Source organism: Polypterus senegalus, chromosome 16, assembly GCF_016835505.1.
Source record: "Polypterus senegalus isolate Bchr_013 chromosome 16, ASM1683550v1, whole genome shotgun sequence".
NCBI classification, from domain to species: Eukaryota; Metazoa; Chordata; class Cladistia; order Polypteriformes; family Polypteridae; genus Polypterus; species Polypterus senegalus.
Genome location: NC_053169.1, coordinates 100,133,741 through 100,253,805, shown reverse-complemented (window position 1 = coordinate 100,253,805; position 120,065 = coordinate 100,133,741). Strand labels below are relative to the sequence as shown.

Genomic DNA, 120,065 nt, shown 5'->3' with positions numbered 1-120,065 from the left:
TCCCTTCTCCCGGACGGTGTCGCATTTACCAAAACTCGACAAAGAGGGACAGACATTGGGCTTTTTTTCGTGCACACTTTGGTTCAATAACGGGTGTTGGCGCAGAATTTTGGAGAATGTGCGAGGGCATCCCATCTGCTAACGGCTTTTTACCTCGGCGTACACACATCCCTGCCAGTTTGGCCCATTTTCATTGCCGTGTGCCCGAGCGCTGGTCCTCGCTGGGTATGAATCGATAGCCCAGGTGCATTAATGGTTTAGGCCCACCTTAAACATTTGAATATGTAACGATCTTTGCGCTTAGGGGTCTCACTGTGACGCAGAATCAAGATAAAGCGGAGCTGCCCACGCCTTTTCTGCCAAGGCGCGATTCCTGCGCCTGCCGCTGCTGTTGCTGCTTTATATCGCGCGGCGGCCAGCCGGAGGAGAGACGCGCCTTCACGACTGCTTGAGACTCTGCGATTCTTCTCTTTCTCGCACGAGGAGCTGGCATCGCCATGAAGCTTCTTCCCTATCTTCTTGCTGTAAGCTGCACCCTGGGAGGTAGGCGCGATCGGCTTGGCATCTCCACTGAGTCGCGGGGAGCTCCCGACGTTCAGCACCTCGGATGGCGGACAGCGACATTCTTACGGGGCATCAAGTAGCCCAGCTCTGGCAACATTTTTTCGTCTTTTGATTTTTCTTTACTTCACTGTTGCGCCTACCGTTCCATGCTATATTTGTTAACATCTTTCTTTTTTTTCCCCCGTTTAGATGATTGCTAATTATTTTTTTCAGGATTTAACCCATCGAATTTTTCGCACCGCATCCTACGAGTTGTGCCGCACTGTGCGCTGATTCGGAGCGCCTTAATATTTAAACTACAAGCGCTTTTTTAGTTAATTATCACACGGCTGGACTTTGGTTTCAAATAAACACACAGGCGACTTTATTTTGGACGGCATTTAAGCACGTTAATCGAATCGAATTGTCATTAAAACCCGCATAAGAGAAATCGGTTTCTGGAGCGAAATGATTTAGTAACCTTTGTTGCGGTTTAGAAAATCCTATTAAAACACTGAAGTTATCATTAGGGGCACCGTAGGGATTTTAATTCGATTGCCAACCCGGAGATGCGATTCTTCTGCAAAATGCCGAAGACATTGGTCTTAAGTTTAAAGGGACTCATTGTAACGGAATGTCAGTGTGGACCTCAAAACCCGGCACTTGTCTTGCGCTTCGTGCTTCGGGGATTTCCATTTCCCCTCAATATATCAAAATAATAAAACCAACGACAATAAAAAACGACATTTCTTATGTGTGCAAAAAACCGCCGATGCCACCCGTGTGCCATCATCTGAGAAAACCTCCTGCCTGGCTAGAAAGGAAGACGTTTACAAATCCGTAGACTGCGAACTATATCACAAAACGATTTTAAAGAATACGTTTTATACCGATGATTACCAATGTTTGTATAATGTTATATAATATTTCTTAAGCGTGTCGTCCGTCTACGCAGTCCACTTGTGTTTCTCCGGACACGTACGCGCGCACAACTAAAATACAGTAAATGAGAATTCACAGACCTAAAATACATCTCGTCATTGCCTTTCCTTTTCAAAATTGTTTCAAGACTTTGTTTTTTACCTTGAATGCGTAGAATACACGAGTTTGTGTGTCCGAGTGGTGCCCCTTGGAGGGGGAAAAAAACCGAAAAAATAAAAAGCGCCCTGCTGTTAAAGAGTTCAGATTTGTTTAATCGCACACTTCTAGCAGGCCAACTCGTCGTCGTTTTTAGGGCACTGCAAGTTGGCTCAGTGGTTAGCGCGACCGCCTCGCAGCTTTAGAATGTGGTGCGGTTATTGACTACGCCGAGAACTCACGGGATGGCGGTCGGTGCCCCGATGTGCGAATCCGGACTGGCGCCGTCAATAGTGAGCCACTCGAGAGCCTGGCACTGCGCCCCCGGAGAGTTTGGCATGGGCTCGAGATTAGGGCCACTCCATGAAGCTTTCTGAACTCAAATCCTGAGGTCTGCGTGGGACCCCACATAAGGTGCGTGTTTGCGAGCGTGTGGATATGGACGTATTTCTGACATTTGTAGGGAATTAATATATTAAAAAAAAAAAAAAACCTAAGTAAATAAGCAATCCGTCGTACTGATATGGAGAAACTCGAACCAACTAATAAATGTGAGCGGGCGTGTGGATGAAGTCCGGCACTGTCGGTAACTTAATTACTTCTAGATCTATTCTTTATATATAGCACCTCTCATATCAATCACTCGATGTATTCTTCATGCAGTATAGAGCCTTTCCGCATCTGTTTATTCTTTATGCAGTACCGTTCACATTTATCTCAATCTTAAAACGGTGCCTGTTACATCTGTCTGTCTATCTATTCTTTGCATAGTCCCTTTCACATCCATTTATCTGTTTTTGTATATTGCCTTCCACATCTATTCTTAATTTAGCGTCTTTCACCTTTACAAAGCTATTCTTTGTATAGTGAATTTCACATATGCTTCTTTCTAAATTGCAATCTATTCTTTATGCTGTGCCCTTCACATCTAGCATCTTAATAAATTATGAAAGGCAGTGTATCTATCCTTTGGACACTGACCCATCTATATCTAACTATCTAATCCTGCCTGTCTATTATATAGTGCCTTACATATCTGTCTATCCATTTGTCTATTCTTTAGCGTGCCCTTCACATCCTTCTGTTCTTTACACAGTGCCTTTCACGCCCATTTACCTATTCTTTATCCCTCTCTTCTTAATACAGTGCCTTTCGTATTTATGTATTTAGTTTTTGTGTAGTGCTTTGAACATTCATTTATCTAGTCTTTGTACAGTGCCTTTTATATCTATCAATGCATCTATTTATACAGTGCCTTTCACATTAGTCTAATCTTTCTATTGTGTTTTGCATGTCTGTCTATTCTTTTTATAGTGCCTTTCACATCTCTCTCTCTATACATTTATGTACGGTTGATATCACAGCGTTCAGTGAATTTCTTATTTGGAGACTTTGGACCTGTGTTTTTTATATCCATACCTTTCTCCCGGATATAAAATGCACACACAGAACGTTACAAGCCCCGTCCATCCAGCTGAGAGCCGCAGCCAATTTAAGGGTCCGCCGGAGAGCTCACGGACTCTCGCCAATCGCGCGCGTCTTGGGAGATGCGACAAGAAAGAAACGATGAATTAACTGCCGGTGGGGCGAGCTTACCAACTCCACTCGATGTATGACGAAAGGGCCGTCGCGGCACCTGAACCGACGACTCCACAGCACGTACCTCTGCGCCACCGTAAGCTTAAACTGCAGCGAGCGAGACGGGCAGATGCACGCGCACGTATACGCGTCTGTACCTGCCGTGTACCCCCACCGTACGCACACCAAGGCCTAAACACACAACCACTGCTACAAATCTGACAAGAATGCATTTATTGTAATCCTTGACTTCTTGTTTTTAAAATCTGATATTACTTTTTATTTCGTGTTGGGCGCAGTCTCTCATCTCAACACGTTTTCTGTTTTCTTGGCAGTTATCTCGGCGTTGCCCATTTCAAAAGAAGAAAGGGAGCAGAATGCGGTGAGTTTGGGTTTCTTTTTGATTAAATGTTACTCGACTTTGTATTTGGCCTTTTTTTAAAAAAACAGATTATCCAAAACGGCGTATTTTATTTATTTTTTGTTTTATTTTCTCAAATTAAAAAGGTGAAGGAGTGTATCGTCGAAGTCCTCTCTAACGCACTCGGCAAAGCCAACGCACCCCCCGTCGATCCCTCCTGCAAAGACATCCTACAGAAAAGTAAGTGATGCCGTTTCTGTTACATTAAAGTGCAGGATGCTTTTCAAGAAGCAATAAAACTTTGTTATGCATGTGTTTATATTATTTTTTAAAAATGTATTAATATATCTTTTCACGATCTTTGCGCGTTAGCACCAATTACTACAAGTTATCGACATATTTTACATTGCAATGTACGAGCACTCCGTGAAGAGCGCTACACAACGAAGCTTATTTGGTCTTCCAAGGTGTAGTACATTAATTGTTGGGTGGCATAAACTGGAATCTTTCAATTGGCATTAGTGCAGGAGTGGGCACCGTTCCAGGGTTCAAATTCCAGGCCCAGTTGTTATCTACGTTGACTTTGCGTGTTCACCATCGGTTTTTATTTTTTTTACCAGATAGGTGCGTTGGCGATTCTAAATTGTCCTTAGTGTGTGCCCTGCGGTGGCCTTGCGCCCTGCCCGGGGTTGGTTTCCTGCCTTGCGCCCTGTGTTGGCTGGGATTGGCTCCAGCAGACCCCCGTGACCCTGTAGTTAGGATATAGCGGGTTGGATAATGGATGGATGGATCCCAAAGATTTCAAGATCAAAGCAAACTTTACTGTCATCTCAACCACATACAAGTATACAGATATGGAAATTGCGAAGCTCAGGGTTCACAATGTAACAACATGAAGCGCGAATAAAAAATTAAAATTAAAACACAAACAAGACAAGGCAAAGAAGCAGCAGCACTATGACGTGTAGTAAGCAATATGAACATCGATGCAATGAATGGTATTGTGCAGTCTAGATTTGTAGGTTAGCTTAGTTAGTTGGCAAGTTTAAAATTGTTGCGGTGTGCCATGCCATGGACTGGCACACTGTCCAAGGCTGGCTCTTGCCTTGCTTCTAGTGAACCTGAACTGGAATAATGGTGATTGATAATAGACGGTTGAAGGACAGTAAATCAGATACTGTATTAAATTTGACAGTAATTTAATGGTTAGATGACCCGATAGTTGAGCTGCCTATCATTTAGAACCAACAAAAATGTGGTGAGAAACAAAGACTGAACTACAAAAAATTTTGTTCATATTACATAGAATTGTGATGGACTGGCATTCATTCCCAAAGCACCCAAGTCCTAAAAGCATTTCTAATAATGACCACTAGAGGGAGACATCATCATCATCATCAAATCCCAGCACTAAATCTCTCTTTAATAAAAAGAAAATCTCGAGAGGAGACGAGACTATCGCCAGGAGATTTTTTCAAGTCCTGCCCTCCTCTCCACCATTTCTGGTTAATGCCCCACACTCGCGGTCCTCTCACCTCTCATTCACAGTTCCCGATCTCTCAGCTCTTATAAATTAATGTTTTTCTCACTTTTAGTTCCCAATAAAAGAAGACGTATTCTGTCCAAATCTTATTGAAGAATTTCATCTCGAAGGGTTATCAACAGAAGAAATGAGTACACGGGCAATCTTAGCGGCTAGAAACGATGACGTTAAATGAATTAACACGAAAATTGTCGATTGGTTACACGGCAAATTGGTTAAATGCGTATCAATAGACTCTGCTGAAACAGTTGGTGGTGATGGTGCGGAAGAAGAAAACATCAACTTACAATATCCTGAAGAATATCTACAAGCGTTAACACCATCTGGTCTTCCATCGGCCGAGGAGGACGTATCGTAATGTAATTGCGTAATTTATGTCCGAGTGATGAGCTATGCCATGGGAGAAGATTAGTTGTACTGAACATCGGTTGAACAATTCTGACATGTAAAATTTTAACAGGCAACAAAAAAGATAATGTAGTACATCTAACATGAGACACCACAGGAGATCCCGATATGCCATTCGTATTAAAACATTTACAGTTTCCCTTTAGAATAGCTTTGGCAAAGACAATTAACAAATCACAGGGACAAACATTTGAAAAGTCGGTTTATTTATTAGAGAGTAAGAAATGAAATTCACTCACAAGCAGTTATATGTTGAGTTGTCACGATGTAACTACAAACACAGAATCAAAATTAAATGTGAAATTGGCAAAAAGTGGGCAGCATGGTGGCACAGTGGGTAGCGCTGCTGCCTCGCAGTTAGGAGACCCGTCTGGGTTCGCTTCCCGGGTCCTCCTTCCATGGCGTTTGCATGTTCTCCCTGTGACTGCGTGGATTTCCTCCCACAGTCCAAAGACATGCAGGTTAGGTGGATTGACGATCCGAAAAACAATATTTGGAAATTAACTTTTTGTTGATCCATCCATCCATTGTCCAACCCGCTCTATCATAACTACAGGGTCACGGGGGTCTGCTGGAGCCAATCCCAGCCAACACAGGGCGCAGGGCAGGAAACAAACCCCGGGCAGGGTGCCAGCCCACCGCAGCGAGACAAAAAAAAAAAATATCAAAAGCAAAAACTGGAGAATTAAAAAAAGTTTTTAAGCAAAAAAAAAAAAAAAACCAGGAGGGTTTGCCAATCCGCATACTCACATCTGGAAACAGCTTTGAGCGCATTCATTATTTATTTTTAAACCTACACGAAGAATTTAGATTTTCCCGTTTAAAGGACCTTCTCCTGCACTTCACAGAATATCCATCAGCACCACCTTTGCAGTTTAGGGCCACGTTAAACAAAATAAAGTTCTCTGTATGTTGATTTCACGTTTAAGTGTGACTGATGTTGAGAGGGAGGGCGGCTGGTGGCTGCTGACAGCGGAATCATTCATTCATGCCAGATGTAGTTCAACAACCTTTCAGCCGGGCAGGTGGTTTTATTAATTTTTAATGTTTGGATTTTTATTTTTTTTAAATACTTTCAAATCATGGGTAACTGAAACCGTGGCTGGAAAATCCATAGCTGATTATTGTACATAATAATTAAGTTAAAAACTCCACATAAAGGGGACAGTGCACATAACTAAACACATCAACACACAAATAAATCAAATGCATATACGAGGGGGACCCAAAAATAACCGGAGATATTTTTAAAACGTGTTTAATTTAATTTTCTGTACAAACTACAATTAGTCTCCTTCAAAGTACTCTCCATTGGCTAAATACACTTATCTAACCCATTGTTCGAAACATTTTTGAAATTCGTCTGAAGTAATGCCCATTAATGCTCTGGTCGTTTCTTGTTTTACCTCTTCGACGTCAGCAAATCGCCTTTCTTTCAAGTCTTTTTTCATCCGAAGGAACAGAAAGAAATCCCACGGAGCTAAATCCGGTGAGTAGGGTGGGTGGTTCAGGGTTGTCATACCGTTTCAATAACAATAGTTTCTGCAACACTTTTTTCAAGAAGAAAACAAAATTTCACTGCCGCGCGTTGCTCACGATAATCGGCCATCGTAAAAAAAAATGACGCTTGCACAAAACTACTTTTACAAAATTCACTGAACACAAGAACAACCTTCCAGACCGATGGCACTTGGCAGACTGACTTGTGAGGAGTGTAACTACATCGCCCTAGTGGCCCAACCACGTACTACAAGTACCAACCTAACAACAACAAAATTCCGGTTATTTTTGGGTCCCCCCTCGTATAGTTAAAAAAAAAAAAATCTATTGCTCAAATAATATTTAAAACATAACAGAAAATATATATATATAAAAAAACATTTAGAGATTAAAAAAAGAACACAATACTTAACACTACAGTTAAACCAGGGTTGAGATTCTGCCTAAAACACAACCTAAACTCCGAATTCCCGTTCGTTTCACTCTGTCCGTCTATTGTCTGAAACTAAACCGACGTAACGGGTCACAGGAGGCGTCGTGGGTCCCATGATTAGCGTGAGAAATTAAAACGATGAGCAGGAGACGTAGCCACGCAAGGCCGAGGTCAAAGCTGAGAAACCAAAAACAGAACTGATTAACCGGGACGAAAAGCACGAGGGGGCACTCAGTAGTCGAGAGCGAAACGAAGTTGAGAACTGAACTTCAAACTGTGCACGAGGGCCTGCTAACAAGAGAAGACGAGAACTTTCAGTATGGCGCGTGTATCGAGTGAGGGGTACAGCGCACGTTGTGATTGTCGCGACTTTACTGCGTCGTCCTTGTGACGTCACTGGTGTGAAGAACGTGGGCACGTTACGCTTCTACCGTCAATGAAGAAAAACAAGATGTGAATGAAAATGAACTCTGCAACAAATAAATCACAATGAAAAATAAACACCGGAAATGTAATCCTCAAAAAAACACGACTAATAAAAATCTTTGTTTATAATACGCTACCGTATCTGTCAGTTTGTCTGTCCAGGATTTTAAATCACCTGTCGCTTGCAAACCATTTGACCTGAAATTTGGTACACGTATACTACGTGGCCTCTACTGTCCGCTTTCGAGGTGATGATTGACCTCCAAGGTTATTCCCCTTTTTATTTTATAGTAGACTCAACTCTCGGCAGCGGGCAGCCATATGATGCATACGTACGGGTGCCATACTCATCCCTACCACCTTTACCGTTCTCATCCATACCTCTTCATATCTTAAATCATTCTTGAGGCAGATCGAAGACTTAAGTGACAGCTTAAGTGAAAAATTAAAGAAAACGTTGTAAGTAACTGCAACACAAACACCGACTTAATCAGTTTTAACGTGAAAAGATGCCGACGAAAGAAGAGAAGAAGCGGGCCGCTAAGGTGGAGAAAAGCAGAGTGGCTCAGATAGCAGCAAGCGCACCAACCTCTGAGCAAACGAATGATCAACGTACTGAGAAAGAAAGAGTCTGAGGACTAAAAGTCAAGTGGATTCCCTGCAGGTTTTCATTATAGCCGTGCGCCGTTACTGGGGTGTAAATATCACAACAGACACGCGAGGGTTTATGTGGCCGAGACACCGGGAGTATTCTGGCCTATCTGACCTTCTCTTTTGCTGCTTTTCCAGTGCCCAGCGCGGGGATATCACACCAGAACAATGCCAGTGTTTGGGGACATAAATACTGGCTGGTTAAGCAGCTGAGGCGACGTTACGTTACGTGCGTTATTCCTCAGCCTGTTTGGAGGTGTGTGTGTGTGTGTTTGTTAGTTGATTGAGGTCTCTCAATCAGTTCTTATGTTCGTATGCCCATCTCATGAGCTGGCATTACAATCCACGCCGTCAGAGTAGGCACAGAAAACAGAAGGGCTGCTATTTGGATATAAACAAAGCCTGCACATTTTAGACGCATCTCTTTTCTAGTCTGCCGGCGTCTGAAATGCAGTTATTCTCGAGATCGCGTGATACCGTGAATGGCTCAGACTGCAGCGTTCACAACACCGTCCTGCTGCTCATATTTTAGTTTGTTTTAATTTAATCCCCTAACGTGATTATGTCCCCCTCGCCCTAATTCTCTACTTGATATCCGACTGATGATAAACGACAGACACTACACGCCAGTCAGAACAATTTACAGTTTCAGCTTTTGATCGGTGGAGTAAGTGTGACATTCAGACCATTTTAGTATTTGCAGCTCTTGCCGCAGAGATCAGGCAGAATCCGCTAATCCGTTCCCCTTCACTCCTGTCACTGCCATTTGGTTTCTTTCTGCCGCTTTAGGCTTTGCTTTACGACTGACCGAGTATTTGGGGCGCAGGAGTGGACTGGCGCTCATGTGCTGCACCTTCTCGAAGTTTTGTGCTCATCCTTGAAGGCTTTAATGTTATGTTACGTTATGATTGGTGTGTTTTAACATTTTTTAATGCCACTTACAGAATTTTGTTTTTGGACTTCTACGCAGCTAATTTGGAATTTTGTCCTTAAGGAATTAGTTTTTTTTATTTCTTGCTATCTTGCTTCCTGAAAGGCTTGTACAATTTTTTTTTTAATCATCTTTAAAAAAACCTCACACTGGTTCCATTCCATCTGAACTGGTGTGGTGCGGAGGTATCACCCGTCACATGGCTGCACTCGGGTCCGAATCTGGATCCCGAGTTGGTTTGTCGTGTGGTGGGTGCGGCGATGCGCTGTATCAGCATGTGCTCCTAACCTCTTCCTCATCTTTCCGTGATGCCATGTTGTATTCTTGCAGGCACCAGCATTTTGTGAGTTTCGCATTAGCCATTGTCTAGGTGATTTCCCAGGATTCCCTTGGACTACGATTCATGATGTCGTCGAGTTCAAAGGTCACCAGGCCAGCATTTCCTCCTCATTTAAGTTTGAGTCGAATTAACGCTTTGAGCGCAAACTTGAAGAAGTGCCCCTGAAAGTCATTTTTTGACTCCTCTACTGCCTGACGACGTTTGATTTTTGTGTCAGACGTTCTAATTCACGTCAAAGATGGTTTGTTTTTCTCATCCATGTTCTTTGACCTTACTTCATCTCCTGACTGCTTTACGTGAAAGTCTTCTCTTGAGTTAGAAAGAAGTTGAACGTTAAAAACGAGAGACCGAGACAGAGAGGTGCGCTAGCTGTTAGGAGTAAACCCACCGTATCAGAGAGGACTGTCAGTGTTGAGATATAGGATCAATGGCAGCACTGCATGAGCCCACGTCTGGAATCAACCGGCCAACACCAAACCGGACATTCGCCGGAGCTCGTAGGACCGAAATATCACTTGGAATTTTGGAAAGCTGATTCTCGGTGCCACATTTGGATGAAACTTCGTAAATGTTAACGTGACACTCGAGATATGTATCCTGTGTCCGCGTTTTTACAACTTCTATATCTACACTGAAAAAAAATAAATGTAAAATTTACGGTAAAAAACTGGCAGCTGGGGTCGCCAGGATTTTACCGTAAAAAAGAAGGTAACAATGTTTTTTGGTCTACGGTACACTTTAAAAAATAATGTTAAATTTACGGTAAAATACTGGCAGCTGGGTTGCCAAAATTTTGCTGTAATACATAAGGTGACAATATTTTTAGGTTTACAGTATAATTTTGTAGTAAAAGCTATTTGGTCTTTGCAACAAACTCCAACAGAAGGGAATGTTTAACCATAACTAAGATTTCATGTTGTGTAAAAAATATGAGAATCAATAAACAATACGTACTGACAGGGTCAAACCCCAGTAGATAGTTTGCATCAGTTAGTTAACAACAACCAATAGCAAGCATGTGCCATTTAATTATATACAATGAAAACAATTCAATGTCTAAGGAAGTTACGCCACTTGCCTGGTAGGGAAGTAAAGTTTTCTCTTTTGTGGTGTATGGTGTCCTACTTATCAAATACAACCCACCATAAATCAGCTTCCATAACCTCAAAAAACCTTCAGCACGTGGGAAAAATAAGTCTGCTAACTTAGGTGAAGTTTTTTTCCTACCATTCAAAGGTATGCGGATCACCAGGAACAATTTTGAAAAAAGGGGCGTGTCCTTATGCAAATATCGTAGCCGGTTTTACTTTAACAGTGATTTACCGTTTTACGGTTGTTTACCTTCGTTATTTAACGGTTTTACACTGTAAAGTTAACAGATTTTTTTCAGTATAACTGTAATGCATCAATAAACGGTATTTAGCATATTTTGAAGGTAGAAAAATATTGATTTTACAGAACTTGGCTGTAAAAAAAAAAATGAAATGTATTGTTTAAGATATAAAGGTAATTTTCAGTAGAACATAAGGTAACTTTCCTTTTTTTCAGAAAAGGTCTTTTACCTTCACCATTTGCAGTATTTGTACCGTTAAATTTACTGACATTTGTTACAGTGTAGGGTGCTGCCACAGGGGTTATCTGTTGGCATGAAATACAGCAGGCAAGAAGAAGGGATGTCGTCCAAAGCAAAGTTTGGGTTATAACCAGAAATTCTTAACCAAAGAATGAAACGGAAAGACAATTAAAAAAGTTCTTCCCATGTGCTTTGTACTTTCTGTTTATGATATTTTCCGATTTTTCCAGAAAGTACGTATTTAACAAAATATTAGCAAAAAAAGCACGTGTTCCTAAGCATACGACTGGATAACTGACATGTGGATTATATGGCACGCGAGATTTCATTTTCTATTTACAATGGATGTTGTTTCCGCATTGTTTGCCGTTGTACACCATTAGCTTGTATTAGATCATTAAAAAAAAAAAAAAGGTTCTAACTCTCTGATCTGCATAAAAAAAATAAATGCAAATTTTTCTCGCCCATAAAGTACATGGAGTAAGCAACGTGAGTGAAGAAGTATGAGAGGTTAAGAAAGAGAATAGCTGTAACGCTAACAATGTTAGTCAGAGAGCTCCGCGTGAACAAATGAGAAACCAGAGGCAAAAAACGCACCCAAAAAATTGCTAACGTTAAATTCTTCTTGGAAACGCGTTTTAGCTTCCTCTGTCACTAAATAGAACACAATAAGAGAAAACAAACTATACAAAGGACCCCCAAATGTTTATTGCTACAGTAAATTCTCTCTACCGGGTCACTTAGTCATCTGCTTTTATAAAAATTATAATCCATTTCATAACAACCGCCATCTACTTACACATCTTCACAGTACAGAAAAAAAATTCTGAGAGGCGTATCACGCGACAGTCACACAAACTCCACCAATGGAAGCTGCACTCTTGTTTTCATGGCTTCTGATGGTGTTAACAAGTCCCTACATTCCAATAATATTCCACGTGTTCTCTGCATTTTCTTCCGTTTTCAGTTAAATTCATTACATTTCAAGAATGGCAGCAAAACTTGGCGTTAGTAAAAGCGTTTTTCCCCACGTACTCTTAAGCGTAAACGTGTTAGGATGAGTTTAGCCGATCTGTGTTACATAAAATTGTGTCCTTGGTAATGGGTAGAAAAAGTGCAGTGAATAGGGTCTGGCGAAACCTAACCCCGGCTTTTCCCTTTCTAGCAATAATTCAGGATCCATGTTTTTTGTTTCTGTGGGTTTTTTTCTGGCATGTAACTCCTATGGATGATGAGAACTCCCAGTTCACTTTCAAGTTGGATGTGTGATGTGCAAACTAGCTAACTGAAGATTGAATCAAAGTAACTAATTATTTCCTGACTCCGAGCAAAGCAAATGGACTAAGTACGTGGAAACGTTTTTAGAATTCACTTTCTTTTGATTTTTTTTTTTTTGTTGTGACACCTGAAGATAACGAAAGACTTAATGAAAAGTCAAAGCTTAGGAGAGGACAGTCAAAAAGTCTGGCCAATTTAGGTAACCTGTTTTTTAAATTATCTATAATACCAGTAATGGCGCTCTGTACGATAACGTGCAGTGAACACCCTTGACTTGAGCGTTCCTAGTTTTCAGACTCTTTCTTTCTCAGTACGTTTTTCATTCGTTTGCTCAGAGGTTGATGCGCTTGCTGCTTCCTGAGCAGCTCTTCTCTTCTCCACCCTATCAACCCGCTGCTTCTCTTCTTCCTTCAGCATATTTTTGCGTTAAAACTGATGAAGTCAGTGTTTGTGTTGCAATTACTTAGTACGTTTTCTTTAATTTTTCACTTATGCTGGCACTTGAGACTTCAATCTGCCTCAAGAGTGACTTAAGATACGAAGCGGTAGGGGAAGTGATGGCGAAGGTGGTAGGGGTGAGAACGGCACCTGTACGCATGCGCCGCACCGACGCCCTGCTGGCCACTGCCGAGAGTTGATTCTACAATAACTTAAAGTAAAAAGAGTATACAAATAATCACCCAGAAACCGGACAGTAGACGTCACGTAGTATAGGTGTACGAAATTTCAGGTCAGTTGGTCAAACAGTTTGCGAGCGACAGGTGATTTAAAATCCTGGACAGACAAATGGACAGCCACGGTAGCGTATTATATAAGAAGATAATATATACATAGTATAGTATTATATATAACTAGCCAATCCATGGCGTACCATACGCCACATAATCAGGCCGGTTTTTTAATGATTTTTAAGCACAGGGAGAAAATTAACACTTAACAAAAAATCAGTAATGTAATGAATCAGTGAGAAAAGGAACATTGCAACAACACATGGAACGAACCAACGCACAATCGTCCGTGACTGAAAACTGGCGGACCGCCATCGCTCATGTGCCCAACTCCAACTCGTCACTTGAGTCGTTGTCGTCTTGCAAATTGCTGTATGTAGCGTGTAAAACAGTTTGCTATGGTGCACGCGGTCGTGCGTCGTAACCGAAAACTCGGTTTTTAAAGACTGCTTACTTCATTGTGTTTTAACCTCAGTTGTAAAGGATTGTTATAAGGATCCCATGGGATACCCCTCGCAAACCGTTTTACACGCTGCACATGGCGACTCACCTCCGCGAGAAACACGCCTCTATGAACAGTCAACGTAGCTCGGAGGTGCCAGGAGTTGGTGGGCGTGGCTCCTTCCTGCGTGCGCCATAGGCGTCTTACTTATCGGCGGCTTAGTGAATCCACGCCCCTTCCGGCGTGCTTTCCATGGTTGTCTTGCCTTAGTGAATTATATATATATATATATAAAATGTTATACTACATTATATAATATGTTATACTATACATGTCAGAATTATTTGACCAATTTTCAATACAACTAATCTTGTCCTACTGCATAGCCCATCGTTCTTTCAGCAGTACTTTGGCCAGTGGAAGACCGGACGGTGTTAATGGTTGTAGATATTCTTCATGATATTGTAAGTTGATGTTTTCAACTTCTGCACCGTTACCACCAACTATTTCAGAAGTGTCTATTGATACGCATTTAAACAATTTGCCATGTAACCAATCGACAATTTTCACGTTAATTCGTTTGACTTCATCGTTTCTCGGTGCTAGGATTGCCCGTGTTCTCGTTTCTTCTGTTGATAACCCTTCGGGATGAAATTCTTCAACAAGAATTGGATATAATACGTTTTCCTTAATTGGCAACTTAAAGTGAGGAAAAAGTTAAAATGTATGAGAGCTGAGAGCACAGGAACGGAGTCTGTCAAAAGCATTCACATGAATGAGGGGTGAGAGGACTGCGGGCGTGTTTGAATACGGTTAAGAGGAGGGCGGGACTTGAAAAACATCTCTTGGCAATAGTCTTGTCTCATCTAAGGATTTTCTTTTATAATAGAGAGATAATATACTATATAATATATATATATATATATATATATATATATTTATTATCTCTCTCACGAGCAGTTATACGTTGCGTTGTCATGATGAAAGTCCAAACACTGATTCAAAATTCAATGCAATATTGACAAAAAGTTAATTCCAAATATTGTTTTTACTCAAGTTTTACAGTAAAAGTTTAAAAAGTATTTGCATGTTAATTTCAAAGCCAAATAGAATGAAAACGTCTTTTCAAATCTCAGATAACCAGGAAGTTGTCATAGTAACAGTCAATAAAAATTCCATACGGGAGAACAGCCTGGCACTATGGGGGGGTTGGGAAATGAAGAGTGTGAAAACTAACCTAAAGCAAATGTCAGAAATCGATTTCTTTATGTTCAAAACCTGTAAAACTTTTGTTAAAAGCCCAAAGAAAACTCTGAAAGACTTAAAGCAGCTGAGGTGACAATTGTGGAATGTTCTTGATTACCTTAAAGGAGACATAAAGCGTTAAAAGCATCTAATGCCTCCACAATAGCACATGGGAAAGAATGTTCTTTTCTTTCCATTTTTATATATTTCTTTATCTCTTTTAGTTCTTTCCTCACTTATTGTGATTTAACATTTTTCTGTTGACGCCTTGTGTCTAAATGCCAGTGCTTGCACTTCATTATTTGTCTTTGCTTGTAGCCCTGAGCTGCCTATTCAACTGACGTTCTTTCATTTTCATTAGACGGCCTTGAGCTCCACTAGCTCGTATTTTATTTTGGCAGAAGAGACGCTTATGTAAGAACGGATGACTAGTTCACCAAGCCGTTAAATGCTGCATGTGTTATATTAATTTGTCTATAAGTTGCAGAAGTCTAAAAAGAAAAGTTGCGAGGAACTTTCAATGACTAAAATGGCTAAACGTTTAGATGTGCAGGTTAGCGACTAAACCGAGTCTGGCCTGTGGCGGAATGAAGTGGCCTTTCGGTGCACAAAACAACAGGGGCCTGTGTAGAAACACGATTCTGATCTGTCTTCATCTTATTATAGAGCAGTACTTAAGGAGGTACTGGGATTGGGAGTTGGGTTGGCAGAATGGGCCAAGCCTCCTGTGCCGCTGCTGCCAGCCAACAACAAACACTTACCCTTCACAGGCTAAATAGGAAATACGCAAAACTGAAGAGAAATAAGATGGATGTTTAAATAAATATGCTGTATTTTATATTCCGTGACAAGACCATGACGGTTGCTGAGGGCTGTATTGGTGTCACCGGTGTTCCCAGGAGGAGGTGTTTCATCTCGCAGTGCACCCTAGATATCATCGAGAGGAGTCGCAGCGCACGGCTCAGTGGCAACTCTGGTCTGTGCCTGGAACTGAGAAGGGACGGCTGCGAGGGCTCTGAGGGCAGATAAAGAGACGTTTGTTAGAGGAATCTGTGAGCAGGTGACACACCATCTGTGGTCTAGCGACCCACATCCTGCTTACAGAGGAGTTGAAGCATTAAGCACATCTGAATCTGTTCAACGGAGAGTCACAGTCAGGGCGGCTGATGGAATGGTCCTTACAGATGGCACTGCAGTTGTGACCCGCTGGGCTGGCTACTCTGAGCAGTTGTTCAAAGCTGATCCTCCGGCTGGGACGTTGGATATCTCGGGGTCCACAGTTCTTGAGGCTGATCCTCCAATTAGCTGTGAACCTCCAATCTCACTGAGATGGCGCAGGTGGTGAACCAGCTCATGGACTGCAGGGATCTGGGGTGAACTTCTCCAGGCTGGTGGCAAGGCTGTCCTGCTGGCATTGCAAGCAATCTTTGCTTCCATTTGGGAGACTGGCATCATCCCAACTGACTGGAAAACAGGACTTGTCGTCCATATCTGGAAAGGGAAGGGTGATCGCCTGGATTGCAGCAACTACAGGGGGATAACACTGCTCATGGTGCCAGGTAAGGTCCTCGCTAGGGTCATCCTCAATAGGATCCATGATCACTTGCTCACCTACCAGCAACCGGAACAGTCTGGTTTTACGGCCAAGAAGTCTACCATCGACCGCTTCCTGGCACGGAGGGTTCTCATGGAGTGCAAACGCAAATATCAACAGAGTTTCTTTACAGCCTTTGTTCGTGTTCGACCCAGTTGATTGAGCTGCCCTGTGGGACATCCTGAGGGTTTGTGGGATCCCCTCGAGGTTGCTGGATATCATGGCCAGCCTGTACACTGGTACTGTGAGTGTTGTGCAGAGTGGAGGCAGGACCTCTGCGTTTCTCCCAGTTGATTCTGAGGTTCGTCAGTGGTGTGTTCTGGTCCTACTCTGTTCAGTGCTTGTATAGACTGGGTGGTGGGCAGAGTTGTGGGGTCCAGCAGCTGTGGGGCATCTGTTGGTGAAGAAAGATTCACGGATCTTGACTTTGCTGACAATGCGGTGATCTTCATGGAGTCAATGGAGGCTCTGATTGGGGAACTCAGTGACATTCAGGTCTGTGATGATTCTTCCTATGAAGTCAGTATACGAATTGGGATAGCATGAGGGGGTCATGAGGTCAAAAAGGGGTGTGTGGTGCTCCTGTTATCTGCAAAAGGACGAAGGTCCAAGTCTTTAGAGTCCCGGTGCTTCCTATCTTGCTATATGGTTGTGAGATATGGACGCAATCCAGTGACCTGAGATGGAGACTGGACTCCTTCATGTGTGTCTCTCCAGAAAATCCTTGGGTACTGTTGGTTTGGCTTTCTGTTGCTCATGGAGTCCCGAATGAGGCACATGACCTGCATTGTGAGGGAGCATCAGTTACGGCACTACGGCCATGTGGCATATTTCCTCAAGGGTGATCAGCTCGTAAGATCCTCGTTGGTGGGACCCGAGTGGCTGGGCCAGGCCAAGGGACTTCCCACGTAACACCTGGCTGTGGTAGATAGAGGGTCATTTCCAAAGGGTGGGACTCGACCGCGTGTCTGCCTGGGGGGTTGCCAACCAGGATTCCGAGTTGTTTCGTCATGTGGTGGGTGTGGCAACGCATTGTACCAGTGCAGGCTCCCCGACTTGACTTGCTGTATTAGTAGTAATATAAAATAGTTTCTTTCTTCCCACATGTTAAAGTGGTGCCTCACAGATCTAGCCCTCTGGGTTTGAATGTCACACCTATTCGCCAATTCTCACTGGAACATAAGGGTAACTTTCAAGTCTCAGCCTCCACCTCCCCAGAGGGCAATAATTTCTGATATTCTTAAACTCTTCCCCATCTATGAGAGAATGGGCAGCAATGGTGACCAGTGCAGGATAACAGCAAGTAATATCAAAAATATCCATGAAAACAGATAATCTCACTTTACTCGTCATCCATCGTATGATCACAATGTCCCAAATGCCCGTCATCTGTACTAAAACATCCAGTTTAACCTTTCACCAAGTGTCTGTATGTCTGTCATTCCAACTGATGGTGCATCACAAACATTTACACTACTTATAAGAATTCCTTACCGAATGGCACTGGAACAATGGTTTCAACAAAAATTAATTGTTATTGTTGGATACGCACAATTCTGAGGCAGATTATTTTCCCAGTTTATTTCCCACTTGCTTTTCCTTAATTTTAAAATCTTTAGTTGTATTCATCACTTACTGCCTTTGCAATGCAATGCAACCTCTTAAACACGTTACATTTATCGGTGTTTCCGGCAGACTTAAAATTTAGCGGTGAACGAACTCTGCACAATTTTATAAATAATGAAAATCCATAACCATTTCCTTTATCGCTCTTAACACATTTTGAGATTCAAGCTTTAAAAAACTATGCATGGAGAAGGCTATTTTTTATTTAATTTATTTGTTAGTTATTGTTGTACTTACGCCACAATCAGTAACACACTGAAAACTCTCAACATTCAGACCTCGGATACATAAGTGATGTACGTATCAGACTTTAAATGGTCACTCTGGTGACATCACACGCAGCGTATCAGCAAGTGCCTTCTGGGTAAAAACCCCTTTGAAACTACAATGCTGAGTAACAGAAGTTGGCAGTGCCCAATAGAACAGCATGGAAACGAATTAAAGCCTCCTAAGGCAAACTGTAAACACAAAGACAAGACTTGAAGCCCTGGCTGAATAAACAGAGGTCGATAATGAAGAACACAAAACAAGCAGCTTGTGTCAAAGCAACTTAAAACTTGCCAGCGATAATCGATTTAATCAATGGAAAGCAGAAAAACCATAAAAATAAATGGAGTCTGATGCAAAAGCCAGCGAGAACTATGGAATGACCATCAGCAAAGAGAACAGTGAGACCATGATGCTTTGCAAAATATAAAGGGATAATAGGCACGAGATAACCTTGAATGGAAATCAACAGAGTTAAGTTGACAGTTTTAAATATCTTGGGATATAAATTTAGTCAGTCAGTCTCTATATCCTAACACAGGGTCACGGGGGTCTGCTGGAGCCAATCCCAGGCAGAACAGGGCAGAAGGCAGGAACAAATCCCCGGGCAGGGCGCCAGCCCACCACTGGGCACAGACACCCACACTAGGGGCAATTTAGAATCGCCAATGCACCTAACCTGCATTTCTTCGGACTGTGGGAGGAAACCCACGCAGACACGGGGAGGAGGACCCGGGAAGCGAACTCGGGTCTCCTTACTGCGAGGCAGCAGCGCTACCCACTGCGCTGCCCGGATATAAATTTACTTTTGATAAAAATTGCTCGATAGAATAAACTACGATAGCTCTGGCTACAGTTGCCTATTCAATGCTGGAAACAATGTGGGGAAAAAAATCATAACAGCAATATTAAAACAAAAAGACAATTTTACAAGCATGCATATATTCAGTCTTGTTTTTTGGCTCAGAGCGAAGGACACTGAAGGTATATTTTAAAAATGTCAGTAAATTTAACTATAAAAATACTGTGAATGGTGAAAGTACAATACATTTTCTGAAGAGAAAAAAAAAGGAAAGTAACCTTATAAACCATCCATTATCCAACCTGCTATATCCTAACACAGGGTCACAGGGGTCTGCTGGAGCCAATCCCAGCAAACACAGGGCGCAAAGCAGGGTGCCAACCCACCGCAGGGCACACACACCCATACATACTAGGGACAATTTAGGATCGCCAATGCAACTAACCTACAGGTTACCTTATATTCTACTACAAATTACCTGTATATCTCAAACAATACATTTCATTCTTTTTTACAGCTAAGTTCTGTAAAATCGATATTTTTCTACCTTCAAAATATGCAACATACCGTTTACTATACATTACAGTTACATTGAAGAAAAAAAAAAATCGCTTTAATTTTATAGAGAAAAACTCTTAGATAGCGAAGGTAAACACCGAATACCGAAGTTCCGATATTTGCATAAAGACACACCCCCTTTCCCCATATTGTTCCTGGTGGACCGCATACCTTTGCACTGTAAGGAAAATAAACTTCAAGTTAGCAGACCTCTTTGTTCCCTGCATGCTGAAGGTTCTTTGAGGTTATGGAAGCTGATTTACGGTGGGTTGTATTCAATAAGCTGGCATGGGTACGGCGACCTTGCTTTCAGTAGGTGTTTGCTACACTGGCTATGGCTGAAGATGTCGCTCCAACCTCTTTCATATGCAGGATATCTGGGTGCTGCAAAGAACATGTCTGACATTTTATTCCCTCTTTACAATTCTTACCCTGTTTGACACAACGAAAGCAAAAACCTTTACATTTTCAAAAGTCAGTTCACTTTCTTTATGTGGCAGTTCTTTGATTTTACTACATTCAGTGTGCTGGTCATTACACAAAGCTTTTTAAATACATGTAGGACAACAAACACCAAAAAAGCAAACTTTACATCTCCACCAGACAATGAGCCATAACTTCCTTAAACTTATATAATTAAATAATACAACACGTTTGCGATTGGTGGTTGTTACTTTACTGATGCAGACTGTGTACTGGTATTTGACCCCAACAACATTTTTCTAATGGTTTAATGATTGGCATGTTTATTACAGTGCTTGGATTTCAGGTTATCATTAAACGTTCACTTCCGTTGTAATCTATACATCTCTCTACTATAAAAAAAAAATCTTGGTGGAAGGGAGACGAGATGTGATCTTCTCGGAAGACACTTAAAAGACCCGCGAGATGAAAGAGATTGGCCACGGAGCATCTCGCGGGGGACCTTAAACATGAGACTTGACGCCCCGTGAGAGCCAATTTAACGTCGCAGTGAGACATTTTGAACAAGTTCATTGACATCTAAGCTAGCAGTTGTTGGAATGCTTTTGGCAGGCAGACATCATGTGCTCTCAGCTTTTAAAACAACGACAAGCAGAATACGCCAGCAGTGGCAGGAAACCAGCCGATGATCCAACCGCTTCTCCTTAGCGTGCGTTCAGCCGAACTCCCCTGCCGCAATGTGAGTGGTAGAGACACAAAGTGGCAAAAGGACAGCTGCTGTACAGGCTTTTAAATGAACGACGCACAGCACGACTAGCAAACAACCCAATGGCATCTACTTAGCGTGCGTCCAGCCATCCACCCTTGACAACGTGAGCAGCGTCATACGTCCTGCGAAAAAGACATTAACCACGTACCCGGGGCCGGCAATGAAGGACAAGTATTGTTTTTACAAAAGTTTTAAAGTAAAAGTGAAAATAATGCAAATGTATGTAACAATTCCCATGAAAATCTATTTTAAATTGTATATCTGCTAAACCAAACCCGGGGGCAAGCGAAGCCGGAGCCCCCTAGTATGTGTATGTGTATATATATATATATATATATATATATATATATATATAAATAAAAAGTCAATGTATGTATGTTCCAGCATCACGTCCGAATGGCTGGAGTGATTTTCATGAAATTTGGTACACATTTCTCATTGGTCGACTAAAAATACTGTAGGGTGAAAACAGCCCTAACGCACCCCCTTCTGGGTTTTGGGTAGTATCTTACGGTCTTGTATGCATGTTATCATTCAACTGATACTCGAAACCACCACCAGAGGGCGAACTGGAGGTGACTGCCAGCATTCTTTATGTTTGAGCACCGCAAAGCGCCTGTTGCTTTTGAAATTGAATAGAGTTGGCCGGTTCTAAGTGTCAGCTGGATGATAACATACATACAAGACCGCAAGACAAGCACATTAGTGAGTCTTCATTTTTTGTTAATTTATTTTTAAAGTTGTTTTTTAGTTATATTTTTCTCAAACAATTAAAAATAACAAAACCTTAAAAAAAAAAAAACTATGTTCTTCCCGGTGTGGCAGGCGGCTGGCGTCCATGCCCAGCCGGGAAGCCCCTGGACAGTGCAATACCTCCCCTGGACACGGTGCCTCGGTTTCCCACAGGGCTCCCTGGGAATTGGGTGCAGCCCTGTTGGGTCCCGCCAGAGGGTGCGGAGTTTGGGACTCCTGAGCCCATGGGGGCAGCATATTCTTCACACTCGGAACTCGGTGATCAAGCACCAGGAGCACTTCCGGGTGACCTATAATAGGAACCAGTGACCACAAATCAGGGGCCAGAGTCGGGTGGAGGACAAGGTGTCAAGGAGAAGAAGAGTGCTTTGTTCCTTGTGTGCTTGGGACTGTGTATTGCCTGTGGGGTTCACGGGGAAGACGTGCCCCACAGGTGACGAAAAATAAATAGTTTTATTTGGTTTACATGTGCCTCCCGTGTCCAGTCTGTGTCGGGTCGGGCACTATACAGCGTCCATCTTACGCCGGGCAACACCGGGTATTTCAGCTAGTGTGTTAAAAACAGTTACTTACTAAAAAGATATACCATAGACCTTAAAGTATTCTCACCTTATTTTTTACGGTACAATTCTGCAACCACAGCTTCCAGTTTACCGTAAAAAATCATTATTATTATTTATTTATTTTTTTTACAACGTACAAGATCACGGTATCTGAGATGAAATGTTACAGATGGTTGCTTGAAATCAGATGATGATGACGATGATATGCTTTATTATTATTTCCTGAGTGCAGATGGTCTTTTCGCATGGCTTTGGGTGGTGGAATGGAACGTTGGGAGATTTTTTTATGGTGGTTGGAATGCCAATTTTGCCACCAGCCCCCAGGTTTCTCCCTGCAGGTTGGCGGGCCCAGTGTTCCATTCCATCTGAACTGGTGTGGTGCTGAGGTGTCACCTGCCACATGGCTGTACTCGGGTCCTAATCTGGGTTCCTGAGTTGGTTGGTCATGTGGTGGGTGTAGCAATGCGCTGTATCAGTGCGGGCTCCTAAACCACCACAACCGCATATATGCCCCTAGCATGCATATGACTAACGTGACGAACAAAGGATCGTATTAAGAGACATTAATAAAATGCACAGGGAGGCCAGCTGCAGGTCTACAGTGAGGTGGCAATGGGAGAGGACGTCAAAGACCGAGAAGCATCATGTATTTGGCTTTCTTCACGTTAGCCTGATTGTTTACCTTTCTCATAATACGGTAATAGGGTCTGATGTGACCCTTTACAGTAAATAAGAAGTGTCACGGCTGTTGGGGTTCATTAATGGCAATTATACGTTTGACAGTGAGCACTCTTAAGTGTTTTAAAAAGAATACACAATGTGCTGAAATACATCCGGTGGAGCAGGCAGATGCGGTGGACTGAAGTCAACAAGACTAATTCATCAATTGGGAAAGAGGCAGTTTCAGGTGACAGGCCTACAAAATTAAAAGTCGAATCTGCTTTCAACGGAGTGGCATTTCTGGGCTTCAGAGGCATGGAATTTACCCTTAATGGGAGTATAAAAGCTATACATTGAAATACTTTCAGAAGTGAGCCCAAGGTGCAAGCACTACAAAAGCTGTAGAGTTTATGTGATTGTTAAATAAATAACTTTCTCGCGCTCACTTAGGCCAAGTCCCGGTCACAGAGCCTACCTTAGTGGCAGCAGCAGGCTCACATCAGGAGCCACCATGGGATGAAGTGGCCGTCGTTATGCATACCAAATATAATGGAGGAACAGGAAGGGACCGGAACTGCATATAAAATGAAATAGTGCAGCACCGACAGTCGGGCTGTAAAATGCCAGACTACATTAGACCTCCACAAAAGGTGGGACCTACCCCCTCCATGTTATACTAATGGAGCAGCAACAAAGTTATGAAAAGGACCAGGAGACAGCATTATGATCCAAAACAGGCTGTGTTGAAAACCCCAAAAAAAAGCACAGCCAAGTCAAAATGCCAAAGCCCAAAACGGTAATCAAAACTTCAACTCAAAAACCTTGCTGGGATCTGAAACTTTTTACACACACAAACAAAAAAAAAACAAAACTTACAAAAGCAACATGAACTTTGTGCGATTTACTCAGAGATTTGAACAAAGCAGACCGTGCACCACCATTGTAAACACAGTAGTGTCCAGTTGACTATAACTTCGATCAGAAACGTTAACGGCGAGTGTCAGAGGGACTGAAATACCTCCACAAACACATGTATCTGGGCTCCGACTGACGCTTACAAACGCTCTCGGCTGTTTGTTTACAATCGCACAAGCGGATACACGTGACCGCATTTGGGTCGTAACGCAAGATGTTGGTCGTAAATCAAGTTGTTTGTATGTCAGGCTGATTGTATGTCAAGGGTCGACTATATTATATATATATATATGTACATTTGTAATTTGTTTTACAAGTATCTTAGTTACATTACTCATTACTTTATAATAAAATTAAAAAAAATAAATACAATGTGTCATATAGATACTTATTATAAAATGTAATACGTTACAAACAGTGCGTTACTTTTCTTCTTTCAATACAGTTGACTGGACAGCATTTGCTATTAAATCCTAAATGCCTACATGAACCTCCATGAAACTGACTAGAGAAACAATAAAAGATGATTTTTTTTGTATTTTATAATTATGTTCAAGTTCTTTGTGTGCTTGGAAGTAAACAACATTCACCTCCTCTACATATTCTCGACCTGAGCCACCGATGTCGACCGGTATGAACACTGGCTGCTGCGTCACCTGATCATGCCGTTTCAATGTATCTATAGCAAACAGCTTGATAACATTAAACAGACGCTATATTAAGAGGTTTCCGACACCAAATTGCATGCGGCACACCATGTTCTGCTTGGCTATGTGACTGAGCACTGCAAAGGAGCGGCTTACCGGTATGTTGGCTTCTTGCCTTATACTTTTTGCTAGGATGATTGTGACAGATTAGTTCAACCAGGAAAAGAAATAACTCAGTAGGCTGACTATTTGCCTCAGGGAATTTATTTTTTGTGGGTGCTGCTTGTGTGTGTAAAGCTAACACATGCGCAGACAATGAAATCCTTAGCTGTAACCTGTTGAAGGATTTACATGGCCAAATAACCAGGCCATCTGCAAAGCAACCTACACATGTTAACGCAGTTTCTCAGAGACCAATACCCTGGTTTCTGTACCAAGGTATAACATGCATTTTTGAAAAAAAAAGTTTCTGTGAATGATTGAGTTGTTAAAGCGCCTGTGGAATGTAAATAAGCACAAAATGGCACCACTCATGAACGGCCTATAAATTTAAAAACAAAATGGAAGCAGAATTCCAAAGTTACAAATGGACTTCTGTGGTAGAAGTTCTAGACTTTAGTTTTTATTTGTGATTATTATTTACTTAGACCCCTAAAATATGTATTTCATGGTTGTGGATTTGCTATATGTGAAAAGAAGCAGAGCCTACATGGCTTCTGGTGGGAGAAAACCTGATTGTTTAATATTTTCTTAATTTATCTTTCCTTAAGACAGAAAAGAGTGGCAAAAACAACAAAAAATAATAAGATAAGGACCAGGATGTAAAACTTAGTAGACAGGCAAGCAAGGGTTGTAAACCAGGAGAGTATAACAAGCAGCATCAGAACACTGAAATGAGAACCAGAAATCAAAATTTGAAAAATGTAGCAAAATGTTTTAACAAGACGACCAAGAAAATAAAATAAAGTACAGCTATTATTGTCCATCCATCCATTATCCAACCCGCTATATCCTAACTACATGGTCACGGGGGGTCTGCTGGAGCCAATTCCAGCCAACACAAGGCGCAAGGCAGGAAACAAACCCGGGTGGGGCGCCAGCCCACCGCAGGGCACACACACACACACACACGGGACAATTTAGAATCGCCAATGCACCTAACCTGCATGTCTTTGGACTGTGGGAGGACACCCGGAGGAAACCAAGAACATGCAAACTCCACGCAGGGTGGACCAGCTATTATAGTGTTATTCACAATTTCTGATAAAAATGAGACCCAAGTGACAACCTATCATTCGTCACTCTGAAGACTTCACACACCATGCTTACTGAGGAAACGTAAAAAATGGCTGCCACCCTGCAACCAAAAGTGGCAAAAGTGGTAAAAGACAAATAAATAAAAAATGCCAAATGGTAAGTGTAACTGACCAACCACAGTAATAATCACAATCCTAATATTCAAAAACCCTAAAAGGTTGAGAAACAGCTTTCTTAGTATAAATATCTTGAATGCCGTCATAAAAATAGTCTTTTCACATTGTAATAATGTTGGCACAAAAGGTTTACACACTGCTAAAAAATGGTAGTATTGTGGAATGTGTGTTGGGTGCTATCAGGTTATTGGAATATGGTGGCCTCAAAAAATGGAAAAATGGTTAGATAAATAAAAATCATCACAAAGTTCTCAATAACAGACAACACATCACTTCTCTTTATATTTAGGTCCAAAACATGAAACCACCGAAAAGATCGATGAAGAGCCATTAAAATCAGACGAAGGCAACAAGGAAGAGCAAGTAGAGGACATAAAAAGACACCAGGAAGAAGTTAACAACAACGAATCTGAAGAGGCTAGAAGACAACAGAAAGAATATGACAAAAGACATTACAAAGAGAAAGATGAGAGAAACCACAAAGAAGAAACGGGTGAAGAAAGCAGCAGTGCAGAAGAAAGAAGACACTATGAGAAAGAAACTAAAAGAAATCCTCCGAGCAGGGAAGATGATCTGAAACAGGATCAGCCTGAAGAAAAGAGAGACGAAAGCTATGAGAATTCACAGGATGTGACCGATGGTATTTATGCAGGTCACTACAAGAGATCTGAGAGCTACGACAATTCGCAGGATGTAACGGACGGTATTTATGCAAGTCACAACAAGAGAGGTGAAAGCTATGACAATTCACAAGATGTGACCGATGGCATTTATACAAATCACTACAAGAGAGGTGAAGAGGACTCTGGTGAGGAACAAGGCCTTGAAACCCAGCAGCATCCTAGGAGCTCAAACGAGCCAGCAGAAAGTGAAGACCGAGAAAAGCGGCGTTACCGGGTTCGTAAGATCTATTACAGGAAACATAAAAGGAATCATTCCTCTGAAGAACATGTCGGGGAAAAGTCTAATGAGTCAATGTCAGAAGAAAAAAGGAACCTACAGCAAGGGGAAGAGGAGGATCATTGGGAAGGAAAAAAATATCCATCTGAGCAAATTACCAAGCCAGACACAGAGAAAAGACATTATGATGAAAAGAGACACCACTCAGAAGAAAGTGAAGAGGAAAGACATAGTGAGAAAAAAAGATCCCATTTTGAAGATGGTGAAGAAGGAAACGAGGAACACTCTGATGAGAAGAGACAAGAAGAAAGTGCAAAACACCATAGTGAAGAAGAAAGAAGCCGTGACCATGAACATGACAAGTTGGGTCATTACACTGGAGGGGAAGAAAACGAGGAAGAACAAGATCAGCACCACGAACAGAAAAGGCATGAAGCTGATGTTGGTGATGAGCAGGAAGAACAACATAATCACGATGAAAAAATGAGACAGCATTCTGAAGAAAGTGAGGCAGAGGAAGAAAGGCATCCTCATCAAGATAACTTAAAGAAAAGCGAGGACATAGCAGGAGATAAGCAACATTCCAAGGAAAAACGGGATGACTCAAAAGAAAGTGAAGAGGAGATCAAAAAAAGGCATCATCTTAGTGATGAAGACAAAGTAGGAGAAGAGGAAAAACAACGTAAAAAACGCAGCAGTTTAGAAGATCACGAAGAAGACAGAACACAACAGCATTACTCTAAAAAGAAAAGCCATCCTTTAGAAGACAAGGAAGAAGAGACAAAGAGGCAACACTATGAAGTCAAACGCCACCACTCAGAAGAGAGTGATGAAGAGGAACAAAGACATCATAGTGATGTAAAACGACACCACTCTGAGGAAAGACAGGAGGAGGAAGAAGAAGAAAGTGAAGAAAAACAGCAATATGAGAAAGAAAAGCATTACCATTCTGAGGAAAGTCAGGAAGAGGAGGCGGCCAAGGAAAAGAAACACCATGAAGCCAAGCGCCATCACTCAGAAGAAAGTGAGGAAGAGGAACAAAAGAGACCTCACCAAGAAGCTAAGCGCCACCACTTAGAAGAAAGTGATGAAGACAATGAAAAGGAACATCATAGCAAAGCTAAGCATCACCACTCACAAGAAAGTGAAGAACAGGCAAAAGTTAAGCGACATCGCCCAGAAGAAAGTGAGGAAGAGGAGGAAGAGAGACCTCATCACGAATCCAAGCGCCACCACCCAGAAGAAAGCGAGGAAGAGAGACCTCATCATGAATTCAAGCGCCACCACCTAGAAGAAAGCGAGGAAGAGGAGGAAGAGAGACATCACCTTGAAGCCAAACGCCATCATTCAGGAGAAAGTGAGGAGGTGGAAAAGAGACATCACCATGAAGCCAAGCGCCACCACTCAGAAGAAAGTGAGGAAGAGGAGGAAGAGAGACATCACCTTGAAGCCAAACGCCATCATTCAGGAGAAAGTGAGGAAGAGTTGGAAAAGACACATCACCATGAAGCCACACGGCATCACTCAGGAGAAAGTGAGGAAAAAAGACATCACAATGAAGCAAAGCGCCATAACTCAGAGGAAAATGTTGAGCCAAACAGAGAGGAGAAAGAGGACAAGAGACATCATAATGAGGCAAAGCGCCACCACTCAGAAGAAAGTGAGGAAGAGGAAAGACACTTCTCTGTTGAAGAGAAGCACCATCACTCAGAAGAAAGTGAAGAAGAACCAGAAAAAAGGCATCTGACAGAAGATAAAAGGCACATTTCAATGGATGACAGCAATGAGGATTTTAGGAAGAGGCATCTTCCTTGGAAAAAAGTACAGTACAGTGAGGAGGAAGCAAACAATTACCAGAGTGAAGATGAACAAGACAGGGAAGATGATGAAAATGCCTTCCATGATGTAGAAATCTCAAATCCCAATCAATGGACCTATAAGGAGAAATCTACCAATAGGCAACATCCATATTTGAGACAGCTATGGTGGCCTAAAAGTTACAATGTTCAAAATAACCTGAGAGCAAGTAACCTTGGACACGAAGAAAAGAGTCGACTAGATGCCAAGCGCCAGTATGGAGACCTTGAAGAAGAAGACTGGTGGGACAAGAGGCATGACAGTATGCCATACTGGGAACAGGAGGAGAAAAGGAATTACCTCTCTGCGCATAGTTTCCCAGAGAAGAGGCAATATGGCAGTAACAGGATGGATGAACTTGCAAAGCTGTTAAATTATAAAAAGTCTGTTCCATTCCCAGAGACCGAGTCAGAAGAGCAAAGTCACCATGAGTTAAGAGGGGAATTGAAGAGTCTCCATCAGAAACCTTTAACACAAGAAGAGGTGAGATGGTTTTGTTTTAAACTTTATACATTTAAAACTGAGATTTGAGAGAGTCCACTCAACAGTTTACTAGAAGTCAAGAGAATGAAGGAGAAAAGGGAGAAGGCCGATTACTCCTCGTGGGAGTAGCAGGCATTGCATTTAACACACCTCTTGGACTAGTGAGTGTGAAGTTCTCCAATGACTATGTTCAGGCAGCACTGGCCAATCAACAGTCAGTTCCATCTTGTTCTGGGAAGCATTTCCTGAGAGACTTTTAAAATACTCCATAATCAATAATTAACAGAGAAATACTGGCTGCCTAGGGGTGAAATAATAGCCCTTCTTGGTCTGGTGCAAGAAGAACTGGAAACAACAAACTGGAATTTTGCCCCAGTGTGCATCTTATGACACCTCTCTGTTTCTGTGCCATCAGTGGATTTTTTCAGACTGCCAGAGCACTTTCAGTAAATTATGGATACCTCTGGTATAGACTTCTCTTATTAGTCATTCACAAAGATTAATGATTTTCAGTGAATGTACCCCTGACTTTCGGCTAGATGCTAAACACCTGCATGCAAAAGTCTTCTTGATCTAATCAGTCATAAATGTCCCCGAGCAAGGTCATGCTAGTTACTGCTTCCCTGCACTTTAAAATGACTTATTATCAGACATTAAAGAATACTACACCCAGAAAATTATATACATTTTTAAATGTTACTTACCTCATGTAGTTTGTAGCTGCAGCCGAAAAAAAAATTTTATATTATGCTTTCTTGGAGAAATTACATATTGAATACTCCAACACAATGTTGCATGAGATGACCAATTCTGGACAACCATAAAACAATGTGAAAAATGAAAAAAGTTACATAACTTAGTCAAACTGTGCAAATTCTGTGCACCGTTTACTAAAATATCTTCAGTTACTTCTGGAAAACTATGCAGTGAATGTCTCATTTGAATGAAAAGATTGGCCTTTCTGCCTCATCCATTGGTCATGAATCCTGCCTTTAATTAAAACGCACAGAACTGTGGGAATGACATTCGATGCAAAGATTTCAGGAAGTAACTGTTAAAAATATTTTAGCAAAAAATGCACGCATTTTGCACAGATTTGCCATATGAATGAATATCAGTTATGTGAGAATTAATTTTTTTCACTCATGGGCATTTCTCACATCGTCTACCATTTTCCAGAATTGGATACTGCAGGGCGCTGTGGAGTACGACTGATAAATTTTCTCGACCACCGCTACAAACTACAAGGGTAAATCAAAAAAGTAAATGCAAATCAAAAATGACGATATAACTGTAACTTATAGAAGCTGATGCAATGCAACACATTCACAATGACTTATGGGTAATTTGAACATGCACAGTACAGCGCTCTGCTGTTAGTGAAGGTCAAATGAACATGGATGCTTCACTGTAGGATTGCAATATTGTTGAACAACATGCCTTAGTGAAATTTCTTTGGATAGGGAGAGTGAAACAATGGTGTACTCCCACAGCAGAGCATCCATGTTCATTTGACCTTGGCTTCAAGTAGACTAAGGGCACAGCACTACACGTGTTTGAACTACCCATAAGCCATTGCAAATGGGTTGTAGTGTGTCAGCTTCTGTTTATTGTAGTTACTGTGTAATTTTCCAAATAGCATTTTTGATTTACCCTTGCACATGGGATATGCAAGATAAAAAAAATAATCATTTTTGGGTTTAGCACTTCTTTAACTTCCCTATTAGGTTAATTTTTAAGATGTTTAGATTTACTGTTAGACATTTATAATAATAATTAAAAAAAGGACACATCAACTTATATGCTATACATTCCATGCCTTTACTTCCTGGAATTTTGTGTTTTGCACCCTGTCCCTGTTTTTGGTAGAATGTTCCATTTCAGTTTTATTCATGGTAATTTAATTACTCTTTACTGTCTTATTTTAGTTTATTCCGTTACTAGCTGACACCCGCCATAGCATAAATAGGAACAGAAAACTGTGAGAAAGGAATTCAGATATGAAGAAGAAAGAAATACTTCTTCAAAGACGCAGGTGTGAATTGGTGTTTTGCTGGAGTCGACAGATAATGAGTCGAAAGATCTAACCCTAGAAAAAGCCATGTACAACTGACCGTGGATTTATATATATATATATAAATAAAAGAGATCTCAGGCTGTAAAAACAGTGCTAAAAGTGTTGGTCCCGAGCGTCACACAGGGAAACTGTATAGATGTTTTTCGCATAAGCGTTACACCCAAGGATTATTTGGGCTATACAAGTGCCAACACCGTCAGTGCTGACTGTTGCTTGGGAAACTATACAGGCGACAGGCCCGAGGGTTAACCGGGCAACGGTGCAGACATGTTTTTGACCTAGCATCATAACGGCATCTTGTTAAAAATGTTTTTCAGCAAATCATGCGTTGCGCGCTCTTGACAGTGATACGAGCAGGGATGGCCAAGTGAATCTGTCTTTAGGCGGTAAAATTGAAACGGACCATGAAATCAAAAGTGATTCTGTTGAATATGAAGGGGACACTTGTGTCAATTGCACATGTGCAGTATGCTGTTCAAAAGCTGATCAGTCTGGAAAGAAAATTTGCAAGAATCATGCTACTGTTGTCCCAAGTGTGACGATGGATTGTGCATTTCACATTGTGCTTCAAGATATACCAAACGACACATTTTGATGGTATTAGCAATATGTTTTTTCATTATTATTTTAACATAATTATACTTTCATTTCTACACTTCTGACTTTGTACTTAGTGTTTTACATGTTTTACAGTAGAAAGATGAGATTTTTATAAATATGTAATTTTTCAAGCCAAAAAATGCAACACTTTTTACATTTTTTTGAGAAAAAAAATGTAATGCTAAGAAAGCTACAGCATGTCATTTCTGATTCTTGTTAATTGTTTCACTGTATTGGCAAGTTTAGCGAGAACCCCAGTTAGGGTTAAAGGCACCTGGGTGTTCAGACTTATACTCAAAGCAAGATGGACAGACTGTGAGCGTTAATAAACTAAATATATAGTTTATTGTGTAAACCAATCACTACAATATCTAAACAAGACACCACACTACTCGCCCCCAAAAGAAATCTGAATAAACTTGTTCAAACTCTGACAAAACAAACTAGATAAATCACCACTGTTTTCACTACTTGGGAAAAAGAATTACTAACAGAATTAAATTTTAAGTTTATAGGGTTATTACTGTTACATATACAGAAAACAGTGAAATTCTTACTTACATGTATGCTAATCAACATGCTACAAATAATTATGATTAGTGAACAGGACCACCTTACCTGAAAACTGTTTTTCTGACACAGAAGATCCTGGAAAAGTCAACACTGTTAGGACAATAATTAATGCACATATGAAACTGGGAAAAGACACAAATATTTTTTTTTTCCCCCCACAAAATCTTCAGACCCCTTCTCTGACATTTTGCTTTGATGCAACTGTGTGCCAAAATCATTTAACCCCCCCCCCAATTCCCAATAATGTCAAAGTAAAAACAAGAATTTAGGAATTTTTGCAATTTACAATAAAAAACCTGAAATAACCCTCAAGTATTCAGATACTTTGCTATGACACTTGAAAATGGGCTCAGATGCCTTCCATTCTATTGATCACTACTGAGATGTTTGGAGTCCACCTGTGGTCAAGATACACAGACACACACACACGCACACACACACACACACATATATAGAATGTCCCACATGTGAGCAAAGGCCAAGCAATGAGGCTGAAGGAATTGTCTGCAGAGTTTACAAGCAGGATTGTTTCGATGCGCAGATTAGCTGGGGGAGGCTATAAAAAAAATCCTGCAGTATTGAATGTTCCCAAGAGCACAACTGCCTTTATAATTCTTAGATTTAAGAAGATGGGAACTAGCTGGCCACCAATCTAAACTGAGCAATCATGGGAGAAAGACGATGGTAAGAGAGATGACCAAGAACCTGATGATTACTCTGGCTGGGCTCTGGAGAATCTGCGTGCTGATGAGAGAAACTTCCAGAAAGACAACCACCACTGCAACCATCCAATAATACAGGCTTTATGGCAGATATGCCAGGTGAAACTCGAAAACCCACTTGGAGTTTGCAAAAAGGCACCTAGAGGACTCCCAAACTGTGACAAACAAGATTCTGTGGTCTGATGAAACCGAGACTGAACCCTTTGGCCTCAGTACTATGCATCACATCCGGAATAAAACCAGACACCACTCATCACCTGTGTAATACAACTCTTACCAGTAAAGCATGCTCGTGACTACATTGTGCTATGGGTTTGTTCTTCAGTGGTGTGAACTGGGACACTAGTCAGGGTTGAAATTGGAATGGAATAAAGTACAAAAATATCTTTAATGGAAACCTGATCAGAGGGCTCTGGACCAAAGACTACGCTAAAAGGTTCTCCTTTTAACAGTACAAGGACTCGAAGCACAAAGCCAAGACAATACAAGAGTAGCTTAGGGACAACTTTGAATCACCCTGTGTGGTATACAAACATTGGTTAGATAGTACAACATTTTGGGGGTCCTTGTCTTAAAAGTTTGGGAATCCCTATTCTAAAACTATTCCATTATTGGTGACCAAGAAGGTTGAAATTTATGATAGCTACTTTTGAATTAAAACTCTTTTAGACAGTCCAAAAAGGGCAAAACCATCAATACTTGCAAACGTTGTACAGGCAAATTTAAATATCATTAAAGTCCTTGGGTTTTATCACTTAAGCATGCATGCAGGTCACTGTTATAAACTATAACACTGGGCTGCAAAATCTGTGGGAGACTAGAATCCATGAATGTACAACTCAGATTGTGTCTATGAATAAAACCAAAATCTAAAAAGCATTAACTAGTGCTATTTATTGCCTAAAAGGATCACGTCAGAATGCAGTGCTCCAAGAATAATTGAGAATACAGGGATGTGAGATGTCATTCATTGAGGTCTGACAGGTCGAACAAATTAGCTTCACATGGGACAGCTGTGTCCATATCCAGTATTTATATGAAAGGCACAAGTCTTCACGTTTGCACAGCAGGGGACTACTGAACACTGCTGTACTAGTTTGGTTAAACTATCGATTAATCACGTGACATTTTGTGATCGATCATGATCAAAAATTTGAATCATTTAACCGCCCTAATATCTGTATCTGGACATATTTACTTTGGCACGGACTTCTTTGTGCCCTTTGACAGGATTAATATGCAAGGATGGGTATATTTATAATTCTTGTAACCAACAAAAATGTTACAAAGACAGCACTGCCATTATGTATTTGAGATTAATGCACAATGTCACAACAAGCTACTGCCTATCTTTCTTTCAGTTAAACTATGAACAAAATAAATTACTCAAGGACGTATACCAATGCAATGTTGAAAGAACAATTTAATAAAATTTGGAAGTTGTAAATACAGTGTGTGTATATATTATTTATATATATATATATATATATATATATATATATATATATATATATATATATATATATATATATATATATATATATATATATATATATATATATATATATATATATATATATAGGATGTTGTAATGGTTTATTCTCAGGACCATTTTGTGAGGTTACAGAAATGCCCAAAAAAAGCACCAGAAAGCAGACTTTTTAAGTTTTTAATCTAAATGTTTTATGGCTAAAAGTACTTGTTATTCTGTTTACAGGAGAACGAACTTGACAACCTGTCTGCTATGGACTTAGAACTGCAGAAAATAGCAGAGAAGCTTCATGGAAACCACAGAGGATAAACACGAGAGACTATGGGATGCAAAGAGTTTTCTTAAGATCTAAAGATAAATTTGTTATTAAAGTATCAAAAATACAAGTACTATTCAGCAACGGTGTTATTTATATAACAAATTAAAAAAAAAAACAAAAAGCATTATTGTCCACTTCTATTTGAGACACTGGTGGAGATCTTTGTATTGTGCATTTTCAATGTTATTCAACGCTACATGGCATGAAAATTACTTAGAGACATATTTATTCTGAAATGGTTGTTTCTGTTTTGAGAGATAATCTATGTTTTTGAGTTTGCAAATAATAAAATCCAACACTCTGGGACCAAACCACACTGCTTGTCTGATCAATGTGTACAATGTGTTCTTAGAAAAACAACTCGCCTCCACTGTGCTCACATGAGAATAACTGTCATTATAAAACACTCCAAGGTTTGACGAAAAGTGAAAACCTCACACAAAAAAAGTTAAAGTATCATTAGGGGAGCTTAATTCCAGGGAGTGGAGGGGAATTAGAGCAATGAAACAAGTAACATTTTTAGGCTAATAGAATAGCAATAGCAAGAAATGACAGAATTTTTAGACACTGCAAGACACACTCGCACATTTGCTTGGGAAAATACTTAAAAATTTGGTCATTAAAAAAGCAGTTATGATGTGTCCAGCTTTCCAAAAAAAAAAAAAAAAGGGACACAGTTCTTTACAAGGCACTCACACTCCTGTATGCAGAACAAACAGAAGATTTAAAAGTATATATATTTTAAGTATAACCTATACATTTTATTGTTTAAATTTTTATGACTGTAATGCTTGCATAAGTTAAGGAGAAATTAACCAGTGTTAATGGTCATAACTATGATAAATTTGCTAATTAAAATGTTTAGGACTGGAAGATTTTCATTTAATAACCCCTATTTTCAGCATGGGCGAGTTAATCAAGGCATAATTAAAATACAGAGACATGTTTACCTGCCGTACATGCAGAGTTGGTGCAAGTCATCACTAAAAAGGATCAGTACAGACCGAGGCACTAACTGTAGTACTTAAAGGTGCATGCATTCTGTCACTTAGTGGTTGCTAGGATATCAATTGCTGTATTATGTAAAATATAAAGGAAAAAAAATAACCAGTTCATGTAAAACTACACAATAACAGACAAGTACATAAAAAACAAAACACTTCACATTTTTGGTAAACAAGGGTTTCTGAATGTGTGTGACAAACTGACAATAACCTATAAAAATAAAATTACCAGCACATTTTCTAAAGCATAGAAGACCACACACACCTCTTTCTGATCTACTGTTACTTTGCAGCTTGAGTAAAAATGGTTCAAACTGCTTAATTTTACTCTTTTTTCAAATGTACTGTCAAACAATAAAATAAAAGGTAGAAATATGAAGGAGTGTTCTTTGTTAATTACACCATTTTGACAGATATGTGAATGTAATATTCTACATTTATTTTAAAAATCATAATTTACATCTGCTACTACAGGAAACATGCCTGCCACGGTATCCACAATAAAAGAATACAGTACTTAGAAATTAGAGGTCCCCGCTCACAAACAGTCTCATCATACAGGAGAGTCTGGGGGCTTAACAAGCATTGCTCCGTCTTCACAGTCTTCAGAAGAATTGATGCAGTATCAGTCTTGGGCATGTTGAATTTTCAGTCTCTTGCAAGCTGGTTCTCCACTTTTTTCAGTTTCTGAAGGTTTTTCTACATCCATTTCTACTGTTATTCCTGACAAAATATATCCTCCTCCTCCACTCATAAGCAATTTAGGATGAGTCCTATTAGGCAAAACCTACAGGATTTCACAAAGAAGTAAAAATGTTAAGTGCCACTTAAAAACTTTTTACTTTTAGCCAGGCTAAAAAAAATTCTACCATGGCAATGAGGAATATTATAGGTTTAGTTTTCATAATATACTTTGTCATATAATTATTTAAAAGAAAATGCAAGTAACTTGAAGTATTTAAAAGTTAAATACCAGTATGATTTATAAAACAAACATTTTATAAAAACAGGTTTTCAAAAGACGCATGCTTTTGTTTTGGTACCATTTAATTAACACTGAGATTGAGCGACACATCGCTAACACTTTATTTGCCCCAATGGGAAAATGAAAGGAAAAAAAAAAACCTTTATAGAAGCTCAAGAAAATTATTTACATAATATAACAAACCACAACTCCCCAAACCACACCCAACCTTGGATTATAAGAGAGAGTGCTGCTGTTAATCACAGGCTTGTAGGTGCGTAGCAAGATGTGGTCAGACCCACCCAGTTGTACCCTAGGTTTACATTTAAAGACCTTGACATTTCAATAGAGCAGGTCCAGCTTTTTGTTTCCACAAATGGAATGTGCAGATAGATAGATGTCCCGTTCAAAGTTCCCCGATTGAAGTCAGCAGCATTTTAGGGTCAGAATAATTTATCAATAGAGTGTTGGTGAATCATTTCTGTTAATCACAATGATGTAGCTTATTCAGTCAGCATTTCAATGTCTGAATTAAACCTTTTAGGTTTTAAAAATAATGTGCTTGCTTTTTACCATTGCTAATTCACTTACAAATCTCCAATCTTCCTCTTGCCTCTTCCCTCTCATCTGATCATATCAGATGGAACACATCCAGCATTAAAACAGCTTAAACAAAGACATTTAATGAAATTGTGGTGGTGTGGAAGATGGACTATTTCTTAGTATAATAACTTTAAATGTATTACTTATTCTCCAACATCAAGCCCACTTTCTGCATAATATTGACTTAGAATTTAGAAAAATACCTGATATTGTCTTAACCAGGTTTCAATCAATCGCAGGCTGATCACTCCTCCTCTTTCTCGAAGTTTAGTATAACATTCTATTAAAGGCTTAGAAAAGTAAACAAAGAAAGAAATTAAAAATTGGAGTTCTTAGTGACTTATAGGAAAAAAAAACAAACAAAAAAAAACAACAATACCTCTTTATGCTGAGAATAAATTACAAAAGGTCTTGACGGGGCTACAAATTTCAATAAAGAAAGCACAACCGGACTTGGCTGGAATCTGCTGGCAATGACTAACCTAGAAAACAAAAATAGTATCATTTAAAAAAAAAAAAAAAAAAACAACCCTCATAAATTTACCATTAGACCCCAGTAATTTTGTATTTTAAAAATGTAACATTGTAGGTATTGAATTTCAAAAAACATCCATTATATCTGAGTTCTCTTTGATTTCTGAATGCAGGAGCAGGACTTTAAAATGAAGATTTGTGATCTATTTTTGAAGTGCAACTCCGGGTTCTCGACTTTTCATGCTGTACATTAATTGTCCTTAAAAAGCATACATTTTCTAATGGTGGGTGGTAATAAAAATTGCCTTACCTTGTCAATTCATACTAATCATAACAATATTAAACTGATTGAAGTACATGCTTAATATTCAAGGAAATGTTGGACATTCTAGGGTAATCATTTTACAAACAACAGTTCTCCAAGTCAACAAAGTTGATCCTCAAAATGTGCAAAGGAATGAAGATAAATGAATGGACTTCCCTGAATCTGAGTAAAGAACTTTGTAATAATAGGACGTTTTCCAAACTATCCCATTAACACTAGAATCCCTGAAGCCTGCAAAAATATTTGCAATGCCGGGCTACCTTAGTTTTACTCGTACCTCCTCATCACTGCGTTAATTGCGCACAGACAGCGCCTGTTTAGCAAATGTGTCTATCAACCGCAGGCAGCCCTGCTATCCCATCCCCTATCGAGGCAGCTGAACTCCGTTTATCTAGGAGCGAGGTGTCTGGAATTGTATACAAAAATAATAAATCGTTATTTGAAATCCATACATTTCATGTGTTTTCCATGTCTACAACGATCTGTGTAAATGTAGGATGACATTTCTTGTGAGGCAAGATACGTTGAACCCATAACTAAAACAGATTTATTTTTCATGTTATAGTAATAATGACAAAATGTTGACGTGAAGTGTATAATGTGTGAAGGCTTAAGTCCAAATATCAAACCAACACTTTTACAAAATGTATAACTAAACAAGTGAGCTTTTACTCAAGATTAAAACCAAAGAAAAAGAAATTATTCAATTTACATGTTGCTGTCAATGTGTGAAAACTGAAACCTAAATATCAATTGATACGAAGTAAAGACGTTTACATGCATGTGTGCGTTTCACAGTGGAAACGCGGCTGGTGCACAGATGTCAGCTTTGTTGGTGCAGGGGTAAGAACTGCTGCTTCAAAATCGAGACGTTGGTTTATTGCGGTGCTTCTGCATACTGTACTTAAAAGCACGTATTGATTTTTGGATTGTTTGCTTTTCTTAGCGAGCGCTCTTTTTGACATTCTCTGCTCCTGAAGGCGCTCCTTTGAAGAGAAGATATGTTTGCATTCTTTTAACTGTGAGAAAGAACTGCCATCTCAGTCTTGTCATGGAGCACAGTTTAAACTTTTGACTAAAGGGCGTTATTTCATGTCTAGAGGGCTCTAATAATGTTAACAGTGTAGGAGAGTTTATAAGGGCTTAAAATATATAAAAATAACCATACAAACATATGGTTTCTACTTCGCGGATTTTTCACCTATCGCGGGGGGGGTCTGGAATGCAACCCCCGCGATCGAGGAGGGATTACTGTATAACAAATTGCAAGATAAAAAGAATTCATCCTTGTCTAAAAACTAATTTTTGTTTCATGCAGAATTGATTTAACTTAACCATTTCAAACTTTCCAGATTAACAAATTTGTACATAACGGCTTGCCTAATTAATGGAGGATCCCAATTAAAAGAAGGAATTGATCATTTTAAAAACACCATGTCATATAAATAAGCTATTACAACTTTCTTGATGTGGACTTTATAAACATATCAAGCGATTTACCCATCAGCATTCTTTTCTCTCAACAAGGCTGCCGCAATCTTCTCTTTTCTTTGCTTTTCTTCCTGTTTCACTCGTTTATCTTGGACCTTTAGAATAGAAAAAACACACACCAGCATCCTTATTAAATGAAAAGGGCCAATTTAAATTTAAAGCACTTTATACTGAAGTTAAAATAAAAATCCCAAAACTACGACTACGCAACTGCAATGTATTATGAACGAGAGATCCAACCACAAATATCTACGCCTCAAAGTGATGAAATGAATGAAATTGTCAAAAAAATATTATACTTTATACCCAGGTGGGAAATGCGTTTGCAACAGGAAGGTACAAAACATAAGGTATTGTTACAAAGTTACAAGAAAACAAGCAAAGACAATTGATAACTTTTACTGTCATAAGTTTACACACTCCAGATTAGTACAAAGAAGAATAATAACCTTAGAAAGCAAACAAAATAATTCAGAATTTAGCAGTATCTTTACAAGTAACAGAATTCATAATGCTTATAGCTCTAGAAATAAAACAGTTTTTATATCCATTACTCTTTGCCCTCAGGAATCAAAATCTGCAGCTTGATAGCAACAACTGAAATTTAGAAAGATGACGGTGGCTACTGTCTGACAGAATAGAGGTGCCTTTCTGTTTAATACAGCTCAGTGACAGATGTCTGCTGCAAACCAATAATTTTACAGCAATTTTCTACAATGTTGTTAAAATGGTTTATATTTCTAATGATGAGGTTACTAACCCTAATATACAAGGGCAAATGTAACAAAAGACTCAATAAAGGACTTATTTTAATAAGCGTCATTATGTTTTTTTCCCTCCACGAGTTTAAGAAAGGAAAGCCATGTCTGCCCCTTCTTACAAATTTGCCTGGTGTTAAGGTCAAAGTTTAACCTGGTAGACTAATGACGGACATATAAATTGAAACAAAATGACATGGTTTTTCTATTCAAGCCTCAAATGATCCAAAATTCTCTTAAATAGAGACAACATACTGTTCACAGCATGTTACTGCTGCTAGTTGATAAAGAGTGAAAGCAATTTCAGTATTGTGCTTTAAGTCTTACAACTCTTTTGAGACGAAATCAAGAGATGATTACTACATTGCTGAAAAATGCCATCACTGCATGTTCCATTAAAGTGCATGCTTTTAGAGAATAAATAAACCTTATTTACTGCTGCCAACCACTTTTGTGGCTAATGTGAGTCTTTATAGAAGAGTAGCTGTAACAGCACGTCCTGCCATTCGTGCAAATAAGGCTGTAATACTGGACAGGTGCACGGCACTTAAGGCCATAAGCACAAAATGAGGATGAGAAAATGGATGAACGACGTGTACACTGATGTGCTTCTAAGTATACAGTAACTTGGATGCTTAAATGCTTGTTGTGTAATATATCTATACTAATAAAAGGCAAAGCCCTCAACTGACTGACTCATCACTAATTCTCCAACTTCCCGTGTAGGTAGAAGACTGAAATTTGGCAGGCTCATTCCTTACAGCTTACTTACAAAAGTTAGGCAGGTTTCATTTCAAATTCTACGCTAACGGACATAACTGAATCCTACTTACGTACATATATACGGCCATAGCCTGCAGTTCGGTCGTCGTGTGAGGCGGAGTTGCGTCCCCCATCACCATGCCTCCCACGTAATTGAGTGCCTGTCCATATAAGGCCGTCCGTCAGCAGCAATCCAATAGACGCGCTGCCGGGAGTTAAATTTGCTGGTGAAGGACTGTGCTTATGCAAATGAAGTTGAGATGGTCAGGGATAAAATAGTGTTTGGCACAAACTCAGCAAAAGTGCGAGAGAAACATTTAAGTGTCGGGTTTGAGCTAACATTAAATAAAGCCATGGACATTGCAAGATCGCACAAGACAGCACAAGCACAGATGAGAACCTTCGATGCATGTACTCCGAGCGGCTCACATGAACGGACTGTGAATGCAATACGCAGACAACAAGCAAGAGCTCCAAAGAGTGCTGAACAAAAAACGCATTACACAATTGAGACGGCAGCAAAAGAGTATGAAGCGAGTGACGCATACATGCATATTCAGAAGTGCAGCTACTGCGGAAACAAAGCACACGGTGGAAAAAGTCAATGTCCAGCTAAAGGAAGACCGTGTAAAAAATGTGGTAAATTGAACCACTTCGCTATAAAGTTTGCAGGACTGGGAAAGGCAAACCCGTGCATGCAGTGTGCGATGTCTCAGATAAAGAGGAAGACGGGCTGTTTATTGATGCAGTAACAGAGGAACAACTCTATGAATCTGAACAAGCCTTTGTAGACATATCAGTAGGAAAGCAAGGTGTAAAGCTTAAGTTTAAATTACGTTCATCGACACGCTGCCGCTAAATATTCGAAGGCAAATCCACTACTTAATACTGGGAATGCCTGTTAAACATCTTGGATTCATGAGTACCGATTTGGGTAGTGAACACTTCGATGAATGAAACCTGTTATCTTTACAACGGTTGACAACGAAGATGAGATGGTCAGGAATAGACTAGACAAACAAAGAATGTAATTTGAACACAACACATCCTCCAAATATGAACCTGATTGAAAGAAATAATGATAATCAAATCCTTGATGACAGCAACACTCACAACAGTCACAAAACAATTACATTGACAATCATGTTACGTTATTTTTAAAATGTTTCATTTTCCTTTTCATAACTTCTTTAACACACTACTTCGCTGCGAAGCGTGGGTATTTTGCTAGTAAATATATATACTACACAACATATATTATATATATGTGTATGTGTGTATGCTTTCGTAACTCCTTATTGATTTAAATAACATTTATGCAGAAAATAGTTCCTTGTATAAAATATTCTGAGTAAAACACTGTCTAAATTGGGAATAAGCTTTTCTTGCTTTTTTGTATCAAGAACTTTAACTTTTACTCTGAAAGTTGCTCTACACCAAATAACACCTGCTTGGCCACCTTTTTAAAAAAACAGCAACGATAAATACGGTACAGAAAATACAAAGAGTATGTTGAGCGATGGACATGGAGGAAATAGCACACATGGCTGAACACTGCAATGTAGCATAAAATAAATGCAGTAGTACTATTATAAACACACCCATCTGCATTAGCCCCAAAATCTGTATTCTGTACGTGGCTTGTCCAAACTGAAGTCTCTGGGGTGTGTGTGTGTGTATATTATAATATATATATATATATATATATATATATATATATATATATATATATATATATATATATATATATATATATATATAATATATGAACAAAATCACTGCATTTTAATGCTGTATGATGTATACTACATACATTTCTGGATACTGCGTAACTTTATTCCCAAGCAGTGTATAGCATAAACACTAAATTCAAATTTGTGAAATCTAAAAAGTGTCACCGGTTAGCGTGCAAAGATATCAAGATGCTAGCTTGGCTAGTCCTTTTAAAACCATTAACAAAAAGATCAAGTGTTAGCTTAGACAAGAATGTTTCAAGGAGGAATATTTTTTTCCTATAGTAGGTCACTTAAAGAAAAATCAGAAAATCAAGCTGGAGAACAACATTCAAAAAGGCATGAACATCAGTTTACCTCTAGTATGCTAGGGGAGCACACAGGTTCTGTTGAGATGTTAGTGATTTACGTTTTTACAGCTAACAACCTTTTTATACTAAAATTTTTTTAAGCATTTTGTTTGGTAGGTTAGACCTTATCTGCAGTACTATTACTTAGTTGAACAAATATAATGGATGAGCCAGTACATAAAATGCATGTGCGCGCGCACACACACACACACATCATTATTAAAACACACGCTAATTGGTAATAGACAAGGATGCCCCGTCACCACTGATTTTTGCAATTGCCACTGAACCACTAGCAGTTCATTTTCAAAATGCTATGAAATACCGAGAATTATCTCAGAAGGACCTGAACAGAGAATATCACCATATGCAGATGACATTGTACTGTATATATGAGATCCAAAAAATACTGCAGTGCCTGCAGTCCTAACAGCACTAGCAGAATTTCACAAGATTTCTCGACTCAATTAATTTGAATTAAAGTGTGCTCTTTCCAGTGAACTCTATAGCATACAGTATATTAGATTGGACACCTTCCCTTTTATCATCGCAGACCAGTTTAAATACCAAGGGGTAAACATCACAAGTAAACATAAAGCTCTTAATCAACAAAATTTTGCTGTCTGCATGGAAAAACGTAAGCAAGACTTGCATAGTTGTTCTACCCTCCATCTCACTTTAGCTGGAAGAATTAATGCCGTTAAGATGAATATCCTTTCTACACACACACAAACACACACACACACACACATATAGGGTGGCTCAGATCTAATTATGCAATTTTCATTACGCTATAACTTATTAAGTTTATTACATAGAAAACCATCTGAAAAATCCCTGACCATCGAGAAGTGTGCGAACTGACGACACGAGGAATTGTCTTCGCGCCTAACTGGAAATGTCCCTGCATAAAGCAAAGTCATCCAGACGATCAGGATCTGCATAATTAGATCTGTACCACACTGTATTTAAAACACACCTATACATTAATATTGGATCTGTCTTTCTGTCACACAATTACCTGCAAACTACAGGAAGTAGAACACTGGTCTTTGTCTTAATCAAAAGCTTATGATGTTATCTGCTCTGGAAATTCAAAGCAAATTTTAGGTAGAGACAACCTCAGCAAAGTGACCTTATTACAGTAAAGTCACAAAGAAAGTGACATGGCTGAAAGAAAAAGAGCGACGACATCTGTGTCAAGCACATCAAAGGCGGCGATTAAGTGACTACAACCAGATGCTGAAGCACAGAAAAACAAGAATTTATACAAAATATAGCCTATGTTTAGGAAATTCAAAAAACCTTATGTTGTGGAAAACTGGTGGCTACTTAATTGAGGGCAAAACAAAAGTTTACTGTAATAAAAGCATGGTCTCTGCAAGTCTATTGATAATACCCCAGGGTGCAAAATTTGTTCAGAATTCATAAAAATATTCAACTGATCAATCATTTAACATGACAAAGAATATCGTAACAGGAAGAAAGAAGAGGAGCAGCAACATTGCCGAGTGTCAAACACATCACAGAAAGAGATTAAGAGATGAAAACTAAGAAATAATAAGCAGATAAGATGCTCAAGCTCATAGTCAAGCAAGAAGTAATGCCGATTACTGCCTGATATTTTGTGGAAATCAATTTACAAAATACTAAGGCAACCTGGTGGCCATTCTACTGGTAAAGAAAAACATTTTGTTGTAATAAAATCATGGTCTCCACAAGCCCAACTATTGATAATCATCCAATACACAAGTGTTCAAAATTCATGATCAAGTCTACCCTATTATGTTTACTGCTCATTAGATAATGAGCTTTACTGAACGTCAATAAGGCATGGCCAAGATAACCATTAGCCATGTGTTTACGGCAAAGTGATTGTAAAACCAAGTGATAAAAGCCCCTTCTCTTTCACTTGGACTTATGTTTCTAAAATAAAAACTGTGTTTCACAGATGTATTATATGGGCTCCAGACAGGCTGAAATGTACCGCATTTTTCTAATTGTAAGCCAATTAAAAGACATTCCTTAGAGCATTCTTACTTTACTATCTTGGGTGTTAGAGCTTCCTTTGTCCTGCTTTCCTTGTTCTTCCCTGGAGGAGGTCTCCATGAGCTCCTCATCCTGATCATTCCTTTCATTGACCAGGTCACACTGATCTGGAATTTCCTCCTTTGTCTGCATGCAGTCATCCAAAGTATTAGTTTGTTCTGCTTCACTCTTCTCTTCCACACTATACACAAGGCTGCCATCTAGGAGGCCATTTACTTTGCTAAGAGGAAATTCGTGAAGCATTTCATAAAAGTCCTCTGGAAATCCAAAACTATCAGTTGCGGCTCTAACTGGTCCCCCTCCAGGACACATTTGTATTACTGATCCATAACCTGGGGGAAAAAAAAAATTGGACATATCCATTAATTTAGTCTTCCTTCTCACATTAAAAAAAAGATTCCTAAATTTTGTAAACATTCACCTATTTTTGTGTAGAATAAACCATAACTACACAGACTTATCTTTGTGTATTTTGCCTTGTAAATCTGTACAACAAGGTGGAGATATATGACCAACAATCATGTCAATATGAACAAAAACATTTTGTAAATAAACATCACATATGCTGAAAATAAACAATCAAATCCCATAAAAAAGTTTTAGCTTATTTTCTATTCTCATCGCTGGACAAAATAGTTTTCTTGTGAAATCTCTTTGTTCTTCAATTATTAAACCTTCAAGTCGAGAATTTTTGCATTTGTGTTTGAATATATAAAAGATCAAGTTACTGAAGACCCTGTGGAAATGACAACTGTATATAAAATAGTCACACAAAGATGTAGCAGAAAAGCAGCTGAAGTTTTTGGACAGCATGCACCAACTAAAAGATGTAAACGACCATAACCTGGCAAATCTGTCTTTGCACCAATTAAAAGCACTTTCTTTCAAGACTTGAATAACTTTACCTTAAACACAATTTGCTTTACTACTGCTTAGTACATATGCAAGTTTCACATCATTTGCTGAATAGTTTTGGAATGAGTACCGTATATACTCGCGTTTAAGTTCTCCCGCGGATAAGTCGGGGCTTGACTTGACCGTATAATTTCCGGTATTTTATAATGGTGGTCGTACAAGTTGAACGCGGAAAAATCACGCTATTGGTCCAATAGATTATGATATGCCAACGCCCACCTAAGAGAGTAACCACGGAGCACATGGCCTTTTGTTTCTATGTATTGTGCCTACGTAATACCCAAACAATTCCAAAGCGATGTTTGCACCGTTTTATGTTTTTTGTATCTCATACACTTTTATCGTAACAGCCTCCCTTATCTACGATGGAGTGTTCGATCAGAAGAAAATATGAAGCTAGTTTTAAATTAAAAGTCATTGAAGTGGCATAAGAAATTGCCAATTGTGCTGCTGCAACAAAATTCGATGCGTCTGAGAAACTGGTGGGAGGTTGGGGTCTGATTTTATGATTGATTTTTTGGGTTTCAAGACCTAACTTATACGTGAGTATATATGTTAGGTGTAGAAATCAAATCATACCTTTTATAAAACCAGCTAAATACAATTATTGTATTAACAACTCAACGTAGTAACTTCAAAAAAAACAAACTCAATCTAAACTAACTTTGTGAGAGTGTAGGTGTGGATTTGTGCATTAGTGGATAAGGTGATGTACAGGCACCATGTCCTGGATTGTCTCCCAGTTTGTTTTGCCCTTGATAATAGGTTTCCATCCCTAACAAGGCCCTGATTTGGATTAAGGGAGTTGGAGAACATTAATGGTATGCTCAATGATAAACTCAACATTAACCTGGAGTGCAAGACAGACTGTAACCCTGAATAGGCCAAACTCACAGAAAGACACTAATGCATCAAATTCCAAGTTAAGAGTTTCCAATAAACATGAACATTTTTGGAATGTGAAAAAAGTCATGTTTTAATAAGGATGTTCATGAATGGGAGAGCTACACTCAAGAAACCAACAATAGAAAGGAGAATTTATATTTGATTTTTAAATTTGTTGGGGTGTTTGTCAAGGAGTTGATAAATAAACCAAAATATTATACATACATGAAAATATTGCTGCATTGTTAAAAAAAAAAAATTAAAAAATCAAATGGATTGTAAATTTAATGTACTTGATCGCACGGGGACTTCATGCATCCAGTGTCTTTGCTTTAAACCTCATCTCCAGTCATTGTTTGTAAGGAGTCTGTAAATTGTCCTTACAGGGGCTTTCTGCAGGTGTTTCAGTTTTCCTTCTATATACCCAAAGATGTGCTTGTTAATCTAACTGACAACTGATGCCTGTGGTATATCAATTAGTGCTTTTACAGTGCATCAAGAAAGTATTCACAGCGCATCACTTTTTCCACATTTTGTTATGTTACAGCCTTATTCCAAAATGGATTACATTCATTTTTTTCCTCAGAATTCTACACACAACACACCATAATGCCAACATGAAAAGTTTGAGGTTTTTGCAAATTTATTAAAAATAGAAAAACTGAGAAATCACATGTACATAAGTATTCACAGCCTTTGCCATGAAGCTCAAAATTGAGCTCAGGTGCATCCTGTTTCCCCTGATCATCCTTGAGATGTTTCTGCAGCTTACTTGGGGTCTACCTGTGGTAAATTCAGTTGACTGGACATGATTTAGAAAGGCACACACCTGTCTATATAAGGTCCCACAGTCGACAGTTCATGTCAGAGCACAAACCAAGCATGAAGTCAAAGGAATTGTCTGTAGACCTCCGAGACAGGATTGTCTCAAGGCACAAATCTGGGGAAGGTTACAGAAAACTTTCTGCTGCTTTGAAGGTCCTAATGAGCACAGTGGCCTCCATCATTTGTAAGTGGAAGAAGTTCGAAACCACCAGGACTCTTCCTAGAGCTGGCCGGTCATCTAAACTGAGCAATCGGGGGAGAAGGGCCTTAGTCAGGGAGGTGACCAAGAACCCGATGGTCACTCTGTCAGAGCTCCAGAGGTCCTCTGTGGAGAGAGGAGAACCTTCCAGAAGGACAACCATCTCTGCAGCAATCCACCAATCAGGCCTGTATGGTAGAGTGCCCAGACAGAAGCCACTCCTTAGTAAAAGGCACATGGCAGCCCGCCTGGAGTTTGTCAAAAGGCACCTGAAGGACTCTCAGACCATGAGAAACAAAATTCTCTGGTCTGATGAGACAAAGATTGAACTCTTTGGTGTGAATGCCAGGCGTCATGTTTGGAGGAAACCAGGCACCGCTCATCACCAGGCCAATACCATCTCTACAATGAAGCATGGTGGTGGCAGCATCATGCTGTGGGATGTTTTTCAGTGGCAGGAACTGGGAGACTAGTCAGGATAAAGGGAAAGATGACTGCAGCAATGTACAGAGACATCCTGGATGAAAACCTGCTCCAGAGCGCTCTTGACCTCAGACTGGGGCGACGGTTCATCTTTCAGCAGGACAACGACCCTAAGCACACAGCCAAGATATCAAAGGAGTGGCTTTAGGACAACTCTGTGAATGTCCTTGAGTGTCCCAGCCAGAGCCCAGACTTGAACCCAATTGAACATCTCTGGAGAGATCTTAAAATGGCTGTGCACCGACGCTTCCCATCCAACCTGATGGAGCTTGAGAGGTGCTGCAAAGAGGAATGGGCGAAACTGGCCAAAGATAGGTGTGCCAAGCTTGTGGCATCATATTCAAAAAGACTTGAGGCTGGAATTGCTGCCAAAGGTGGATCGACAAAGTACTGAGCAAAGGCTGTGAATACTTATGTACATGGGATTTCTCAGTTTTTTTATTTGTAATAAATTTGCAAAAACCTCAAGTAAACTTTTTTCACGTTGTCATTATGGTGTGTTGTGTGTAGAATTCTGAGGAAAAAATGAATTTAATCCATTTTGGAATAAGGCTGTAACATAACAAAATGTGGAAAAAGTGATGCGCTGCGAATACTTTCCGGATGCACTGTACATGCACATGCTTAAATTGGGTTAGCGTCAATAACCCGGGAGGGCAAAAACCTACTAATCCGCACTTACATGTTCAAGTAATCTTCTGGAGTTCTCATTTGGCAAAACAATCCACCATTATTAAACTACACAAAAAAAAAAAAAAAAAAAAACTTAACTTCAATAAGATATGCAATCAGCAACTCGCCCTTTTAAAAAGAAATCAGACTACTTAACACACATTACTTTTAACATGTTACCCTACTAGTGCTCAAGAACATTTTACTAAGCTTAGCTGTGAATGCTCAGCTCATCAACATAAATGTAGCGATTTCTGAAACACCGAGACAGACTACTTCAGACAGGAGAAAGAATAATACATTTCCAGTGGCAAACGTTCGGATCACATTTTGTGGATGCTTCTACTTGTGGCTGCTGAAGTGTGCGCAAAGCGAATATAAGCACCAACTACAAAATCCTTAACAGTAATCCAGTGAAGGGTTTAACATGGCCACATAATCAGATAACTTGAGAAGAAATCTATCACTAGTAATCAGGCTTCTCAAAGGTGAATAACCCGATTTCTCTTATTGGAATAAGGGTTTACATGGCAATTAATAATCGGGTTATTGAAGTGCATGTAAACAGGCCAAGTGTCAATGTAAGTGAGTGTGGGCCATGATGGACCTGGCCAAGAGTCATTCTTTTATTGTGGTTATTCCTTCCAGGATAGCCACAGGAAACCTCTCAGAATTAGATTAACTGAATTTAATAATAATATGTTATGATAGTGGAACTTCTGGTTCAATGGTTTAACAATTTTTATGGCAGCAGACTACTAGATCTTCATTGAAAGCAAATAACAAGGAATTGCAACTGGCCTTTTAATGACCAGTTGATCACTATACCTCCTAATCTCTCCATGACGGCACCAAGCACCAGCCCAGCACAAGTTTCAAACACAATTACTTTATTGCCAGCATGAATGTTCCCAAGAGTGAGCATCTGTCCAAGAGTATCATAACGTAGGTGACTGCAAAAAAAAAAAAAAAAAACACAAGAAGTGAAGAAGATACTTTCCATAGGGTGTGTCAATATCAACATACAGTTCTAGAATACATTTTTACTTTATGTTACTTAAATTAACAATTATCATATACATAAATGCAGGAAGGTGTAAGGGGTTGAAGCTAATAAAAAACACTACTAATCATTTTAAAAAAAAACAGAGCAAAAATTTCAGTGTCAAAAAGCCAAATTAAATCCACTATGATTCAATGTTGTGTAACAGTAAAATGTGGAAACTTCCAAGGGTGTGATAACTGTTCCTAGGCATGAAAACTCTCTCTCTCTCAGTCCTCTGCAGACCATCCATGGGAAATCCCATATGGTTCCGGCAACCCACGGATGACATCACTTCCTTTCTTTGCCCTTAAAGCCACCATATTTCTCAACTTGAGTCAATTCTGTTTTGGATTTAAACCCGTTAAGAACTCCATACTAATTACCCATTTGCAGGGCATAGTATATGGGTGGCTGTCCCAAACCTTTTTGATGCCTTTCGGATGCTTTTGTGACACATTATAGGCTTGGCAGATTTACGCTCACCTGAACAGGAGTTGACCACTTTTGGAATAGTTACTACATTTTAAGATGCAAGCCTGCAGTAAAAACTAATTAATTCAATATATCAGAGTAAAACTTGGCACAGTTACTAAACTGAAAAAATGTTACAAGGACTATTGATTTTTAGAAAAAATGGCTCCTGCAGGTTTTGCCCAACATAGATAATCACATAGGTATCTAGAAAGAAAGTAGCAACTGCTTCTTCCATTTCTTTCCATGTAATGAAACATAAGCTTGAAATATTTTAATGATGAAAATCACAGCTTTTTTGTAGGAAACTGCATATGCAGAATGTCTCCAATTTTTCTGTCTCATTATAAATGGCAGCCTCATTAAATCCTGGTATACTAGTATGAGTGCAGGATAAGAACGGGGCATGGGTGGGGATCAAGCTCTCATCCTATGCTTCAGTAAAGATTTCTTTCATAAGCAAGACTCAAAAACATAGAATATGCTCACATTATTTACATTGGGTATTGAACTTAAAGTATACAAGTCACTGATTTAAGAATTTAATGTTAAGAGTTCCAGATCTGAATCAAGATACATAAGCTGTTGGCAAAGAGGTAATAAAAAATTCAGTTATTTTTTTAAGTATTAATTTATTCACCATTAGTTTTGAATTATGTGCTTAACCTAATTAGCGTCATATCTGATACAGAACTTTTTTTTAGACAGACATACTATTTTCCCCAAAGCAAAACAATTAGATATTACCCAAAGATAAGTTGAAATTCACTCTTCATGTTTGCACCTTACCAGATTTTTCCAGGCTCTCTTCCATGATACATCTGAGCCAGGACCCGTGCTGAAGGCTTCACGATAGTTACAATATTTTCATATCTGCAAAAATGTTGTTCACATGGTTACATTATTTAAATGGCTAAATAAGCAATTATCCTGTAGTTTCTTTTTTTTTTAAATAAACTCAATATATTAGGTGTTTAGCACTGTTCCCTTACAAATCCAGGAGGCTGTGTGGAAATCTTGGCCCACTGTAGTTTACCTGAATAATCCAGCTTTCTTCCCACATCCAAAAAACTGAACACTAGTTTCAGGAGTGGCCTTAAATTTTAAGTGTGTGTGTTTTATAAGACTGATTTCTACCTCAAAAGGGTACAGCTCTGTAAGTTAACCAAGTGGATTCAGACAATTAAGAAAATTAATAAATATCAAGACAAGTTTTATGTGTATTTAGACTCATGGGATTGATTTTTTAAATTGAATGCCTCTCCCCTTATTCATTAGTCAAGAGTCTGGTCTTCAATTCAATAATCAGGAGTGGTCTATGTACATTAAAGAACCAACAACAACAAATCAAATTAATAATGACATATTATTATAAAAGTAAAGTTTAATAAATCGAATATTGCAGCTGCATAAATAAAAGATAAAATACCACTTCCAGTTAGTGGAAATAGCTCAAAAGTTCACAGAAATCTATATTTTGTACCTAATACTTGTATGCAAAACTTACGTGAAAGTGTACTCAAAATTATCGTATTTACATACACACAGACAGAATTACAAAAATGGTATTTTCGGGCTCAGGGAGGTCTAAAACATTGAGATTCATCAAATTCTCGAAATCAGTTTTTTGGCCGATTCCAATACTTTCCCTATACTTTGTATGTGAGAAAATAAAAAGTCAATTCAACAAGGCTTTAGTTTTGTGTTTATGATATGCACCAGTTATTCTAGAAATGTTTAACATTTTTTTTTTGGTTAAAATAAACTTTTTTTGCATTTTATGGATAGCTACTATTAGGATTAGGCAACAAAAACAAGATGGAGATTCCAAAGGGATGTTTTTCACATCGTATGCTGTTGGCTTGTATGATATAAAGTTTTTTCTCTCAATTCTTCTTGAAACTGTGATTATTTTTTTTTCTTGGCTGTCAAGTAACATATAAAAAACATTTTTAGGTGGAGTATCCTTCAATTAGCAGCTTATTATAGTCATAGGTTTATTGCTGGAACTCAATCACAGCTTACTTTTTTTTTTTCTTTTTAATATATTTCTCTTGTGCAAACTCTGTTTTGTCCCTAAATGTTGTACTGTTGTCAATTAGCTGCTGCACAATCTCCTACAAGACAAAAAAAAAGAAAAGAAATAAAATTAGTTTTGGCACCATTACAATTTAACACCATTCTTAATTGGAAAGAAAGAACTTTTTTTCACCTGCCCCTTTAAGCCTTGCTCTTTTAATGTTTCAATATCGTCTCTTGTCAATTTCTGAGATCTACCATCATCCACAATGTTCCTATTATCTACACCCGCCTCTTTGGATTCTGAAAACATTAAGACAAATTATATTGGTATGTTATTTTTATCAAATACATATTAAATCAGAAAAAAATACTCCAGAATTTAGTTTGTAATTTAAGGTGTTCTTTTTGACAACTGTCATATTTCAAAAGGAAAAAGAAACAAAAGCTAAGTGTTATTCTAGCATCTTACATTATTTGCATTTTGTTTTGCTTGTGCATGAACGTTTAGCAATCTATTGAGAAAACAGCAGGTAAATGGTCTACATACCCTTTATGTCAAAATATATGTACTACATTAGCTCCCAGGATTTTAAAACACATTTATATAATATTTTTATTTATAATAAGACTTTTAGCAGACAGTAACAATAGAAACAGAAGGGTTAATCTTGAAATCGTTAACCAGTGCAAAGGTCTGATTATGATGTACCAATGTGTGTGTTATGTATGAGCAATAAATATTCCCAGTCTTACTGTAAAATAAGCTGAAACACTTGATATCCATTTCCACAATAAATAAAAAATAAAGTAAGGCGCACTAAGTCAAGGGATTTTCTGATTATATGCATCAGATTAACATTTAAAAATATCAAGACAGGATTTCAACTTGAACTTCAGCAAATAAAATTCAATATATCTTAAAATTATATTGCATTACTTCCTTTTCGCCTAAACATAAAAGATTGAAAATATCAAGCTGTGGCTCAAGTATCGGGGGGAAATGTGTGGAGGTCCCCAGCAATTTCTTCAGTGCCTACAGGCAGATTTTTTCCCACCTTTGATAGGGACATTGTCACAGGACGAGAAAAAAAATTCAACTTTACTTTATTGTCATTTTAGATTTTTTTTTTTTTGTTAAAATGGCAAGTTTTCTGTGTGCTACACAAAATGGATGATGACTTTGGAGTGCAAGTTTTAAGTATATACAGTACTTTTGGATGGCATAGTACCGTTGAGGTGATCGAGAAAGAAGATCTAAATATGATTATTAACTTAAGACTTACAGTATTTGCAAACTCAAATATACTTAACTTGTGACCGTCACCATACTCAATCTACCTTATCTTTTTCTCAAGTATGTGAAAATGTACTCCAAGAAGACGCTAAATTTATGATATTGTCAGAATTAAGAGTAGGTGCCAACACCACAATCCATTCTTTTCTATTTTATAATCTTAAAAATTACATAAAGACAAGTGATTCACATCTCTTTCTAAGCAGCCCTAGAAAATGTTTGATTTATGGTCACGCCCTCTGCAAACTTAATATCACATTTGAAGATGAGAAGATCAGAATTTTAAATTTTTGAACCACATACAGTGCAGCAGATGAACAAATAGAACTGGAAATAAATAAATAAAATAAGAAAAAACTTTTAACTCAGTGCATGAATAAAAATGTTGAATATGCCTCCAAAAATAGACTTTCCTTCAGTGTGTCACTTCATCCCCCTTACCTTGTACGCTGCCTGCAGGCCGGGGCTTCTGTGCTTGAAGGACTCCTCCTGCAATCACGTCAAACGTGGTGCCATAGGGCTGTCCAACAGCGTTATCAAGGAACAGCCACTGCTTCTCAAAGATGATTTTCCTGTAAAATTGACATCCTTTTTTAATTGGATTTTTAGACTTTGGAAGAGTGTTTTTTGGGGCATGGTAGAACATTTCCTTAACCCAATTTTCCCCCATTGCTGGCCCATAAGAAAAGCAGTCTCTACCCCAGGATGTTCACACACACACACACAGGGTGGTCCAGATCTAATTATGCAGATCCAGATCGTCTGGATGACTTTGATTTATGCGGGGACGTTTCCAGTTAGGAGCGACGACGATTCTTCATGTCGTCAGTTCGCACACTTCTCTATTGTCCTGGATGATTTTCTATGTAATAAACTTAATAAGTTACAGCGTAATGAAAATAGCATAATTAGATCTGGAAAACTCTCTCTCTCTCTCTCTCTCTCTATAGATATAGATATATAGATAGATATATATAGATATCCCACGTTTATTCCCTGCAAGTTGAAGGACATAAATGCGAGGATGGATGCAGATTAATATCATACCCAGGATGGAGCAATTGCAGGTTAAGGGCCTTGCTCAAGGGTCCAACAAAGTGCAGTTACTTTTGGCGTTTACAAGATTTGAACCGGCAACCTTCCGACTGCCAGTGAAAATATTATACACATACATACACATTATATTTACACGATGTATATACACATACATATATTTATACACATTGACTTGTATTATATACATGCACATATACTTACACTTGCATGCACATATACATGTATACTTATATAAAAATAAATATACACAAACTTTTACACACAAGGTTTTTAAATAATGTATCACATTGATGATGCAAAACCAAGAGCTTACTAAAGGGCCTTTACTGTACGTTCATTCACTATTCAGATGGCGGATGCATAAGTGATAAATTACTACATGGGGATCTCAAGTGCACCCAGAAAGTCTTCACAGCGCATCACTTTATCCACATTTTCTTATGTTACAGCCTTATTCCAAAATGGATTACATTCATTTTTTCACTCAGAATTCTACACAAAAAACCCCATAATGACAAGGTGAAAAAAGTTTACTTGAGGTTTTTGCAAATTTATTAAAAACAAACACACACACGTAAATGAAGTTAAATTGCATGTTATGATCATGTTAACTTCAAAGAAACTGCAACGCTTTAAAAGCTATTAACATTTGTAAAGTTTTTGAATGTTTTGCTGTGATATCCCTTGCTGTACCCCAGCAATGTTTCTATTTCTTGTTCTTGGTTACTGTAATTGTAATTTCCATACCAAAATAAAGATTAATAAAAACTACAGGACTGCAGGCATACGATTGTAAACACGTGTTATGCTTATTGCCGTAACTAAAAGTTGCGCAGTAAAACTAAAAAAAAACCAAAAAAAAAACTTTAGCGAGCTCGTAAATACAAGTAAACTAATAAGAATAAACCGTGCAAGAACTGATTAACAGATGCAACTTCATAAATCCTAGAACTGATAATTGATTTAACTTGACAAATCTTAAAATATGAAACCGTTCACAGTAAAAGACTACCCATTAAAGTAAATAGCATAGTTCATTAAACACTAAAGGACAAAACCGCTATCCTTGTATATAAGGATGTAATCGTTACTTTTGCATAAAAATACAATTGTCAGACAGCCGTTCGGCAAACACGAACAGATTCGCTCGCAGCCCTACCTCTTTGGTTGTATTTGCACTGCTTTATAAATATCTTCTCGCTTTAACACCACATAGTCCAGCTCTTTAATAACGGGCTGGGAGTTGTTCAAGACTTCGTTCTGTTCCATTCTTTTTTTTTTTCTTTCGCTCTGTAGTAATCGATTTTTTTTTTGAAGCTCTGCTGCTGCACCGGGTCCTCCACGTGTTACTCAACTTCCTGTTTCCGAAGCGACAACTAGAAAGGTTAATCGAGCACTGATTACAGGATGCATGCCAGGATTATTTATTATCCGTTGCACCCGTCAATCCATTTTCAGGACCTGCTTTCATCCAAACGAGAGATGTGGCGACAATCCTGTAATGTTGTAAAATATCAGACATTCACAGTTCAGATCAGACAGCGTCGTAAAATGTAATGTAGCATACGCCTGCGTGAAAACAGTGCGCATGTGTGCTTAACATCAATAAAGTCTAATGGACTCCAAATGCTGACGTCCGCAGCTCCGCTCCGCGGTAGAGGGGGCTCATGTCGGGTACTGACGAGGAGTCGTTATCTTCAGGAACCAATCCTTAAAGGTCTCACCAGTCATGAATCTAATAAAAATGTATCAGAGTCTACATCAAAAATGCAATCAATAAACCCACTAAACGGCAGGCTTAAATCCTGTCAAGAGAAGTACGAACATTCGTGGACAAGAACATTCGTCAAGGGAAACAAATACTCAAACACACAGAATTTTCATTACAGTTTTAAAGAAAATAATACTTTTATCAATAAGCATACTTAAGGAAAAAATGCTCAGAATTATCAGCAGCTTTAAACGATCGATATCTTTGCGATGCTGAATGAGGCGCGTATCGGTAATCTGCAACAAGGTCTGGAAAAGCGCGCGTGCGTTTGTGTTGATGAGCGTCACCGAGATAGTGACGTCACCTAGACGACACCAGCAGCGCGCCAAACGCAAATAAGCTGAGGAGGAAGTCGCCGCTGAGCAAAGCAAAGCAAAGCAAGGTAAGATGAAAAGGCTGTGCGATTCCGAGCAACTTCTTTTAGTACTTTATAACCATTTGAAAGTAACGCTTACTGTCTTTTTGAGATTTTAATCCTACATCCGATAACACCATGAATCGGATTTGGGCTGAAGTTAGCTTCTTATTCGCTTGCAGAGAGCCACTCCTTCACACAACCCATACAAACCACATACCTTAACAAGATAAAATGTTTGTGGAGTATATATTAATTCGCATAATCAAAATTGATAAATTATTTAAAAAAGAAGTGTAGAGAATTTTATTTCTCCGCGGGGGAGTTTTGGCCTTTTACCGAAGCGCATTCAGTATACGCCAGCATGACTTAAAAGAAAGAAAACCTAAGGCTTGGTAGTTACAGTCGCAGTAACGCAATATACAGGTGTATTATCGTTGGTATAAAGGAACCCTGGTCGCGTTTCATACTTCAGCTCAATAATTTGGTGGGTGAAAGTCCGTAATGCCAGTATGTGAGAGAGTATGTGTGGAGTTGTTCATAATGGCACTCAGTTTTGTCTTCATTCACTCCTTCGCTTCCAGGGAGTCCTCATAACTGTGTCTGCCCTTTAATCAGCATGTTGATTCGGCGATGTAAGCAGCCAGCACACCATAGAAATTCACAATGGCCATCACAGAGTTGTAGAGCATGTGAAGGAGGTTGCTTCTAACATTAAAAGAACATACACTCCCCTAAAAAACCACTCCACACTGCCCTTTATTACATAGTTCTTCAGTATTACTAAACCAGTTCAGCCTTTCACTGATGTACTGTAGATCCCCATGTAGTAATTCATCACTTATACATCCTCTTCCTTAATAGTGAATGAACATAAAGGCCCTTTAGTAAGTTCTTGGTTTTGCATCATCAATGTGATACATTATTTAAAAATCTTGTGTATAAAAGTTTGTGTATATATTTTTATATAAGTATATGTGCATGTATATAATGCAAGTCTATGTGTATAAATTATATGTATGTGTATATATGTATAATATATATGTGTGTGTGTATATAATATTTTCACTGGCAGTTGGAAGGTTGCCAGTTCGAATCTTGTAAACGCCAAAAGTAACTGCACTTTGTTGGACCCTTGAGCAAGGCCCTTAACCTGCAATTGCTCCATCCTGGGTATGATGTTAATCAGCACCCATCCCCGCATTTATGTCCTCCAACTTGCAGGGAATAAACGTGGGGGTTGGTGGCAGAATTGGCACTCCACCCATCATAAAAAAAACCTCACACTGGTTGCATTCCATCTGAACTGGTGTGGTGCCGAGGTGTCACCCATCACATGGCTGCACTTGGGTCCTAATCTGGGGTCCTGAGTTGGTTTGTCATGTGGTGGGTGCGGCAATGTGCTCTATCAACGCATACTCCTAATTTCTCTCTCATTTATATATATATATATATATATATATATATATATAAAATATAGTGTCACATACAGTTATCTGTTGTTATTCGCAGGGATTAGGGGGCACAGGACCCCACCCAACATACGTTATGGTCCTATAGCTATGGTATATTCTAAGATTATTACACTAAATAAGATGCAAAACATTGCGAGAAACATAAGACAGAATTATCATTGTGCCAGCAAATCACATATGTGAGGCTGGCTGCCAAGAGAAAGATGTGTGGACTTCTCTGAGATGAAGTGTGTAGTTCACCTGTTCTTTAGTGAACTGAAACTTTTTATAAAATTATACTTATTATAATAACTATGTATGTATTTTATAGTAATAAACAAAAAATGATTAATATTAAAGATATAATGGATGGATATAAAATAGATCTAAAAAGACTAAGCACAAAACAATAAATACGACACAATCCAGTATGCAGATGGGTTACGAAATGAAATCTGCTATGAGCAGCTTCCTGAAAGATGTGTAAAGTTTTGTCCTACCGTGATGCTGATCTATGTGAAGATTTGTACTAGAAGGTGGGAGCACAAGCGGGAATAAAAAGAACATAAATCCAGAGAAAACTGTAATCTGTTGAGTGTAAATGTATCAATATGATGTAACATTTCCTTTCTGTTCAGTATTTACTTTGTGGATTGCTTACTTCATTGCTAACAGTGCACTTCTTGTCGTGCTTTACGTTCTAAGGCATTTCTACAGTTTGATTAAAAATTACAAATAAAAGTATATTATTGGTATTAACCACTTTTCAACAAGATTTATATCTAAGAAAAATGTACTTAAACTACAGTATATACATTTTTTTTCTTTCTTTTTTTTTTATGAAAGCCTTGCAAGCAAAGCCCCATGGCATGAGTGTAGACGGGCAAGAAAAGGGATTGTGGAGAGGTGGGGGAGGCAGAGCTAGAGTTTGGAGAGGATGGAGCACGAGAGGAGGCCATACTGTGGAATACAGGAATGGCGCCGGAGGAAAACACTCAGGAGGTTATCATGGCTGGAGGGGTAGCAGAGGACGAGGAGCATTGAGTAGGGGCAGATCTGCTCATGGAGTTGAATATGAACAAAAAGGAAACGAGGGAGGAACAGGTTAGTTAACATGAGCTCATTTTCTGTTAGTTAAAAAAAAATGTAATTGGCTGAACATTTAGTTGTTTGTTTATAGCATATGTTGAGAACTTTTCAGAAATGACCAAGATGCCTTTACTATACAATACACTTTCTAAATTGTTTTAAATGTTTACATAGCCTGCAATTTCCATTGACCAACCTGTTTTCCATATTCATTTATTTATTTATTTTTCAAGTAAAGGACATTACATAATATGGTATAACATAATGTTTGGAAGCCTCCTTAATCCAGATTTAGGTCACTAAGAGCCAGAACCATTGGATGCATCGCAAAAATCAATATTACAATTTAAAGTAAAAGCAAGTATTGGACTGGCACTCCATAATGTATGTACAGTGGAATGCCATAGGTAAAAATGATGGAAGCATGAATTTTTGTTTAATTATTAATTTTCATTTTTCTTTGAATTTCCATCACATTCTTTTAGGTGGTAAGCATAACATTTTCTTTATATAAGAAAAATACAGTTCACCCTCAGTTTCATATCAAAGCGGATCATTTATTGAAATGTCAGTGGACACTTTCCATTTGGATTAAATAAGCTTCTACATGGGGGTGTCTTTTCTAATGGAAGGGCACTCCATTGTTTTATCTATGGGGTATATTTTTTCCATCAGGAATATGTGTTTGTTTCTGCTTCTATAATTGAAAGACAAGCTGTATTTAGAAAATGGCATGATATCTGAATGAAGTTTTTGAATTGAGATCTCTATCCTTTTTTAAAACAACTGGATTTTACATTTTCCAGGCTGATGCAGTGCTGAACTGATGGACCTTTGCCTGCATATTTCAGTAAATATTTATTTAAACGCTATGCTTTGCATTATTTAAGCATTCATTATTTGATTTTGTAGCTCAGTCTGCCCACCAAATGTTTCCAGTGTGAGGTTTTAGCCATTTTCAGAACCTTTTTGTCTTCTGTGATCACTTGGTTATAGACTTAAAGCTCTTTTATTTTTAGAAGCATTACATTGGTACAGTGGTAAAAAATAAAATAAGGCTCATACTTAGAACTGCCAGAGGATTTTTGTCTTTATAATTAATAATTTTAAGAAATTACCTGGACCAGAACTTGATCTTCCTTTATTGATGATGTAGGCTATGTAATGGAGTATGTGGTTGTGAAAAATGTATCATTATAGGCTGCAAAAATCTTCTGTTTATTTTACATTTTAATGGCCTCACACAATAGGGCTATGTTAAAAAGAACAGACAGAATTTCTTTTTTAAAATTTTATAACATTTTAATATGAAATTTTACATTACCAAATAGGGCGGCACAGTGGTGCAGTGGGTAGCGCTGCTGCCTCGCAGTTAGGAGACCCAGATTCGCTTCTCCGGGTCCACCCTGCATGGAGTTTGCATGTTCTCCCCGTGTCTGCGTGGGTTTCTTCCCACAGTACAAAGACATGCAGGTTAGGTGGATTGACGATTCGAAATTGTCCCTAGTGTGTGCTTGGTGTGTGGGTGTCCTGCGGTGGGTTGGCGCCCTGCCCAGGATTGGTTCCTGCCTTGCGCCCTGTGTTGGCTGGGATTGGCTCCAGCAGACCCCTGTGTTCGGATTCAGCGGGTTGGAAACGGAAGGATGGACATTACCAAATAGTGTTTTTGTAAATGTGGTATCCAAAACATTTCTATAGATTTAGTAATATTTGTATCTTCGTATGAAACACAAACACAAAAAATTGAACTTGAAATTACGTGTAAAACTTTGCTAATGTCATTTTTCATTTTGACATGTTATTGTTGGCTAAATAAAAATTATTTAACATGTGATGTTATCTTTTTCTTTGTTAAATAAAAATGAACGGAGAAGGAAAATTGGGATCAAGGTTTTCCCAGACAACTTTAGATCAATTCTGCCCATACAAGGGATGGCAGCTTTACTTTTCAGAAGGTAAGCACAAAATTTATAAATTATTTGGTGTGATTTATTTTTAAATGAAGTTACTACAACTGTAATAAGTAAGAAGTAATTCAGATTTCAATCTAAATGGCAATTTCTGTACCTTTGGATAATCAACAGCAAAAAAAAGATCAACTACTTTGTATATTAACTATAAAATATTTTTTTATGTTGGTGTTTGAAAATTTTCTCATTGGCTAGAAATTCACATGGTTCAGCTCAAAATGTTACTTTGAAGCACAAAGTAGGAAAGGTAGATACTGTAGTTGGTCGGAGTACTATATATTATCTACAGTATTAATGACAGCATACAACAATAGAGACAATTAGATAGTGGGGCTAACAAAACGGCAAATTTAAAACAACTTGGCGCTGAAGTTGTATAGTTCCTTTAAAAACCTAAATGTGACAAAGCATACACAGTACATATTTGAATGTGAAGAGGCTGACTTGAATGCCGTCACGTCACTAGATAATGAGTAATATGGCACATTCTGTATTAGATCACTGGAAAAAACATTAGCAACATCTCCATTTAAGAAATGTGATTCACAGGCATAGCCTTAAAGTTGGGGCACATGTAAAAGAAAATAAAAAAACAATACCAGTTTGTGACATCTATACTAATAAAAGGCAAAGCTCTCAATGACTCACTCACTCACTCACTCATTCGTCACTAATTCTCCAACTTCCCGTGTAAGTAGAAGGCTGAAATTTGGCAGGCTCATTCCTTACAGCTTACTTACAAAAGATGGGCAGGTTTCATTTCGAAATTCTATGCGTAATGGTCATAACTGGAAGCTATTTTTCTCCATATACTGTAATGGAGTTGAGCTCGATGGCTGTGGGGGACGGGGTTTTGTGTGACATCATCACGCCTCCCACGTAATCACGTGAACTGACTGTCAACGCAGTGCGTAGAAAACCAGGAAGAGCTCCAAAAAGCGCTGAAGAAAACATGCATTGTACAATTGAGAAGGCAGCAAAACAATAAGAAGCGAGCGAGTGACATATACTACCATATTCATGAGTGCTGCTACTTTGGAAACAAAGCACGGTGTAAACCTAAAGTTTAAATTAAGCTCATAGACAGGCTGCCGCTGGCATTTGTCATGCCCACGGGTAATGTGGGATACAAGTTTAATGAGAGGACGCAGGATATAAACAAGAGTTTTGATCACTTTGTAACTAAGTTAAAATTGCATGTGAAGGGCTGTGCTTATGCAAATTCCGAGAGACTGTGTTTGTGGGGGATTGACAGTTAAGGCAGGTGGGGGAGTCACGTCATCATCTCTCCTCCCATTCACCTCATTTCGCTCTGAGCTGAGCTCCGCAGCTAACGCAGTCTTACAGAAGTGACTTTGTGACGCTGCCACCAAATACTCACAGAAAAATCCACAAGTTAATGCACACGCTGTCTCTACAGTTTCTCCACACTGAATCCTCCAGGCACTACTTACAAAAGGTTACGTTGACAATCGTATTACGTTATTTTTAAAATGTTTCCTTTTCTTAGCACAAGCACAGCTGAGAAGCTTCGATGCATGTGCTCCATAACGCGTTAAAAATCACACATTTAATCACACTTTGCATTCCAAGCAAAGGGGAACTTCTCTCAATGCATGATTTCCTGGTACACCGATTACATTGATCAGCGCTTCCCGATTCATTTTAACCTCGCACCCCCTTGGTTTGAGAAGAAGTATGAAAAAATATGAGGTTAACACAGAAAAATAGGTCACCAATTGAAGCTTTATGAATAATCGATTCGCCATCAATAATTGTTTTGGTAAAGCCATACTCCGTGTAATCCTTCTTCCATTTTATAATTTTTCCGCCACTAGCCATGATTAAATGAACGGTAAAAAAGTAAGAGCGAAGCAAGGGTAACTTATTCAGGCAGGCAGGCGACAGCTAAATAGCTCGAATTTGGATATAAGTAGGTTCTATTTAGTCGCCAGAAATATCTTTGTTAGGAATGGAAGTTGAATTTAGTCTTTAAATTTCTATGGTAAAGAAAAAGTTATGCAATGATGACTACATTTAACTATATAAAGTCAAAACTTGATTTTATAAAGTCACTGTCGGAATAAATAAAGTCAAAACTTGAATATATAAAGTCAGCGCTGGAATATGTGAAGTCAAAACTTGAATATATAAAGTAATTCCCAAATATGTAAAGTCAAAACCTGAGTATATAAAGACAGTGTAGGAATATTTCAGAATATATAAAGTAAGCGCTAGAATATATAAAGTCAAAACTTCAATATGTAAAGTCAGCGTCGGAATATATAAAGTAAGCACTGGAATATCCATCCATTTCCCAACCCGTTGAATCCGACCACAGGGTCACGGGGGTCTGCTGGAGCCAATCCCAGCCAACACTGGGCACAAGGCAGGAACCAATCCTGGGCAGGGCACATGCATCATTTTCAAAACATTAACCGAACAGTGTTTTTTTAATTTATTTTTCTGAATACGTTTTTGTTCACTTAGTTCAGTTCAGAGTCGTTTCAATCAATAGATTTTGACTTTGACTTTGACTATATTCAGGAATGAGTTTATATACTCCGATGTTGACTTTACATAATCAGGAATGACTTTATAAATTCCGACGCTGACTTTATATATTCAAGTTTTGACTTTATATATTCGGGAATGACTTTATATATTCACAAAATCAATTTATTTGCCTGTTATATATGCCAGCAACACTCATGACAAAACAATTACATTGTTAATCATGTTACGTTATTATTAAAATGTTTCCTTTTTCATAACTTCTTTAACACAATACTTCTCCGCTGCGAAGCGCGGGTATTCTGCTAGTTTGAAAATATAATTAACTTGTTGATTTAAATCTGATCTTTTATTAACGAGCCAAGATTTACTGCATATGCAGATAAAAACATATCTCACAACAGCAAATATCATTAAACTGACAAAGTGACTTGATCACAAAGCTGTTTTGAAAAGTGGATTGTTACAAAAGTGGCTTAAAAAGGGCTTTATAAATGAGTTATTGTAAATAAAAGTATTCTGAATGGTCTTAGTATTTACTAATTAACATGTCACTGACAGAATAATGTTTGAATTTGGATTTTGCTAGTATTAATTTAAAGCAGTATTTTTTTTTCTTCAGGAACCAAATAAAACTGTTAATGAATAAATTTGATATGTACACATAGGAAAAACTGGGTAGCCCATCATGATCATATCATTCTGTATAGAGTCCCTGTCAAGCCTATACACCCTAACCTAGATTCCCCAATGAAAAAGAATTTGTGTGAGGACAATTAATATATCTAGTGCAAAAATCAGTTGGCTGACATGAACCTAATTAGGTGCACTGTTGGATAAGGGACAACAGATATGAGGAGTCCTGGGCATTGAACCTTTTCTGTATAAGAAACTAGCCATCCCCCGTGGCTCCGATCACGTAGTAGTGAAACAGGACAGGAGGAGAGCACGGCCCAGCCCTCTACTCATGATGTTACTCTTCCCCCTCCCCTGGGCCTGCAGCCTTTGTCTCGGTTTAGCGCGAATATATCGTTCTTGCAAGCGAACTATAATTCTTAAAGGAAACATTTTAAAAATAACGTAACATGATTGTCAATGTAATTGTTTTGTCACTGTTATGAGAGTTGCTGTCATTAAGGAGTTGATTATCATTATTTCTTTCAATCAGTTTTGTATTTGGAGGATGTTGTGTGTTCAAGTTCCATTTCGTGTTTGTCAACCGTTGTAAAGATAACAGGTTTTATTTATCGAAGTGTTCACCACCCAAATCGCTACTCGCGAATCTAAGATGTTTAACAGGTATTCACAGTATTAACTTGTGGATTTGCCTGCGAATATTTAGCGGCAGCATGTCTATGAACTTGTGGATTTGCCTGCGAGTATTTAGCGACAGCGTGTCTATGAACTTGTGGAATTGCCTGCGAGTATTTAGCGACAACTTGTCTATTAACTTGTGGATTTTTCTATGAGTATTTGGCGGCAGCATAACAAAGTTGTTTCCGTCTTTGAGTTTCATGGTTTGTTTCAATTACGTTAGTATTTTCATAACTTGTGTTTAAAGTGACATTCAGCATCTGTCAAGCGTTGTAAGCATACAACCGGCTTCATCGATAACTTCGCATCCAGCTTTTGAGAGTTGAAACATTCATAAACATGAAAATGTCCACTACTCAAATCGTCACCTGTGAATCTAAGATGTTTAAGAGGCATTGGTGATTCTCCAGTGGTGTAAAATATTTGGCCATTTCGGTACACTTGAAAGCGACAACCGAACAATTCAGCGGCAGCCATCAGCTCACATGCAGATGCATAGGTGAAGGGCTTAAGCATTTCACTCTTCTAGTGCTCCTGTGTAGTCTAATTATCTCCTGTACCGTCATCAGTCCACACCTTGAACCTGTCCCAGTCATTCAATACATAAGACACAATGTTCCTTCGGATATCAAGAGTGAGCCTGATATGGCCGTGCAATATGTAACACAGCGAATGGAAAAGGCAGGCGGCATGTCCGGGCATGGAAACCACTCGGTAAGTGACAGTTCTTTGATCGATGGTGATCATACCTCGATAGACATGTTAATAGGGGTATGGTTGGAATGGTAAAAGAAATGGGTACCTGTACAATGTAAACTAAGTCTAAAATACCTACACAATAAGTATAAGCGTAACAAACGAACAATTAAACAGAGGAGAAGTCCTGGATTAAATAAAAAGGCTGCATTTATCGTCAGGGAGACATGAATCCCATGGCAAAGTAAGGAAGGGAATGAAGAGACCGGAGCGACGGATGGCCTTATATAGGCAGGCAGCCAACAACGTGGGGATGGGGGACCCAACGCCGCCTCACACGGCGGCCGAGCTGCAGGCTGTGGACGTATACGTGTACGTAAGGAGGATTCAGTTAGCATTGGGAAACCGCGTACCAAATTTCTTGAAGATGGGCCCATAAGTAACAGAGACCGTTGGAAAGTTCAATACGGCAGCTGACAGTGGCGTCATACCACCGAAATAAGTACGTACATCAGTTTCAGTTAGCGCAGGGAAGCCGCCTACCAAATTTTGTGAAGATGGGGCCATAAATAAGAAAGTTCAACATGGCGGACGTTGTTAACCGTTATGACCTTTATGTGAAGAATTTCGAAATGAAACCTGCTTAACTTTTGTAAGTAACCTGTAAGGAATGAGCCTGCCAAATTTCAGCCTTCTACCTACACGGGAAGTTGGAGAATTAGTGATGAGTGAGTCAGTCAGTCAGTGAGGGCTTTGCCTTTTTTATTAGTATTTATATATATATATATATATATATATATATAATAAGAAAAAGAGGATAATAAGGTGATTGTGTGCTTTATTGGATTTCAGTATGCAGGACCTGGGGTGTTGTGGGAGAGATTGCAGGTTCCACATATGAGCTTCGTCATTCTTTTTGACATATAATAAAGAAGCTGTTCTAGTAAACTAATGTTATGAAGGCATATTTTTAAGCTTCAGGATCAAAGAGTAGAAAATGTTTCTCAGATGGAAGATGATTGATTTGGAGACATTAATGTGATTTTCAAATATGAATCACATCAAGGATTTCCACCCTGCTGTTATTTTATGTGTTTTTCCTGTTTTTAATTTTTTTCATCTTGTTTATTATTAGGTTACAGTGAAAATTCTCCATATGTGGAAAAGATTGAAGCATTCGAAACATTTTTCTCCAACCGAATTGAACTGTATGATAAAGTGAGTGAAATGTTTTACAAGTTTTATGTCATTTTATTATATTGATTGTGAAAGATCAGCCTTGGCACAGACAGACACAGACTCCAAATGTACAAAACACGCATCGTTTATTTTCCTCAACACACAACACCAACACAGTGCACAAAAATGCCACACACATCCTTTCTCTTTCTTTAGGCTGCCTCCACTCCTTCTTGTAAGCTCCATCCTTTTCCACCCGACTCTGGCAGTCCAATGGAGTGATGCAGTCCCTTTTTATCACGCCCTGGATGTGCTCCAGGTGCTTTGGATGGTCTTCCGGCAGCACTTCCTACTTTGGGAAAAGGTAGTGCCCCTCTCCCAGTCCGTCCTCCTTCCAGGTGTCCCGGTGGGACAGCATCCCTGGTCGTCTGCCACCCGATCCATTTATAACGCACACACTGACTTAAAAAGTCAACCAATATTAATAAAGAATTCAGACCTCCTGTGCAGCTGTCCATTCTGGACCATTCGCAATCGCACAACTAGTATTTTGCCTTAAATTCATAAGGCTACTAAACCATCATATAAGTAGACCTGACATTTGCTTCTTATATCTGTTACCTGATGTTGTATTTAATGGATTTTCTTGTTTCCATGTTCTGTTTCTTAGCAGTATATAAAATACTGCCAGTAGTTTGTGAAAGACCTCAAGGTGAGAATCTCGTTTTAAAATATAAACATTCCAATAAATTTAAAGTTTGAATTTGAGCCTTATTATACAGACAGGCTTTTTCTGTAAAGTAATTTAATTATAAATTATTATTATTATTATTATTATTATTATTATTATTATTATTATTATTATCATTTTTAACATACTATTTGTGTGATTTTTCTATATAAGATGTCTTTCACTATCTCAACATCAGTAAAAACATTGTTCAAAGTATTCAATTACACTTTCTAAAAAAAATAACTTGTACTATAAGAAAGATATTTTGTTATGCTAAGCAAAGTTACTTTATTATAATCTTCACAGTAAACTGTTTTTCACTTGTCTGATCTTTCATTTACGAAGATTAAAGATCAATAATAACACATTTTTTTCATTATGTTAGTACCCCCCAAAAATAATTCTTTGTCTGATCTTTTCTTTTACAGGATGAAATTGAAAGGAAGGGTAGTATCCTTGTTGATTATAAAGATATTCTGCAAGATGAAAATGTGTTGAAATCAATTCCAGTTGTAGCCGAAGAGTTGAAAAACATGCCCGCAAAACTGTTAGATTGCATGGGATTAGCAATCCACCAGGTACAGAGTGACGCTAGTCATTTAAATTTTTGGATTTCATTTACCCTCATTTCACTTGTCTGTTTTGTAACCTGCTGAGAATAATCAGTTGTTTAGTTATTGTAATGGTTTCCTTTATTTGTTTTGCTATGTATAATTGACTGCAGTTTGTGGATCACCTTTTACTTCATTTTGTTTTAGACTGCTAGTAGCTCAAGGGGGTGCAAAATGTCCGTAATGTCAGTGCTTCAAATATCAGCTGATTTTTGGAAATGTAACTGATTTATGTGCATGCTTGTGAAATAAATAAATATTCAAAATATTTTATTAGGCTAGTGTTGCAAAGAATGTTTTTGAGCATTATCAGTTGCATAGTGGGGTTCACTTTGCATGTGTGGTCATAGTCATTAATGTGAATGAGGCCCCATCCTGTCCTTGGGCAAGCGTAAACAGCACACATAAATGATATAAAACAATACCAAACATAACTCATCCTAAATTAACACTGGGTGACATGGTGGTGTCTCATGGCTTTAGCATTCTAGGTTTACATTCTATATCTGGTCATTGTCTGCAGTTTTTTGCAAAGACAACATTCTGCACACACATGCATGGGGATTTCTCTCTCATCTACAAAGACCACACATGTTCAGTTAATTGAAGATTCCAAGTTGGCCCTGTGGGTGCCATGCAGTTCAGAGCCATTTCTTGTCTTTCATTCACTTCTGCCTGGAAAGGCTCTGGTCCCTCACACCCTGAGTTGGTTTAAGCAGGTTTAAGAAAGTTATGATATGTCAGGTTATAAAGACTTGCCCATTTTATGCTAAACTTTCAAAAGTGCGCTGCTAACTCCCTTTCCCTAGCTCCTTTTAAGTGCTAGATTTAGTTACGCCACTGCATGAAGGGCTCCAAGTGGCGATCTCATCAACATTTAGTATGACCATGAATAAGATTTTATTCTTTAGATAGAGGGGGAAAAAAAGTAAAGTCCTGGTGTGTTTAATCATGCTGTAATTTTTTTTTTATTCTTTTCTGTTACATGTTGACTTATAATATACTATAATCAATAATAACAAATTAACTGTAGATTATATCAGTTTTGACTCTGATTTACTAGGCTCTGGAATGTACAGCATAATTAGCCTAATTAAACTTAACTGTGGAACTCTCCAACCTACCCCCAATAACAGTGTTTTTCTTCTTAGCATCTTTAAATGTGCAACCTTTGAATGTTTTAATTAGGTTCTGACCAAAGATTTAGAAAAACATGTGGCAGAACTTCAAGAGCAGGAAGGACTTCCACCAATTGTCAGTGTGCCTCATATTCATGCCAGGTGAGTGGAATGGCAAATAAAAATTGAAGCAAACGTAGGACTTTAAAACCTTTATGACATGGATACTACAGAGACAACTAGGTTTGAAAATCCGGTATAACACAGTTCCAGAGTGAATTGTTAAATTTATATTAATTGAAGTCTAAAACCCCATTAAGCTGTTTTGTTGCTGTTACATACCATATATTTTATAAATGTCTTACTCTTATTTAAACATTTGTAAATTCTCAGAAGATAAACCTTTTATTTTTGTAATTTCTACTTTATATATTTGGTGGAATGAGATGAAGATCTATACACATATAGGCAACTTGCAAATACAATTATATACTGACTGTAAAAAAAAAATAGGCTGAAAAGAAAATATATTACAGATTTAAGATAAATAGGACCAATGCTTATTAAGATAAAGAAATGCTTAAGGTTTTGTTTTCTCTAAATAGTTCAGTTATTTGTTATCTTATAATTGTTTTCTTTTGCTGGCTATATTATTGTTTATGTAAATTATTACCCTTTAAATAGGCAGGAGAATATTTGTTGGTCATACAACACACAACTTATAAATAAAGATTCAGAGATGCTCTTCCAACCTTATTGTCCAAAGAAAAAGTTTTTCTTGAACAATTTTGTAGTACGTGCAAGCTGGAGATCTGGCTTAATACCTAATAAATTATAAGTACTATACTGACAAATTTGAAGATGTGAGAGATACATCTACTTCTAATCTCTCTCTCTGTGTATGTATGTATATGTGTGTATATGTGTATATATGTGTATATATATATGTATGTGTATGTATGTATATATATTAATATATCTCTGACTGAAATTTATCTTTTTAGAATATACAATTATGAACCCTTGACTCCACTGAAGTGCTTACGTGCAAATTTCTATGGAAAATTCATTGCTCTGCGAGGAACTGTAGTTCGTGTCAGCAACATTAAACCAATGTGTGCCAAAATGGCCTTTACATGCAACACTTGTAGAGAAATACAGTGCCTAGCTCTTCCTGATGGCAAATTCACAACACCTACTAAGGTATGGTCATGTCAGTCTAAAGGAATAATTCTCAAAATTCTCAAAATTCATTATATATAATGTGAGTGTGTGTTTTTGATAAGACTTTTGATTTTCAGAACCTTCCCATTGCAATGTTTGTTGAGTTAAGCATATTATTTGTGTCTGTTAACAACATGTCATTTTACCCACCCGCATTGTAGTTCACAAAATCATAAAGTTAAAGAAACCACTATTTAATGCGAATATTTAAACATTCCTTAAAAGAAGACATAATTCAGTTAAGTTTTTCAACAAAAAATGTATGACATTTTCAGTTTGTTAATTGTTTAATTAAAAAGAGACTAGTGTATACCGAGTGTAAGTTTGAAAGCTAGACTCTGCATTATTTTTAAATTGTTATAATATGCAAAATAACTTTAAATTGCATCTATTGTTTATGTTGTACCTGGATGCGTGTTTCCTGATTACACTGTAAGAAATTTTAAAAAGTCAGTTGAAGTTTGAATATTTTGCACTGTTGTCTTTGCTAGGTTGTATGAAGTAATAAGAATCATACAGTTTTCTTATTATTGACATACATTTTGCTCTTGGAATGCAAGGTAAAAAAGCTATTGCATATTAATATTGTCATTCTCCAGGCACTGCCCTAAAAGAACAGGAAAAGTAAATAAAGTGTTACTTTGTATGCTTAATCTCAGATTCAGGATTAAAGGGCATGTGCTGCTTCTACAAGAGAACTGAATTTCTTTTGCCTTGAGCAAAAGAAAGTTAAAATTATCAGAGCCCTTGTTAAAGATGATCTAGGAGAATTTTCAGTTAAACTATAGTACTAGGGTGTTGTACCGTGTTAGCCATAATGAATGTAGAGAAAAGCCAAGCAAAATGACACCTTTTATTGGCAAACTAAAAAGATTACAAAATGCAACTTGCCTGAAGAAAAGGCCTGAGTTGCCTTGAAAGCTTGCCTATTGTAATCTTTTTAGTTTGCCAGTAAAAGGTGTCATTTTGCTTGGCTTTTCTCTATAGTTAAACTATAAATAACTTTCTCATGAACATGGAAGGAATCTAAAAAGAAGTGTCCCCTAGATCGAAACTACTGTTATTTTTGTATTTCTTCCAGATACTTGAAAGAAAAAACCTGCAACCTATCTATAGTGAAAATTTTCATACACAAAACATTGTTTTAACCATAAAATGCACTTACATTAGACATATTTCTTTTGTTGTCACTTTTGTTCAAAAACCTGGAAAATAGAAGTATGTAGAATATTATTTCTATATTTGGCACCATAACATAAACTCCTCGCACTGAGTAGAATTAAGGTGTCAGTTTTAAAGTTGGCAATGGATTACATTAACCTTAGGGCAACATTGCCTGTAATTTAGAAATTGAGTCTGTATTTACTGTTGTGTTTTGATTTTGTTTTTGTACTGCTGTTGTTTGAACATATTTTTTGTTTCTAGTGTTGTCGTCCAGATTGTCGAAGTCGGTCATTTTTACCGAATCTGAGCTCTCCCTTAACAGTTACTGTGGACTGGCAGACTATCAAGTAAGTCTCATTGTAATTATTTACTGAGTTAAATTTATGTTCCTAGAGAAAGGTCTAGAACATTTTAAAACCCAGTAGATCATTGCAGTTATCAATCAATCAATCAACATTTATTTATATAGCACATATTCATACAAAAAATGTAGCTCAAAGTGCTTTACAAAATGAATAGAAAAATAGAAGACACAATAAAAAATAAACATAAGTCAACATTAATTAACATAGAATAAGGCCAGGGTGGACAGAAAAAACAAAAAAAACCTCCAAAGGCTGGAGAAAAAAATAAATAAAATCTGTAGGGGTTCCAGACCAAGAGACCGCCCAGTCCCCTCTGGGCAATCTACCTAACATAAGTCAAACAGTCCTCTTTGTATTTAGGGTTTTCATGGAAGGACCTGATGATGATGGTCACGTAGACTTCTGGCTTTCAGTCCATCAATGTTGGTGCATCATGATGCTTTGAGTAGGTGGTGGTGGCGCAGGCCGCCACCACAAAGAAACCGGAAAAAGAAACAGAAGAGAGAGTAGGGGTCAGTATGGATTTTGGAGCCACTGTGAATAGTTATTATGAAGAATTGAACATACAGAGTATCAGGATTAAATGAAGGTGAAGTTATGAGAAGGCCATGTTAAAGTAATGTGTTTTCAGCAGTGTTTTAAAGTGCTCTACTGTATTTGCCTGGCGAATTCCTATTGGCAGGCTATTCCAGATTTTAGGTGCACAACAGCAGAAGGCCGCCTCACCACTTCTTTTAAGTTTAGCTTTTGGAATTATAAGGAGACACTCATTTGAAGATCTAAGGTTACGATTTGGAATATAACGTGTCAGACATTCCGATATATAAAATGGAGCAGATTATTTAAGGCTTTATAAACCATAAGCAGAATTTTAAAGTCAATCCTGAATGACACAGGCAACCAGTGTAGTGACATCAAAACTGGAGAAATGTGTTCGGATTTTCTTTTCCCAGTTAGGATTCTAGCAGCTGCATTCTGCACTCGTTGCAAATGATTTATGTCTTTTTTGGGTAGTCCAGAAAGGAGTGCGTTACAGTAATCTAGTCGACTGAAAACAAAAATCAATGTAAGTAGATGTATGGATTAAATACTTTAGATGACAGTGTTCTCTTTAAAGTCTTTTGAATTTTCATTTTCTTATCTAAAAATGAATTCTGTACAGATTTAAAAAAAAAAAAAACCAACTTTCTGCTCTTTAACAATATGCCAGCTTTCAGGAATTTCAATTAAATATGCGGTACTGTCTTCATATCAGTTATAAAGTTTCAGAGACAAAAATCAATAAAGTAATGTACTGTTAACATTTTTTGTGTTTCTGTATTTTATTCAGTATTTATGGTTTTTACTTACCATACCTTTTATCATTTAAGAAAACATGTTGAACTTAATCAAACCCAAAAATATATTTTTCTTTGAATTGACACATTCACTGTTTAAAAGCTTTTAAATAAAGAATTGTGTCTCAGTATGCAATTATAATTTGTATTTGGCTATTACTGTATATCTGAAATATTGATGTAGAATTACATTCACCTGGTTTTAAGGGCCCCAGGTTTTTAAATTTTAAAAGTATGTAATTGTTATAGCAAATACAGGCATTTTAATTTCCCATTTCCTTTAGAGCGTATTAAATGTGTACGAAATATAAGAAGGGCAGTCAGCCCAAAAAAGTTAGAGTGAGGATTAGGAGAAAGTAGAGTTAAGCAACAAAGCAAGAGACAAAACTGAAAGTCGAAAAGAGTCAAATATCAGAACCAAATCGTGAACCAAAAAATCAAAGTCAAAATGCAGTAATCAAAAGTAAATAGTTTGCTAGGTTTGTTCCAATCTTACATACTTGTGACTATTTTAGAGTGATGTCTATACTAGCACGCCGATGGTGTCACAAGTGGTGTAGCCCCAGTGCATCATGGGAAAATTATCACGGGCATGGATTACAGCTGACAACAAACTGATCATGCCCATCGGCAAAACAAAATAACGCCAGAAAATTAACTTCTAAACTAATGCTCAGTTCTGACTGTAGAATTGAGTTCCTTGGGTGTTAAAACCCCAAACAGACACTATATTGAATTTTGTTTTTACACCTTCAGAGAAAACCAAGAAAAAAATCTCTACATTTAATTTTTTTTTTTTCTGACGATTTCAATAGTTTCTAGGACCACAGGCTTTTTACAACATGGGCTTATACAGGTAGTATTTAATAAAAATGAGTCTAGACAGATTTTTGTGATGCAGTGGTTGGATGACAGGCATACTTTTGATTTTATTTAAGTAGATAGAAAACAAGTTTAAATAAAAAGCAAGCAATTTATTTGGTCCTCTAATTTTTGTTTGTGTAGGTGGGAGCCTGCGGTTGTAACAACAGAATCCGTGCATGTTAAAATCCTGGCCTGGAATATCAGACATACCCCTTCAAGCTGCACACAAATACCAGCTCTTGAAAGTCATTTTAATATTAAAAATGGAAATCGTCTGTACTATATTATAAACTCAAAATAAAAATCCCCCAAACCTGGCATTCATCTTGAGCTTCCACCATTGTAAAGTTGCCCATGGTTACATGTATTACATGTATTACTGTGTATAAGTAAATCCGCTTTTTAAATATTATGGCCCTTGGATTTCTAAGTAAATCAATATTTTCAGTTTTGCCAATGTACAACTAGCTCAGTTGTGGCTTTTTCTTTTCTGCCTATAAAGATTCTGCCGATGCCCTTATTGTCCACCTTTGTTGCATTTCATTAGATTTGTCAAAGCATAAGGCATTTGCCAAAACCATTGTGCAGTGTTACAAATGGAAAAATATTTCCATTCTGTGCAGTTTCTGACTGACCTACTTACAGATAAAAGCACTGCGTCTTTCCAGCTATGCTTTTCACAGTTTCTCTCATTAAATTTATGTCATTGATGACAAGTTTTTGATGATTTTTTTTTTTATTCAGATCTAAAAAAATGTCAAGGACAGACTAAAAAGGAGCATCAGATTTTAATTATAAAAGTCCTTCAAACAGAAATTGTTACAAATGTATATTAACATTTTTTGCTTTTAATTTTAAACTAAAGATTGTAATTTTATGAAGTACCTTCAGTCTTGCCTGTAACAAGAGAGGGTCAGTCAGGTTTGACTTAAAAAAATGTTCAAGAATGAATGACTTGGAGCTGTCATTGGGAATTTTAGGTATTATTGTGCTACATGTACTTAACTAAAAATCCAGGCTAGGAGAATCTGAGTACATTTTAAGAGCTCTTGTTACTAATAGCTATGTCACTTGACAGCAGTAGCCTAAATGGCATTATGGAAAGAGCTTTCAAATTCCACAGGAGTCTGCAAGATAGTCTTTAAAGAGGGAAATAGATAAACGGAAGTCCAAGCAAGTTGATTACCCCACACTCTCTTCTTTTCTTGATTCTGTCTATTACTATTCCACTATTGTCCCATTTTTCTTTCTCCCCCTGCATTTCGTTGCGCTTCATTTCACTTCTGTATGGGTGAGGTTTTTGTCCTTTGGACACCATTGGTACCACACAGGTATTGGCCTTTCGATGGATATCCCCCAGTTCTGTTTCTTCTCATTTCTCCAGGACCTTTTTTGTATAACTTAATCCTTCTTAAATACTCTGTGCTGTAGATTAATGGGTTATCCACCTGCTGTACCAAGGACAGGTTGTCTGCTACATCGCAAGTAGTTGTTAGTCATTGACATTTGTTGTCTACTTCCCCTTATCCTTTTTCTGTAGCTTCTTGCCTGGTCATTCTTCTGCTGTCCTCTCTAATGGCTGTCCTGTTACTTCCCTTATTTCTCTTTTTTTTTTTTTTTACCTTTCCTCACAAAGGCTAGGTAAGGTGTAGAGTGCTGTGTGGGAGTATGTGTTTTATATATTATTTATAATAATGTGTTTTTTGTATGTAAATTGTATTCAGAAAATTTTTAATTAAGAAATCCAATAAAAAGTGTCATTTTGCTTGATTTCTAACTAGAAAGATTACAATATACAAGCTTTCAAGGCAACTCGGGCCTCTTCTTCTTTACATCTTGCCTGAAGAAGTAGCTTGAGTTGCCTTGAAAGCTTGTATATTGTAATCATTCTAGTTAGCCAGTAAAAGGGGCCACTTTTCTTGACTTCTCACTGCATCCATAATGGCTAACATGGTACAACACCCTAGTACTATTAAAAAAGAAACCAATAAATGAATCCTGGTGAGAATTGTGCAAACAGGTTGTCATAGTGACATGGGACAAAGCTCTGCTGCTTCTTACCTCCAGGAATCTGGAGGCTGTTGCTTTTGTTTATCATACTCTGTGACAAAACTATAAACTTAGAGGCATACTAGCACTAAAATCATTATCTTACTGTATTGAATATGTGAAATTGATGTATTTGTTTTGTCAAGAGTTCAAGAACTTATGTCTGATGACCAGAGAGAAGCTGGGCGGATTCCTCGTACGATTGAGTGTGAACTGTCTCATGATCTGGTAGACAGCTGTGTTCCAGGTGACTTGGTTTCTATCACAGGAATAGTTAAAGTCTGCAGTAGTGACGAAGGTTGGTTTGTTTATTTTTTCCATTTGAACCCCTTTCTGCACATTGCTCATCTTGATTTGTTGTCTATATGAAATTAATTTTAATTTTAGCATTAGGAAGGGAATCTGCACCCGGGTGTTAGGGGCTGCAGGTCAACTTGGATGAACCCAGAAACTGGCCATTAAACCAACTGAGAGAGAAAGAGAATAGTTAATTACTTAATTAAGTAATAGTTCCAAAGGGGAGTTGTTGTTTGACATTTCTATGTGGAGCTTGCAAATTCATTTTACATCAGTGTGGGTTTCTTCAAAATCGTGCTGCTAGGCTGATTAGTAACCCTATAAAATCGATATATTTGACTCATTGTGGAAATGCGCTTGATTATACTCTGCATAGTAGTCTGCACCTTTCTTTACCTAAAACCAAACCGTAATCGACTAGGGACTTAAATCTTAATACTCTATAGAACCTTACCAGAATCTTATCTTTGTAATACCATATAGTATATTTACTGCTTAAATGTGATTTAGATTTTCAGTTTTATTTTTCATTGTAGGTAATGGAAGAAACACAAATGACAAATGTATGTTTTTACTGTATATTGAGGCAAATTCCATCAGTAACTCCAAAGGGCAGAAAGCAAAATCTTCAATGGAATCCGACACAGAAGGACCCTCAGTTGAGTTTTCCCTAAAAGATCTTTATGCAATTCAAGAAATTCAGTCTGAAGAAAATTTGCTAACTTTAATTGTCAAGTAAGTAACAAGCCATTTGAAGTTGAAATGTTATTTGGTAGTTTTGTTCTGTTGTAGAATATGAGTTTAAATCGGGCATGTTTATTTATTCATTGATAGAAAACTAAATCGTCACATTTTCTGTGATTGTGTTCTGTTTCACAAGATATAATCTGCATTCAGGGTAAAACTTTCCATCAACCAAGTACTTTTTGAAAATGTTATCATTTATATCATCATAGTTTGACATCTGTCAATTTGCTTTTTCTCCTCCTTCCTTTAGTTCTCTTTGCCCAGCAATTTATGGCCATGAGGTAAATGTGTTATGCTAATTCTAATATCTTGAATATATAATGTATTAAGATAAAAACATTTTTTTTTAAATCCTATTTTTAACCTGATTCATTGTTGCTGACAATCCTTTTCTTTTTACTTAAAGCTTGTAAAAGCCGGTTTAGCACTTGCTTTATTTGGAGGATGTCAAAAGTACCTTGATGATAAGAATCGGATCCCAGTAAGAGGTGACCCCCATATGTTGGTGGTTGGAGATCCAGGACTTGGTAAAAGTCAAATGCTACAGGTAATCAAAATAAGTGACAGGTGAAAGGCAACAGGGTTTAACGTTTAAAGGCTCTAGTCCCAATTAAATGTTTGACACTTTGAGAAGACCAGTTCACCTTCACTGCTTCGGTATTTCAGAAATGTCTTTTTTTTTTTCTTCTGTTGATCTACCATATGCATGTGGATTGTTATAATCATGTCTTTAATGGAAGTTATTTAAATCAAACGTTGACATATCTTGCAAATATATAGATGCTATCAAAGCTCACTAGACACATGATTTTGTTTTTTTTTTTCTTGCTTTTTTTTAGGCATTAAGCAGGATTGCTCCACGTGGTGTGTATGTTTGTGGGAATGCCTCAACATCGTCCGGACTTACCGTAACTTTGTCACGTGATAGTGCATCAGGGGATTTTGCTTTAGAAGCTGGAGCACTAGTGCTTGCAGATCAAGGTAATAGATAAACAGAATATATTGCAGAAAGATGAAAGAAATATTAGAAGGACTTAATTTAAGAAAATGTTTCCAAGCAACAACAATTGGAATATAATTACATTAATATAAAAGTTTCTAAAATGAACAGGGTATAGATTCTGGATATTTATGTATTTTCAATAGTGGCATTAATACGGAGAGCTGGCTGCTCTCTTCCATTTATAGCTCAGATATTTTTAGGGTTTTATAGGTGTAAATATTATATGTTACATTAGTATACTTAAAATAATAATACAAAGACAGCCAATGCAGGCTAAATACAATGCAAAAGTGCATGTGCAAAAACTAGGAAAAAAAACTAAAATGGGGGTTATTTTGCTTTTATTTAGCAACAACATTTGTCAATAGGGTATGAGATTAATTTCACAAGATTTCTTAAAATAAGCTAAATCTTAAATGTATACTTCTTAAAAAAGCATAAAGAAAACAAGATTTAATGGCTTGATATAGAAACTTTTTACTTGCTTCATTTTTTTCAAGTGAGAAGAAATAAAGAATAAAGGGAAAGTTAATTCTGGCCTGTAAAATGGAAATATTGTGTTTAGGAGTAAGCACCTGCGTATCTTACCTAACAAATCCATTTTAGGCACACACCTGCTTAAGGGAGAGCAATTTAAAAAATAGTTTCAAAATTCACATATTTTTCACTGTGGAATTAACAATTACCTAATATTTTCCTCCTACAGATACAAGGCAACAGGGTCTGTATCTGTCTCTAGTGAGAACTTTATGCATTATTGTAGTGTGTGTATTATAGACATATTAGAAACTTTATGCAATATCTTTTTAATGTTTAAAAGGTAATTGCAAATCTTATCTTTTCCACATCCAATTCTCTCACGAATTGTCCTAAATTCACTTGTGAAAAATGGCATTAAATGGAAGTATTTCTATCATAATTCAATTTCCACATTTATTTAACTCAGTGTGTTTTGTCTAGATCACATGTTCAGTGCTAAACCAGGTTTTACATATTTTTATATTTACTTATCAGGCTGGTATTTTGTGTATCTTGTGTAACATTTGACAATATTAATAATTTTGTACTGCCCTCTAGTGTTCTGTGCCTAATTTTAATGTTATCTATAGTATTGTATTAAGATAAAAATGTTCTTCTTGAAATCTTAATTGAATTATTACAATACACTTGTATTTTAGGACTTTGTTGCATTGATGAATTTGACAAAATGGGAAATCAGCATCAAGCCTTGTTAGAAGCGATGGAGCAACAAAGTATTAGTCTTGCCAAAGCTGGGATTGTATGCACCTTGCCAGCCAGGACCACAATCGTTGCTGCAGCAAATCCAGTTGGTGGCCACTACAACAAAGCAAAAACTGTGTCAGAGAATTTAAAGTATGTCAACACTTAATATGCCTTTAGAAATTCATGTGAAGAAGTGATCATACAAATTAGGAATACATGCAGGATATATAATGTTCTGAGTGTTATTTTTTTTTTGCTCTGTTTTAACTCTCTTCTGCATGTTTTCGCTTTAATGCCTTTAAGGCATTTAGACTATTACATTAAAACCTGCAAGGTAATCTAGTCAATGTACCTATTAAAATCATAATTATAATGTGTATATTATTACTTTGCTTCCTTCACTCATTAAATGTTTCCTCTTTACCCATTGGCATTGAGCCAACAGTTCATAATTTACTAAACAGAATTGCACATTTCTCTGATGCTCCAGTAAATGTACAGACTTTGACATTAATCCATTCATGCACACCTACACTGTGTATTTCTCCACCTTTGTTCACATACATTTTGGCCCTTGGCATATACTTAATAATTCTGTTTTATTCCGAGTTCTTATACTTAAAATTAACAGTTGAGAAACAGAGTTACTTACCAGTAATCCTCCATTATAAAAGTCTTCTGCTGAAAATGACTAGACCTGTATGACCACGTCCACTCCACTCGGGAAAGTGTTCTTCTTTTTTGGCAGTTGAAAAGCCATCACGCTAGAAAGTTCGACCGGAAGAGTATACAAACGGCCCCTCAAACACGGCACACGAAAACCTAAAATATTAGATTAACTGAAATAGGATTTTTATGTTTATTCATTCCATCATAACTTACTTTTTTTACTTTGAGATCTGAAACCAAATATTTCAAGCTACAACACTAAATGACTAATCTTAAGTTGCTTGAACGAGAAAATTTACGTTGAATGAACAACATCAATGTTATACTTTTTTCAGTGAGTAGTAAGCACAAGGCATCAGTAAAACACTCCAACACCATGGACTTGCATCAGGATTGTAGTCGTACATTTAATAAGACACAATTAAATGTAATTTGCACAATTGTTATACTTTTAAGATTGGACTAATATTAATACTGCTCAGTAAGAGATTTTTTGAGTGTGGTTCTATCAGTGGTTTGATGCAGGTCATACACTTAATGCCATGGGCTTAGTCTACAAATCTACATTGTGCATGGAAGTTTCTGTACCATTTGGGGACTTGACTACTAATTAATCTTTAAGTAGGTATGTCTGTAATTCAAAATCTAATTTTAACCTCCCACTTTTTCTTAGTATATGACTTCCCCTTTATTTCTGTGTTGTAGAAGTCATTTTTACTTTAAAGAGCACATGTATGAGATCAAATAGACTAGCTTTATAAATCTTATAGTAAAGAATTTGACTTTTTACATTTTGCAACCTGGAGACTAAAATAAATGTTGCTCAGTTTTTGGTATTTCCCTTTTTGTAAAATGCCAAGCCTTGCTGTATCATGCCTTCAAAAAAAGTTGTCTCCTCTTTATTCTCTCCATCCATCCCACAAAACCCCCCACTGCCTCCAGTTTCTCTATCAAGGGCCCAGGCAAACTGGGCTCCACCGAGAGTAAATACGCAAATACCTGAAGTTGAGCCTAGTTTTATTTAACTATAACCATTCACTTTATTATAACAGAAAGTCAGCTATGGCATATGTAATGTTCACTGAAAGACTGAATAGATAATTTTATTGCATTTTTCTTTTCTTGATTTAGTAAGTTTTTATTTTGTTTAACTAGGATGGGAAGTGCATTGCTGTCCAGATTTGACTTAGTTTTTATTCTGTTGGATACTCCAAATGAAGACAATGACCACATGCTTTCTGAACATGTGATGGCCATGCGTATGGGTAGGAAAAGTGCTGTAAGCAGTGCTGCTATCGCTCGAAAGACTGGTGAAAATTCCAGCTCTTCAGTTTTGGAAGTTCTTTCTGACAGACCTCTACTGGACAGATTGAAGGTATTTATTTTTCCAATGGTTGTTACAAAAATAACCATTTAGCCTAAACCAAAAACTGTTTATTCAATATAGTCAGAACTACAGTTTTTGGAGTAGCTTTTAAGGTGAGAAGTTTGCAGATTCATTCTGTTCATTTCAAAAACGACTTTTTCCTCATTTCCCTGCTAAAATTTGACCTCATCTGATTAAATGTCATCTATAAATGCAATTTTAATTAAGGCAAGAAAACCCATTACTTCTTTACTATTACATACTCCGTAATCAATCAATTTATGGTAATTACTGTGAATTAGCAAACATAAATTTAAAAACGATTTTGACTCTATTGTAAAAGAGACTTTTTCATGGGCAAGGATATTTATGTATTGTATTGCTGGCAAGAGGACATGCTGCAAGGGCAAGGAGAAACAAGATCAAGCAATAAACGAGAGTTGAAAATAAAAGGCTAAGGTTGTAACTTGGAAATTGATAATACCTAAGCCAAAACATTATCCTTATTCAAAAAGCAACTACTAAGTAAATGCCTTGATGATGAACTTTGAACACATATGCGATTTGTTACTCTTTTGAGAAGCCATAATCTCCAACAATTCAGTACTCGGAGAGGCTGACCTTATGTAACCCAAAACATCATCCCATTGCAAAATGGTGATGTCAACAGGAAACAAAAATGGCGTCACAGAAAATAATTTAAACAACCCTAAAATATCAAAATTCAAAATAACTAACACCCCTAAAGAATTCAGTGACCCAAAGAAAACACACATATATATATATATATATATATATATATATATATATATATATATATATATATATATATATATATATATATATATATATATATATATATATATATATAGACAATCCAATCCAATCCCAAAAACTATATATATATATGTATTTAGAAAACTATGTAATCTGCAGAAAATGACTATCGTAATACTATCATTCAAAAATGAGCTATGGAGAATGATTGGAGATCCACTGACATTGCTGCAGGTGTGATTAGGCTTGATGAGTAGTGCAAGATAATTGCTATTGCTTATTGTCATGTTGGCAAGTGCCACTTTCAGACATTGTAGTATCTTCAAAATGGCAGGCGAATTCAGAATCGACTGATTTTCTGTCTCACAAAAAAATTATTCAAAATCTTGATTGACCATACACAAATGCGGATTTGTTCACTTTGTCAGTGCTAATGATGTTTGACTTACAGTGTGTACACTCTTGAGCTCTGTGGTTGAAGATATTTCCTGATAGTTTTATTTTCCCAAATCATGGTAGTCGAGTCAGAGTTGTGAGGCATACCATGTGAAGGCCATCTCTTGTGGCCTACTGTCTAAGAAGGGAAATTGAAGAAAATGGTAACAGGAACTGCTGAGTTCTAATTGCAGCTGCAGAAAATAAACTTTTCATCCTTACTGTATATAACAAACCATGATGTCAATCACTAGGTCTTTTAAAATATTATTTTTTCAACTCTCACATCTACTAGATGGTCATTGAGTGATTTGAGGAATAATGCAAATACAGATGAGAGTTAATAACTTAATATAACACTGCCAGAGGTCTGCAGGCTAAATGCCTAAAGTGCATCATCATGTCACACAAATCACTTCATACCTACTGCTCAGAGTCCACAGTGTACATGCAGCAATGCATTTTGAAACCTGTAATAAAAATGCAATAAATTATTCATTTTATTTTTCACTGTTAAATCAATTCTATCCACTTTATCATTTGCAGAGCACATCTATAGAGAACTTTGACCCTATACCACATCAGCTGTTAAGAAAATATGTTAGTTATGCCCGGCACTACGTTCACCCAAGATTATCTCCAGAAGCTGCACAAGTATTACAGGAATTTTATCTGGAGCTGAGAAGGCAGAACCATGGAGCCAACAGCACTCCTATAACTACACGCCAGCTGGAGTCTCTTATTCGTCTTACAGAGGTATGGTTAACGTGTTTTGTCGCGAGGATCTGTGTTTCAATATAGAGGTGAAATCTCCCCAGGAAATAATCAACATTAGCGTAGAACACTAATGTTTATAATTTGATTTTTTTTAACTGTTTTTTTTAATGTTGGTAATATACTATACCTGCAGGTTACACATTGTTAATCCAGATAGAAAGTCATAAATATCATACATTGTGTTATCAGTTATGGAGGAGAGTTAAAAATCATATATATCTTTCTTAGTTTGATATGCTGAATGTATATTCTGTATAGTCTCTTAATAAAAAGCATATGTCATTAATTTAACTATTTTTATTCCCTTAGTCAGGTGTCGACAAACAAAATTAAATTGGACAGGAATGTGTCTCTAAGATATTGTATAACAATCATGTATATGTGAAAAAGGAAAAATACATTTAATGAGAAGTATTTCATATTTTATGTACACCAGAAAATATTTAAATTGTTCCCAGAAAATAATTCTTTTGCATTAAGCTAGGAGTTCGATTAAAAGATGAAAACCTGCAGCTACAGGGTGACTTCCAGGACTGAACTTGAGAACCAATGGTCTAACAGGTCCTAGCAAAATATCTGTAGGGTCTTGTTGGAAAGTACAGATCAGACAGTTTTCACCTTTGCTATATGAGTTGCAATAATTTAATTTTCGGAATGACACATTTTTTAATACGGATTCATTCTGGGAAATGAATTGTCGCACCTCGTACAACTATTTCTGTTGCTACTATGTGCTTTGTTTACCATCTTTGTGGGTGACTGGAAATTGTTTCTGTATAAGGCATTGGTAATTATTGTTTTTAAATCTAACTAGGTACTGTTGGTATTGCTTATACTTGGCAGAACTGCATTACATTTTTTTTTGTGGGAGTATTTAAAAAAAAAAAAAAAAGGAAAATTTAAAGTGTACAACAGCGATGAAGCTTCCAATGCAATGAAGGGCTACATCTATCTGAAGATGTCTTGTTCCTTATTACTTCATTCGAAAGACTTCATTTTTTGTTTGGAATTGTTTAAATAATACTGGCTGCAAATTAAATTGCTTTGCATTCTTCTCAAGACAAAGTGTTCAAGCTCAGAAGTGATGGATGAGCTGCTCTTTTTGTTTACATTTGTATTGGATAGCTTTTTAGACATGATTTAGAGATCAATTAGCAAGCCTGATAAACACAGGGAGGTGCAGACCATTTGACATTCTTTAACACAATTGAAAATGTCTAAAACCAAACCAAATATTTATATAATAATTTTAGTCAGTATTTTTCTGTAGGCAAGAGCAAAGCTGGAACTCCGTGAAATTGCTTCAAAACAGGATGCAGAAGATGTTGTGGAAATAATGAAACACAGGTATATTTCACTTGACATTATTATTAGCCAGCTATTATGCTTTTCACTGAGTACTTGTAAGGTAAGTGCCAAGCATTAAAAAGAAAGGGAGAGGTTAGGAGCAGGCGCTGATACAACACATTGCTGCACCCACCACATGACAAACCAACTCGGGATCCCAGATTAGGACCCGAGTGCAGCCATGTGACAGGTGACACCTCAGCACCACACAAGTTCAAATGGAATGGAACCAGTGTGAGGTTTTATATGGTGGCTGGAGTGCCAATTCTGCCACTGACCCCCAGGTTTTTCCCTGCAAGTTGAGGGACCTGCTTGCAGGGCTGGATGCGGATTAATGTCATACCCAGGACTGAGCAATAGCAGGTTAAGGTCCTTGCTGAAGGGCCCAATGGAGTAGAGTCACTTTTGGTGTTTTTACGAGATTCAAACCGGCAACCTTCCAGTTGCCAGTGCAGATCCCTAGCCCCAGAGCCACCACTCCGTCCTGAAGCATTAAAAACTCTGAAAGAATAAAGATAGATACTTTATTAATCCCAAGGGGAAATTCACATAATCCAGCAGCAGTATACTGATACAAAAAAACAATATTAGATTAAATAGTAATAAAAATGAAAATAAAAAAATTAAAATAAAATTAATGTTAGCATTTACTCCCCCGGGTGGAATTGAAGAGTCGCATAGTGTGGGGGAGGAACGATCTCTTCAGTCTGTCAGTGGAGCAGGACGGTGACAAAAGTCTGTCACTGAAGCTACTCCTCTGTCTGGAGATGACACTGTTCAGTGGATGCAGTGGATTATTCATGATTGACAGGAGTTTGCTTAATGCTCGTCGCTCTGCCACAGATGTTAAACTGTCCAACTTTAATCCTACAATACAGCCTGCCTTCCTCACCAGTTTGTCCAGGTGTGAGGCGTCTTTCATCTTTATGCTGCCACCCCAGCACACCACCGCGTAGAAGAGGGCGCTCGCCACAACCGTCTGGTAGAACATCTGCAGCATCTTACTGCAGATGTTGAAGGATGCCAACCTTCTCAGAAAGTATAGTCTGCTCCGACCTTTCTTACACAGAGCATCAGTATTGGCAGTCCAGTCCAATTTGTCATCCAGCTTTACTCCCAGATATTTAAAGGTCTGCACCCTCTGCACACAGTCACCTCTGATGATCACAGGGTCCATGAGGGGCCTGGGCCTCCTAAAATCCACCACCAGCTCCTTGGTCTTGCTGGTGTTAAGGTGTAAGTGGTTTGAGTCGCACCATTTAACAAAGTCTTTGATTAACTTTCTGTACTCCTCCTCCTGCCCACTCCTGATGCAGCCCACAATAGCAGTGTCATCAGCGAACTTTTGCACGTGACAGGACTCCGAGTCATATTGGAAGTCTGATGTATGTTGATTGAACAGGACCGGAGAAAGTACAGTCCCCTGCGGCACCCCTGTAGTGCTGAACACAATGTCAGATGAACATATCAATCTAGTTTGGTTCATTTTAAAGAATCCCCCTTCAAAAATGCCACGATAAATAACGTTTCAGGGTAGTACTAAGAGTGATTAACACCGAGATAATGTAAATCTTGTTAAGGTTTTATTCATTTCGTATTTAAGATTAATGTGGAAAAAATTATATATACTTGGTATTTTGTGAAATGATATGCCCATCAGCTAGTGACTTTAATAATTTAAACAGTGGTAATGTACAGTATATGATAGGCTGTAGATTACTAAAGTCAAGCTTTACGGTTTGATTGTAAAGTTTTCATGTTGATGTAATTATGTGTTGTTCATACTGTTTTGTGTATAGTGAATACTGTATCTAATTTTATCTAATTAGTCATTTTGTCTGTCTTCTAATGAAAATAAGCCTCCAGGTTTTAACATGTATTGATTCTCAGTTATTATCTTTAATATATACAATATATATTTTTCATTTAGAATGGCTTGTATTGTATACATCATGAAATAAGTTATTAATTATATCTTCAGTGCTGAATATCCTTTTTGTATTCTGTCTTACAGTTTACTTGAGACTTTTTCTGATGAGTTTGGTAAACTTGACTTTGAACGTTCACAACTGGGCTCTGGAATGAGCAACCGGTCACAGGCAAAGAAGTTCATCGCAGCTCTGAACAAAATATCTGGGCAGACATACACTAACATTTTTACTTTTCACCAGCTTCGGCAAATAGCAAATGACCTACAGATAAAGGTAAGAAAGGAGAAGCAACTCTTAATCTATGACTGTAGATAAGCTACAACATCTTGATACTTCTAGTGTAAATTATTAGCATAGCTACAGATTGCTGAGTTCCCCTTCCTTGCACTGTTTATGAAGTAGAGTTTCTTTTATAACCATGAATTAGTATCTCTATATTTTGGTAATGTACATCATGTACTGTATTTTTGTGTGTTTGTGTCGTGGTTTTAAACGAGTCCTTGTGCTTTTGCAGGTGGCTGATTTTGAAGGATTTATCAGCTCCTTGAATGAGCAGGGCTATCTTTTACATAAAGGTACAAAGATTTACCAGCTTCAAACGGTGTGACAGATGACCCCCAAAAAAGTCACAAGCATAAAATGAGTTTTCATATTTAGGTACATTTATGAGGAGTAAGGTATTGCTTGTATATTGTAAATGGACTTTTAAAATATTCAGAGTACAAGAAGAATTGTTGCTAAGATTAATGATTCATATGACCAAGAAATTTAGTTTTGCATTCATGTAAAATACATGTGTACCAGTATATTATAAGAAACCAGAGATGACAATGAATAGATTGAAATAAGGTATGTAAATAATAGCATACTAATTTTGAACTGTGTTTATATTAACCTTTGGATATAAAATTAATTTTTCAAGTTGTCAAAATAAAAAAGTTACATGCAAAGCATTAATCTTTTGCATTTTTGGTTTGACTTTGATTTGATTTTTGAACATATTAATGCATGTTTACAGTTCACTTAAATGCGAGTTTGTGTTTAAAATCAGCTCAATATGTTTTATATTTTCTGACTCTGGGTGGCGTTTGTATGTATGTATGTATATAATGAAAAAAATCCAAAGATGAGACTTTTTAGCCTGGGACGAGACGTGATTTTTCTCAGAGGGATACTTTCACATCCTGTGAGACGAGACTTTGTGCCAAGAGATTGGAAATAAAAGACAAAGAGTAGATGACAAAGTAGAACATCTTGAAAAATTCAAAAACGTTGGCGCTATACACATGCAGAGCAGGTTAGAGATAATGAAATTACTAAAATTTGAAAGTCTCAAAAAAATAATAGTAAAGATCGCATTAGCGCAAACAAACGTGTAATCAATACTTCAGCCTGCTGTAGGCACATTTCCTAAATTGCTGTAGTGATTTTGTTTGCCCCTCTGTGCAATTATTCTCCAAACACTGATGGAAAAATATTTATCATTCACAGCAAAAACCCACTGACGTAAAAAAGTTGTCACATAATTATGAATCAGTGGTGGCATACGATGCATTACAGAGTTTTGTCGGAGCTCTCTGGATTAAAACACCAATGGATTTCTGTTGTTCATATCGCTAACAGTGTTGACAAGCGCATCAGCTGGTATTGTGTCATACAAATGAACGTTTTTAGTGCCAGCTGCCAGAGAGACGATAAAAGTGGCAAGCAGCAGGAGAACACACAGCTGCAGGTGGATCACAAGAAAATGTTTCCAACAAGCCTCCTGTACTCTGACTTGTCCCCATTATTAATGCAGCCTATAACAGAGGAGTCACCTGAGTACTTCTGTAGATGGCATGTGCTGGCATTGTACCGGAAATCTGATATGTACGTGGTAAATATGAATGAAGACGGAACAGTTCTCTTGAGATACCCCAGTTTTAAACGCCACCATTTCTGACACAGCCCTGCTGTCGGTTAGTCAGGTAGTCTGTGATCCAGGAGATTGTGGGGGCATCGAGATTTTAGTTTACCTGTCTGAGGGGAAACGATCCGATCAACGAGTCAAGACAAATCAAATTTGAGTTGACATGTACAAATAAGACGTGAAATGCTTGGTTGCTCAAATTCAAGGGCTTATACTGTATGCATCCTTCCACCTCAGGCTGCTATTATTTCTCTAAACCACCAGATGTCGATATTTTCCAATCTTTATTTCAACACAATCTGGAAGAAGCCTCAAATTTTATTTATTTCTTCAAGTTATTCACAATTATAGAAGTACAAAATTACAAATACAATAATGAGAACTACCAACCAATTAGTGAAAATGACAGCTTAACTTAGAGTGGGGATACATGGACATTATGTATACGACAAAAATATATTAAAAATTCAAATAAATATATTCTTAACGATGATTTTAAGCAAGGAATGTGTTCTGGCAGCTTTACTGTTTACATGTTCTTCCATCACTAGCTGTGGCCTTGTGTATCGTCCGGACTTATGGAATAAATTTATGCCTTAATACAATAAAATGGCCATTGTTAAAAGTTGTAATAATAAATTCATGTCATTGTATTTTTATAATTCATAATGATTGTCTCATATTATTGGATGACTTTTATTTATTTACGCGTTTTTCTTCCACAGTACACATTGACCCATTTACATATGTCGCTGTATTTTTTCATGTGTGTTTCATAATTACTAGATTTTTGGTTTTAATATATTTTTTGCCGTAAATTGTATTCTATTCGGACCTGACAGGAGACTTCACTTCTAAACAGGGTTGCCCGATCCTTAATCATTTCCAATCCAATGACGGCTAAAAGCCCCACTAACTGCCCCAGATAACAGCAGCTTGTAACTACAGACCCGCAGCTATGTTTCGTGTGGTCCGCGGGAAGGTGTCCTCCGTAGTGTTTGGAATACTTAGAATAAGCTTCAAGACAGGTGGGTGGGTTTGGTCGGCACTGGCGGGCTGCTTACAAATAGTTGCCAAACCGATACTTTGACCAGCATGGCGATTTCAAAAATAGTTCGCTTTGGCGGAAAAAATCCCAATACATGTGATGACCCCCAACCCCCCGCGATATTTTAATAAGGGGTCATGGAAATAGTGTTTGGAATGGCTGCGGACTTGGGACAAAGTGGAGACACAAGGACTCAGGCCGAGAGGGCGTGTCGATACATAAATTAGGGCGTGTTCTTCTGCTATTCAAACTTGTAGTCGACTGATTTCTCGTGTAGGCGAATGTATGCAAATTAAGGGTACTAATTTGATGTTGCTTACAAATTGTTGATATTTTCAGAAAATATCCCCAATATACAACGCATGATACACTCCCGATCTGTACACCACGCCTGTGCGATTCGCCGCAGGTGGATTCATTTCTGATGGGCGGCATCTTTACGACAGCGATCCCTGCTTTACAACTGTCGCAAAACCAGAGACGGAGTACGGCAGTGTTTAATCCATGCTGGATTGTCCCTGTCTGGAAAGTCGAGAATGTGAGGGACGCTTTTTACTTTTTTTTAAACGGGGGTCTTCGGCGCAAATGTTGGTGTTAGGGTGCCAGCTGTTCGCATGCCTTGGTTAGCTTTGTGTATGAAAGCTCTCCGGCGCTGGCAATGTTTTCACGGGTTTGCCAAGCCTTTTTGGCGACACGCGTGAGGGGACGCGCCGTGAGACCCCTGGTGAAGTTGGCGCGCTTCCCGATAGCTGTCAAGAGAGCGCCGGCTTACTGCGCGTGGTGGTCCAAGAAACTGGTAACCCCATGCAGACCCAGCGACGTAGCTGACCATCTGTACTCGGGACAACCGCTCACGGGGAGTCTGCGAGCTGCTGCGACGGAGTGTCGATGGTGCGCTCCGGGCTGGGAAGTGGCGGCAGCAGCTGCCAACCTACCGCAACGTCTGTACACGACTGGAGCGCAGAAACCTGCGCCTGGCGACGGAGAAACCCCCGCGGATGAGACGACTAGCTTCAGGGAGTTGGTAGGTACGAAGACAAAGTGTGTCTGGGTGGGCTGTAGTTTATGTGAATGACATTTAAAAAGGAGTTCATTTAATGAAAGCATCTGAAACACGCAGGATGTGGACATTCGATTATTTGGATCCTCCTTTCTGAGAGCACACACCATTTCAGTGTGCAGCATTTGGATTTGACTTGGATCCCCGTTCACCACCAACACTTTTCCTGTTGTCGATGTTGAGCTCCAGGTGGCTCTCCCGGCACCACAAGCTTCCGGTACTCCGAGTCGGCTCCATTACCCGAGGATTCATCTGAGAATTTGTGTCGATGGCCAGCGCAGGAACTGGTACTGGAAGTCAGATATGCAGATAGGAAAACATAAAGGAGGACAGGACAGGTGCCTGAGGTGCCCCAGTGTTACAACACCACCATTTCTGACATACAAACTGATGGTCAGCTAGTGTAAGACCCAGAAGATTGTGGATTTGATTTAAAAGTTATAATCAAGGGACCCCCACAGTCTGACAAAAGGGGGGTGTGATAGGTGACCATTAGAAGTGAATGATTAAACTGTCAGCTTCCCCGTCAGACGTATATTTGCATGCACTCATTTGTCCGACACCTTTATCCAAGGTGACATTTGGTCACTTCTTTTGTTTTTCCAATTGGAGCATAGCCGGAAGAAGTGACTTGCTCACGGTCCCACAGCGTCATTAGCGGGATTTGGACCCCCCAACCTCGGGAGTTTGAAGTCCAAAGCATTAACCACTACGCCAATTCCATATACCGGACACGTTCGTTGGATACATTGATGTCAGTCTGTGTGCGTTCAGTGGATGCAGTGATACTCCATTTATGTATTTACTTGATAATCCAGTCTGAATGTGATCACTTGTTATGTGATGTTGAGTTTAAATGCATTTATTTATAACACGTTTGAGCTCCTTAATTGGATGCACTGATACAGAGCATCTGTATGTTCAGTTGTTAACATTTACTCTCTATTTAGTTTGCTTCCGTGTATCAGTTACTAATCACGCTAATGGAATAAATGTAAAAATACACAAACCCTTTTGCCCTACATGTACTTTCATCGCCTTTCCTCTGTATCTTTGTGCATCTGATGTGCTCTTGACTGGCGTTCCCATAAAGGCTGTTTCTAAGACTCGGTCATTTCGAGGCGCCTTGCTCACCTCCTGTCTTTTTTCGCATTGTACGTCTCTGAAAGAAGCGCTCAGTGTTGCTCCTAATATCTTTACACCTCTTTGTGTGTCACACATGCACACTTACTCTCTTTTGATTGGTCAGCTTGCCTTTGGTGATGCAATAGGATTGCTCTGTCTGACAGCCTACACACACACCTAGACCTTTGTGCTTTATTACATCGTGGACTAGCCACTGTACCTGTCAAGGACAGTTGTAAGAAAAATTGTAAAAAGTATTTGATATCTCTCACCCTACATGTACCTTCAGCACCCTTCCTCAGTATCCCCGTGTGTCTGAACCGCTCTTGACCACTGCTGTTTCCTCTTGTCGAGCATGCGCCCTTGAAGCCTGCTTCTCAGACTGTGTCATTTTGAGGCACCTGGCTCCCATCCTGTCCACTTTTATACTTTACATCTTTTCTTTTAATATATCAAGAAAGTAACACTTTCTAATCAACTAATCGTCATCATCAATCTTGAGGGGGGAAAAAACAAAACCTAACCGTACAAGTGTCTTTGAAGACGACTCCCAGCGTGCCTCCTGCGCCTTTTACTCCTCCTTGTATGTCTCACACTTGGGCTTCCTCTTCCTTTCGCTTCACCAAAGACAAACTGACCAATCAGATTGCTCGAAGAGATAGAACACACTCAAAGACCTTAGTGTTTTATTATATAATAGATGTTGAAATCAGGATTGAGCACATTCATTGGATACCTTGATATCACTTTGAGCGCGTTCACTTGCTATGTTGACATGCTCAATTAGCCACCACTTAAAAAAAAGCTGATTATTTAGGTAGACATTGTCTTGGTAAATCTGTGATTATCTCTTTTCTTTTTTTCTCCTGTTCTAGTATGAGAATCCCTGGACAATTCCAAACTTTCTGTGCATGGCACGGATTGGTCTTTCACCCATTCTCGGATACCTCATTGTGGAAAAAGAGTTCCACTTATCTCTTGGTCTTTTCGTTTTGGCTGGAGTGACAGATCTGGTGAGTCCTGCCTGGTACTGATGTGTTGAGTCCATGTAGGTTTGGATTATTCCCTCAAATATACTGTGTATGTATACACATATCTATATCTATCTATATATCTGTCTCTGTATATATATATATATATCTATATATATCTATATCCTCTTTAATAAAACCTCTGTGTCTTCTGGTGAAGTGCGCATGCGCAGGGCCGCGCCACACATCACACCATGCATGGCACTGTGGACGCACACACACTGGACGATGGGTACGCAGTGAATGGCCAAGCCGTGGCCACCCATGATAAGCAAATAAAGGACATCATTGCTGGGGAGAGTGCTGATTGGGTAAAATCTGTTGCTGGGAAGACGCCACACATACAGTAATCAACTTCATGCCACCACAGATTAAAATACTTGCTGGGGAGACACCACAGGCACGATCATCAGCTGCACGCCACACATTACATCAGTTGCTGGGGACACTCTGCTGATTGCCCACTGTTGTGACAGAAAATTAAAGTCATATTACGGACATCAAAGCCTGTATTACTGTCAGAGAAAATTACAGGCATTTTACGTAAATACAAACCAGTATTACTGCAAGAAAAAATTAAAGGCATACTTCAGATATTGTGTATTACAGATTGTTACAAAGTTTTCCACTAAGGAAATATTAATTATACTCGCTGTATTGGCATATACATTACTATTTTATTTTTATTATTATTGTACTTTAGGCTTCTTGCAAAAATATTTTTGACAAAAAAAAATTAAGACAACAAACAGAATGAAGTAACGGTCCATATATATATATATATATATATATATATATATATATATATATATATATATATATATATATATATAAAGTTGGACAGTTTAACATCCGTGGCAGAGCGACGGGCATTAAGCAAACTCCTGTCAATCATGAAGAATCCACTGCATCCACTGAACAGTGTCATCCCCAGGCAGAGGAGTAGCTTCAGTGACAGACTTTTGTCACCGTCCTGCTCCACTGACAGACTGAGGAGATCGTTCCTCTCCCACACTATGCGACTCTTCAATTCCATCCAGGGGAGTAAATGCTAACATTATTTAAAGTTACTGTCTGCTTTTACATGCATTTTTATTACTATTTAATTTAATTTTTTTTTGTATCAGTATACTGCTGCTGGATTATGTGAATTTCCCCTTGGGATTAATAAAGTATCTATCTATCCATTCATCCATCCATCCAATTCAACATCTATCTGTCTGTCTTGTACTTCTGTCTGCTTTTCAGGAGAGAACTACTTAATGTATTTAAATTGTTTTTTTCTATAATTTGCTTGAACATTCCGGTTGGTTTTGCGACTTCTCTCATCGCGCTAAGAATTAGTAATAGTAATAATAGTGGTAGCGCTAATAGTTCGCTTGCGGTACCAATTTATTTGTGCAAATCCAAGAGAGATGCTGCAGGCCGAGGGAAGGGGGAAGTGTGACCTCAGGAGTGGGGAACCAGGTTGAGCCCTCTTTACTCACATTCCAGCCTCCGTTCGAGTCGCTCTACCTCCTGCCACGTGCTGCAGCATAATTTTCGTCTGCTTAGGTAGCGATACCCATTTGTTCAGCAGACATTTTCATCTACAGATTGTTAAGAAGTAATGTTTGACGTTTTTGAGTGAGAGATCAGAGCTATGTGTGTTTGAGAGGGTGGCTGCTGATTGCCAGTGAGATCGCATCCACTTGCTTTTCTCCCCACGCGGGGGACACTCGCTTGTCAGATGTGAACACTATCAGATGCATTGACAACATCTGTTGATTTTTTTTTAAAGTTTGTCCTATTTCACTAATATGGGGGAGCAGCCACGGGGGACAAATATTTTACAATGTATTTACAACACTTTGCAGAAATCTGTTTTCACTTTGACATTAAGAAGCCTTTTTTCCTGTATACAGTATCAAAGTGAAATCAATTCCAATGAGATTTAGTTTTGTGCAATTATAAAATGTGAACACTTCCAAGGGATAAATATTTTTTTATAGGCATTGCATTACATCTGATGATCTATACAGGTCGTGTGGTCCCTTGTATGTCTATATTTGTGTGTGTGTGCGCGCCTCTTGGTATTTTATTACCCAGTTACTGTGTAAAGATTCATGCCAGTAATAATGTAACTTCTTCTTTAACTAAAGATAAAATCTCTTACGGGCATTTTCTCAGCCATCCCAGTTTGACAGTAAGTTTCAAGTTTAAAGATTATGCTCTTTGTATTGTTGTGTCCCTCTTTAACTAATTTTTCATTTGTTCCTTTTTTTCTGCACAGCTGGATGGCTATATAGCAAGAAACTGGGCCAACCAAAAATCTGCTCTAGGAAGTGCACTGGACCCCCTGGCTGATAAAATTCTCATCAGTGTCCTTTATATAAGTCTCACTTATGCACATCTAATCCCATGTATGTGTTTTTTATTTTTTTAAATGCTCCATTAATTATATTGTCTGTCCGGTGTACAATATAGACTGTACAAGTGTTTACAGACCTGGAGATGGGACCTAGAAACGAGTGCACCCAGCGTGTTAAACTGAGGATATTTAAATGGTAATTGTATGCCTTTTTATTATTTCAGCACCTCTCACAGCTCTGGTCATTTCAAGGGACATTGCTTTAATTGCAGCGGTATTTTATGTTCGATACAGAACTGTGCCACCTCCGGTAAGTAAATATGCATTATGAGCTAAAGTTGCACTTAAAATGGAGACGTTCACTTTCTGACATTTAGATTAGACAAACTTTAGTAATCCCAAGGGGGAACTTGGATGCATACAGCAGCAACAGAAACATAATAAAACAAGAATACAGAGTCCCAGGACAAATAATATAGCCAGTTAATCCATCAATCAATTAAAATAATGAGCACATCTGGTAGAAACATTGAATTGCCTGATAGCTGTGGGCAGAAAAGACCCCCAGAGGCGCTTCTTAGCACGCCGTGGCGGAATGAGTCTATGGCTAAGGTTGGTATCCTTTTTTGCCATCATCCGCTTTTCCACAACAGCTTCGAGTGTGTCCAGAGTCACCCAGTGATGGAGCAGGCTCACCTGATAAGTCAGTTCTGGCATTGTGCTGCTTTTTTGCTCAGGTTGCTTACCCATGAGACCACAGTGTAGAACAACACACTGATTACTATGGTCTGGTAAAACATTTCCTGCAGCTTGCTGCATATGTTAAAAGACCCTTAGCAAATACAACATGCTTAACCCTTACAGGTGTCTGTCTGACCCCTCAAATCATTTTTATATTTGAATTTTAAGCATTTTGTGCTTTAAGATGCTTGTGTCCAGAATAGCTTTAAATGCATGCAGGTCATATTTATTGTGATCGGCACTTTTTGGAGCTGTCTGTAATAGGATTAGACTGTCCTGCAAACAAAAATCCTTATGATTTCCTACACTACATTGGTCATGTGCCGACTGATCTTACTCAATCCTAAATCCAGCCTGCATAACTCAATGGGAAAACGTTGAGTTGAGAGCTGTGGGTGTCTCATTCAGAGCTACACAAGGAGCTTGATTACATTTATGGCCTCAGGACGTGTGTGCTACAAAATATCAGGTGGTAGGGCTCCCAGTTAGTTTGCCTATGCCATTTTTATTTGTTTCTCTCTTTTTGAAATATGTTATGCTCTAAATCAAAAGCAGAGAGTCTGCTCTGTGGAGTAAAGAATGAGTATGTTAATTACTTTTGTCAGTTTTGGGAGTGCATTTTGTGATAAACTACACTGCATTTTAAACTTCTGCTTCTGTCTTTCAGAGAACGCTGGCCAAGTTTTTTAATCCCTGTTACGCCACTGCCCAGTTGAAGCCAACGTTTATTAGCAAGGTAAAAATAAATGATTAATGAAGATAGGTGGATAACACTGTTTTAACGCCATTAATCACATCTCTGGAGGTTCTTAACTACTGGGACACGCCTTTATTATTAACATCTTACTTGATTCTCCGCCTAGCTTATGTATTACTCTCAGAAAAGCTCTGTTTAGATTCTCCCCTTCTCTGCCATTTGTCTTCCTGATATTTTTATTTTTACACTTCTCTCTACTAATCCATGTAAAGCTGTAAAAAAATGAACTTTTTTTTTGTAAATGCCGCCTAAAAGCATGTCATTGTACATTTTCTTGAAGAACATGAAATTTTAGTTTCAAATTCAGCTTCCCTGGTGTACTCCTCACTCCTGATTCTATTATCCCATTACCTGATGACAATCAGATGCTGAGAATTCAAATAATTTTGATACTATCCATCTTTTACAATTAATATTTTATATCCCTATATTTATATTTTTTACTAGGGGGTTCCCTCCTGTTCGCTTCGCTGGCCAACCCAATGGGGCCTACACTATGCGCCAGCCTCTTCGTGTGTCTACCACTCTCATTGTAAAAAGGAGGGCTGAACGCAAATCCAAGGAGACGCGGTTGCTCCTCTGACACCCCTCTTAAACGGTGATACAATGGGAGACAAATACAAATTTTTCTTTGCTCGATCAGCTGCTGGTTTGCTGCTGCCTTGCTGTGTGATCTGCATCTCGCGTGGCACTTTGAACGTTTAAAAGCCTCTAAAGCAGCTATCCCACTCTTTGTCTTTTATTTCTGGCCCGGGTGTGGTTAAATCTCTTTGCACAAAGTCTCATGTCATGGGACGTGGGTTCTTGATATTTTTTAGTTTAGAATTTAAAAACGGAATAAGAATCTGAAAATCTAACAACATCACATTAAAGTTCGATAAATTGGGCTTATTTTAAAACCTACATATACGTTGTATATGTTTAGTATCATTCTTTTCAGAATTTAAAGTGTGACAAAAAAGTGAGAAAGTCACATAAAATTATTGCACATTTAGGCTTAGGATTTTATATATAGAGAGTAGATATGAATAGCCTTTTTTAAGTTTTGATGATCATCAAGTTGAAACCTGTTGTTAATTATTTTTGCTAATAGGGTGTCACGGTAATGCAGTTTTAACGCTGCTCCCTCACACTAAAGATACTGGGGATCATTTTCCAGGGATTCCCTGCTTGAAGTTTGCAAGTGTGTTCCCTCCTGTGGCTGCGTAGCTTTCCTCTCACAGTCCAAGCCACTCAGGTTAAGATGATGTCACTTCTGCTCTGGGTATCAGACTTGCTGGCTGCAGTTGCTCATCTAGTCAACAGATGGATGTGGGGATGCTTCATTTCTAGAGTCAACATTCTGGACACTTAATATTTGCAGATAATTACTATTTGTGAAGAATGGAATTAGCTGACCCATAACAAATCTCTATAGTGCCTGCTCTGTCACTCTTTAGGCCTCTGCTCTTACAGGATTTTTCTTTGTGTTGTCGATGTTGAAGGCTTACCAGACAGTGGTCCGTCTTTGTGAGACACCCTGTTATAACATAATATGTGAAGTGGAATTGTCCTGGTGCCTGTTGAAAATTTCACAAAGAATCTGTAAAGATGTATTGTGTTTTACAAAAATTAGGGTTTAAATACTAATATTAAAAATAAGCAAATACTGAAATGTAGGTTAAACATTCTAAGTACTGTTTCATGCAGTTTGTAGTTAAGGTACCTTTGTATACTTCACTATTATTAATATGGTGGCACAGTGCCTCGCAGTAAGGAGACTGGGGTTTGCTTCCCAGGTCTTCTCTGTGTGTTCTCCAATTGTCTACGTGGGTTTCCTCTGGATGTTCTGGTTTCCTCCCGCAGTACAAAGACATGCAGGTTAGGTGGGTTGGTGATGCCAAATTGACCCTGGTGTGTGGTTAGCACGTGTGTGTACGTGTGTTTGCCCTACAGTGAAATGGTTCCCTGTCCAGAGTTTGTACATGCCTTGCACCCAATGCTAGCTGGAATTGGCTTTAGCAGACCCCCGCGACCCTGTTCAGGTCTAAGAGGGTTAGAAAATGACTGAGTATTATTAATATTGTTGCTTGCAGTGTGTCTCGCGCACTGACTCCAATGACAGTGTTCACTTGGAAAACACAAGTGGGATATTCTGTTCATGGAAAGAGACGTAATGAAAGAGAAAAATGGGATACTTTACATGCTTGTAATGCATATATGGAACCCCATTGCGCATGAATACTGAAGCACGGTAAACCCACATGTTCCTTCAACCTTCCTGTCCGCTTGGTGCCTTTCTATCCTTGGATGCAAAAGATGTGATCAGTGCCCATCTATAGCTTATATAATTCAAGGCAGGTTAAGTCTATTCATGTTTCACAAATTGAGATACCGAATATACCAATGTTGCATTGTAATGATATTTAAGTATTTCATCCTCATTACATTTTTTTATTTGGCAAACATTTTCCTTAACAGAAAGGTAAAAATTCTGTTAAAATAAAAATACGCAACAAAATTTTAAAACAAATCACAAGAAACGTGGGTTATAGTTTAAAAAGGAAAGAAAAAACAGATTAGGAAAAGTACAGTAGATCAAGTGTGTGCAGCAGACTGATTTGATAGGAACGTGCTCTCCATCGTCAAACAATAACATACAGGATGAAAGTAAATGGGATTCTGTCCCCCCCTTCTATATTCTGAAGTATGTAACACATGTAACCTTAATACTTACTTTTCATTGCGTTTTTGTTTTAGGAATTGTGTCAGAAGTCGGCAACCTCCAACAGCTATGCGTTAGTTGAGTTATTTTTTCCTAACCCTGAAAATGCTCTTTCAGGTGTCAATTTTAATATTAAGCTGTTATAATGATAAAAGGAAAATAAGAAGCAAGAATGTTATTTCCCATTATGTTTAATGAGAAAGTAAACCAGCTTTTGTTTGCTGCAGTGAATGCTTAATGGTTTTAATGTAAATATCAAATTAGGATGTCATGTTTCCATAGTGAAACGGAACATGATCAGGAGTCAAACGACACGTTGAACGCACTGGAGACATGTTTATATTCTTCCATTTTTACATCTGTTAACTAAACTAAATAACAGAGCAGTGCAGTAGAAAAATCTTTGTTTCATAAAGGAGAATACAAACTGAAAATTAAAAGGAGGTGATCATGTAAGTAATATAGAAAATGCATACAGAACACAGAAATATTACAACATTGCACGTCTGGAGTAACACGATGCTGAAATTAGTGTGAGGTAAAATGAATGACTGTTCCCTTACAGTCGAATGTCAATCTTTGCCTTTGTTCAAGTTTTTTTTTTTCTTTCATATACAGGGTGGTCCAGATCTAATTCTGCAGATCCAGATCGTCTGGATGACTTTGATTTATGCGGGGACGATTCTTCATGTTGTCAGTTTGACACTTCTTGATGGTCCGGGATTTTTCGGGTGACTTTCTATGTAATAAGTTATAGCGTAATGAAAATTGCATAATTTTGATCTGGACCACCCTATAGGTTCAAATTATATTTGAATATCGATGTTCAGTCTGACAGCCATAGCACATTGTTCTCCAGAAGGAGAAATGGTAGGAGAATAACTTGATTTTATAGTTATTAGCACAGACATCGACTTGCTTCTGAAATAGGAAGCATACACTGTAAACTAGTAAAGTGAACAAACAGCTGTAACTCATGTAAATTAGTATCACAAGAACACATTCTTGCCATTTACAAAATCAGCACCACCACATATCACTTTCATGTGCAAGCTCAAGGTGTTTTCTTCACCACCTGAATGACAAAAAATCGATACATTATACGATGCTCCCAACATCCTGTTCCTCCAATGTCATTTCAGTCATAAAAATTTCATGAATTAAGTTCTGAACATGTTGACAAAGATGTAAAAAAGATGAGTTATATTTTCAGCTGTAAGTGTATTTAATGTTGTGGGCTTTCTTTTCCAGGTGAACACAGCTGTGCAGTTGATCTTGGTTGCGGCATCTCTGGCTGCACCCGTTTTTCAGTATGTAGACAGTATCTGTCTTCAGGCACTCTGGTAAGGTTACATTTAACTGCTTCTGTCTAAGTATTAGCCTTAAACATAACGTAGTTAAAAGAATAAACAATTTTTTTTTTTACATGAGTATGTGGTAAAGTTACAGTTTACAGTGAAAATGAAACCATTCCTGTTTAAAAAAAAAAATAAAAATAAAATTGGGTTTTGAAAAGTTGTAGAGTGTGGAGTTAGAGTACAGGATTAAACCAAATGGAAAGAGTTTAGTTTACAGAGAGTGTGAGGGAGGGAAGGTTATGGTTTTCTAAGTCTTTGTTTGATGGAGAATGACAGCATATTTCTGTTTTACTGTACAGTATATGTATGTTATTTTTTTTTTGCAGGAGTTATTTGAAAGGTTCTGTAGATGGCAAGCTCTGGTATTGTGCTGGGATGTTTTTTTTTTTTTGTTCAGGGATAAGAAATGTTGAGAGGTTTACTTACCTTGGCAGTGACATTCATGTCTCCGGTGACTCTTCCTATGACGTCATTAGACAGATTGGGAGAGCATGGGGGGATCTTGAGGTCGCAGGAAAGGGGTGTGTAGTGCTCACGATATCTCTGCAAAAGGACGAAGGTCCAAGTCTTTAGAGTCCTGGTGCTTCCTGTCTTGCTATATGGTTGCGAGACATGGATGTTATCCAGTGACCTGAGACGAAGATTGGACTCCTTTGATACTGTGTTTCTCTGGAAAATCCTTGGGTACCGTTGGTTTGACTTTGTGTCGAATTAGCGGTTGCTCATGGAGTCCTGAATGAGGCACATTACCTTCATTGTGAGGGGGCGTCAGTTACGGCACTATGGCCACGTGATGCGTTTCCCCGAGGGTGATCCAGCTCGTAAGATTCTCATTGTTGGGGACCCGAGTGGCTGGACCAGGCCAAGGGGTCGCCCTCGTAACACCTGGCTGCAGCAGATTGAGGGTCACTTCCGGAAGGTGAGACTGGACTGCGTGTCTGCCTGGGTTGGTTGTCAACTGGGGGAATCATGAGCTGTTTAATCGTGTAGAGGGTGCGGTAACGCACTGTACCAGTGCATGCTCCCCGACTTGACTTGACTTGATAATAAATGGTAACAAGAAAGTCTTAAATACACTAGATGTGGTAGATACCTAAAAACCTCCTTTAACCTCCTTAATATTAGACCCAAGGGTCACTCAGGCTGTGAAAACAGTGCTCTATAAATGCTAATGGCATTAATCCTGAGTGTTACTTGGGCAATGGTATAGGCACGTCTTCCATAAGCGACAGGCCCGAGCGTTACCCAGCAACGGTGTAGACGTGTCTTCTCCTTCTCATAATGGCACCTCGTAATAAACCTTTTTCAGTAGCCCAGGTGTTGCACGCTCTTGACAGTGATACAAGTGGTGATGTTGAGGAGCCTCTTTTCAGCAGTTATGACAAAGTTAATCTGACTTCAGGCAGTGAAACTGATACGGACGGTGAAACCAAAAGCGAATCTGATGAATCCGAAAGTGACACTCGCGTTTGGGTTTCTGTTGACCCTGCTTTAGACCAACAAGTGCCACTTCATTTTGATTTTGTGGGGAAGCCAGGAATAAAGGTGAACATTGATAGCCAAAATCTACTTGAAGTTTTTTCTTGATAATCCAAAGAATTGTTGTTGAGATGAACCATTATTCTGAACAGTATTGGGTAAATGACTGTACACCAAAGCAGTTTTCCTGTTCAAAGATGTACTACACAAAATACCTATTTTGACAGTATATACAGTATTAGCATTATTATTATTCATTTCATATTTTTATTATGGTTTGGAGACAAAGCTAGACAGGTGAGATTGCATTGGTTTGGACATGTGCAGAGGAGAGATGCTGAGTATTATGGGAAAAGAGTGCTAAGGACAGAGCTGCCAGGCAAGAGGAGAAGAGGAAGGACAAAGCGAAGGTTTATGGATGTGGGGAGAGAGAGGACATGCAGGTTATGGGTATAACAGAGCAAGATGATGACAGAGATATAGAACAAGATGATCCGCTGTGGCAACAACTAACGGGAGCAGCCGAAAGAAAATTAGTATTATTCATTATTATTATTTGTATCATTATCCCTTTTAGGGTTCCAACTTTGTACTTTGCACGTTTTACAGTAAAAAGACGAGATTTAATAAAAATGTAATTTTTCAAGCCAAAAAACGCTAAGATTTTTACTTTTTAAATTTTTTTGATAAATAATGTAACGCTAAAGAGGTTAATATGCAAACTCAAAGATTTATCACCATAATAATTGTTCACTTATGATGTGCATTTGTTATCTTTCAGTTGAAATACAGCTACCTTTTCTCATGATTGCATTTGAGTACGTGTTATTAAGTTTACATCTGCTCTCCATTTCTAACTGGGTCCTCTTCTCCGGTTTCTTTTAGGTACATCACTGCAACGACGACAGCAGCCTCTGCCTACAGCTATTACCACTATGGCAAAAAAACTGTTCAAGTTTTAAACAAGAAAGACTAACAGAGAGTTCTTTTTATACACTTGAAGGAAAACAAAAGCGTGATTTGGAAGATCATTTCAAACTTGTAAATACACTCAGACATTTATATGTAGTTTTGAATAATACACTTACAAATGTGAAACACAGATATAAGTGGCCATTCCACAAACTAGATTGGAAAACTCCACTGAATATCTACATTGGGTCTGTAAACCGATTTAGATCTCGACCGCTATTTGTTTTTGGTTTATATAGAAAAAGGGAATTCTTACAGCTGGTACTTGTTTGACTGGTAGCATCCTTATACTTTTAAATCTAATAATTCTATTAGATCAGCTTACAAAGTTTGATTACCATGTCAAGTGTAATAGACTTTTAAGATATTGCCATAAGTTAGTGAGCCACAGGATGATTATATAAATTTTAAGTAGTGGAATGCCGATCAAATTTTTTTTTTAATATATTTAATGAAGAATACTTGTTCTGATGCACTGAATTCCTATGGAAAACTGGTGCTTTCCCAACCTTGAGAAGTCAAGGCAGACATGACATGAAACACAAGCCGTACTTGAATGCCAAGCATTTTATCCACCTGCATTTGAACAAGCGGATCTGACATGCTGTTGAGGTCTGTATGGGCTCTGGGATGAGCCGATTCTCGTCAGACAACAGTTACCAGTTTTTAATTTGGACTATTTGGTGGTGGTATCTATTTTTTTTTTTTTTTTTAATATTTTTTGTGGGGTGAAAGAAAAAAATCTCCAGTATGTTCAGTCTGTAGAGCAGGCTTTCTCAGGACAATGAAATACATAATGTGCCTGTTTTGTTTAATTTCTTCTTTTTAAATGCCACAATGATGAAATAGTAAGATTTCTTATTTTGCTATACGAAACGGTCACAATAATCAGTGTTTGTTTGAATTAAAAAAAAAAAAAAGATTATTTTAAGGGGTATTTTGTTCTTTCTTTTAATTCAGCTCAGCTTTGTTTTCAGGTTCATTTTATAATATGCTGTTTTGGAAAGGTCTGGGAATTGTGCTGTTAAAATGTCTTTATTCCAGGAAATTAATAATGTGTTGATATGAGGACCACTTCCCTCGTATTAACTTCTTTACCACTTCAGACTTCAAATTTTAGAGCTTGAAAGGGCTGATAAGGAAGGCAGACGACATCTTGTTATTTCATGCGTATCTCGTTTCTTGACTCCATGTGGTCTGTGAATTTTCATTTCTTAAGCGCTCGACCAGATGTCAACCTGTAAGTGTCCAGCAGTCATTTAACACCATGTTGAGATAACGTCCAACAGTAATTCACCCCTGAAGCTTGCAGTGTACCTTCTGAAACTATTTGGAGTGATAGGGCCGCTTTTATTTGTCGCGGTATTTTCTTATTTCTTGACGTTACTTTTCCTCTGATTAAAAGGATGCCTTGTAACTTTGAATCAGGTGATGTGGATTCTCACACAGGAAAGACTTCCATGCAACCTTCCTGGAAGTAATCAAGGAAAAGAATATCATTTGGTAGGAGGAAACATCCCTTTAGACATCCATAGGCCTTCATTACGTTTCTATGCCATCCAGTGCAAGATCCTCTCGTATTTGCCTTTAGTAAACTCGCCACTCCATTCAGGTAAGCCCAGCAGTCATTGTTTTTTATAGTGCTGCCAGTAAAATACATCAAATTGTTAAACTGCAAAAGCTACATATGACTATTATTTATTGTTACAAAGTGCTGGAGCATTTATTACCAGGATGCTGTAGTATAGATGTATGCATATATGATAAATAATGAACTCAATCAAAAGCTTGATTTGTACTAAAATAAAATTAATAGTAAATTCAGTTTAGAGTCATTTATAGAATTTCGTTTTCAGGTTAGCCCAAATACCAACAGTTATTATTTTGTATGGTGCTGTCAGTAAAATACATCACATTTTAAACTCCAAAAGCTCAGTATTATTATGATTCTGAATATTATTACTACTAACACGTTAACTGCTGGATCATTTGTTACCAGGATGCTGTATTATAGTTGTATGCATATACAATATAAGTAATGAACTCAATCAAACCTTGTAAGAAATGTATTAGAAAGCATTGGTTTTATTATCAGAAAAATGTAAAGAAACTGTTAATTACTTTATTTTCACCAGTAACATGACTGAAAGTCTCCCTTTGAATGAGTGTCCTAGAAGCATGGCACCTTACAGGGCACAGGCTAAGAAGCACATGTGCCACAAACACAACGCACACAACACATTTGCTGGTTGGCAACGGTTTGCATTCCGTTGGCAGCAGAATGTCCCTGTAGTGCCGTCCTGGCGCCACAACAAGTCGGACACCTTATGATGAAGAAACGCCTTCTGAGCAGTTCGCTGCCTGCGTCCGTACCAGAGCCTACGGGTTCCACATCGTCCAGTTGATTCACACCGGCTCAATCATCCAGATACTCACCTTGCAAAAAACTTTGTTGTCCTAAAACATTAGGAGCTTTATTCCTTTTTCCCCACGACATAACTACCCTTTTTTTATAACACTACTAGCCACTCTAATTGTCAAAGACAGCATAGAATAATTTAAACATTTTTGCTATCTCTTGGCCTGCCTGCACATTTTTAGCTACTTTCCTCGGTATTTGCATGCGTGTGAATGTCTCTTCGCCAGCGCTCCATACCTCGAGCACGTTCCTCTGAGGTCTGCTTCCCAGACTCTGTCATTATTATCAAGATTCCTTTCCATCATTCTGTCAGCCTTGATACTTACTGTCTTTGAAGGTGACTCTCATGCCGTTTCTCCTCATTTGGCTTACACCCTCACTTCCTCTTTTGTAACATCACCAAAGTCAATCTGACCAATCACACCAAAGCCAAACTAACCAAATCAGATTGCTCAGAGGGACTGGACACACAAACTTACATTGTAGAATTTCTGCAAGGGGTTGCCACCAAAAAATTATTTTACATGTATCCACTAGATGTCAGCCCTATGGTAGTTAACCGAGATGTGGCAGCAAAGCTCCTCAGTAAGCTGGCTGTATCTGCTGTGGTTGTATGCTGAGATATGAGTTCTCTCGTATGTCACCTTTCGCCAGGCTCAATGATATATGGCTTGACGTAAGTTAAACCAATTTAGTGTATAGAATTTTATTCTCACATTAGTTTTGAAAATTTAAAATAAGGCAGAACTGTAATAAAGGTGCCCGCCTCTGGTTGCAAACATGAGAGCCATTCGGATGTAAATCATTAGGATGTTAATCATGAAGACACAAACCCCCATCATTAGTAGATGCACCTATGGCAGCCATGATGTCATTGAGTCTGTGCGTACAGGTCTCTTTCCCTGTCACCTCTGCCACATGTTCTTCTTGACAAATCTGCCCAGGTGACATGTTGATCCTGAGTGAACAGCCTTTCTCAAGTCTAGCCATAAATTCTCCTTTGGACTTGACTCTGCTGCTCCAGGACATTCACAGTGTTGTTCTGAAGCCATTCCTGTGACACTTTGGTTTGATGCTTGGGGTCTCTGGCTTGATGGACAACAAATGTTTTCCCAAGGTACAGGTTTCTTGCGGACGACATCAGGTTTTCCTCCATTATACGGTGTGTACACACACAATAAAAGAGACATGTCCACGATTGAACAAGAAATTCTTGACTATTTGCAGACAACCAGAGGAAAAATGGTTTCCACTAATGCATCATTTTAAGTGTGTGTGTGTGTGTGTGTGTATATAGTGTATGTAATATAGATAGAACCATCAGGTGAGTAAGACAAGTGTCAAGGTAAGGAAATTCTAATCATGGTACCAGATTGTGGGGACATTCATCTTACCCTGTACACGTGACAATGACCATACAAACCCCTATATGTAATTAATATGTAAAAAGATGTTAATATATATGCATGTCACTTTTTTCCATTAGATGAACTGTTTATTAAAAATAAAAAAATTGTACAACAATACTGCTCACAAATAAATAATTTAATTTAGCTTTAGACACACGGAATACAAAAATTGCTAAAAGTGGTTTCTTTCCCCAGTGGCGAAGCAGTCGGCTTTCGCAAAAACTGTGACATTCTTGGATGAATACCCTGTTTTTTTTTTTTTCCCCTCCGCAGCCCACTTTTCAATTTCTGCACATGAATTTCTCATCTACTGCTAATTCAAACCTAATGCGATTTCCGCTAAATGTTTGCTTTTTTCGGTTTTGATCTCGCCGTTGCTGAGGTGAAAGTTAAGCCAGATATTACCGTATATACTCGGCCTTTAAGTTCTCCCACAGATAAGTCGGGGTTTTGATTTTAACGTATAATTTCCATTATTTCATAATGTCGGTCGTATAAGTCGAATGCGGAAAAGTCACGCTATTGGTCCAAAAGATTACGATATGCTAATACCCACCTGAGAGAGTCACCACGGAGCACACAGCGTTTTTATATCTATGTATTGTGCCTACGTGACCACGTGGTAATACCCAAACTATTCCAAAGCGATGTTTGCACTGTTTTGTGTTTTTTGTGTCTCACACCCTCATACACCTTTATCGTAAGAGCATCCCTTATCTACGATGGAGCGTTTTGATCAGAAGAAAATATGAAGCTGGTTTTAAATTAAAATTTAAAATAAATTAAAAGTGGTGAAAGAAATTGGTAACTACGGTGCTGTAACAAAATTTGATGCATCTGAGGAACTGGTGCGAGATTGGTGGGTGCAAGAAGACGTAAAAAAAAAAAAAATTTAAGTGTATTTTTGAATGGGCGTACAAGTTGGGGTCTGATTTTATGATCGTTTTTTTTCGGATTTTAAGACCCGACTTGTATGTGAGTATATAGATAGATCATCACTATGAGGCCAATTCGCCGAGCCCTTTCTTTTTTCTCGTCACAGCCCATTGGTTCCTTACGGTTCTGATTCAGGGAATTTGCAGGATCTTTGCGCCATCCTAGGATTAATTTTAGATGTGGACGGTTCTCATTCAACCTTGAAATTTTATGGCTGCAGATTCAAACCCTGGCTGCTAAATGCGGGATTTAAAATGGACAGAGAGTTGGTAAGGTAGGGGAGTTCGGGCGGTTGGCTGCTACAACTTTTATACAAAAAGCCTGAAAGGGTGATCACAGCGAGCAGGAGGACTCCGCTCAGTGCCGCCAAGAGGTACAAGACCCATGTACTTTCCGACTTGGTGGTAAAAATTGTGCATTTTTTATTTGTGCCGCCCGTGTTTTTTGCCACAACGCACACGTTGTAAGTTGTTCCTGGTGCCAAGTCGTACAGCGTAAAGTTCCGAAATGTCACAAAAATATTGGTTATGGTCCGCATGATTGGAGTGTCTTTTTGACTCAAGGTTATGCGGTACTCGGATAAGACGGAATATGGAGCACACCAGTGGATTTGAGCGGAGCTGTAGGTCGTCTCTGGCACCTCGACCTTTAGGGGTTGACCGGGCTGAATTTTGTCACCTGTCAGTCCTGGACATAGACAATGCTGCAACTTTTGAAGTTCACGACAAGGCCTCTGAAGATGTCGGCATGGATGATAGTCGCATGGGATGTCTTGGTCAGATGGGACCGGACGTTCAGTGGGATTTTCAGTTTCGTCGTAATCCAGTCCACCGGTAAAGAAATCAATTTTTTCAGGGGTGGTCAATTTGTCAGGCCCTTTTTGGGATGTCCGCGTGGAGAGCTCTGTAACGGCGGTACATTGCGAAGGTTGTGAAGTAGTTTGATCTGAATGAGGCTTCAAGGTAGTCGTGTCCTCCTTCCTCTGCGGGATGTCCGATGATCCCAGCACGGTCGACGTGGTGCTGCCGGCTGTAACTGCAGAGGGCGAGTAGACCGGTGTGGTCACGGCGCTTGTTCCAGAGGAGAACTTCAGCGGCTCTTCACTCTGTGTCGTAAAAGACGCATCAGAGGGGTCGCGCCCAACCTCTGCTTTCTCTGTGGCTTTGAAAACTGTTGAGGTTTTCGTTTTGATGGCCTCATGTTCTGTTAAAGTCGACGTCTCTTTTGAAACCTTGGTGACATCTGCCGCTGAACTGGTGGAGCTTTTTCTTCTCACTGGAGAGTCGGTAGCTGAGCTGTTTGGTTCACTAGTCGCCAGTAATCTGTGTGAACATCCCAAGAAAATGCATCTTAGTGACGTTGAAGGTCCATACAATGTTTAAATTATAAAACACACAGGAATTAATTCTTTCCTCTCATCAACCGGACGACAAAGCAAAAACTACGAATTTTTGCCCATGTATTAAAAAAAACAAAAAAAAAAAAAAAACAAATATCACATGGACAAAAATATCGAGAAACCTTAGCAGTGGCAGAGATTTCAGTCTGAAGTGTTCATGGGTCTGACGGGACAAACTTTGCACACCTGCCATTCTTCTCTGCAGGTCCTTCAAACCTTTTTGTAAAGTTGAAAGGAGACCACCGGTGGGCAGATGTATTCGGGTCTCTCTGTTAGGCTCAAGTCCAGACTCTGGCTGGACAACACAAAAACATTCCCAGAGTTCCCCGACCCTTTCCTTACTTTTCCACGGCGGCTTCACTGATGGAGATGTAAAAGCAGGGCGCTGAGTCACAGAGCGCTGTGCAGTTGCTGTCGCCGTCACCGTCGCTCTCACTCCTCGGTAGCTCCGGTGATGTTTGATTGCATCTGAAACGAGAGAAGACGTCGCCATTGAACGACATTTGTAAATACGAAACATCTGCTGGGTGAGAAGACCTTCGATCTTCAGCATCCTCGGGTTTCGTCATCAAGGAAAGTCCGAGCTTATAGATGCTGTAAGGGATTCTGTCTAATGGACGTTATGCATATCCCTAATGACTCTTGCTCAGAAAGCGGACGCCATTTGGTTGTTTCACAATATTTAAGATTAGGTATATAAGTAGGTTTCACATTTCTGCTATCATTTTTGCCCTAAAATAGTGACTTAACATCTGGGACCTTAGTGTTTGGGCGAGGAGAAGGCCGTCTCAAGTGGCGTCAGCTTTCTGAACAAGACCCTTCCTAATTTATAAAAGTTACATTTAAAAGTGAGTGGCCGAGCCCACACCTGTGACAATGACGTTGGGCTCGTCGGTTCAATTTTTGTCATGTTTGTCGCCGTGAAGGCGGTCAGAGTCTGCTGTGTGACTTCAGACAGAGTTAGTCACGTATCGGTATGATCGAGCACGACGATCGAACATCCCACAACGTGGCTAACGGTGAGGATCAGTACGACCCTAAAAATGAGGCCGGCGAGACCGCCAGACTCCCCGATTTCCACACCGAGCGCCGCGAGCACAGCCGTGTGTCCGTGTGGAGGTGGGCGGGAAGGTTTAACTGAACTTTAGATCATCCGCAGCTCAAATACAGCCAGGAATTACGTGAAAAAATAGAATTAATATAAAATAAATAGAAGTAATCATTTCACAAGTACATAACACATTCAGAAATTTAAAAAATGGAATTAGAGGCCTACAGAAAGAAAAGCCTGAACGGTGGTCAAAGATTTTGTAATAGTAATAAAAGGACCTATAAAATATACACTTTTAGAATTAAGAGATTGTACAGCGTTCAAGCATTTTGTATACGGTACTTTCTGAAAGGTAAAATAAAGACTATACATAAAAATGTACATTTTAGACTAAAATACTTTAATCCTATAAAAACCAAAGTGTAATAGTGTACGTGCATTGAAAGGCACAATAAAAATGTAAAGTTTAGGATTAAAAGACGGAACTGTGATCAAGCTCTTTGTAAGAGTACTTCAATCTGTACGCTCATTGTGATTTGAACTATATAAACAGTACAAGAGAGAAATGAATAAATAAACCTTTAATTATGCAAATAAATCTAGTAATTAAGCACCAAACAGATAAAGCTAGCAAACATAAATGTAAACAGTCATTTTACAAGTAAATAAACACATTTCTTTAGACATTAGACATAAATTAAGCAAATCAATAAGTTAGCAAACAGAGATGCTAAATAAGCACATTCATACATAATTAATTAAATAGCTTGGATCGGTTTTATTGATACATAGAATTAGAAATGAAGGAAATCAATAAGTGGAAAAGTAATTAAGCCGACACACACTGCATAGGCAAGTAGGACTACTGGTTTTATTTAAAAAATTAATAAAAATTTAACAATGAAATAGAATGAGCAGCTATTGAAATTAATAACAAAAAATAGAAAAAAAGCGAGTGGGTAGACTTCGGGGATTAATACCAAAAAATAAATGAAGAGCAGCGTGGGCGCTTCTCAGTAAGGTCTGCGTGTTCTGCCCACGTCTGTGTGGTTTCCTTCCGCAGTTAAAGGACGTGCAGGTTGGATGGACTGGTGCCACTAAATCGGAAAACCGTGTGTGTGTGTTTTCCCCTGCAAAGGGCTGCCGCTTGGCCAGGGTTTGTTCCTGCCTTGTTTGCTTCCTTGGAATAAATAAATAGCAAGTGTTCCAATCAATCCATTTTGTATAATATATAGTGTGTGTATTTATAATAATAATAATAATAATAATAATAATGTGTACATTTAATAATTTATTTTTAATTGCTCAAATGCTTATGTTGTAAATTTACTTAAGGAAGTAGATAAGTCGCATTAGTGGCAAGTATGCAAACGAATTAACAAATGCATAATAAAATTAGGATATTCATAAACACGACTGGTAATTTAATAAGTGAACAGAATTTGTGGTTAACAAAACGATAAGCCAGGTATTGAAGTAAATAAATGGTGACGACATTCCCAATTGGACCCTCAAGGCGCATAAAGCCGCTCAGAGTGACAAGTTCGGAGGAGTCGTTAATGTAAAATGCACTAAAACTCCAACGGCGGCTCCTCGCGCCCGCGCTCGCTCTGCCCGTCTCCATTCTGACGTGTCGTGCCGCTCAGCTGCCAGCTTTTCCATCTCAGTATTTACTGTGCGAGGAGCTGCAGGGCTCTTAGTGGTGTTTTGCAGTCTGTCGCCACTAGAGGGCAGCAGCAGGTAACGGACACTTTCAATTGCATTTTTTTTTTGTTTATTTCTTTTTCTGTGTGCTCGTGTGTACGCGCGTGCTCGACCTACAGAAGACATTCCTGGCCCGTCCTTTACACTTAACACGGCACACACACATTTTGGTTCAAGTCCTGCCTTTTGCACACCACTGACTGGTTATGCTCCGGTATGCACTTCTGCCCAAGACACTCCGTCTTTTTGCTTAAAGGCCACATGCTGTAACGTTCAGTGACGTCATATTTAGGTGACGTGAATCGAAAACAGAACATGACTAAATGTTGCCGTTTATTTAATTTTTTTTCATAATTGCCACACTGGGGCTGTTTCTGGAATTGTGATCCCTAGCTGACACAAACCCCCAGGCTGAGCTGCAATTGGAAAACCAAAGGAAATGTAGCCAATTGTATCCTAAATGTTGTAAGTTACCTTGGATGAAGACGTCCACCAGATAAGTAGATGCAAGTGTCGTCCATTGTGTTTCCTAACTGGACTCTTCTGATGTACGATTCCTACAGTTAGTTCAATAGCAGCGCTGAGAGGACTCGGCACAAGTTTAACGGACCCCCAGCTTTGGGCCGTCCATTTGTGTGTTTTTTTTTTAACGTGATTGAACTTGAGCTGATCGCCAGAAAGTACCATGCCAGCCTGTTCACAGCTTAGCTGGAGTGCCAACTAACTTGGGGTCCGTAGATGGCATCTGAGACGGAGACTGAACTTCCACCCTAAGCGCTGAAGCACCAGCACTAATCAGTTGTCTAAGGTCAGGCCAGCTTACTCCATGTTTGGCATCACACTGGAGACAAGGCAGGGACCAACCCAGATGTGGTGCCAGTCCATCACAGGGCAAACTGTCACACACACACACACAAGCCAAATGTCACAAGTGCCAATTCATTATCAAGCGAGTCATAAGGATGAGGGATAATTGGGAATACCAGAAGACGCTGTAGACACACGAGAGAACGTGCCAGCTCCCCACCAATGTCACTGGGCAAAGTATTTGAACCCAGACTGTCGGATTTACTTGGCAGCACCACCATACCAGCCTCCTTGCTAAATGAGGTGTGCGCCTCTGAGAACCTGCCCTGTGATATGAACACGTCAAAGGGCGCCTGCTTACCTGCAGAGTGGGGTGGAGTGACATGAAGGTGACACCGATTTGATTTGGATGAAAAGAGCTGGCGACCCCTTTATTTATTTTTTTCCGCCTTATACAGTTTCTTATATTAGGAATTTGTCCGTTTTCACACACTTTGGGTTCAGAGCACCCCAAGTGCACGTTAAGAGCGTTTATTGAAGGGCACAACAGAGTAGGATCCCCTTTGGCAGTAACGGGGATTTGAACCTTTTGGATGCCAGTGCAGATCCTTAGCCTCAGAGCTGCCCACGGACCCTTAATGATCCATCAAAATTTTATTCAGAGTGGCGCACACATAAAATAAAAAGTCCTACCTGTCAACGACACGAAAGTCGAAGTTTGTGTGCAGACGGCCATCTGCTGCCATCATGGCGTCCTTGCTTGTGTTTCTGATTACTGAGGTGAAGCTTTTCAGCAGCTCCTCTCGAGTGATGTTCTCAACCCGCTCCTTCTGCATGTGGAAACAATCTGCTTGAGCTGCGAAAGAGAAACGTGTTACTTTATTTATTTATTTGTTTGTTTGATGAGGGACTGGCATTGGGCACTTGGGGGGCACCGACCGAATGCAGAAGGGCAGTAACCGATATTTTTTATGTAGACCTCCCACCTTGAGTCCATCTATCCTTCCATTATCTTTGCACCGCTGTAGTTTAGGGGCCACTGATGCCTACAATGGACACCAAACCTGGACGGGATGCCCGTCCACTTCAGTCCACACACACAATCAGTCAGTCAGTAATTGTCCATCCTGCTATATCCTAACACAGGGTAACGGGGTCTGCCGGAGTCAATCCCAGCCAGCACAGGGCGCAAGGCAGGAAGAAATCCCGGGCAGGGCACACACACCAGGGACAATTTAGGATCGGCAATGCACCTAACTGGCATGTCTTTGGACTGTGGGAGGAAACCCACGCAGACACGGGGAGAACATGCAAACTCCACGCAGGGAGGAGACACAATTTAGAGACTGCAGTGGACCCCAATGCGTTCCGCTTTAGGATGTGGGTGAGAAACTCTCCAGAACAAAAGGGAGAACATGACAACAAAACACAGAAGTGGGAGTGCGGCCAGCAATGAGCCTTGTGGTGTCTGAGAGTTGTGCATCATCTGCTTTAGTTTGTTTTTCAAAATAATTAACTCGGGTGACGTACCGGCACTCAGGTTGGTCTCGCAGTGTTGGAAACTCCACCTCGGCGGCCATGTGTCGAGAGTGTCCATCACGTTCAGGCTGCCGATCTCTAAAATCCTGCAGAAGCCGCACGTGCTGTTGATGTCCATTCGGTGAGGGGTCAGCAGCTTCAGTCCTAAGGGGGGTCCGGCAGGCAGTGCGGAGTGGCGGTCATCAGCCACGCCGTCCACCTTAACAATCAGGGAAATGTAGAGAGCGCACCTCAGGATTGCAAACATGACCCTGCAGAACAAGAACTGGGAAAGAATGACAAAGGCTTTGATTAATCTCTGGTATGGCAGACGTTTCAGATTTGTAGAAAAAAAAAGAAAAGACACTCGGGGGGCCGGCGACCCGTCACTCAGACGTTGGTGTGACTCGGTGGTTTGCTCCTCATCCGCACCTAACTGTGTGGGCTGGTGTGCCATCCTTGAACTCGCATCCCCTGTCGGGCTCTGTGATGAAGAGCTGGGCACTCAGTCCCATGGGCACTACAAATGGAAGTGCAGGCTGCGAGAGGTGAGCACTAAAGGTCCTGTCACATTACGTGACGTTCTCAGGTATTTACATAATCTGTGACAGTTGGAGGTAGTCACCTAGTGTGACGCGCCCAGTGACTCACCCCAACTAGTCCACGACGCCCCTTGAAAAAAAAAAAAATCAAATTCGATCTCATCTTCAGTTGTAGGGGTGGGCTGTGCGAGAGCTTTGAACCAATGAACACTCAGCTGGAAGTGCAAAGCACCCAATGCAGCAACGAGGAGTAAGGAACCTCGCAAACAGAAATGCAGCCCGTCTGTCTGATTTCTCATGTTTTACAAACCACGGCGGGATGGGGAAAAAAAATAAAGAAAAAGGGCCGACACCGCGTTGGGACTCACGGTTTGTGTTAACCTTTCAAACGGCGCTGCCCCCATCAGGCAACACGCTGTTAGCTGTCAGAAGAAAGCAGCGAGCGCGACTGGGCTGGAAGGTCGCCGCACGATCGTTAAACGGGACATGGGCACTGCCTTTTAGTCATGTGAGTTGGCACGGCCTGGTGATGACATCAGCAGCAATTGCCAAGTCTGACATACCCAGTGCCAAGAAGTCACATAATGTGATGCCAACTTTAGTCCTTGGGTCTGGCTTCATCAAAGCAAACATTTTAGATGAAGAAAAGCACCTCTCTGTTTGTACTGTTCAATGTTCACAAACACACTTGGATATTCATAACTGGATATTATATATATTTTTTCTTTCTAGGATTATGGCCCGTAAATGCTTACAATATGTTAAAGATTGGCCTCCTCATTCCTGTATCAAATGCATTTACAGTTAGTGCCCACTAGGTGGCATTGGCTATGTAATTCATGTATTAACTGGGAGAATTCATCGGGATAATATTTATTTTTATTCTTTGAATTAAACTGTCCTTCCTGTCTATCTATCAAATCCTGCCAAATACAGTATCTATCTATCTATCATATAGTGTCTTTCCTGCCTGTTTGTCTATCTCTATATTATACTGTATAGTGCCTTTCCTGCCTGTCTGTCTATTACATAGTGCCATTTACTACCTACCCATCATTCTACAGTATAGTGCCATGAAGTAGCCTTTCACATCCACAATAAAGTGCCGTTTTTTTTTTTATCTACCTATGTTTCAGTATATAGCGTCTTTCTCATACATAGAGTACTATTCACTATCTGTCCATCATTATACAGTTTTATTTCCTATAGTATCATTATCTGTTATATACAGTGTACTGCCATGTACTGTACTTTGTAATTCTCCACCATTATATGGTATCTTCTGTTTGTACTCTGTAACGTCACTCACTATCTATTATATAGTGCCTTTCTTAAGTGTCTGGTGTATAGCCATCCACTTCCTGCCTGTCATCATATTGTGCCATTTCTTTTTCTACCAAATACATAATACCTTCCATTTTGTGGGGCGGAGTGGTGGCTCCGAGCTGAGGGCAATCAGAAGGTTTCTGGTTCAAAGCCCGTAAACACCAGAAGTGCCCCAACTCCGTGAGACCCTTAACCTTTAGTTACTCCATCCTGCGTAGGACGTTAATCTGCATCGAGCTCAGCAGTCCTCCAGTTTACAGGGAAAATTTAGGGGGCTGGTGGCAGAATTGGCACTCCAGCCACCGTAAAAAAAAAAAAAACTTCACACTGTGCCGGTGTGGTGCGGAGATGTCACCTGCTGCACTTGGGTCTCTATTCAGGTGGTCCGTTGTGTGGTGGGTGCGGTGACAGGCGATCAGCGCCTGCTCCCCAACCTTCCATTTCTATTCCATTCACTCTGTCACTTGTGTAGTGCATCATGTACCGTATGTCTAGCCGTACTTTATGTGCGTCGCTCGTCTCATCAGTAGGTTTGCGTGTCCCATAGATAAGGCACTATATAATACTGTAGATACAGTAAGGCAGGTAGGCACAGGATATTTGAATGGTGGATAAATAAATAGATGTAAAAGTACTACATATTAGACAGACAGATATATAGAGAGACAGATGGGTGGATAGACAGATTTGAATGGCGCTATATAAGAGGTACCCATATATGTACATCAATGTAAGTGGCACTGTATATTAGACACACCGACATATAAATAGATGGGAATGGCACTAAATAATAGATAGACTGATGCTAAATAACAGACAAATATACAAGTAGACTGATGTAAATGGCACTATTACAGATAGAAATACTTAAATCTGTTTAACGCTAAATAATATTTAGTACTAGAGATGGACGTGAATGACACAACATGACATGGGAGAGATGTGAGCTGCAGTGTGCCACAGACAGACAGATGTATAGATAGATGTGGAAGGCCCTTTTATAATAAATAGACAGACAGACAGACCATACAACAGATACTTAAGAAATACACTATATATTAATATGTGGCACTGTAGTGCCATTGAGACGTATTGAGATGCGAATGGCGCTATATATTACACAGATATATGCTATTTACATGGACAGTGCGATTGTGTCCATCTCTATGTTCATGAGCAGGGTGCCCATAAGGTGTGCCAGGTGTGTTTCACGCCGACGTGGACGTGTGCAGAGTGGCACGGAGCGGCACTTGGACACGCAGGTGCGTCACTCTGCTCCGTGCGTGTCTTCGCTGTTTGTGTGTGTGTGTGAGAGAGCGAGTGTGTCACACACCTTTATGTCAGTTCTTTCATTAGGACGGTCCCTTTCTTTCTAATGCTGGACCCTTTTCATTTCAGTCCATGGAGCGCCTTCACTTTTGTCCTCACGCCTCACAGATCCGTGAAATTGCTTACCTCACAGATTCGGTAACAAAGAGGATTCTCTTGATCCGTTTACTTCGCCTTAAGACCCCCGGTCTTTTTCTTCCACCTTGTGCCAGTGCCGGTGTGCCCCCCAGTGCCGTCTCCTGTTGGATTCTTTTTTTTCTTTTTGGAGTGTGTGCCAATGGCGCTCGGATCGCCCCGTCTGTCCGCCTCTTCCACTTGTCCACTTTGTTTTCTTCTTCCCAGGCGGTGGATGAAGTTTGACCGAGTGGGAGGTTGAAGGGGATGGGCTGTGCCGTTAATGACGGCGCTTCCCCCAAAGACAGAACACTTGCGCAGCTTCCAGTGGAGCCGCCTCGGCAGAAAGTTCAAACTGGTGAAGTCAGCGCGCCGCACTCCGCACTCCCCCGCCAGGGCTCTGCTGTCTCCTCGCCAAGCTCGCTCGTTTGCTCTTCTAGTCGGCCCTGCGTTCACACCTGTGCTCAGGTAAACTGAAAATGACGTCAACTAACACCGGGCTGCTGCCTCTACACCAGGGGTGTCAAACTGTCATCTGCTGAGGACCACAAGTGACACTTTATACCCAACAAGCAACTCCTACCGAATCGAGCAGGTGGTCGTCTCCTCGTCCCAATCGTTCATTTCCACCTCGTTTTCGTTGAAATCTTCTTCTTTTTCCTTAATAAGCAGCCAAACAATAGCGAGATACAAAAAAACGAGCCAAAACGAATGGTGTCCATCAAACAATATCTGAAAATAACGAAAGGTGAAGGTCTCAGGAATGTCGATCTGCTCAGGACCCCAAAACATTTGACCAGAGCTCTTAGAAAAGAGAAAATCCACAAATTCAGAAATGTCTGCTAATACACCACGAGAGCAGCAACAAGCCACGGAATTAAAGAACGAATTGAATTAACGACAATCGGCACCTCATTGAGCGGCTGGTTGAAGTTCGAGGTCCTGACTTAGTTGGTCTTCTGTTGGCTCCCTAACTTCAATTTTCACTTCTGTTTGGGTGCCGTTTAAGGAAAGAAATGAAGCAATTCAGGGGAACGATGAAGAATTCTTAAAAAGGCAATTAAATCAAAATGAATTCACAAGAAATTAATTAGCAGCACAAACAAAACCGGCAGCCACGGTGGTCC

The 120,065-nt window shown here is 38.8% G+C and overlaps 5 protein-coding genes across 9 annotated transcripts; 3 read left to right on the top strand and 2 right to left on the bottom strand.

Moving 5' to 3' along the window:
• Window positions 1-202: 202 nt before the first annotated feature.
• chgb (chromogranin B) lies at window positions 203-35,406 on the top strand. Of its 2 annotated transcripts, XM_039738666.1 has the most exons (6): window positions 203-543; window positions 3,534-3,580; window positions 3,706-3,799; window positions 26,357-28,386; window positions 28,507-29,307; window positions 34,997-35,406. In XM_039738666.1, exons 1-6 carry the CDS (start codon window positions 498-500, stop codon window positions 35,078-35,080), a joined length of 3,102 nt encoding a protein of 1,033 aa, XP_039594600.1. In that variant the 5' UTR covers window positions 203-497; the 3' UTR covers window positions 35,081-35,406. The 2 variants fall into 2 exon arrangements, with proteins under 2 accessions (XP_039594600.1, XP_039594598.1); XM_039738664.1 differs by having other exon boundaries at window positions 206-543; window positions 26,357-29,307.
• A 1,106-nt stretch (window positions 35,407-36,512) lies between these two features.
• Window positions 36,513-57,309, bottom strand: trmt6 (tRNA methyltransferase 6). The gene is made up of 11 exons (XM_039738670.1): window positions 56,630-57,309; window positions 54,856-54,986; window positions 53,311-53,420; window positions 53,124-53,215; window positions 51,888-51,971; window positions 50,411-50,535; window positions 45,595-45,935; window positions 39,961-40,046; window positions 38,041-38,143; window positions 37,865-37,951; window positions 36,513-36,881 (listed from the first exon to the last, which is right to left on the bottom strand). Exons 1-11 carry the CDS (start codon window positions 56,737-56,739, stop codon window positions 36,720-36,722), a joined length of 1,431 nt encoding a protein of 476 aa, XP_039594604.1. The 5' UTR covers window positions 56,740-57,309; the 3' UTR covers window positions 36,513-36,719.
• Window positions 57,310-57,493: 184 nt separating this feature from the next.
• On the top strand, window positions 57,494-88,462 carry mcm8 (minichromosome maintenance 8 homologous recombination repair factor). 3 transcript variants are annotated; one of them, XM_039738667.1, is made up of 19 exons: window positions 57,501-57,623; window positions 59,897-60,154; window positions 62,011-62,094; window positions 67,769-67,851; window positions 68,974-69,123; window positions 70,345-70,436; window positions 71,279-71,477; window positions 72,924-73,009; window positions 77,424-77,575; window positions 78,111-78,309; window positions 78,572-78,602; window positions 78,728-78,868; window positions 79,161-79,302; window positions 80,503-80,698; window positions 82,373-82,592; window positions 84,342-84,551; window positions 85,843-85,919; window positions 87,934-88,123; window positions 88,365-88,462. In XM_039738667.1, exons 2-19 carry the CDS (start codon window positions 59,920-59,922, stop codon window positions 88,455-88,457), a joined length of 2,580 nt encoding a protein of 859 aa, XP_039594601.1. In that variant the 5' UTR covers window positions 57,501-57,623; window positions 59,897-59,919; the 3' UTR covers window positions 88,458-88,462. The 3 variants fall into 3 exon arrangements, with proteins under 3 accessions (XP_039594603.1, XP_039594601.1, XP_039594602.1); XM_039738668.1 differs by having other exon boundaries at window positions 57,502-57,623; window positions 62,014-62,094; XM_039738669.1 differs by lacking the exons at window positions 85,843-85,919; window positions 88,365-88,462 and having other exon boundaries at window positions 57,494-57,623; window positions 87,934-88,026.
• Window positions 88,463-91,216: 2,754 nt separating this feature from the next.
• Window positions 91,217-105,304, top strand: crls1 (cardiolipin synthase 1). Of its 2 annotated transcripts, none has more exons than XM_039738867.1 (7): window positions 91,217-91,345; window positions 93,868-94,005; window positions 96,296-96,425; window positions 96,598-96,683; window positions 97,782-97,850; window positions 101,827-101,918; window positions 104,298-105,304. In XM_039738867.1, the coding sequence occupies exons 1-7, from the start codon at window positions 91,232-91,234 to the stop codon at window positions 104,386-104,388; spliced, it is 720 nt and encodes a 239-aa protein (XP_039594801.1). In that variant the 5' UTR covers window positions 91,217-91,231; the 3' UTR covers window positions 104,389-105,304. The 2 variants fall into 2 exon arrangements, with proteins under 2 accessions (XP_039594801.1, XP_039594800.1); XM_039738866.1 differs by having other exon boundaries at window positions 91,274-91,831.
• Window positions 105,305-109,083: 3,779 nt separating this feature from the next.
• LOC120516876 (leucine-rich repeat neuronal protein 4-like) lies at window positions 109,084-119,271 on the bottom strand. Its single transcript, XM_039738865.1, has 5 exons — window positions 118,951-119,271; window positions 115,640-115,913; window positions 114,803-114,965; window positions 110,890-111,015; window positions 109,084-110,470 (listed from the first exon to the last, which is right to left on the bottom strand). The coding sequence occupies exons 2-5, from the start codon at window positions 115,893-115,895 to the stop codon at window positions 109,357-109,359; spliced, it is 1,659 nt and encodes a 552-aa protein (XP_039594799.1). The 5' UTR covers window positions 115,896-115,913; window positions 118,951-119,271; the 3' UTR covers window positions 109,084-109,356.
• Between the last annotated feature and the right edge of the window lie 794 nt (window positions 119,272-120,065).

Excerpts from the sequence above, each read along its gene's own strand:
- chgb (XM_039738664.1), top strand. The coding sequence starts at position 498 with ATGAAGCTTCTTCCCTATCTTCTTGCTGTAAGCTGCACCCTGGGAG. Across the intron at positions 544-3,533 it reads TGTAAGCTGCACCCTGGGAG|TTATCTCGGCGTTGCCCATT; the intron begins GTAGGCGCGATC and ends TTTTCTTGGCAG. Across the intron at positions 29,308-34,996 it reads AACCTTTAACACAAGAAGAG|GAGAACGAACTTGACAACCT; the intron begins GTGAGATGGTTT and ends TTCTGTTTACAG.
- trmt6 (XM_039738670.1), bottom strand. The coding sequence starts at position 56,739 with ATGGAACAGAACGAAGTCTTGAACAACTCCCAGCCCGTTATTAAAGAG. Across the intron at positions 53,216-53,310 it reads AGCAAGGCTTAAAGGGGCAG|GAGATTGTGCAGCAGCTAAT; the intron begins GTGAAAAAAAGT and ends TTTGTCTTGTAG. Across the intron at positions 40,047-45,594 it reads CTAACACCCAAGATAGTAAA|GTCCAAGATAAACGAGTGAA; the intron begins GTAAGAATGCTC and ends TCTATTCTAAAG.
- mcm8 (XM_039738667.1), top strand. The coding sequence starts at position 59,920 with ATGAGTGTAGACGGGCAAGAAAAGGGATTGTGGAGAGGTGGGGGAGGC. Across the intron at positions 73,010-77,423 it reads GTGGACTGGCAGACTATCAA|AGTTCAAGAACTTATGTCTG; the intron begins GTAAGTCTCATT and ends TGTTTTGTCAAG. Across the intron at positions 82,593-84,341 it reads CTCTACTGGACAGATTGAAG|AGCACATCTATAGAGAACTT; the intron begins GTATTTATTTTT and ends TATCATTTGCAG.
- crls1 (XM_039738866.1), top strand. The coding sequence starts at position 91,466 with ATGTTTTCACGGGTTTGCCAAGCCTTTTTGGCGACACGCGTGAGGGGA. Across the intron at positions 96,426-96,597 it reads TTATGCACATCTAATCCCAT|CACCTCTCACAGCTCTGGTC; the intron begins GTATGTGTTTTT and ends TTATTATTTCAG. Across the intron at positions 101,919-104,297 it reads ATCTGTCTTCAGGCACTCTG|GTACATCACTGCAACGACGA; the intron begins GTAAGGTTACAT and ends GGTTTCTTTTAG.
- LOC120516876 (XM_039738865.1), bottom strand. The coding sequence starts at position 115,895 with ATGTTTGCAATCCTGAGGTGCGCTCTCTACATTTCCCTGATTGTTAAG. Across the intron at positions 114,966-115,639 it reads CGAGACCAACCTGAGTGCCG|CTCAAGCAGATTGTTTCCAC; the intron begins GTACGTCACCCG and ends TCTCTTTCGCAG. Across the intron at positions 111,016-114,802 it reads GACTTTCGTGTCGTTGACAG|ATGCAATCAAACATCACCGG; the intron begins GTAGGACTTTTT and ends CTCTCGTTTCAG.